The sequence below is a fragment of the Anomaloglossus baeobatrachus genome, chromosome 5 (assembly GCF_048569485.1).
Source record: "Anomaloglossus baeobatrachus isolate aAnoBae1 chromosome 5, aAnoBae1.hap1, whole genome shotgun sequence".
Taxonomy (NCBI): Eukaryota; Metazoa; Chordata; class Amphibia; order Anura; family Aromobatidae; genus Anomaloglossus; species Anomaloglossus baeobatrachus.
Genome location: NC_134357.1, coordinates 264,750,745 through 264,894,923, shown reverse-complemented (window position 1 = coordinate 264,894,923; position 144,179 = coordinate 264,750,745). Strand labels below are relative to the sequence as shown.

The following is a 144,179-nucleotide window of genomic DNA, read 5'->3' as shown; positions in this document are numbered from 1 at the left end:
CCACGGCTACAGCTGCCCTTGCCGATGACTACACCAACAACCGGGCCCCTGAGGCCAGGAGAGCGGCCACCAGCAGCACCTGGAGAGGGGGTAAGATGAATTCTGCGACTGCCCCACCTGCCCCTAGACTGCAGGGGGTGTCCCCCTCAACTCCCCTCTCCAGGCCCGTGGCAGAACCAAGACGGTGCCACCAGTGCAACCTACCTGGACACTTCAAGGCCATGTGCCCTCAGCGTCCCAAGGCCCCGGCAACGTCCCCGTCCCAAGGGCCGCCCAAGGTGTATTGTGTGGGTGGGGGTGGTGGTAGGTCCCTGGACAGCTTCCAACCTGTCACCGTCGGCCGGTCTGTGACCATAGGACTGCGAGACAGCGCCTCGGAGGTGACTCTGGTGCGGCCTGAGATGGTGTCCCCCCAAGACTTGATCCCTGGAAAAACCCTCGCTGTCTCCGGGATTGGAGGCACTGACCCGGCGCTGCCTGTTGCTGACATTTATGTGGACTGGGGCACAGGGCGGGGGGTGAGGGAGGTGGGGGTAACTGATCGGATCCCTGCAAACGTGCTACTTGGGACAGATTTGGGGCAGATAACCTCCCAGTTTGGGCCCCCCCCAAGGGCTGAACCTTCAGCCAGTACTGACATGCCTCCGGACAATGTTAATGTGTTATCTATGAATGATGTAAGGGAGGAGGGAGTGAACTCTGATATTTCTGCTTGCACAGACACCATAGACACACACTCAGCTGCAGCTGTGACAGGGGAGGGGGTCAGAGAAAGGTGTGACAATGCCTCTACAAGTAACCAGCCTGTGAGCTGGGATCTGTTGCCCTCTGCAGGGATAAGCAGAGAGCAGGGTGCTGCAGGGGGAGGACCAGTGTGTGGGGTGGGGGCTACCACAGCAAATGTGGGGTCCCCAGAGATTTCACAGCGGGGTTCTGTTGCTGCAGGAGGGGAACAGGCAGGTGAGATTGGGGCCGGTCCAGGAGCGGAAGTGCTCCCAGGTAAGATCTCGGTGCATGGTTCCCCCACAACCGGGGTGTCAGGAAGCCAGGTAGGTCTGCCTGAACCGGCGACTTGGTCAGGAACGGAGGAGGAGCAGGCACGACCCACGGTCGCAGCGGCTGTGGCCGCTGTCACCCGCAGTGGGAGTGCTGGGAGCCAAGGGGCCTCCCGGAGGTCCGATAGCTCTTCCCCTTCTGACCAAGTGGCAGCCGAGTCAGGTGGAGGCCAGGACACAGGTCCCGGGGTACTGACTGAAGATGTGACAGTCTCGTCGATTCTGGCCACATCTAGTCAGGGGTTTCAGGCAGCGTTAGAAGCTGACGACAGCCTGAAAGCTCTTAAGGAGCAGGCGGCACAGCCTCCCTCGGACTCGGACCCGGAGCGAGTGGTCTGGGACCAAGGACGGCTGTACCGGGCCACGGTCCAGCAGGGTTCACCGGAGGCGTGGCCCAGGGACCGACAGTTGGTGGTACCCTATCCGTTCCGGACGGAGTTGTTGCGGATCGCACATGAGATTCCGATGGCCGGACACCTAGGGATCGCTAAGACCAAGGCCAGGTTAAACCAGCATTTCTACTGGCCAAAAATGGGGGCCGATGTGGCTGCCTACTGCCGTTCGTGTGAAACCTGTCAGAGAGTGGGGAAGGCGGGGCCACGCCCCAAAGCCCCACTGGTATCTCTGCCAATCATCGATGAGCCTTTCAGGAGGGTGGCTGTGGATCTGGTCGGCCCGCTGGCCATCCCCAGCAGCTCCGGGAAACGCTTCATACTGACGGTAGTGGACTATGCCACCCGGTACCCAGAAGCAGTGGCCTTGTCGTCCATTCGGGCTGACAAGGTGGCCACCGCATTGCTGGAGATTTTCTCCCGAGTGGGTTTTCCCCAGGAAATGCTCACTGACCGGGGGACCCAATTCACGTCCCAGCTGATGGAGGCCCTCTGTAAGCAAGTCCAGGTGCGACATCTGGTGGCCAGCCCGTACCATCCACAGACTAATGGCCTGTGCGAGCGGTTCAATGGCACCTTAAAGCAGATGCTTAAGATGTTGGTCGACTCCCATGGGCGTGACTGGGAGCGGTATCTCCCACACCTGTTATTTGCTTACCGGGAGGTTCCACAGGCCTCAACAGGATTCTCACCGTTTGAGCTCCTGTACGGGCGACGTGTGCGGGGCCCCCTGGCTCTGGTGAAAGAGGCTTGGGAAGGGGATTTGGCCACCCCTGGAGTGTCGGTTATCGAGTATGTCATGCGCTTCCGGGACAAAATGCAGGCCTTGACGCAACTGGTACACGACAATATGGCTCAAGCCCAGGCCGATCAGAAGCGTTGGTACGACCAGAACGCTTGTGAGAGGACCTACCAAGTGGGTCAAAAGGTGTGGGTACTGGTCCCCGTACCACAGGACAAGCTTCAGGCAGCCTGGGAAGGCCCATACCTCGTGTACCAGCAGCTCAACCCTGTAACGTACCTGGTCACCCTGGACCCTGCCCGTGGAAGGCGGAAGCCCTTCCATGTGAACATGATGAAGGCACATCATGAGCGGGAGGCATGTGCGCTCCCTGTGTGCAACCTGCCCGAGGAGGGAGAAGCGGAAACCCTCTTGGATATGCTAGCCCAGGTTAGGGCAGGCGGATCCATTGAGGATGTGGAGGTTGGCCACCAGCTCTTGGAAGACCAACGGTCCCAGCTGTGGGCCACCCTCCTCCCCTTCCGGGGGTTGTTTACCAACCAGCCCGGAAGGACTGACTTGGCTGTCCATCACGTGGACACGGGGGATCATCCCCCGATCCGGCGTTCAGCATATCGGGTCTCCCTGGAGGTGCAGCAACACATGCGCCAGGAGATTGACGAGATGCTGAAGCTGGGGGTGATCCAGGCATCCAACAGCGCTTGGGCCTCGCCTGTAGTCCTCGTCCCTAAGAAGGACCGAACCACTCGGTTCTGCGTGGACTACAGGGGGCTCAATGCTGTCACGGTCGCCGATGCGTACCCAATGCCACGCATCGATGACCTGCTCGATCAGTTGGCCGGGGCTCAGTACCTGACCATCATGGACCTGAGCCGGGGATATTGGCAGATCCCCCTGACTCGCAAGGCCAGGGAACGCTCTGCCTTTATTACCCCATTTGGACTGTACGAGTCCACGGTGATGCCATTCGGGATGAGGAATGCCCCTGCCACTTTCCAGCGGATGGTCAACACCCTGCTCAAGGGACTTGAAGGGTACGCGGCCGCGTACCTGGATGACATTGCCGTCTTCAGTCCCACCTGGGAGGACCACCTAGAGCATCTAGCACAGGTGCTCAGGCGGATCCACCGGGCAGGTTTGACCATCAAGCCGGGAAAGTGTCAGCTGGCCATGAGCGAGGTCCAGTACCTCGGTCACCGGGTAGGTGGGAGAACACTGAAGCCCGAGCCTGAGAAAGTGGAAGCCATCGCATCCTGGCCCACCCCCAGGACCAAGAAGCAGGTGATGTCCTTCTTGGGGACCGCTGGGTACTATAGGAGGTTTGTTCCATGCTATAGTAGCCTGGCAAAGCCCTTGACGGACCTCACCAAGAAGAAGCTGCCCTCTGCAGTCGATTGGACAATGGACTGCGAGACAGCCTTCCGGGCCCTAAAGGACGCCCTGTCCAGCCCGCCCGTGCTACAGGCAGCCGACTTCACGCGGCCGTTTGTAGTACAGACCGACGCCAGTGACTTCGGCCTCGGTGCGGTGCTCAGCCAGGTGGACTCTGCGAGCCAAGAGCACCCAGTCTTGTACCTGAGCAGGAAGCTGTTACCAAGGGAAGTTGCCTATTCCACGATGGAGAAGGAGTGCCTGGCCATAGTGTGGGCCCTGCAGCGTCTGCAACCCTATCTATACGGGCGCCACTTCATCGTGGAGACGGACCACAATCCCCTCAGCTGGTTGCACACCGTCTCTGGGACGAATGGGCGATTGTTGCGATGGAGCCTTGCGCTCCAGCAATACAACTTCACCATTCGCCACAAAAGGGGCCGTGACCACGGTAACGCAGACGGGCTGTCCCGACAAGGAGAGGTCGCGGACGGGCGCACGGGGGAACACCGGAGTGTGCTGCCCCCTAGCGCCCTCAAAAGGGGGGAGGTGTGAGGTAAATCCGGAGAGATGACGATAAATCATGATATTCAAGTTATGTCAGGAAGCCCTCTCCTGGTGTCACCCCCCCTTTCCTTCACACAACTGGTTTAGCAACAAATCCCATGGCCATGTCCTGTGATATGGAAATGAGGTGGTGTGGGAACAATGGACACAGGATGACTCCCTGCCGTCACCCTGTAACAAGAGTTGTATCTCATTAGCAAGGCTATGGAACTAGCAGACAGAACGACTCCAGTAAAAAATGGTTCATATCTCGCAAGCCATATTTCCGATAAATATGGCAACCATAAAAATGGTGTCTCCGCATGCGGACGATGCCGGCACACCCTTTTTATGGGAGCAGGACATTGGGAAATGCCCCAGGCGTGATATCAGCCAATGGGGAACTGGCAGACAGGTCATGAGTCCCCTCGTTCTGTAGCTAAATTCATAACTGTCACAATGAGAGCATTGGCGTCCGCCTACGACGCTCCCAGGCAAAGTTATGGCCCATATTCCATGTTGTGGATTGTCCATAACTCAAGCCAGGGGTGGAGCAGTGTTCCCTGTGAGGTCACTAAGGTAGGAGGGGACCTGGATCTGCCCAGGTTGATAACCCTACTTCGGCCATTTTCCAGTGTTCTTTTCGCTGGGGGCACGTGTAGGAAACATCTGTGGGAAGGATCCTAGAAACCTGGGTACAGCGCCCCCCTGTGGCCAGACGCAACAAGGTAACTGCTGGAACTGTGTATGCCTGTTTGTAACCCATGCTTTGATTGTAACTGTACTCTGACATATGTATATTCTGTAGATTCCCTATTGTATATATTGTAGTTTCTAGTGTGCTTTAGGCTGATTAAATTATATAATTAATCTTGGGCTGTTCTGTTATCTCGATCTTGAATCCCACGTCTGTGTGTTCGGCTAATAGTTACCGTGAAGCGGTTGGTGGCAGCGAGTTGTGCCAAGGATTATTGTGGGGAGGCCAGTGAGATTCGGGGAGATTTTATATATTCCGCCCGCGGAGGTCGGGGGAATATATACCTTACTCTCACCGGGGACCCTTCAATAATCGGCATAAGTAGTATAGCGGCCTCCTTGCTTATTGTCGGGCAATTCCATAATTGGCCTGACTATAAGAGGGGCGCTAGAGAGCGCGTCACGTGCTCTGTCTGTCGGTCGGGAGGTATAAAGGAGGGGTGACCCCCACTTGTTACCCCCCGATTGTGACGTACTGGTAGCCAGCGCGGGGGATTTCTGAGTGACCCCCCCGGTGGTTTGTGACAGTGCAGTATTACACTATTGTATGGGGAGCTGTAATATATTATTATAATGTGCAGTATTACAGTACTGTATTGTGAGATGTAATATAATAGCATTATAATGTGCAGTATTACACTATTGTATGGGGAGCTGTAATATAATAGCATTATAATGTGCAGTATTACACTATTGTATGGGGAGCTGTAATATAATAACATTATGATGTGCAGTATTACATTATTGTATGGGGAGATGTAATATAATAGCATTATAATGTGCAGTATTACACTATTGTATGGGCAGATGTAATATAATAACATTATAATGTACAGTATTACATTATTGTATGGGGAGATGTAATATAATAGCATTATAATGTGCAGTATTACACTATTGTATGGGGAGATGTAATATAATAGCATTATAATGTGCAGTATTACACTATTGTATGGGGAGCTGTAATATAATAACATTATAATGTGCAGTATTACACTATTGTATGGGGAGATGTAATATAATAGCATTATAATGTGCAGTATTACACTATTGTATGGGGAGCTGTAATATATTATTATAATGTGCAGTATTACACTATTGTATGGGGAGCTGTAATATAATAACATTATAATGTGCAGTATTACACTATTGTATGGGGAGCTGTAATATATTATTATAATGTGCAGTATTACACTATTGTATGGGGAGATGTAATATAATGACATTATAATGTGCAGTATTACACTATTGTATGGGGAGCTGTAATATAATAGCATTATAATGTGCAGTATTACACTATTGTATGGGGAGCTGTAATATAATAACATTATAATGTGCAGTATTACACTATTGTATGGGGAGCTGTAATATAATAGCATTATAATGTGCAGTATTACACTATTGTATGGGGAGCTGTAATATAATAGCATTATAATGTGCAGTATTACACTATTGTATGGGGAGCTGTAATATATTATTATAATGTGCAGTATTACACTATTGTATGGGGAGATGTAATATAATGACATTATAATGTGCAGTATTACACTATTGTATGGGGAGCTGTAATATAATAGCATTATAATGTGCAGTATTACACTATTGTATGGGCAGATGTAATATAATGACATTATAATGTGCAGTATTACACTATTGTATGGGCAGATGTAATATAATGACATTATAATGTGCACTATTACACTATTGTATGGGGAGATGTAATATAATAGCATTATAATGTGCAGTATTACACTATTGTATGGGGAGATGTAATATAATAGCATTATAATGTGCAGTATTATACTATTGTATGGGGAGATGTAATATAATAGCATTATAATGTGCAGTATTATACTATTGTATGGGGAGATGTAATATAATAGCATTATAATGTGCAGTATTACACTACTGTATGGGGAGATGTAATATAATAGCATTATAATGTGCAGTATTACACTATTGTATGGGGAGGTGTAATATAATGACATTATAATGTGCAGTATTACACTATTGTATGGGCAGATGTAATATAATAGCATTATAATGTGCAGTATTACACTATTGTATGGGGAGCTGTAATATAATAACATTATGATGTGCATGACTGATGGACTAGTGAATTGCGCTCCTGGTAATCTAATAAATAAGACACCACACACTGCGTGACATGGATTAAAATTTTGGCCACAGCAGCCCTTTATTTTAATAAGAAAAAACATCAATAAGAAAAAACAAGATTATCGGCCCAGAGATGTGGTTGTTATAAATCCCAGCCCCATATCCCCCTCCGCCGTGTACACCTAGCTCAAGGGGGAATCTGGGTATACCCCTTGATCATTTTCCTTGTGTCCGCTGAGCTCCTCCCCAGGGACCCATCTATTCCACTGTCCACTGAGCTCCTCCCCAGGGACCCATATTCCACTGTCCGCTGAGCTCTGGCCCAGGGACCCCATTAAAAACATAATTCTCCAACCAACAAAGAGGGGGTTTAAACAACCACATCCCGCCGCCGCCAAATGCTGCTGTAACATACAATATTAAAATGTTAATACAATATTAATATGTTGATATGACATTGTCAATTTGGATACATTACTGATAACAATTAATACAATACGATACAATACTAATAATGTTGATAAAATACCGATGATGTTGAATACCAATAACATTGTTAGAATATTGACAGTGTTGCAAAGTCCTGATATTGATACATTTCCCTTTATTATAGGGAGGGTGGGTGGGACAACTGCTGGTTCAGTCTTTAAGTCCAGGACAAAGGAATGACACCTTAACATGGGACCTATTTCTTATATGGCCCCTGCCCCCATCTCTCCTCCTGCTCGCCCACCACCACATTCCTTAGGTAAAAACCCCCATCCCTTACTCCTTAACCCTTTCCTGGATCTATCACTGCCTCAGTCATGTACGTTACGTCTATCTGCCTTCACTCTGCTTGACTGATGGACTAGTGAATTGCGCTCCTGGTAATCTAATAAATAAGACACCACACACTGCGTGACATGGATTAAAATTTTGGCCACAGCAGCCCTTTATTTTAATAAGAAAAAACATCAATAAGAAAAAACAAGATTATCGGCCCAGAGATGTGGTTGTTATAAATCCCAGCCCCATATCCCCCTCCGCCGTGTACACCTAGCTCAAGGGGGAATCTGGGTATACCCCTTGATCATTTTCCTTGTGTCCGCTGAGCTCCTCCCCAGGGACCCATCTATTCCACTGTCCACTGAGCTCCTCCCCAGGGACCCATATTCCACTGTCCGCTGAGCTCTGGCCCAGGGACCCCATTAAAAACATAATTCTCCAACCAACAAAGAGGGGGTTTAAACAACCACATCCCGCCAAGACTCGCTCTTGTGACACCTTACAAGAGTGAGTTCCTCCACAACTTAATGGCTCGTTCTACTCCTTCTTGTATTCCCAACATCCATATATCAATGCCAATGTCATTAAGATGTACCTTATCATCTCTCCAAAAATGTTCCTTTGTATTTTCCAGCATCTGGTGACGTATGGCCACCCCTCCGTTTTCCAACACAAATTTTGTTATTTTTTTATTAACCTTTATCCTTGTATTATTGATGCGAGCCACTGATCGCGCTGTTCTCCACATTTGTCTAGCTACTATATCCGACCAGACCACCACTGTTTCTGGGTAAGACCTCCATAAATTCAACATATCAAGCTTTATGTTCCTAACTAAATGTCTTGATGTTCTTATTGCTAAATCATTACCACCTAAATGGATAAGTAAGACGTCCGGGGGGCGGTAGAACTCCACATGATACTGGATTTCTTTTAACAGCTGATGCCACTGCATTCCCCTCTTTCCTATCCATGTCACCCGTGCCAAGGAACTGGGCAACCCCAACTGTTTGCCATTAGGCCTGACTGCTGCACGTAAGGCCCCCCAAAAAACAAATGAATGTCCCATGATCCAAACTAGGCATTGCTGTTCAGCTAAAACAAAAAACAAAAACACAATTATCACACAATTGTCTAAATGAAGACACAACTACTATAGGATTACCACAATGTACACATATATATACATGTACGCCATTTATAATAAATGTAATCGAATGTAACTCTTAAATCTGCTCGATTCCCATCTCCCGATTTTTTTAACTATGTCAGGCCCTAAGCCCCATCTAGCAGCTTCTGTGGCTGCTCCTATCCTAAATGAGTGTGAAGTGAATGCATTTGGAGACTCTCCCAATATTGTCAGGCATTTTTTAAGAACTGCTGTGAATTGAAATTGTGACAATGACTTACAATCCTCATGAATTAGTAATGAACCTTGGATATTTGGCCTTCTTGAGACATAGTTTCTAAAACAGATGACCGGGCAGGCCCTGGACCCGCTTAAAGGAAACAATGGGATCCATTTTCCTCTACCCTGTTGATCAGTTTTTGACTTTGCTAGAAAACATTCTAATCTGTCTGTGTACTGATGCACGTCCTCGTCTTGTAGACCCCCACTTCTGGTGGAGCTACTCGCCACCAACTCGCTGATTCTAAAAGCGCCAAAAAAGGCCAGTGTGAATGCACAACTAAAGAGAAACACTTCAAAGGGACTGCTCCAGACTCGGCCTAGTACACTCAGTATCTGCTGCAATAACTGGAAAGAAATCGGACGCCGTTTATCTCTGGTCTTCTTACAACTTTTCCTGTAACCCTTTAGGGCCTGCTTAACTAAAAATGCTTTGTGTAATCAGTGAAGTCGTGCAACTTAAACCAAAAAGCTAATCCAGACATTTTACTATCAATACTGGACAATGAAGTACCGTCCACAAAGGCCCTGCTAATGTAAAATAACAACAAGGAAACATTGTCATGTAACCTGGCATCATGTGCCACTAGAGCACACAAGTCTTCCCATTCCCTCCATGCTGACTGGTACCTCTGCCATGTGCTTACACCCACAGACCGTTCTATCAGAGCGTATGCGGTGTCACTGGCAGTGACCACAGAAAATCCGGACACTTCTTGCCTTGTACCTCTGCCATCGGGGCTAACGAACGGAATCTGTCCCACTGAAAACGAGACAGAGCATCAGCCACAGAATTGCAAACACCGGGAACATGCACAGCTGTAATCTGACAATTTGACTTTAAACAGCGCAGCACTAGATGACGCAGCAACGTAACAACAGGCAGGGAAGAAGCTGATTGTTTGTTGATGACTTCTACAACTCCCAAGTTATCACAATGAAATCTCACTTTTCGGTTTTGGAAAATATTGTACCAAATTTCACAAGCAACCACTATGGGGAACAATTCAAGGAGTACTAAGTTTCGTGTTAACCCATTGTTTCTCCAACTCTCTGGCCACCTATCTGCACACCACTGTCCCGAACAATATGCACCAAAACCAGTTGACCCCGCTGCATCAGTGTGGATGTCTAGATCAAAATTTGAAACCGGTGGTCTGATCCACAATGACCTCCCATTAAACTCTATTAAGAACTGTTCCCATACCGCCAGATCGTCCTTTAATGTTCTAGCCAGCCGCACAAAGTGATGTGGAAAGGTTATGCCTGAGGTAGCTGCAGCTAGGCGCCTACAAAAAACTCTACCCATTGGAATAATGCGACACGCAAAGTTCATTTTCCCTAACAGCGATTGTAGATCCTTTAATCTGATCTTACGGTGAGATCTAGCTTCTCTGACTGCCTCCAGCAGATCACTGACCTTGTCATCCGGTAATCTGCACTCCATTGCTTCACTGTCAATCAAAATTCCTAAAAACTTGATAAGTGTAGACGGGCCTTCTGTTTTATCTGATGCTAACGGTACTCCAAAACACTTAAAAACCGACTGAATCGCTGCCAATAATGAAGCACAAACAAATGACTTTGGTGGACCAATACATAGGAAATCATCTAGATAATGCAGGACAGAACGCACGCCGGCTTCCTTCTTTACTACCCACTCCAAAAATGTGCTAAATGATTCAAACAAGGAGCATGAGATGGAGCAGCCCATCGGTAAACACAAGTCTACATAAAACCTTCCCTGCCACTGACAACCCAAGAGATGGAAGCTTTCTGGATGGACTGGTAGGAGTCTAAAGGCAGCTTCAATGTCTGTTTTTGCCATTAAAGCTCCTCTGCCGTACTTCTGAACCCATGCAATCGCTGTATCAAATGAAGTATACGAGACTGTGCAAAGTTCCTGATCGATTCCATCATTAACTGAGCTTCCATGAGGGAAGGACAGATGATGGATCAGCCTAAACTTATTGGGTTCCTTCTTTGGGACCACCCCCAATGGAGAGACCCTTAAGTTTTCTATTGGCATTTTGGGGAATGGGCCTGCCATGCGGCCCAGGTCAATTTCTTTGTTTAGTTTTGTGGAGACAATGTGAGAATATGTATAAGCTGAAGCAAGGTTACGAGAACAGGTTAATGGGCCTGAAGTAGATGGGATCTTAAAACCTTCTGAGAAACCCTCCCCCAGCAATTGTGCTGCTTTTCTATCTGGGTACCTGCTTAGATAGCCCACCATCTCCCCGAGTCTAATTGGGGTTTCCCCCTTTTTGGTTAATCTCTGCTGTTGGGGTTTTATTTCGTTTAAAGCATTTTGATAGGCTATGGTTTCCACTACAGAAGCTGCATTCATGTTTGTACCTGCATGTGTTTCTGAATCTGCACTGGCTATCATTGAACTGCCAGCAGCAACCTTTTCTGTTTGCTGCCGACAATCCGATTGCTGATGATCTGCCGACATAGCCCTGAAAGGGCTGATTAACCCCACGTGGCGCTGTCATGAGACGCATCCATAAACTAATATCTTTGTGATCCCAACGAATCCCTTGGCGACCAGCCTTTCGTTGGCGAAACTGCTCATCATAGCGCAGCCATGCTAAACCTCCATACACACGGTGCGCCTCCCCGATAGAATTCATGTAACAAAATAAGGCAGAGCAATGTTCAGGAGTTTTTTGGCCTATTACACTTGCTAATATGGCAAAAGCCTGGAACCAATTGCTAAATGTTTGGGGGATGAGACAATACCGTCTTTCTTGTTCCTCTCTTTTCCTCTCATCAAACCTTACTCTATCCAAGTTATATTTTTCTAAGGGCAATAATGAAAATATTTCCACATATTCGTCGGCCCAAATCTTCTCCCTAACCTCCTGTTTCAAATGAATTCCTAGAGGACCCTCAAAACATACATATAATTCTCCTTTTGCTGCATCAGATAATGGAACCCCTTGTGAAATTACTGCGTCCTCCTGTGTGTCTGGATCAGCACACGACTGACTTACCACCTCCGGTGTCCGGGGACCATTCCCACACCATGCAGCAATAGGAGAAGAAGTTATGGGTAAGCTAGACTGACTCAAAGCCTCCTTAACCCCGGACACTAATTGCTGTACTACTGAATTAAGATCCCATCCTACATTGCCGGGACCTGTACCCCAAACTGCGCCCACTGGATTCATTACAGGTGTTGTTACACTAGATATAGGACAAGAAAAAGTGTTCTCACCAATACCTGGCTGCGTCCTAGGTTGACCAGCCGTCCGTGACGTATTAGTTATAGTCTCTACAGCCCCTCCATTATTGAAGTGCTGCGTGCTGCTGCCCTCTAGTGGGCAGTCGTTATCTGTGTCATAGTCATTGTCTGGAATCTCTTCTGAGTCTTGTAGCTGTAGATTTCTTGCCGGACTCATATCCTGATCCGGCCGAAGAAGTCTTTGTCTGGTTAAAGTACTTTTGCGCAGTTGTCTTTTTGGATTCCTGCCACTCCTCGTGTAATGAGAACCCGGATCCGGAAATGTTGTGTGTCCTAAGCCCATCCCCCCGTGTTGGTTTATTTCCTGGGGTAAGGCCGTATGATGTCCTCTAGAATGATACAAAGTTTGTTGAGGAAGTTCTAAGGATTCATGGTGGGCTGTGGTCACGTCAGTTGTAGCTTGTGTGGCTGCTTCTCTGGCTGGCACCTCAGTAGAGCTGGACTTTCTCCTTGCACTTCTTGGTGTCTCTCTGGTTAGATGGTCGGGCTCTTTTCTCTGTCCTTTGTTATTCTTGTACTGTAATTTCCTTCCTGGTTTGTAAGCAGGATCAGAGGCCGTGCTGCGCTTTGCTCTTTTCCTAGAGGTAACGGAAGGACTTATGATCCTATTGTGAGTCCTATTGGCCATTTCAGAAGTTAGTCTCTCAGGAGGTCTGGATCTTCTTAGAGTTTGATGTTCAGAAAGTTCAGAAGGGACAGATGCTGTATCCCGGGCATTCTTCAGCAATTCGTCTAGCTGGGCCTGAATCCATTCGGGCCTACATGTCAAAGCCGCGGCCTGAACGCTCTTCAGCAAGGCATCCATACTGCTTGTTCAGTCTTTAAGTCCAGGACAAAGGAATGACACCTTAACATGGGACCTATTTCTTATATGGCCCCTGCCCCCATCTCTCCTCCTGCTCGCCCACCACCACATTCCTTAGGTAAAAACCCCCATCCCTTACTCCTTAACCCTTTCCTGGATCTATCACTGCCTCAGTCATGTACGTTACGTCTATCTGCCTTCACTCTGCTGTATTATACTATTGTATGGGGAGCTGTAATATAATGACATTATAATGTGCAGTATTACACTATTGTATGGGCAGATGTAATATAATGACATTATAATGTGCACTATTACACTATTGTATGGGGAGATGTAATATAATAGCATTATAATGTGCAGTATTACACTATTGTATGGGGAGCTGTAATATATTATTATAATGTGCAGTATTACACTATTGTATGGGGAGCTGTAATATAATAACATTATAATGTGCAGTATTACACTATTGTATGGGGAGCTGTAATATATTATTATAATGTGCAGTATTACACTATTGTATGGGGAGATGTAATATAATGACATTATAATGTGCAGTATTACACTATTGTATGGGGAGCTGTAATATAATAGCATTATAATGTGCAGTATTACACTATTGTATGGGGAGCTGTAATATAATAACATTATAATGTGCAGTATTACACTATTGTATGGGGAGCTGTAATATAATAGCATTATAATGTGCAGTATTACACTATTGTATGGGGAGCTGTAATATAATAGCATTATAATGTGCAGTATTACACTATTGTATGGGGAGCTGTAATATATTATTATAATGTGCAGTATTACACTATTGTATGGGGAGATGTAATATAATGACATTATAATGTGCAGTATTACACTATTGTATGGGGAGCTGTAATATAATAGCATTATAATGTGCAGTATTACACTATTGTATGGGCAGATGTAATATAATGACATTATAATGTGCAGTATTACACTATTGTATGGGGAGATGTAATATAATAGCATTATAATGTGCAGTATTACACTATTGTATGGGGAGATGTAATATAATAGCATTATAATGTGCAGTATTATACTATTGTATGGGGAGATGTAATATAATAGCATTATAATGTGCAGTATTACACTATTGTATGGGGAGCTGTAATATAATAGCATTATAATGTGCAGTATTACACTATTGTATGGGGAGCTGTAATATATTATTATAATGTGCAGTATTACACTATTGTATGGGGAGATGTAATATAATGACATTATAATGTGCAGTATTACACTATTGTATGGGGAGCTGTAATATAATAGCATTATAATGTGCAGTATTACACTATTGTATGGGCAGATGTAATATAATGACATTATAATGTGCACTATTACACTATTGTATGGGGAGATGTAATATAATAGCATTATAATGTGCAGTATTACACTATTGTATGGGGAGATGTAATATAATAGCATTATAATGTGCAGTATTATACTATTGTATGGGGAGATGTAATATAATAGCATTATAATGTGCAGTATTATACTATTGTATGGGGAGATGTAATATAATAGCATTATAATGTGCAGTATTACACTACTGTATGGGGAGATGTAATATAATAGCATTATAATGTGCAGTATTACACTATTGTATGGGGAGCTGTAATATAATAACATTATGATGTGCAGTATTATACTATTGTATGGGGAGATGTAATATAATGACATTATAATGTGCAGTATTACACTATTGTATGGGCAGATGTAATATAATGACATTATAATGTGCACTATTACACTATTGTATGGGGAGATGTAATATAATAGCATTATAATGTGCAGTATTACACTATTGTATGGGGAGCTGTAATATATTATTATAATGTGCAGTATTACACTATTGTATGGGGAGCTGTAATATAATAACATTATAATGTGCAGTATTACACTATTGTATGGGGAGCTGTAATATATTATTATAATGTGCAGTATTACACTATTGTATGGGGAGATGTAATATAATGACATTATAATGTGCAGTATTACACTATTGTATGGGGAGCTGTAATATAATAGCATTATAATGTGCAGTATTACACTATTGTATGGGGAGCTGTAATATAATAGCATTATAATGTGCAGTATTACACTATTGTATGGGGAGCTGTAATATAATAGCATTATAATGTGCAGTATTACACTATTGTATGGGGAGCTGTAATATATTATTATAATGTGCAGTATTACACTATTGTATGGGGAGCTGTAATATAATAGCATTATAATGTGCAGTATTACACTATTGTATGGGCAGATGTAATATAATGACATTATAATGTGCAGTATTACACTATTGTATGGGCAGATGTAATATAATGACATTATAATGTGCACTATTACACTATTGTATGGGGAGATGTAATATAATAGCATTATAATGTGCAGTATTACACTATTGTATGGGGAGATGTAATATAATAGCATTATAATGTGCAGTATTATACTATTGTATGGGGAGATATAATATAATAGCATTATAATGTGCAGTATTATACTATTGTATGGGGAGATGTAATATAATAGCATTATAATGTGCAGTATTACACTACTGTATGGGGAGATGTAATATAATAGCATTATAATGTGCAGTATTACACTATTGTATGGGGAGCTGTAATATAATAACATTATGATGTGCAGTATTATACTATTGTATGGGGAGCTGTAATATAATGACATTATAATGTGCAGTATTACACTATTGTATGGGCAGATGTAATATAATGACATTATAATGTGCACTATTACACTATTGTATGGGGAGATGTAATATAATAGCATTATAATGTGCAGTATTATACTATTGTATGGGGAGATGTAATATAATAGCATTATAATGTGCAGTATTATACTATTGTATGGGGAGATGTAATATAATAGCATTATAATGTGCAGTATTACACTATTGTATGGGCAGATGTAATATAATGACATTATAATGTGCACTATTACACTATTGTATGGGGAGATGTAATATAATAGCATTATAATGTGCAGTATTACACTATTGTATGGGGAGATGTAATATAATAGCATTATAATGTGCAGTATTATACTACTGTATGGGCAGATGTAATATAATAGCATTATAATGTGCAGTATTACACTACTGTATGGGGAGATGTAATATAATAGCATTATAATGTGCAGTATTACACTATTGTATGGGGAGCTGTAATATAATAACATTATGATGTGCAGTATTATACTATTGTATGGGGAGATGTAATATAATAGCATTATAATGTGCAGTATTACACTATTGTATGGGGAGATGTAATATAATAGCATTATAATGTGCAGTATTACACTATTGTATGGGGAGCTGTAATATAATAACATTATAATGTGCAGTATTATACTATTGTATGGGGAGATGTAATATAATAGCATTATAATGTGCAGTATTACACTACTGTATGGGGAGATGTAATATAATAGCATTATAATGTGCAGTATTACACTATTGTATGGGGAGCTGTAATATAATAACATTATGATGTGCAGTATTATACTATTGTATGGGGAGCTGTAATATAATGACATTATAATGTGCAGTATTACACTATTGTATGGGCAGATGTAATATAATGACATTATAATGTGCACTATTACACTATTGTATGGGGAGATGTAATATAATAGCATTATAATGTGCAGTATTACACTATTGTATGGGGAGCTGTAATATATTATTATAATGTGCAGTATTACACTATTGTATGGGGAGATGTAATATAATGACATTATAATGTGCAGTATTACACTATTGTATGGGGAGCTGTAATATAATAGCATTATAATGTGCAGTATTACACTATTGTATGGGGAGCTGTAATATAATAACATTATAATGTGCAGTATTACACTATTGTATGGGGAGCTGTAATATAATAGCATTATAATGTGCAGTATTACACTATTGTATGGGGAGCTGTAATATAATAGCATTATAATGTGCAGTATTACACTATTGTATGGGGAGCTGTAATATATTATTATAATGTGCAGTATTACACTATTGTATGGGGAGATGTAATATAATGACATTATAATGTGCAGTATTACACTATTGTATGGGGAGCTGTAATATAATAGCATTATAATGTGCAGTATTACACTATTGTATGGGCAGATGTAATATAATGACATTATAATGTGCAGTATTACACTATTGTATGGGCAGATGTAATATAATGACATTATAATGTGCACTATTACACTATTGTATGGGGAGATGTAATATAATAGCATTATAATGTGCAGTATTACACTATTGTATGGGGAGATGTAATATAATAGCATTATAATGTGCAGTATTATACTATTGTATGGGGAGATGTAATATAATAGCATTATAATGTGCAGTATTATACTATTGTATGGGGAGATGTAATATAATAGCATTATAATGTGCAGTATTACACTACTGTATGGGGAGATGTAATATAATAGCATTATAATGTGCAGTATTACACTATTGTATGGGGAGCTGTAATATAATAACATTATGATGTGCAGTATTATACTATTGTATGGGGAGCTGTAATATAATGACATTATAATGTGCAGTATTACACTATTGTATGGGCAGATGTAATATAATGACATTATAATGTGCACTATTACACTATTGTATGGGGAGATGTAATATAATAGCATTATAATGTGCAGTATTACACTATTGTATGGGGAGCTGTAATATATTATTATAATGTGCAGTATTACACTATTGTATGGGGAGCTGTAATATAATAACATTATAATGTGCAGTATTACACTATTGTATGGGGAGCTGTAATATATTATTATAATGTGCAGTATTACACTATTGTATGGGGAGATGTAATATAATGACATTATAATGTGCAGTATTACACTATTGTATGGGGAGCTGTAATATAATAGCATTATAATGTGCAGTATTACACTATTGTATGGGGAGCTGTAATATAATAGCATTATAATGTGCAGTATTACACTATTGTATGGGGAGCTGTAATATAATAACATTATAATGTGCAGTATTACACTATTGTATGGGGAGCTGTAATATAATAGCATTATAATGTGCAGTATTACACTATTGTATGGGGAGCTGTAATATATTATTATAATGTGCAGTATTACACTATTGTATGGGGAGATGTAATATAATGACATTATAATGTGCAGTATTACACTATTGTATGGGGAGCTGTAATATAATAGCATTATAATGTGCAGTATTACACTATTGTATGGGCAGATGTAATATAATGACATTATAATGTGCAGTATTACACTATTGTATGGGCAGATGTAATATAATGACATTATAATGTGCACTATTACACTATTGTATGGGGAGATGTAATATAATAGCATTATAATGTGCAGTATTACACTATTGTATGGGGAGATGTAATATAATAGCATTATAATGTGCAGTATTATACTATTGTATGGGGAGATATAATATAATAGCATTATAATGTGCAGTATTATACTATTGTATGGGGAGATGTAATATAATAGCATTATAATGTGCAGTATTACACTACTGTATGGGGAGATGTAATATAATAGCATTATAATGTGCAGTATTACACTATTGTATGGGGAGCTGTAATATAATAACATTATGATGTGCAGTATTATACTATTGTATGGGGAGCTGTAATATAATGACATTATAATGTGCAGTATTACACTATTGTATGGGCAGATGTAATATAATGACATTATAATGTGCACTATTACACTATTGTATGGGGAGATGTAATATAATAGCATTATAATGTGCAGTATTACACTATTGTATGGGGAGATGTAATATAATAGCATTATAATGTGCAGTATTATACTATTGTATGGGGAGATGTAATATAATAGCATTATAATGTGCAGTATTATACTATTGTATGGGGAGATGTAATATAATAGCATTATAATGTGCAGTATTATACTATTGTATGGGGAGATGTAATATAATAGCATTATAATGTGCAGTATTACACTATTGTATGGGCAGATGTAATATAATAGCATTATAATGTGCAGTATTACACTATTGTATGGGCAGATGTAATATAATGACATTATAATGTGCAGTATTACACTATTGTATGGGCAGATGTAATATAATGACATTATAATGTGCACTATTACACTATTGTATGGGGAGATGTAATATAATAGCATTATAATGTGCAGTATTACACTATTGTATGGGGAGATGTAATATAATAGCATTATAATGTGCAGTATTATACTATTGTATGGGGAGATATAATATAATAGCATTATAATGTGCAGTATTATACTATTGTATGGGGAGATGTAATATAATAGCATTATAATGTGCAGTATTACACTACTGTATGGGGAGATGTAATATAATAGCATTATAATGTGCAGTATTACACTATTGTATGGGGAGCTGTAATATAATAACATTATGATGTGCAGTATTATACTATTGTATGGGGAGCTGTAATATAATGACATTATAATGTGCAGTATTACACTATTGTATGGGCAGATGTAATATAATGACATTATAATGTGCACTATTACACTATTGTATGGGGAGATGTAATATAATAGCATTATAATGTGCAGTATTACACTATTGTATGGGGAGATGTAATATAATAGCATTATAATGTGCAGTATTACACTATTGTATGGGGAGATGTAATATAATAGCATTATAATGTGCAGTATTATACTATTGTATGGGGAGATGTAATATAATAGCATTATAATGTGCAGTATTACACTATTGTATGGGCAGATGTAATATAATGACATTATAATGTGCACTATTACACTATTGTATGGGGAGATGTAATATAATAGCATTATAATGTGCAGTATTACACTATTGTATGGGGAGATGTAATATAATAGCATTATAATGTGCAGTATTATACTATTGTATGGGGAGATGTAATATAATAGCATTATAATGTGCAGTATTATACTACTGTATGGGCAGATGTAATATAATAGCATTATAATGTGCAGTATTACACTACTGTATGGGGAGATGTAATATAATAGCATTATAATGTGCAGTATTACACTATTGTATGGGGAGCTGTAATATAATAACATTATGATGTGCAGTATTATACTATTGTATGGGGAGATGTAATATAATAGCATTATAATGTGCAGTATTACACTATTGTATGGGCAGATGTAATATAATAGCATTATAATGTGCAGTATTACACTATTGTATGGGCAGATGTAATATAATGACATTATAATGTGCAGTATTACACTATTGTATGGGCAGATGTAATATAATGACATTATAATGTGCACTATTACACTATTGTATGGGGAGATGTAATATAATAGCATTATAATGTGCAGTATTACACTATTGTATGGGGAGATGTAATATAATAGCATTATAATGTGCAGTATTATACTATTGTATGGGGAGATATAATATAATAGCATTATAATGTGCAGTATTATACTATTGTATGGGGAGATGTAATATAATAGCATTATAATGTGCAGTATTACACTACTGTATGGGGAGATGTAATATAATAGCATTATAATGTGCAGTATTACACTATTGTATGGGGAGCTGTAATATAATAACATTATGATGTGCAGTATTATACTATTGTATGGGGAGCTGTAATATAATGACATTATAATGTGCAGTATTACACTATTGTATGGGCAGATGTAATATAATGACATTATAATGTGCACTATTACACTATTGTATGGGGAGATGTAATATAATAGCATTATAATGTGCAGTATTACACTATTGTATGGGGAGATGTAATATAATAGCATTATAATGTGCAGTATTATACTATTGTATGGGGAGATGTAATATAATAGCATTATAATGTGCAGTATTATACTATTGTATGGGGAGATGTAATATAATAGCATTATAATGTGCAGTATTACACTATTGTATGGGCAGATGTAATATAGTGACATTATAATGTGCACTATTACACTATTGTATGGGGAGATGTAATATAATAGCATTATAATGTGCAGTATTACACTATTGTATGGGGAGATGTAATATAATAGCATTATAATGTGCAGTATTATACTATTGTATGGGGAGATGTAATATAATAGCATTATAATGTGCAGTATTATACTACTGTATGGGCAGATGTAATATAATAGCATTATAATGTGCAGTATTACACTACTGTATGGGGAGATGTAATATAATAGCATTATAATGTGCAGTATTACACTATTGTATGGGGAGCTGTAATATAATAACATTATGATGTGCAGTATTATACTATTGTATGGGGAGATGTAATATAATAGCATTATAATGTGCAGTATTACACTATTGTATGGGCAGATGTAATATAATAGCATTATAATGTGCAGTATTACACTATTGTATGGGCAGATGTAATATAATGACATTATAATGTGCAGTATTACACTATTGTATGGGCAGATGTAATATAATGACATTATAATGTGCACTATTACACTATTGTATGGGGAGATGTAATATAATAGCATTATAATGTGCAGTATTACACTATTGTATGGGGAGATGTAATATAATAGCATTATAATGTGCAGTATTATACTATTGTATGGGGAGATATAATATAATAGCATTATAATGTGCAGTATTATACTATTGTATGGGGAGATGTAATATAATAGCATTATAATGTGCAGTATTACACTATTGTATGGGCAGATGTAATATAATGACATTATAATGTGCACTATTACACTATTGTATGGGGAGATGTAATATAATAGCATTATAATGTGCAGTATTACACTATTGTATGGGGAGATGTAATATAATAGCATTATAATGTGCAGTATTATACTATTGTATGGGGAGATGTAATATAATAGCATTATAATGTGCAGTATTATACTACTGTATGGGCAGATGTAATATAATAGCATTATAATGTGCAGTATTACACTACTGTATGGGGAGATGTAATATAATAGCATTATAATGTGCAGTATTACACTATTGTATGGGGAGCTGTAATATAATAACATTATGATGTGCAGTATTATACTATTGTATGGGGAGATGTAATATAATAGCATTATAATGTGCAGTATTACACTATTGTATGGGCAGATGTAATATAATAGCATTATAATGTGCAGTATTACACTATTGTATGGGCAGATGTAATATAATGACATTATAATGTGCAGTATTACACTATTGTATGGGCAGATGTAATATAATGACATTATAATGTGCACTATTACACTATTGTATGGGGAGATGTAATATAATAGCATTATAATGTGCAGTATTACACTATTGTATGGGGAGATGTAATATAATAGCATTATAATGTGCAGTATTATACTATTGTATGGGGAGATGTAATATAATAGCATTATAATGTGCAGTATTATACTACTGTATGGGCAGATGTAATATAATAGCATTATAATGTGCAGTATTACACTACTGTATGGGGAGATGTAATATAATAGCATTATAATGTGCAGTATTACACTATTGTATGGGGAGCTGTAATATAATAACATTATGATGTGCAGTATTATACTATTGTATGGGGAGATGTAATATAATAGCATTATAATGTGCAGTATTACACTATTGTATGGGCAGATGTAATATAATAGCATTATAATGTGCAGTATTACACTATTGTATGGGGAGCTGTAATATAATAACATTATGATGTGCAGTATTACACTATTGTATGGGGAGATGTAATATAATAGCATTATAATGTGCAGTATTACACTATTGTATGGGCAGATGTAATATAATAGCATTATAATGTGCAGTATTACACTATTGTATGGGCAGATGTAATATAATAGCATTATAATGTGCAGTATTACACTATTGTATGGGCAGATGTAATATAATGACATTATAATGTGCAGTATTACACTATTGTATGGGGAGATGTAATATAATAGCATTATAATGTGCAGTATTATACTATTGTATGGGGAGATGTAATATAATAGCATTATAATGTGCAGTATTATACTACTGTATGGGCAGATGTAATATAATAGCATTATAATGTGCAGTATTACACTACTGTATGGGGAGATGTAATATAATAGCATTATAATGTGCAGTATTACACTATTGTATGGGGAGCTGTAATATAATAACATTATGATGTGCAGTATTATACTATTGTATGGGGAGATGTAATATAATAGCATTATAATGTGCAGTATTACACTATTGTATGGGCAGATGTAATATAATAGCATTATAATGTGCAGTATTACACTATTGTATGGGCAGATGTAATATAATGACATTATAATGTGCAGTATTACACTATTGTATGGGCAGATGTAATATAATGACATTATAATGTGCACTATTACACTATTGTATGGGGAGATGTAATATAATAGCATTATAATGTGCAGTATTACACTATTGTATGGGGAGATGTAATATAATAGCATTATAATGTGCAGTATTATACTATTGTATGGGGAGATGTAATATAATAGCATTATAATGTGCAGTATTACACTATTGTATGGGGAGCTGTAATATAATAACATTATGATGTGCAGTATTATACTATTGTATGGGGAGATGTAATATAATAGCATTATAATGTGCAGTATTACACTATTGTATGGGCAGATGTAATATAATAGCATTATAATGTGCAGTATTACACTATTGTATGGGGAGCTGTAATATAATAACATTATGATGTGCAGTATTACACTATTGTATGGGGAGATGTAATATAATAGCATTATAATGTGCAGTATTACACTATTGTATGGGCAGATGTAATATAATAGCATTATAATGTGCAGTATTACACTATTGTATGGGCAGATGTAATATAATGACATTATAATGTGCAGTATTACACTATTGTATGGGGAGATGTAATATAATAGCATTATAATGTGCAGTATTACACTATTGTATGGGCAGATGTAATATAATAGCATTATAATGTGCAGTATTACACTATTGTATGGGGAGATGTAATATAATGACATTATAGTATTAATCCAGTAATGACAGCTGACTCCGCCCTCACCCTGATATTACGCTCATATTCCAGGATTCCTGTTCTTCTTTCTGTCCTTTGTAGACAAGGCCTGCAGCGGAAATCATACTGCCTGACATCTACTTCCCATTCTGCGTTGCAAAGCTCTTCCGGGTTTGCGTTCCAGCTGTCAAATGAAACTATGGTAAGGCCACCCTATCCCGTCATGCCCCGCGGAGAGGGCGGGGCCGCTGAAGCAATCTCCATATATAGATGACGAGCCTCGCAGTATCTCCACCCCCCGGTGCCGGCATCACCCGCCAGCCAGCTTCCGCGGGTGTAGCGGGCGGTGAGGAGGACCAATGTGTCTTCGGAGGGGTCTGAAAGACCCCAGCACGTAATAATGCAGGCTCTCGTAGTGGGTGGCCGGATATTGTTTGGAGCCCGACCTTTCTGTAGTCTCCATTGCTACCTATGTTATAACTGCATATCACTTGTGAAAGCTGATAAAACCCCCTCAGCCCGTGACAAGAGCTTTGTGCTGCGGTCCCTTGTGGCATGCTGAGGGCGGGAGGCTGAATCCGGCGGGAAAAGCTGCAAGAAGAATGCGCCTGTGCACACGGGAAAAGCGGCACATTGTGTCTCTAGCAAACGCTATAAGCTAAGAGGAGCGACCCCACATTCTAATGGCAGCTGTGATCCTAGATAGTGACGTAAAAAGAAAAGCCCGCCACCGTGTAAAGCCATTGTGTGCACATCCCTAGAAGGCACTTGTGCTTGTGTTCAGGCATTTGACCTTTTTAATAGCTTCACGTTTCAAAAGTGCAAAGTGGTGTAATGAGGTCACCGGTCCTTTCTTCTGGCGGTTTCCTCTCAGAAAACAAAAAGATGGTTCAGGCCTAGTGATGGGCAGACCAGGACTGGAAAAGTCCAGACCCGCACAGGTTCAAAGGCACCAGAGTGCCGGGCCAGGAATTCTCAGGGAATTCCGAGTATTAATCCGGATCCGGAACCCGGGTAATACAAAAAAATAAAGCAAGCAGGCTATACTTACCAAGTCTCAGACGCGGCTGTAACTGCTCCTGCGCCATTCACCTCTGGGACTGCTCATTACCTTCATTGCATATGCACTGCTTTCCCCGCCCACCAGAGTCTGTGATTGGTTGCAGTGAGATGCGCTTGCACACTGAGTGACAGCCTGTCTGACTGCTTCCAATCACAGACCCTGTCTGCGCGGCTATATCGTACAGTAAAAATAAATAAAAAATTTGCGTAGGGTCCCCCCATATTATGATACCAGCACAGATAAAGCATACAGCTTTTTTTAATTATTAAAAAAACAGCGTGCAGTATCCCCCACGATTTTGATACACAGCCATAATAAAGCCCAACAGCTGAAGGCTGATATTCTGAGGCTGGGGAGACCCATGGTTATTGGGCCCCACCTAGCCTAAATATAGCAGCCTGCAGCCATCCAAGATTGCCGCATCCATTAGATGCGACAATCCCAGCATTTAACCTGGCTCTTCACGATAGAAGAAAGAAGGAACATCCAGCTCTTCAGACGAGGAAAGCCATGGTCTTTATTTTAGCATGCAGAAACAACGGATGACATCACCAGCACAGCACTACGCGTTTCAGGTGAAACAATCACCCTTAATCATGATCAAGGGTGATTGTTTCACCTGAAACGCGTAGTGCTGTGCTGGTCATGTCATCCGTTGTTTCTGCATGTTAAAATAAAGACCATGGTTTTCCTTGCCTGAAGAGCTGGATGTTTCTCCTTTCTTTTACTTGCAATATCGGGCTGTGGCAGGGCCTGTCTGTGCTCCAGGGAGAGGCCAGGAGTGAGCTTGTACACGGTGAGTTGATATACATAAATTGGATTACTCTTCCCGATAGCCCTAGTGTTGTGGCAATCGGGGAAATAAGGGGTTAATCCCAGCTCACAGCTGCCACTAAGCCTTAGAATAGTGATGGGGAGGGTCTATGAGACCCCCATCACTAATCCGTAAGTGAAAAGAAATAAACACACTGAAAAAATCCTTTATTTGAAATAAAAAACAAAAATCCCCACCCTCTTTCACCATTTTATTATCTGTAAAAACACCCCTCCAGGTCCAACGTAATCCACACGAGGTCCCACGACTATTCTACATTACTCTTGGCACAGCGCACAATCATGGTGCATGACCACCCACTGCGGACTTCAGGCAGAGAATGAGCAGTGATTAGCGGTGATGTCACTCAGGTAAGTTGCGGGCACAGCTGTAGTTTCTCACAGCCCTACACACTGGTAAAAGTAATGGTGTCATTCAAAAGTAAAACTTGTCCTGTAAAATAACAAGCCCTCACATGGCTATATCGATGGAAAAATAAAAATGGTATGGCTCTTGGAAGAAGGGGATGAAAAAATGAAAAATTGCAAGGGGGTGAAGGGGTTAATATCATTGTCTATGACGAAGTGCCGATAGCAGCCAGCTTGGCCCCAAAAAACAAGCCCTAACTCAGCTATGTTGTCAGAAAATATAAACATTCTAAAAACTTAAAAAGGGAAGCGTCAACTTGAAAACTAGCTGTAGTGTTTGGAGATAAGTCAGCCCATTTGTCTAGGTCCACAATTGAAGTTTTTGGGGAATAACATTTAGGTGCACAGGAGCAATGGGTCTTCTACTCCTGCCCTTCCACCTGCCTCTGGAGTCTGAGTGACAGGTCAATGTTTTGTGAGTCACCAGCTTCCTGTTTGAAATTTCAAACCAGCCTCACAATGGGTGCAGATTGATTTCCCAGCTGTACCAATACAATGGTGGTGGCGCATGCGCAGGTGGAAATCACTGCTCAATAACATCTCTAAAGAATGTCAATGAGCCAAGAGCTCAATCAATCCGGCTCCTGCACACCTAAATGTTATTAAAGATCAACCACAAAGTGGATTTCTCCACCAAAGGGATTACTTTAATAAGTGTTACAGCATGATTATGGCTATACCTTTAACTTCAAATTTGTGTTGACAGCTTCTCTTTAAGGGTGGAAACACATCTATGCAAGTAAAATCGGTCCGACTGGGCTGAAAAAAACTCGGCTGATTTTAGTTCACGTTAGGTGCGAGTGCAACGCAAGTGCGATGCTATTTCTGAATAAATTAATGATTTTACTAGCGTGTGTAATGCGTGTGTAATGCGTGTGTAATGCGTATTTTTTACTATGTCATCTGCCATTCAGCGCTGCTACATGGCCGCTGACAGCAGACACAGACAGCCATGTAGCAGAGCTGAAAGGCAGATGACAGCAGACACAGACAGAGCCGCACAATCAGAATGAACTCGGGTGAACTTAACCCGACTTCATTGTGATGCTGCGGCTCTGTCTGTGCCGCGTCCTGATTAGCGGTCACCAGTGAAGGGCTCACCGGTGACCACTAATCCCCCGAGTGACTGAAGTTAGCTGCCCTCTCTCATACTCACCGATCCCCGGCGCGGCGCTGCGCTGCACGGCGTTCACACTGCTCCGGCGGCTTTTACTATTTTGAAAAAGCCGGCCGCTCATTAAACAATCTCGTATTCCCTGCTTTCCCCGCCCACAGGCGCCTATGATTGGTTGCAGTGAGACACGCCCCCACGCTGAGTGACAGGTGTCTCACTGCACCCAATCACAGCAGCCGGTGGGCGTGTCTATACTGTGCAGTGAAATAAATAAATAATTTAAAAAAATGGCGTGCGGTCCCCCCCAATTTTAATACCAGCCAGATAAAGCCATACGGCTGAAGGCTGGTATTCTCAGGATGGGGAGCTCCACGTTATGGGGAGCCCCCCAGCCTAACAATATCAGTCAGCAGCTGCCCAGAATTGCCGCATACATTATATGCGACAGTTCTGGGACTGTACCCGGCTCTTCCCGATTTGCCCTGGTGTGTTGGCAAATCGGGGTAATAAGGAGTTAATGGCAGCCCATAGCTGCCACTAAATCCTAGATTAATCATGTCAGGCGTCTATGAGACACCCTCCATGATTAATCTGTAAGTTACAGTAAATAAACACACACACACCAGAAAAAATCCTTTATTAGAAATAAAAAACACAAACACATTCCCTCATTACCAATTTAATAAGCCCCAAAAAGCCCTCCATATCCGGCGTAATCCACGGACCTCCAGCGTCGCTTCCAGCATGAAGGTGACAAGAGCTGCAGAAGACACCGCCGCTCCGGTCACCTCCAAGCAGCAACTGAGGTGAGTAGCGCGATCGGCTGAGCTGTCACTGAGGTTACCCGCTGTCACTGGATCCAGCGGTGGCCGCGATTAACCTCAGTGACAGCTCAGCTGATCGCGCTACTCACCTCAGTTGCTGCTTGGAGGTGACCGGAGCGGCGGTGTCTTCTGCAGCTCCTGTCACCTTCATGCTGGATGCGACGCTGGAGGTCCGTGGATTACGCCGGATATGGAGGGCTTTTTGGGGCTTATTAAATTGGTAATGAGGGAATTTGTTTGTGTTTTTTATTTCTAATAAAGCATTTTTTCATGTGTGTGTGTTTATTTACTGTAACTTACAGATTAATCATGGAGGGTGTCTCATAGACGCCTGACATGATTAATCTAGGATTTAGTGGCAGCTATGGGCTGCCATTAACTCCTTATTACCCCGATTTGCCAACGCACCAGGGCAAATCGGGAAGAGCCGGGTACAGTCCCAGAACTGTCGCATATAATGTATGCGGCAATTCTGGGCGGCTGCTGACTGATATTGTTAGGCTGGGGGGCTCCCCATAACGTGGAGCTCCCCATCCTGAGAATACCAGCCTTCAGCCGTATGGCTTTATCTGGCTGGTATTAAAATTGGGGGGGACCGCACGCCATTTTTTTAAATTATTTATTTATTTATTTCACTGCACAGTATAGACACGCCCACCGGCTGCTGTGATTGGGTGCAGTGAGACACCTGTCGCAGCATGGGGGCGTGTCTCACTGCAACCAATCATAGGCGCCTGTGGGCGGGGAAAGCATGGAATACGTGATTGTTTAATGAGCGGCCGGCTTTTTCAAAATAGTAAAAGCCGCCGCAGCAGTGTGAATGCTGTGCAGCGCCGTGCCCGGGATCGGGGAACGGTGAGTATGAGAGAGGAGGGGAAAATGACCGACAGACTGTGAGAGAGGGACAGAGATAGTGACGGACCGACAGAGAGAGAATAGAGACCGAGAGGAAGAGACCGACTGACAGAGAATAGTGATTGACAGACATTGTGAGACATCACTCGTTTCCAGTGTTTTAGGAAACATGCGAGAAATGTATTTAGAAAATCGGATGTCACTAGGATGGTGTGAGTGCCGTCCCGTGACATCCGATTTTTTACACGCTCTCATAGACTTGCATTGGAGAGACTCGCAGTAGAAACTCGCAAAAAAGCAGCATGCTGCGATTTTTTTCTCAGTCCGATTTGGACTGAGAAAAAAATCGCAGATGAGAGCTGAATCATTCACTAACATGTGTCCGATTCCAATGCGAGATTTTCTCGCATTGCTCTACTGCGAGAAACTCGCAAGTGAGAAGCAGCCCTAAGCGGTGAAAGAAAACTTTGAAATTCGTAGGAATTTGTTTTTCCACTAATATCGTAATGTCCCAATAGCGTTAACATCTTTTTCCGTCGATGGAGATCTTGAGGGCTTGTTTTTGTGCATGGTGAGCTGATGTTTTTATTGATAGCATATATAATGCCAGTGTCTCTGCTCTGTTCCGCTGCCTCCACCCAGAAGACACCAACGCACTCACCGCCAGGGCCGTCCATGTGTTCCCGTTTCCTGCTTTGGTTTATGCTGCAGCTCCCTGCTGCCAGGGCCTGCGCATGCCGCACAGGTCTCCTTGTAATGTGTCTGGGGCAAGCACACTCTCTTTCCACTTTTTAAAGGGGCAGCGCTCCCACTCCTGAAGTGTCCCCAGCTTATTGCTAGGAGGCACTAGGTATTTAAGGCACACTCCCCCTTAGGGAGGTGCCTGAACAACATTTATCTTCAGTGTGTGTTACCTGTTAGATTGTTTTCAGATCATGTGTTCCAGTACCTGTACTACCTGTGCTCCTGCACCCATTCTGCCTTTGTTCTTGTAACTAGACATCAGGTCTCTACCAGCCATCCTGTCTGAACCTGTACCTGTCTGGCCTTTGAGGCTCTGACTCGGTCTCGCCTGCTGCCAGTCCAGACTCCAGCCTGTGGTTCAGCCTCCATCTCGCCTGCTGCCATTCCAGACTCCAGCCTGTGGTTCAGCCTCCGTCTCACCTGCTGCCATTCCAGACTCCAGCCTGTGGTTCAGCCTCCATCTCGCCTGCTGCCATTCCAGACTCCAGCCTGTGGTTCAGCCTCCGTCTCGCCTGCTGCCATTCCAGACTCCTCAGCCTCCGTCTCGCCTGCTGCCATTCCAGACTCCAGCCTGTGGCTCAGCCTCCGTCTCACCTGCTGCCATTCCAGACTCCAGCCTGTGCTTCAGCCTCTGTCTCGCCTGCTGAAAGTGCAGACACCAGCCTGTGGCTCTTCCTCCATCACGCCTGTGGCTCTGCCTCCGTCACGCCAGCTGCCAGCCCAAACTCCCTGTGGCTATGCCTGTGTCTTGCCTGCTGCCAGTCCACACTCCATCTTGTGGCTCTGACTCTGTCTCGCCTGCTGCTGTTCGGGTCATTTACTGCGGACTCGAGGACTACCTTGGAGTCATACCTGGTGGTTACCTGCAACACAAAGCCACCTTCGCTACCAGAGGTTCTAGAGTACCAGGTAGCCAGTTAGTCACACCCCTCCAGGGTAAGCCAGTGGGACCACAACCCAGTCTTCGCTGTAACGGTTTCAGCCACTCCAGCTGTAACAGCATTATGTTACACGACATTATGATTGCTTCTTACTGCACTTTTTGCAGCAACTGAAGAACACAATTCTGGCCTTGCAATTTTTTTTTTCCTTTTCACAGCATTTACCAATCAAATTAATTAAGACTTATCACTTACTCAAAAAAAATTGAATTAAATACATTTTGAAGTCCCTGAACTCCCCTTATTCTACTGCTCTTTTCCGTTTTGCCAAGTGTCGCTCTTTTGCAGAGTAATTCATGTTTGTTGCTTCTGAAGTGCAGTATGTGAGATCTCTGCTTTGCAGTCCAACTGGGCATTTCCTTACAGTCTTCTCTCGGGGGTGGACTTTTACAGCTTGTATGGCTATGTGAGTACGTTGCGTAAATACATGCAGTTACGCTGCACTTTGTAGTGCAGCGTAACTGCATGCGTCCTGCGTCCCCTGCACAGTCTATGGAGATTGTGCAGGGGCCGTGCGCACGTGGCGTTTTAGAGTGCAGCGCTTGGCTGCTGCCGAAGCGCTGCGTTCTAAGAAGTGACATGTCACTTCTTCCGTGCGCTTTGCCGGCAGCTCCTGCTCTGTCTATGGCAGGAGCTGCAGGCAGAGCGCATGGAATCGGCTTTTTTTTTTTTTTCACTACGGACATTTCTGCAGCGATTTAAAGCGCACATGTGCTCTTCAGATCGCTGCAGAAATTTCTGCAGCGACTGTACGCAACGTGCGCACATAGCCTTAGTGGCTGTGCGCACTAGAAAGTGGAATTTTCTTAAGAAAATTCCTGACCCTCTGAAAGATTACCGCACCCGTGGTAAAAAAAAAACCCGCAGCAAACCGCAACCAAAAACCGCATGCGGTTTTACTGCGATTTGCCGCAGTGTTTGTTCCCTGTGGTTTTTGACCATAATGGCAAAAACCGCAGGTACCTGCAGAAAAGAAGTGACATGCAATTCTTTTTGCTGCAGAAAACATGCAGCAAAACCTGTTGGTGAAAAAAAAACGCAGTGTGCACACAGCATTTTTTTTTTTACCATAGATTTTGCTGGGGAATGACTGCAGCAAGGTTATAAACATTTTCTGCAGCAAAACAGCGGTAAAAACCGCAGCGTGCGCACAGAGTCTAAGACTACTAGATCAGCTTGCAGGACTGGCTGAAGGTGTCTGGGAAGTGAAGGTGAACGCCTCCAGAGAAGACTCTGAAGAAACGCCCAGTTGGCCTACAAGCAGAGACTGCACATGCTGCATGCCTAAAGCAAGAAATGAGAATCTCATCACAATTGAGTGATACAGCGCAAAAAGGAAAACAATCAGGGGAGCTTGTGGATTTTTACAAAGTATTTAACTCAGTGTTGATAAGCAAGGAACTGGTCTTCTTTAATTATTTGTTATATTTTATGCACATGGCGAAACCAAATGTTTTAAAAAATATATATTTAAAGAAACCCTCTCATTTTTTTTATCAATTATGTGTATGTGCATGTAATGTAGAAACAGATGTTCCAGGCGGCACACAATCCTTCAAGGTGCACGTGTCCAAGGAAGGCATCCACAGTATAACTAATACAAAGGACCGGCACTCCAAATCTTCTGGAATATTTTTATGCTTTATTCCATCATATGATACAGGCGTAAACTTTACGCCTTTATGATATGATGGAATAAAGCATAAAAATATTCCAGAAGATTTGGAGTGCCGGTCCTTTGTATTAGTTGTGCATGTAATGTAGTGTGAGTGTTAATATACTCACTGACCGTTGTGCTCTCTGGTGTCCAACGCAATTCTTTTCAGTGACGTGACTGCTCTGTAGAAACGCTGGGTCACACTGCGCTCTGTGTGATCCGGAAGTGGCTTTTACAATGTTAAGTCTATGGAGCTTCAGAAAGAAACATCACATACTTACATTGAGAAACTTTTGTCTCACGCATAGAGTGGGCTGGCTAGTCAAAATTGGAGTGACATCTGTCAGAGCGGTGACTCACATGGCTACTCTACTCACTGTGGGCACCGCTCTGCTCCTCCCAGTATCAGAATGCGCATGGCACAAGAAATACAGAATATAGAGTAGGACCCCCCTATTGAGATTTGCCGTGACGTTGGCAGGGGTGGCTCAAAGAATTGATCAATTATTTGCTAAAAATCTCATTTATATTACAGTACAGTTGGAATAAATCTGTGAATTTGCACTTTTTATATGATGCATGCCATTTTCAGATCGTGCTGGCTCCCCTCTCTCTCTGTTTGGTTGTAGTTATGCTACAAATGTCTGGTGGCTGGTCACCACCATGCTATGCACGCCTGATCTTGGTTTGCAATATATTCCTCCTGTTGGTAGCTGTACACATTCAGTTACCTCACCCCTTTCCACAGGCAATGCTAATTAAGCACCATTCTTGGATCTGGTCCGCCTTTATCAATGGTTGCTGTCTGGCACTGGGAGGGTCAGTTCTGATATAGTCCTGGTATGTGTAGAGCTTGCTCCACATGCTGGGACCTGGGCTGGTCTCTATCCACAATTGCCTTTTTTGCAACATGGAAGCGGCTATATACAGGTTACAGGTATGTGTGTTCCATTATGGTTCTGCTTTTAACTTTATCTAGGAGGCCGCATGGCACATGAAATACAGAATATAGAGTAGGACCCCCCTATTGAGATTTGCCGTGACGTTGGCAGGGGTGGCTCAAAAAATTGATCAATTATTTGCTAAAAATCTCTTTTTTTTTTTTTTTTTTTTTTTTTTTTTATTATAGTACAGTTGGAATAAATCTGTGAATTTTCACTTTTTATATGATGCATGCCAATTTCAGATCGTGCTGGCTCCTTTTTCTCTGTTATGACTGTAGTTATGCTACAATTCTGGTGACTGACCGTCACCATACCATGCACGCCTGATTTTGGTTTGCAATGTATTCCTCCTGTTGGTAGCTGTTCAGATTCAGTTACCTCACCCCTTTCCACAGGCAATGCTAATTAAGCACCATTCTTGGATCTGGTCCGCCTTTATCAATGGTTGCTGTCTGGCACTGGGAGGGTCAGTTCTGATATAGTCCTGGTATGTGTAGCGCTTGCTACACATGCCGGGACCTGGGCTGGTCTCTATCCACAATTGCCTTTTTTGCAACATGGAAGCAGCTATATACAGGTTACAAGTATGTGTGCTCCATTATGGTTCTGCTTTTAACTTTATCTAGGAGGCCGCATGGCACATGAAATACAGAATATAGAGTAGGACCCCCCTATTGAGATTTGCCGTGACGTTGGCAGGGGTGGCTCAAAAAATGGATCAATTATTTGCTAAAAATCTCTTTTTTTTTTTTTATTATAGTACAGTTGGAATAAATCTGTGAATTTTCACTTTTTATATGATGCATGCCAATTTCAGATCGTGCTGGCTCCTTTTTCACTGTAATACTACAGTATTGTAGTATATAGAAAAAAAAAAATCAGTCTCCTATGAGACTGTTATGTGGGTCCAATGGGCACATGGAACAATTCGCCCCACTCCCAGTATGCACACTTTAAATACCACTGTCAGAGGCAGATGATGGCTGTGTAACACAGTCGTCATCTGCCAGTAATGATGCAAGTTCAGCTCTTGAGGTCATTTAGATGTACGTGACATCACTGTAGTAAGGCAAAAAAAACATATATTTTTATTTCAACAGGTTTAGAGATTGTGTGTTGTATCCAGACTACCCCACCACTCCATGAGACGCAATCTTCATAAGGGCCGTTACACTGAAACACTATTTTCCCAGTATACATACACCAACATCACCCCCCATACACACATCATAGGTAATGTCTTCTGCTTCTTAATGAGAACTTTGAGAAAACGGACATCTTGTGGGGGTTAGTCCTCTTCACTGACGTATTGTCTGTGATTAAACATCTGGATATCTTTTAATAACAAAGGAGGAGTTCTGGGTTAATTAGTGAATACGGTGTTTTGTAGCTTGCCGGCCAAAGATAAAGATGATGGGCAGAGGGCCATGGTTCGATATGGTCTTGAAATCATTAGTTGTATGACCGGTTGTCTTTAAGCTTGCAGATGCCTCTACTCTTCTTGTGAAACCCAATTCCCCCATCCAGTCTGATAATGTGCAGAAATGCTTACACACTTGGGTGCCAGTTCTAGCTCTTAGATTTAACCCAACTAGAATTTTAAGCGTCCTGGTCCTTTAACATTTTTTCACTGGTAATAAAGACGGGTGGTGGTTTTGGGTGAGTCATCTCATGTCGTAGAAGCTTGGAATATTGAGTAAAGTCTTTACCACAAACGGAACAGAGAAATAGAACTTCCAAAGGGTGAATTTTCCTGTGTGCTACTAGCTCTGCCTCCACTTTGAAGCATTTGCCACAGTCACTGCAGGTGTATTTTCTCTCACGATAGTGCATTAGCTGATGGTTGAAAAGGTCGTCAGTTTTTGCAAAACTATTCCCGCACTCTGAGCAGGAGTAGAGCTTTTTTCCAGAGTGTATCTTCCCATGGGTGACCAAGCTTGACCTGGCATTAAAGCATCTCCCACACTCACTGCAGCAGTATGGCTTCTCCCCGGTGTGTGTCCGCCGGTGTATCACAAGAGCGGTGTTATGCCGATAGTACTTTCCACACTCTGTGCAGGGAAAGAGTTTGAGGTTCACCATGTGCATTGACTCATGGCAGCCATAAGCTTCAGTGGTGGCAAACATTTTTTTGCACTTGGAACAGTACGTGGGGCTGGGGACAGAAGAAGGAGCAGTGTCTGACTCTCCAAACCTTCTGCCTCTGGAGTGCTTGTTATGTTCCAGCATATAACTGCTGCTTTTACTTATGCCCGCCGTAGAGGAATACTGCATCTGAAGGTGTTGTCTTGGGGGGTGAAAGGTCGGCATCAGGAAGCATCCCTCTTCATTTGGGGTACAATCCATGCTACTGAGGGTCTCTGTGTAATTATAACTGACCGCAGTATGTTCATCTAGCTCCTCATTTATATTGCCTAGCTGCATTTTGCCTGTGGACACACTGTTAACTGTGAAATTTCCTTGGTCACACCAGACTGCTTCTCCTTTATCCTTACCTATAAGATAAAAACATTCAGATTATCCCCATAAAGTGGTAAAACTCCCTCCTACACCCTGTGGTGGCCATTGCTATAGAAATGTCATACATTGACTATTCAAAGGGATCAAAATAAGACATTCTTTTCTATGTGCAACAATGGATTGAAAAAGTTTTATGTCCTATATGGACCAATCTGCAATGCTGGTGTGTGTGGATGATGTAGGACGTTATCCACACTGAGCTGGACAGAAGGAGGACGGCGATCACCGCAGAGATGGGGTGCCGGACCGGAGAGCAGCGACACCCATCGGAATGGATCACCCCCTAGGTGAATATAATAAAAGTGGGGGGTTTTTATATTATACAGAGCGATTTGGGCACTTATACACAGCAATGCTTTATATAAGGGCTCACTGGTAGTGGCCAGCATCTTATGGAGGCCAAATCTGGTGACAGGATCCCTTTAACCCCAAGTCTGGACAACCCCTTTAAAGCATAATTGTTGATTTTAAATTTTTATTTAATAATAATTAGTACCACATCAAAAATAAGCAACTTTACAATATATCTTAGACAAATTTGCTTCTTTCTCCTTTTGACTGATTTTTCATTCTCAAAATTCTCAATTCTGAGGTAAAATCTTTATTCAGTGAAGACTTTCCCATTACTGAGACAAGAGATGGCAGCTGTTAAGGCCCCTTTACACACTGAGACTTTCAGCGATCCCACCAGCGATCTCACCTGATAGGGATCGCTGGTAAGTTGCTAGGAGGTTGCTGTGAGAGGTCACACAGTCAGACGCTCCAGCGATCCCACCAGCAACCTGACCTGGCAGGGATCGCTGGAGCATCGCTACAACGGTGTTGCTGGTGAGCTGTCACACAGGCAGATCTCACCAACCAGTGACCAGCCCCCAGCCAGCAGCGACGCACTGAAGCGATGCTGCGCTTGGTAACTAAGGTAAATATCGGGTAACCAACCCGATATTTACCTTGTTATCAGCGCACGCAGCTACACGTGCAGAGAGCAGGGAGCAGCGCACACTGTCTTAGCGCTGGCTCCCTTGCTCTCCTAGCTACAGTACACATCGGGTTAATTACCTGATGTGTGCTGCAGCTACATGTGCACAGTGCAGGGAACAGCGCACACTGCTTAGCGCTGGCTCCCTGCTCTCCTAGCTACAAGCACACATCGGGTTAATTACCCGATATGTGCTGTAGCTACACGTGCAGAGAGCAGGGAGCCACGCACACCGCTTAGCGCTGGCTCCCTGCTCTCCTAGTTACAGCACACATCGGGTTAATTACCCGATGTGTACTCTGCTACACGTGCAAGAGCAGGAGCCGGCACTGACAGTGAGAGCGGGCGGAGGCTGGTAACGAAGGTAAATATCGGGTAACCAAGGACAGGGCTTCTTGGTTACCCGATGTTTACCGTGGTTACCAGTGTCCGCAGAAGCCGGCTCCTGCTGCCTGCACATTTAAGTCCCATTTACACACTGAAACGTTCTAGCGATCATGCTGCACAGCGGGAAACAAAGAACCAAAGAATGGTCCTGAACGATTTGTAGCGATCACAATTTCACAGCAGGGGCCAGGTCGCTGATGTGTTTCACACACTGCAATGTCGCTGGGGAGGTCGCTATTATGTCACAAAACCGGTGACGTTACAGCGATGTCGTTTGCGATGTTGCAGTGTGTAAAGCCACCTGTACTGATGAGAGTCTATAATGATGGGAAAAGCAAAAGCAAGAGGGAGTTACTAGAGGCGGGGGGGGGGGCTCGAGACAGAGCTCTTCCTTCTCCCTCTCCTTTCTGCATAGAATCTTATAAAAACCAACAGCCATCTCCTATCTCTGTAATGTAAAAATCTGTAAATCTGTTCACTGAATACAGATTTTACCCAGTAATTGAAAATTTGGAGAATGAACGATCAGTCCAGGATGAGAAAGAAGCAACTTTTTCTGTTAAAATATATCAATGTAGCACGCCTTCTGTCTTGGGGTTATATTTGACTCCGATCTCTCCTTCACTCCCCATATTCATTCACTCGCTCGTTCATGTCAATTCCACCCTAAATGAGAAGTAATATCCAGGCGGCACTCAAAAGGCTAAAGGTGTAGCCGAAAACGTGTTCTCTTTGTTTGTATTGTGCTTCTATGGATTAAATCCTAAAGATTACTGCAAGTTTTGGAGTGCCGGTCTTATGTTCATATATACATTCCACCTAAAAAACATCTCTAGAATTCATTCTTTTCTTACCATTGACTTTGCAAAAACTCTTACTGTCGCTCTCATTCATTCTCGCCTGGATTGCAATTCTTTACTAATTTGTCTCCCTGTCACTAAACTCTCCCCTCTCAAATCCATTCTGAATGCCGCAGCCAGAATCATTTTCCTCTGCAACCGCTTCACTGAAGCCTCTGCTCTGTGCCAGTCATTACACTGGTTGCTTATCCGCTACAGAATCCAACATAAACTTATCACTTTCACCCACACAGCTCTCCACGGTTCTGCACCGCCCTACATCTCCTCCCTCATCTCTGTCTATCACCCCACCCGTGCCCTCCGCTCTGCTAATGACCTAAGACTGACATCCTCCATAATCTGAACCTCCCACTCCCATCTTCAAGATTTTTCATGAGCTGCACCTATGCTCTGGAACACACTACGAAGAACAATCTGATTAAGGCTGGAGTCACACTGGCGTATGGCATCTGATGCGAGAGTATAGTGGGCTTTAAACACAGCGACATCGCTAGCGATGTCGCTGGTGAAAGCACCTGCCCCCATCGGTTGTGCATCACGAGCAAAATGCTCGGACCCGTCACACATACTTACCTGCCTAGCAACGTCGCTGTGGCCGGCGAACCGCCTCCTTTCTAAGGGGGCGGTTTGTTCGGCATCACAGCGACGTTACTAAGCGGCCGCCCAATAGAAGCGGAGGAGCGGAGATGAGCGAGCCAAACATCCCGCCCACCTCCTTCCTTCCTCATTGTGGGCGGCCGCAGGTAAGGTGATGTTCCTCGTTCCTGCGGTGTCACACATAATGATGTGTGCTGCCGCAGGAACTACAAACAACATCGTACCTGCAACAGCAACGATAATCGGGATAGGAACGACGGGACAACGATCAACGATTTGGTAAGTAATTTTTATAGTTAACAGGTCGTTCCTGCGTTTCACACGCAACGACGTCGCTAACGAGGCCGGATGTGCGTCACAAATTCCGTGACCCCAACGACATTTTGTTAGCGATGTCGTTGCGTGTAAAGCCCGCTTATCGGATGCGATATGCTAATAACCCCTGGCTCGGGCTCTGCTGCGAGCGTGAGCCGAGTGTCATGCGACTGTGACTCAATTTTGCGATCAGGTCACAGCTGTGAAACTGAGGGCGGGCTCTGCAGAGGAGAGGGAGGGGTTAATCCCCCCCATCTCCTCTATTGTCAGCCTGTGCGTTTGTCGCACTGCACTGGGAGAACATCCGAGTGCAGTCCATTGTATCTCTCGCACCCATTCATTCTTGAATGGGTGCGAAATGGGTGCGAGTGATATGGCTCTCGCAGAAAATAGCAGCATGTTGCAACTTTTCTAGCATCCAGAATTTGGATGCGAGAAACGCTGACCAACTGCTCTCCCTCATTGACTAGCTTTGGTCAGAGTGCAATGTGAGATTTTCTCGCATTGCACTCATCCGATTTCAACGCTCGTGTGAGTGTACCCCAATTCCCAATATCCACACCTTTAAGCGGGCCCTAAAAACGCATTTCTTCAGACTAGCCTATCACCCCTCCCTCATCTAATCTAGTCCCTTTCTGCCCTTCATAAAATTTACTTCCAATTCTTGTCTCTTGTATTTTCTGATTCCATTCCTCTTCATGTACTTTTTTACACTGTGTATGTATAAATTCTGGCTGGTGACCAGTCAATGCAGCTGGTTTTGAATCCCCTATTAAATCGATGGCTGGACCATATATGACAAGCTTTTCTCCCCCCCATTCACCTTTTGTGTCTCCCCTATTTCCTCATAGACTGTAAGCTTATGAACAGGGCTTTCACTCCTCTTGATATCTTAATTTTGTTATTCTGTATTGTCTCATATTGTCTGTACATGTCCCCTCTGAATTGTAAAGCGCTGCGGAATATGTTGGCACTATAGAAGAAAAAAAAAATAATATATATATCTAATATATAAAGCTCAGTGTATGTATGTATGTACCGTATTTTTCGGACTATAAGACGCACCGGACTATAAGACGCACCCTGGTTTTAGAGGAGGAAAATGGGAAAATAAAACTTTAAGCAAAAAATGTGGTCATGACACACTGTTATGGGGCGAGGATCTGCTGCTGACACTGTTATGGGGGTAATGTCCCCAAATTCTCTACTAAGGTACCCCATCCTGGTAATGATCCTCCTGCCTTGTATATGATCCTGCTATAAACCCCCATCCAGCCTGTTCACATACCCCCCCCAGCCAGCCTGTTCACATACCCCCCATCCAGCCTGTTCACATACCCCCCCCATCCAGCCTGTTCACATACCCCCCCCATCCAGCCTGTTCACATACCCCCCCCCCCATCCAGCCTGTTCACATACTCCCCCCCCATCCAGCCTGTTCACATACCCCCCCCCCCATCCAGCCTGTTCACATACCCCCCCCATCCAGCCTGTTCACATAACCCCCCCCCCATCCAGCCTGTTCACATAACCCCCCCCCCATCCAGCCTGTTCACATACCCCCCCCCCATCCAGCCTGTTCACATACCCCCCCCATCCAGCCTGTTCACATACCCCCCCATCCAGCCTGTTCACATCCCCCCCCCATCCAGCCTGTTCACATCCCCCCCCCATCCAGCCTGTTCACATACCCCCCCATCCAGCCTGTTCACATCCCCCCCCCCCATCCAGCCTGTTCACATCCCCCCCCCCATCCAGCCTGTTCACATCCCCCCCCCCCCATCCAGCCTGTTCACATCCCCCCCCCCCCATCCAGCCTGTTCACATCCCCCCCCCATCCAGCCTGTTCACATACCCCCCCCATCCAGCCTGTTCACATACCCCCCCCATCCAGCCTGTTCACATACCCCCCCCATCCAGCCTGTTCACATACCCCCCCCATCCAGCCTGTTCACATACCCCCCCCATCCAGCCTGTTCACATACCCCCCCCCATCCAGCCTGTTCACATCCTCCCATCCTGCTATATGCCCCCATGGTGCTCATATACCATCCTGGTATATGGCCTGTATCCTATAGCACAGAGAAAAAAAATAAACGTTTATACTCACCTTTTCCTCACTCCCTGCAGCACCGATCATCTTCCTCTCTGGCACGCTGATCTGTGTGTGTGGAGCCGTTCCCCTGCTGCATCGCGATGTCTTCCTGTCTGTGCCGATCAGCTGACCGGCTCAGCACAGATCAGCTGACCGGCACAAACAGGAAGACATCGCGTGCAGCAGGGGGCGGCTCCACACACGGGGACGGGTGAGTGCACTGATTCACTGCACCCCGCGCTGGTAATGACGCGCGGGGGGCAGTGAATACAGCCGCACATGATCACTCCAGGCTGTAATTGCCAGGGGTGATCATGCGGCGGCTCTTTGCTATGCGCGCGTCCCCGCTCGTCCTCCCGTCCACCTGTCAGCACCGGCTTCAGCGCTGAGAGATGGCCGGGAGGATGGGCGTGCATATGTAATGAGCGGGCCCACGTGGTCACGGCAGGCGCTGCTGCTGCCTGCTCGAGTCCCCGATGACCCGCTCCACCACAGCACCCTCGTTCCCGGCCGCAGCCCTATAGTCAGACCATAAGACGCACCCCCAACTTTCCCCCAATATTTGGGGGAAAAAAAGTGCGTCTTATGGTCTGAAAAATACGGTATGTATGTGTGTATGTGTATGTATGTCCGCTAAAGGAATTTGCACTGTCGCATTTACAATCACGAAATTTTGCATAGACGCCCCATGTGACTCAGGGAACGTCATAGACTATGTTTGGGCGGGAAAATTTAACCCCGTGCTTTCCAGTTACTCTACAAAAATCCTGCAGCCATTAAACTGAATGGAGCTGGGAGCTGCAGGCTATAAATAGCAACTGTCAGTGGTTGCTATAGGAACAACATAAACTGTTAGTATAACAAGCTTATGTGTGAGGTAATATGATGTCGGTGGTGAGACGGATAAAGAGAGACAGAGACACAGACAGAGACAGCCCGGGCAAAGAGACAGCCCTGGAAAAGAGACAGACGGGCAAAGAGACAGACGGGCAAAGAGACAGACGGGCAAAGAGACAGACGGGCAAAGAGACAGACGGGCAAAGAGACAGAGAGAGACAGATGCAAAGATTGAGACAGATAGACTGATGCAAATACAGACAGAGAGATAGAAACAGACAGACAAGGAAAGAGACAGACAGCAAGACAGACAGACAGCGACACACAGACAGAGACTGGGAGAGAGACAGAGAGACAGTTACTATCCCGGGCAACGCCCGGGTACTACAGCTAATATATATATATACTAGAAGGTGGCCCGATTCTACGCATCGGGTATTCTAGAATTTACGTATTGTGTAGTTCATGTATGATTTTTGTTATAGATATAGATATAGATATATATATATATATATATGTTGTTGTGTGTAGTTACCAAGTGTTTGTGTAGGGCGCTGTACATGTTCTGGGTGTTGTCTGGGTGTGGCGGGGGGGGTGAGAGCGGTGTTGTATGTGTGTTGCGTTTTGTGGAGCGCTGTGTGTCTGTCGCGTTGTGTGTGTGTGTGTTGCGCGGTTTGTGTGGGTGTGGTGTGTTTTGGGGGGAGGTATGTTTTGTGCAATGTGTGTGTTGTGCGGTATGTGCGTATATTTATGTATGCCGCTGTGTTTGTGTGTTGGGTGTTGTGTGTGTGCAGCGTTGTCTGTGTGTGTGGGTGTCTGTGTATGGCGGTGTTTGTGTGTGTGTGTGTGTGTGTGTGTTGGGGGGAAGTGTGCACCTCCCATCGTGCTCCATCCCCCATGCTGCACACCCCCCATCATGCCCCATCCCCTATGCTGCGCATTCCCCATCGTGCTCCATCCCCCATGCTGCACACCACCCATCATGTCCATCCCCCATGCTGCGCACTCCCCATCGTGTTACATCCCCCATGCTGCGCACTCCCCATCGTGCTACATCCCCCATGCTGCGCACTCCCCATCGTGCTACATCCCCCATGCTGCACACTCCCCATCGTGCTACATCCCCCATGCTGCGCACTCCCCATCGTGCTACATCCCCCATGCTGCGCACTCCCCATCGTGCTACATCCCCCATGCTGCGCACTCCCCATCGTGCTACATCCCCCATGCTGCACACTCCCCATCGTGCTACATCCCCCATGCTGCGCACCCCCCATCGTGCTACATCCCCCATGCTGCGCACCTCCCCATCGTGATCCATCCCCCATGCTGCACACTCCCCATCGTGCTCCATCCCCCATGCTGCGCACTCCCCATCGTGCTACATCCCCCATGCTGCGCACTCCCCATCGTGCTACATCCCCCATGCTGCGCACTCCCCATCGTGCTACATCCCCCATGCTGCGCACTCCCCATCGTGCTACATCCCCCATGCTGCGCACTCCCCATCGTGCTACATCCCCCATGCTGCGCACTCCCCCATCGTGCTCCATCCCCCATGCTGCGCACTCCCCATCGTGCTCCATCCCCCATGCTGCGCACTCCCCATCGTGCTACATCCCCCATGCTGCACACTCCCCATCGTGCTACATCCCCCATGCTACGCACTCCCCATCGTGCTACATCCCCCATGCTGCGCACTCCCCATCGTGCTACATCCCCCATGCTGCGCACTCCCCATCGTGCTACATCCCCCATGCTGCGCACCCCCCATCGTGCTCCATCCCCCATGCTGCGCACCCCCCATCGTGCTACATCCCCCATGCTGCGCACTCCCCATCGTGCTACATCCCCCATGCTGCGCACTCCCCATCGTGCTACATCCCCCATGCTCCGCACCCCATCGTGCTACATCCCCCATGCTGCGCACCCCCCATCGTGCTACATCCCCCATGCTATAATAGTTCTCCTATTATACTCAGAGAGGAGTATAATAGGAGCACTGTAATAGGAGGAGTAGTCCTGGGGGGAGAGGAGTATAATGCCGGCTCCCTGCACATGTGTACCGGGAGCCGGTGTACGCTGGTAACTATGATACACATCGGGTAACTAAGGGACCTTAGTTACCCGATGTGTATAATGGTTACCAGCGTTCACGGCCTCCGTCAAGATCCCAGCATCGCAAGGTTATGTCTGGCGCTGCTGGGATCCTGACGGAGCCGGTTTACACTGGTAACTATGATACACATCGGGTAACCAAGGGACCTTAGTTACCCGATGTGTATAATGGTTACCAGCGTTCACGGCCTCCGTCAAGATCCCAGCATCGCAAGGTTATGTCTGGCGCTGCTGGGATCCTGACGGAGCCGGTGTACACTGGTAACTATGATACACATCGGGTAACCAAGGGACCTTAGTTACCCGATGTGTATAATGGTTACCAGCGTTCACGGCCTCCGTCAAGATCCCAGCATCGCAAGGTTATGTCTGGCGCTGCTGGGATCCTGACGGAGCCGGTGTACACTGGTAACTATGATACACATCGGGTAACCAAGGGACCTTAGTTACCCGATGTGTATAATGGTTACCAGCGTTCACGGGCTCCGTCAAGATCCCAGGATCGCAAGGTTATGTCTGGCGCTGCTGGGATCGTGACGGAGCCGGTGTAGAAGCAAGCGATATCCCAGGATGTTGTGAGTGTGTGGATGTGATGTGTGAGGTGTGTGTGAGAGTGAGTGTGATCTGATGTGTGTGTGTGTACTCACCTGGGAGTCGGAGCTCCGTGTCAGTTGGGCCAGAGCGAGCGTGCATTGCGTGAGGGGGGGCGGGGCCTGCAGAGAGCCGGGGCGAGAGGCCAATCCGTGTGGGGGGCGGGGCCATGGTGAGCCCAGCGGCCAATCAGCTTTGTGTCACCGTAAGGACACAATTTTGGAGCATGACAGACGGACAGACAGACAGAATAAGGCAATTATATATATAGATATATATATAGATATATATATATATGTGTATTATGATATTATAAAGTTGCTTATTTTCATGTGTACTATTTATGAGATAAAAAATAAAATGACAGTAACGCTTTATGGAACAATCAGCCCAGATCCTTATTTTCCTCATTTGACTAACACAGCTCTGCTATATCGGACAAGTTTTACCTGCGCCATCTGACAACCTCAAGACAATACAATCACTGATCTCGGGGAGACCAGCCAGAGAAAACACTGCCGGCAGCCAGCAAAGGCGCTCAACACAGTGAAATCCTAGGTGCATTGCCCCCTGGAAAATATGCAAATCAAAAAGGTCCGTGGAGCCTCTGTTAGGAGTCTCAATATGAAAAATAGCCAGATATCCCAAATCAATCACTGATCTCAATTACTTCCCAGAAGGCAATGCACCTAGGATTTCACTGTGTTGAGCCCCTTCGCTGGCTGCCAGCAGTGTTTTCTCTGGCTGGTCTCCCCAAGATCAGTGCTTGTTTTGTCTTGTTGGTCTGCTAGGCATTGCTCTCACCTAGCTAGAATCCTACTCCACACTGATGAGGGGCAATACCCCGAAACAGCTGTCTGTGGATGGATACCTGGCCTTGGTATTTCCCTTGTCATACCTTTAAACTCGTCAAGAGTTGGATATTCACTAAAAGGGCCACTTAATATGGTGGTCTCCTAAAAAGAGCCCCTCCTTGGCTAGGTCCTTCCCGGAGGGATATCTGGCTATTTTTCCGTGTCGAGACTCCTAACAGAGGCTCCACAGACCTTTTTGATCTGACAACCTCAGACATGGTTCCCTTCCATGATCTGATGCTATTACCTCAAGTATAGTGAGTTATGAGCACGTCCCAATCTCATCAATGATGCAAAGGTTAGGAGAGGAGTAAGTATGACTGGTAGAGATTGGCCCCAATCCCCAGACACACTATAAGGCATTTTTTTTTCTTTACAAAATAGCAGCATGTTTTGCACTTTCCTGCTGCCTGTCCTAATGTAGAGGAGGTCAGTGCCTGCCGTAGTTTAGAAACTATACAGATGGCGGCAGACACCTAACTGTGCATCCACTGCCTGAGGAATAAGGGCGCCTGCAACAGATCTTGGGTGGTAGAGGCAATTCAACACTACATTTCTCAAAAATATAAACCCAGATTCCTAACATAAAGCTATGGGTGCAATCAACAATGCAGCGCCTTTGCATGTCTGGTATAACTTTGGGTAGAAAACTATGAAGACAGGTTCCCTGTAAGTGACTGTGCAGGGAAACAGCGAAGAGTCTCTTCACTCTTTCCCTGCACAGTCAGTAGTGGACTACGTTCGGGTGTCCGTCTGCAGAAACGTGTATGTGCAAAAAATGGCACAAAACAGAGCACACGCTAACGCAGTGCGCTCCATAACAGTGAATGACCCTGTCGGGCGCATGCGTCCGGAGCACGCTTTGCAGAGTGGGAGAGGGGCGGTCCGGACGGATGCCCCGACAGGACCTGTGGACGTAGAGAAAAACGCAATGTGAAAGGGGCCTTAGGCTATGTGCCCACGCTGCGGAAAATTCGCGGAATTTGCCGCGATTTTTTCCCGGAAATTCCGCGGATTTTTCAAAAATCCGCAGTACAGTGAGTCCCCAGCCATTTCTATGGCATTTTGGAACTGCTGTACCCATGCTACGTTTTTTTCCGCAGCGGAAATGATGTGAATTTCCCTGCAGAAAAATCTGCAGCATATGAGTTATTCCTGCGGATTTCTCCGCGGGGTCCCATACTTACCTGCCTTGATAGAAGACACCCGAGTCACTTTCCTCCAATGCAGAGGACGGCAGTGGAGCCGGGAGCAGGAAGTGGACGGGGCCTGCACAAGCTCCGGTCATGTGACAGCTGGAGTTGGTTCAGGCCCGCCCACCTTCTCCTACAGACTAGTGATGGGCAGTCCGGCTCTTTTTGGTGATCCGGTTCCCATGGCTCCGCTCACCAAAGAGCCGGATCTTTCAGCTCGTTCTCGGCTCCTTATTAAATATGTGTTCACCGCAGGTGAACACATATTTAAGTTTATAGTAACGCTGCCAAAATCCCGCCCACTTACAAGTGACCAATTAGATTGTTGAGTAGGCGGAGTTTAGCCACGGGTGGGCGTGATTTCAGCAGCGAAAAGAGCCGTTTAGATATTTTAGTGGCTCCCACTGGTGATCTGGCTCCTGTCGGTCACTGCAGGGAGCCGGATCTTTGTGTCGGATCGTTCACGACCGACATATCCCTAGTGCAGACAGACAAGGCCGGAAAGTGAAGTGCTACGTGATGGAGGTAAGTATGAACTCCCCGATCACTCAGCACTTGTTCTGCATTGAGGATGCAGTGCCGAAGCCATGGGTCTGTATCCTCAATGCAAAATGCCCACACCATATCCGCAGGACATTCCGCAGCATGGAAACAGACAGAAGTTGTGCTGCGGATTTCTGGGAACTCCTGCGGAATGTCCTGCGGATATAACCGCAGGACACTTTCCCCGTGGGCATATAGCCTTATTCTCAAGTTTGCAAATGACCTGTGATTACTAAGGATCTGACTGCAGGGACTAATCTTTTGAACCGTGACTATAGATAGCCACGGCTGAATGTAGTGGTGCTGGATAATGTACACTGCCACTCCGTTCATTAAGGCAGTCTCATTAAGGGGGACATGACCAACCAACATCCCATTCACACAGGGCTTGTCAGAACCCAAATTCGTGGGAACAGCAGAAGTCCCAGCAGTCAGAGACCCCGTGGTAGGGAGATTATCTGCTATTACATAAAAAGAGGATGAGCTCCACACATGAGAACACTTTCATTGATCCATGTGAGGAGAGGAGGCTATTTGCCCAATTTGTTAGGGAACCTTGCGTCTGGGCCCCAGTAGAAACTGACCGTAAAGGAATGTGAGGCTCCCATCAAAGTCTCACCTAATGCTCGGCTCTATTCCTGACTTATCCCAGCCTATTCCTTCCTATACAAAGAGAAACATGAGTGAGAGATACGAGGTCACAGCACCGCAGCTCGTGCCCACCAGGATATATTACCTGCCCTGCAGCTGCAGACCGCCCCCCCTCTGCACAGAGCCTACAGGTGTAACACACAGACACAGGGGGTTAATAGAGGACCAATCTGGGGGGCAGCATGCCTTCCTACCCGGTATCCGGGGGGTCTCCATGCTCTGTGTACCCACTGCTCACTCTGTCTTCTACCTTTATGAGATTGATGAGAATAAAGCTGTCAGCCACAAATCCTAATAACACCTGCCTATCAGTGTACAAGAGACCTCCTATAGATCTTCCTGTCACTGCGCTCCTCTCTGCCTGTCAGTGCATGAGACCTCCTATAGATCTTCCTGTCACTGCGCTCCTCTCTGCCGGTCAGTGTATGAGACCTCCTATAGATCTTCCTGTCACTGCGCTCCTCTCTGCCTGTCAGTGTATGAGACCTCCTATAGATCTTCCTGTCACTGCGCTCCTCTCTGCCTGTCAGTGTATGAGACCTCCTATAGATCTTCCTGTCACTGCGCTCCTCTCTGCCTATCACTGTACAAGAGACCTCCTATAGATCTTCCTGTCACTGCGCTCCTCTCTGCCTGTCAGTGTATGAGACCTCCTATAGATCTTCCTGTCACTGCGCTCCTCTCTGCCTGTCAGTATATAAGAGACCTCCTATAGATCTTCCTGTCACTGCGCTCCTCTCTGCCTGTCAGTATATAAGAGACCTCCTATAGATCTTCCTGTCACTGCACTCCTCTCTGCCTGTCAGTATATGAGACCTCCTATAGATCTTCCTGTCACTGTGATTGTCATTATTACTGAGCCCCCCAGCCCTTATTCCCTAATGTGTAAGGACTCGGAGTGCATGATAGCATCCATAGATTAGACACACAAAGGTCTCCTCCTTCTCTGTGACTACAGCCCCTCCCCCCGCAGATAAATACGTGTAGCTCCTTCCTACTACTGCCCCGGAACACTGGGGAGACAGCAGCACTTACCGAGCCGGCCTTCTGTCTGTACAGAGCCGGAGCTGCAACTTCCGGTTCACCTCAAGCCACGCCTACTTTCCTCCTTTCTTCCTGCGAGTGCGTTCCAGGGTCTTAGTTTCTGACTTTGCGTTCCACACATTACTTCCTGAGTTTTGCGTTCCATTATAGCACTACTTCCTGAGTTTTGCGTTCCATTATAGCACTACTTCCTGAATTTTGCATTCCACGGCTTTTAATTCCTGGCGTTATGATCATGAAAACTCCTTCCCCGGAAGCAGGGAATCCTGATTGTCGTGTCCTACCAATAATGGTTCCTATATGTATCTCATACTGAGAATTTCATTTATCACACTTTTGTTGAGGAATTACAAATCCTGATATGTTCCAAAATCCGCTGTGAAACGAAGGTCAACAATTTTGGGGTGTATTCTGGTTTGAGGCTTTTATAGCATATCCAATGGATGTGCCATAAATGTGATAGATTCTGGGCTCTGTACCTATCTCTGATGTGCCCTCTATTCACTTACAAAGCTGTGATGGAGACAGTGCAGCGCCTGACAGCTGCTATATGCTGCCATATCCACAGGCAGCACGTATCAGATACTGGTTGTATGCCTCAGCCCGCTATAGTTGATGCTTCAACATTACTTTAAAAGCCTCCAGGTTCCGATCTGCATCGGAAGATTGTCTAGGCAGAGTCCTGTCACTCCAGAGCAGTGGGGGTAGGACAAGCCGCCGTGGACCCGTCAGTCCATCCAACAGGTCTCCGGTGCGGATCGGTCCCTGGCTGCAGCATCAAATATACCTGACTGAGGTTATATAACCAGGGCCTGATACAATACTGGTGGACTGAGCACCACGTAACCGCTTTCAGGTGCTAAGTGTAACCGGAACGCATGGATTTGGGTCAAAATTTTAGCACCCAAATCGCTGCGTTCATAAAAGCATTGTGCGCACATATCATGCACAATCTTCATAGATTGTACAGGGGACACAGGACGCATGCATTTACACTGCAGTGCTATACGCAGCGTAAATGCATGTAATTACGCAACGTGCGCATGAGCCCTGACTGATCTTTTCACAATCATAAAGCCACGTGCACACATTGAGTATTTGGTGAGTTTTTTACCTCAGCATTTGTAGCCAAAACCTGGAGTGGGTGATAAATACAGAAGTGATGCCGTGTTTCCATTATACTTTTCCTCCGACTGTTCCACTCCTGATTTTGGCGTACAAATACTGAAGTAAAACAATTACTAAATAATCAACATGTACCTGTGGCCCTACAAATACTGAGGTAAAAATCTCACCAAATACTGAACGTGTGCATGTGACCTTACAAATACTCAGGTAAAAACTCACCAAATACTCAATGTGTGTACGTGGCCTTGACTGTTATGTGGTATTGGAATGTATTTACTTTCATTTGATGCTGAAGAGGTTAAAGGGAACCTGTCGGGTCCAATATGCACCCAGAACCACGAGCAGTTCTGGGTGCATATTGCTAATCCCTGCCTAACTGTCCCTGTATACACTAGAATAGATAAAGGGATCTTTGGAAAAAATATCTTTTATCATATGCTAATGATCTCGGGGACTAGTCCCAAGGGCATTGCTTTCCTTGATAGTCGGCCCCATTAGCATGTTAGTACGCCCCTGTGTATGTGCTAACATACTAATGAATGTGCAGCGTCAGTGGATGCTCTCACTCACCTCTCCACTGCCATCGCCACCCGACGCTGGATTTCAGCTTAGTGCGCATGATCCCGAACTTTTGGTCATGCACACTACTTCAGTTTGAAGCCGGAATGCATACACCCGGCTTCATAGTGTGCATGACCGAAACTCCAAGGTCATGTGCATCAAACCGAAATCCAGCGTCGGGCGGCGATGGCAGCGGCGAGGTGAGATCATCCTCTGACGCTGCGCATTCATTAGCATGTTGGCACGTCCACAGGAGTGTGCTAACATGCTAATGGGGCCAACTAGCAAAGGAAGTAGTGCTCTAGGGACTAGTCTCCGAGCTCATTAGCATACGATAAAAGATCTTTAGAAGTACTTTTTCTAAAATCCCTTAATCTATGCTACCAGATACAGCTACGGTTCGGCAGGGATTAGCAATATGCACCCAGAGCTGCTCGTAGTTCTGGGTGCATATTGGACCTGATAGGTTCCTTTTAACCCCTTCAGCCCCAAGCCTATTTTGACTCTAAAGACCAGGCCATTTTTTGCAATTCTGACCAGTGTCACTTTATGAGGTTATAACTCTGGAACGCTTCAGCGGATCCCGGTGATTCTGAGATTGTTTTTTCGTGACATATTGGGCTTCATGTTAGTGGTAAATTTAGGCCGATATTTTTTGCATTTCTTTGTGAAAAAAAACGGAAATTTCGCGAAAATTTTGAAAATTTTGTAATTTTCAAACTTTGAATTTTTATGCTCTAAAACCAACGAGACATATGACACAAAATAATTAATAAATAACATTTCCCACATGTCTATTTTACATCAGAACAATTTTGGGAAAAAAAAAAAAAATTTAAGGAAGTTATAGGGGTTCAAAGTTTATGAGCAATTTCTCATTTTTACAACAAAATTTACAAAGCCACTTATTTTAGGGACCACATCACATTTGAAGCAATTTTGAAAGGTCTACATGACACAGAACACCCAAAAGTGACACCATTCCAAAAACGGCACCCCTAAGGCTACTCAAAACCACATTCAAGAAGGTTATTAACCCTTCAGGTGCTTCACAGTAACTAAAGCAATGTGGAAGGAAAAAATGAACATTTTACTTTTTGCAACAAAAATGTTAATTTAGCCTCAAATATTGCATATTCACAAGGGTAGAAGGATTAAATGAACCCCCAAAATTTGTTGGGCAATTTCTACTGAACACGCAGATACCTCATATGTGGCGAAAAACCACTGTTTGGGCGCACGGCAGGACTCGGAAGGGAAGGAGCGCCATTTGACTTTTTTGAACAGAAAATTAGCTGGAATCGTTAGCCGCACCATGTTGCGTTTGGAGAGCCCCTGAGGTGCCGAAACAGTGGAGCTCCCCCACATGTGACCCCATTTTGGAAACTAGACCCCTCATGGAATTTATCTAGATGTTTATTGAGCACTTTGAGCCTCTGGGGGCTTCACAAAAGTTAATAGAGTTGAGCCGTGAAAATAAAAAAAAAACTTTTTACCACAAAATTGTTACTTCAACCAGGTAGCTTTTTTTTTCACAAGGGTATCAGGAAAAATTGCACCATAAAATGTATTGTGCAATTTCTCCTGAGTACGCAGATACCTCATATGTGGTGGAACTCAAATGTTTGGGCGCACAGCAGGGCTCGGAAGGCAAGGAGCGTCATTTGACGTTTCAAACGCAAAATTGTCTGGGATAATTAGCGTATTCCATGTTGCGTTTGGAGACCCCCTGAGGTGCCGAAACAGTGGAGCTCCCCCACATGTGACCCCATTTTGGAAACTAGACCCCTCATGGAATTTATCTAGATGTTTATTGAGCACTTTGAGCCTCTGGGGGCTTCACAAAAGTTAATAGAGTTGAGCCGTGAAAATAAAAAAAAACTTTTTTACCACAAAATTGTTACTTCAACCAGGTAGCTTTTTTTTTCACAAGGGTAACAGGAAAAATTGCACCATAAAATGTATTGTGCAATTTCTCCTGAGTACGCAGATACCTCATATGTGGTGGAACTCAAATGTTTGGGCGCACAGCAGGGCTCGGAAGGCAAGGAGCGTCATTTGACGTTTCAAACGCAAAATTGTCTGGGATAATTAGCGTATTCCATGCTGTTTGGAGACCCCCTGAGGTGCCGAAACAGTGGAACTCCCCCACATGTAACCCCATTTTGGAAACTAGACCCCCATGGCATAGAAAAAAACAAACAGCGGAAGATGGGGGGGAGGGGGCGGCAGATGGGGCGGCAGCAGATGGGGGGGCAGCGGCATCTAAAGGGAGCATCTGTGATTGTGAGACGGCGGCTGGGATAGGGTGGGGGCGGATGGGAGAGGGCGCAGTGGATGCAGGAGCGGCAGAGGATGGGGGGAGGGAGCGGGTGGGGGGGATGGGTGGGAAGGGGAGTGGGAGGTGAGATTGGGGATAGTTACCCTACAGGATGGATCTAGGCAGCTGGATCACAGGAGATGAAGGAGGCAGCAGATCGGGGAGGGTGAGAGGTGGGGGAGGGAGCGCAGCGCAGATCACGGAGGAGACAGGTGAGCAGAGCACAGATCACGGAGGAGACAGGTGAGCAGAGCACAGATCACGGGGGTGAGAGGTGAGGGAGAGCACAGATCACGGGGGTGACAGGTGAGGGAGCACAGATCACGGGGTGACATGTGAGCAGAGCACAGATCACGGGGGTGAGAGGTGAGGGAGAGCACAGATCACGGGGGTGAGAGGTGAGAGCGCGCAGATCACGGGGGAGACAGGTGAGCAGAGCGCAGATCACGGGGGTGAGAGGTGGAGGGAGAGTGGACAGCAGATCACGAGGGTGACAGGGGAGGGAGCGCACATCACGGCGGTGACAGGGGAGGGTGCGCACATCACGGCGGTGACAGGGGAGGGAGCGCACATCACGGCAGTGACAGGGGAGGGAGCGCACATCACGGCGGTGACAGGGGAGATCACGGCGGTGACAGGGGAGGGGGCGGGTAGCTGACCACGGGGGTGAGAGGTGGGGGGAGCGTGCAGCACATCACGTAGGGGAGGGGGCGAGCAGCACATCACGTAGGGGAGGGGGCGAGCAGCACATCACGGAGGGGAGGGGGCGAGCAGCACATCACGGAGGGGAGGGGGTGAGCAGCACATCAAGGAGGGGAGGGGGCAAGCAGCACATCACGGAGGGGAGGGGAGGGGGCGAGCATCACATCACGGAGGGGAGGGGAGGGGGCGAGCAGCACATCACGGAGGGGAGGGGGCGAGCAGCACATCACGGAGGGGAGGGGGCGAGCAGCACATCACGGAGGGGAGGGGAGGGGGCGAGCAGCACATCACGGAGGGGAGGGGGCGAGCAGCACATCACGGAGGGGAGGGGAGGGGGCGAGCAGCACATCACGGAGGGGAGGGGAGGGGGCGAGCAGCACATCACGGAGGGGAGGGGGCGGGCACCGATCACGAGGGGGAGGGGCCGGGCAGCAGATCGGAGGGAGCGGTGGAACTATGACAGATGGAGGAGGACAGGGTGCACGATCCCTGTCCTCCTCCATCTGTCATAGTGCCACCGCTCCCTCCGATCTGCTGCACGGAGGTGAGGGGCCGGGCAGCAGATTGGGGGGAGCGGTGGCACTGTGGCAGATGGAGGGCGGCGGAGGCAGCGGATCGGGAGGTGTGGGGGTGGGGATGAGGGTGCGGGCAGGAGATCGGGGAGACAGGTGGCAGAGGGCAGCGGCAGCGGCGGCGGCGGATCGGGACGCTTTTCGTACAGTGCAATGGCAGCGCGGCAACTTCCGGGTCCCATGCTGCAGTCTCATAACAGCATGGGACCGGAGCTTGTCGCCCTGCCATTGCACTGTGTACACTCACTGTGCTGGCGTGCTGCAGGGACAAGTGAAGCTGATGGGGGCGGTCACCGGCAACAGCTCCACTGTGATTGGAGAAATCGGTCACAAGGCCGATCTCTCCAATCAGAGCATTGGAGCTGGGGGAGGGTGATCCAGTGAGGTCACCCAGCTCCAGCCAATGGCCAGTGCTACAGCTGCACTGGCCAGGGCTGGATTTCAATGTTTCAGTCATTTTAAATGGCTGGAACATTACAGTGGCTGTGATTGGTTGAGCGGCGTTCGTCAGCCAATCACAGCCTCCGTAGGTCCGGGGAGGAGGCACCACCCCTCCTAAGGTCAGGAACAGGTCCCCTCCTCCCCGAATCTGCGGTTTTTGTTAACATATTGCAGTCACCGGAGGCTCCGGTGCCGCGATTCCGCCATGACGGAAAGATCCGTCCTTGGTCGTTAAGGCCCAGGGCACAAGGACGGATCTTTCCGTCCATGGTCGTGAAGGGGTTAAGGACGCTTTCCTTTCTGGATGAGATTACTCATAATCTTAATCAACTAAGTCGGAAAAGACACACCATATAGCTCTCCTTGGCTTCTCCAGCAAGAAATTTCACAGCTGCAATTGAAACGAACACCTCAGCTTCTTCAGAGAAAGGCTCCTTTAAAGTGGTCAGTATAGAAGAGCTATAACCAGCATGGAGTGAAGCCAGGAGTGGGTAAATATAGTGCAAGGAAGTGATTATAAGACGTTTGTCTTCCCTTCCTCGTGTTATTTTATTGCAGTAGCAAGACTAGTATCTCACTGGCCAACATACTAGTCAGGGTGAGTTCAGGGCCAACGAGGACCTAGGCACATGACGGCGTACTGCAAGAAAGAAGCAGTATAGGGACATTAGGGATCAGACTCAGGTAAGTGTTAGGAGGTCACCCCACTTCCCTCTCCCTATCGCCAGGGCTTTCTATTGTACTTCTTCCCTGGTTTTCTCGTTGTGTTGCGCCACTCACTGGCTGACCTCTCGTACCAGGCGTGACACCATGGACTACTTTTAGTAGTTGCTAACCTCTTGAAATACCTAACACCCATGAGAAGAGCTATTTGAACAATATTCTGAGGGTATGTACACACGACGATGATTACAGGTGAAAAAACCCACCAATGAACATAATGCACAGAAATACCAAACAACATTGCTGTGCATATGTTCAATCTTATGTCACTTCTATTAACTGTTTGAGGATTCGTAAATATTAAAGTGGTTAAAATATGTTCATTCTTTGGATGGCTTTGCTTGGAAGACGCCTGCTTTATACACCTGAAAATATAAAAAATGAGGCCACAAAAATGAATGAATTAAAAGTCTCACTGAAGATGCTTCAGGAGCACGACTGCCAGTGTTTTCCTAAAGGGTGTTTTTTTTTTTAACTTCGTTTTATTAACAATTTCAAACATGGTACAACTGACATTTGCCATATAAAGATAGCTCAGTATATAGATAGTAATATTTAAATATAACAATGAACAGTCATATAAAGTCCATAATATCTTTAGCACTTAACATAGAACAATGTTATTATCCATACTTCTTATCATTTGCATATGTATCTAATTTTATATTGAGCATAAGAACAACTCTATCTATCAGCATGACCATATTTTGAAAACAAGATAGAAAAAGGAAGAGTAAAAGGAGAAAAGAAAGAACAACAACAACAGCCACATTGCATTATTATATCTCAATATACCATTGGACAGTGTTTCATATCCCAACATCTAGCGGGAACCACCATTATCCGCATAATCTCCCTCAAACCTCCGCAAGTGTGTCTGGAGAAGAATTCCACAAACCCCAGATTTTGTTAAATTTTCCCGGGCACCCCCTATTATAATATACCACCCGCTCATAGACTATGGTTGCATTGACTAGTTTAACCCAGGACCGCACAGTTGAATTCGAATCTCCCATCCACCTCAGAGCTATTAATTTCCTAGCCAGAAACAATGCCTCTCTGAGGAATATTGTCATGTAATGATCCCAGGACTCTTCCTCCACCACCCCAAACAGGCATATCAAAGGGTCACACAAAACAGGAATCGACACAATCGATGTCAGCAGAGATGTCACTCCCCGCCAGTACGAAGATATATTGGGACAGCTCCAGATCATATGTATGAAATTTGCCCCTGAGAGATGACACCTCGGGCACTCCGATGTACGAGAACGGCCCATACTAAATAATCGAGTTGGAGTAAGGTATGCCTGGTGGACAATGTAGCATTGAATCAACTTATTATTAACCGAAGGGGATACCGCAGTCGGAGATTCCAATATTTCTTCCCATTCCTCTCCCTGTAGAGAGGGAATTAGAGATTTCCATCTATCCTGGGCTGGCAAGGGGTCCGACTCCACCCCCACCGACAACAGGTAAGTATATATAGCTGAGATTAGGCCTCGAGGTCCTTGTGATTTTAGAATACCTATCATAGGAAGTGATGATATCAATTTCCTCACTCCAATTTTCTGTATGTGGGATTGAATCGCTGTGCGAATCTGCAGATATCTAAAAAACTGCGATCTTGGGACATTCTATTCAATCTGGACTTGTTCAAAGGACTTGAAGGTTGTGGGTCTTGGGACAAAAAGATCACCTAATGCACTGACGCTGCGAGTGGCCCAGAACTGCGCCGAGGGGTGATCTCTCAGAGTATGGAAATAGCTATTCCCCCATAATGGGAGTTCTGCCACCACCCCTTCGAAGTGTACCACCCTCTTGGCTTGTCGCCAGACTAATCTTGCCAACTTGAGGAGGGGTAATTGCCGTGGTGTTCTCAGTCATTCTGATTCGAGAAAACCCACTAAACAATCAGTCCCTGCCGCGTGTGCCAAGTGACTCTCAGAGTTTGGCAGCTGACATCCAGGCATCCAAGTCTCTAGTGCCCTAAGCTGTCCCGCAAGGTAGTAGAGGAAGAACTCCGGCAGAGCCATCCCTCCCAGTCTTTTGGATCTCTGTAAAATTGATAACCGAAGTTTGGGTCTGGATTTCCCCCATATGAAAGAAGTAGTAAGTGAGTTCAACATTGAGAAGAAGGATTTGGGGACTGATACTGCACTATATTGTAGTGTATAACTAAGCTTTGGAAGTAATATCATTTTGATTAAATTTATTCTGCCAACCACTGACAGGGGTAGCTTGCTCCACAAGTTATATTTAAGTTTAACGTGCTCCAGAAGTGGTGTTATACTCGTCTGCAGGTCTAGTGTACGGTCTTTCTGTATGTGTATTCCCAGGTATTTAAAGCTAGTTACCACTTGCAAAGGTGACCTACCCTCCATTGAAATTCCAGACCCGTTCATTAATGGCATCAAAGCAGACTTATCCCAGTTGATGCGTAGTCCCGAAAACTCCCCAAATTTGTCTATAGTGTCTATAACCACCGGTAGAGTCTCTTGCACTCGATCTAAGAAGACAACCATGTCATCCGCATACAATCCTATTTGATCTGTGCGGTCGGCTATAGTGATTCCAGTGATCTGTGGATGAGAGCGGATTCTAATTGCCAAAGCTTCAATAACTAGTGCAAACAATGCTGGAGACAGAGGGCATCCCTGTCTTGTGCCCCGATTCAATGCGAAGGGTGTAGACATAGCACCATTGACTAGTATCCTGGCTGTCGGGGACCTATACAACATATGAATCCAATTACTGAATTTAGGCCCAAAGGCGAATCTCTGGAGGCAGGCAAATAAAAATGGCCATTCTACCGAGTCAAATGCCTTGGCCGCGTCCAGCGAGGCCAAGGCCCACTCGTTCTCCTGGACCAGTGTGCTATATTGCACTATGGACTGGACCCGTCTTATATTTATAGAGGTGTTTTTCCCAGGCATAAATCCGGTTTGATCTGGGTGAACTATACTCAATATGACTGAATTAAGCCTGGACGCCAGTATTTTGGTAAAGATCTTGTAATCCACATTAACTAGGGATATAGGACGGTATGAACCGCAGTCTAGTGGGTCTTTACCCTTCTTGCTCAGCATGACTATATGTGCTTCGTATAAGGAGGCAGGTAGAGAGTCGCTGGCTGAAAAATGTGAGAAAACCTCTAAAACAATCGGGGCCAATAGGTCACAATATTTACTATAGAATTCTATGGGAAGGCCATCTGGACCTGGGGATTTCCCCCTAGCCATATCCGAGATGGCAGTAATCACTTCATCCGGTGTGATGTCCGCCTCCAAAGACTCCCGTTGTGATCCACTCAAAGATGGAAACTCCAAATCCGACAAATATGTCACGCAACTTTGAACTCCATGAGGATTTCTAGAAATGTATAGGGTTTTATAGTATTCACAAAAGCACTCTAAAATATCCTCAGGGGATGTAGCTATTGAGCCATCCATCCTCCGTATACCCAATATTGTATTTGAAGTGTTGTGTTGCCTAACCATATATGCCAATAATTTACTGGATTGATTTCCAAGCTCAAAATATGATTGTCGGGTAAAGAATAATTTGCGTTTGGACTTGGTCTCAGAGTGCTGCATATATAACCTATATGATTGCATCCAGGCCGCCCTATTTCCATCGGTTGGGGCCGATATATATATTGCCTCTGAGTCCCTAAGTCTCCCCTCTACTATATCATCCTCAGTTTTAGTCACTCTTTTAAGATATGTTATGGTTGAAGACAAACACCCTCTAAGGTAGGCTTTAAGAGTGTCCCACACCAAGTTAATATTCCAGGGTTTAGGGTGTGCTTCCAGGAAATCCTCTATTTGGGACAGAGTTCTATCACTTCTATTAGTTTCAGCCAAAAGGGGTTTAACCTCCAAAAGGGTTTACCAACACCTTGGTTAGTCTTCATAGTAAGAATCACTGGGCTGTGATCTGATATGCCCCTGACCCCGTGTACCACGTCATCCACCCAGGTTGCGATATTGCTCGACCCAAAAATATAATCTAGTCGGGACAGCGTGCGTCTAGTAGAAGAATGACATGTATACAGTTAGGTCCAGAAATATTTGGACAGTGACACAAGTTTTGTTATTTTAGCTGTTTACAAAAACATGTTCAGAAATACAATTATATATATAATATGGGCTGAAAGTGAACACTCCCAGCTACAATATGAGAGTTTTCACATCCAAATCAGAGAAAGGGTTTAGGAATCATAGCTCTGTAATGCATAGCCACCTCTTTTTCAAGGGACCAAAAGTAATTGGACAAGGGACTCTAAGGGCTGCAATTAACTCTGAAGGCGTCTCCCTCGTTAACCTGTAATCAATGAAGTAGTTAAAAGGTCTGGGGTTGATTACAGGTGTGTGGTTTTGCATTTGGAAGTTGTTACTGTGACCAGACAACATGCGGTCTAAGGAACTCTCAATTGAGGTGAAGCAGAACATCCTGAGGCTGAAAAAAAAGAAAAAATCCATCAGAGAGATAGCAGACATGCTTGGAGTAGCAAAATCAACAGTCGGGTACATTCTGAGAAAAAAAGGAATTGACTGGTGAGCTTGGGAACTCAAAAAGGCCTGGGCGTCCACGGATGACAACAGTGGTGGATGATCGCCGCATACTTTCTTTGGTGAAGAAGAACCCGTTCACAACATCAACTGAAGTCCAGAACACTCTCTGAAGTAGGTGTATCTGTCTCTAAGTCAACAGTAAAGAGAAGACTCCATGAAAGTAAATACAAAGGGTTCACATCTAGATGCAAACCATTCATCAATTCCAAAAATAGACAGGCCAGAGTTAAATTTGCTGAAAAACACCTCATGAAGCCAGCTCAGTTCTGGAAAAGTATTCTATGGACAGATGAGACAAAGATCAACCTGTACCAGAATGATGGGAAGAAAAAAGTTTGGAGAAGAAAGGGAACGGCACATGATCCAAGGCACACCACATCCTCTGTAAAACATGGTGGAGGCAACGTGATGGCATGGGCATGCATGGCTTTCAATGGCACTGGGTCAATTCTGAAGTGTACCGGGATATACTTTCAGCCCAGATTCAGCCAAATGCCGCAAAGTTGATCGGACGGCGCTTCATAGTACAGATGGACAATGACCCCAAGCATACAGCAAAAGCTACCCAGGAGTTCATGAGTGCAAAAAAGTGGAACATTCTGCAATGGCTAAGTCAATCACCAGATCTTAACCCAATTGAGCATGCATTTCACTTGCTCAAATCCAGACTTAAGACGGAAAGACCCACAAACAAGCAAGACCTGAAGGCTGCGGCTATAAAGGCCTGGCAAAGCATTAAGAAGGAGGAAACCCAGCGTTTGGTGATGTCCATGGGTTCCAGACTTAAGGCAGTGATTGCCTCCAAAGGATTCGCAACAAAATATTGAAAATAAAAATATTTTGTTTGGGTTTGGTTTATTTGTCCAATTACTTTTGACCTCCTAAAATGTGGAGTGTTTGTAAAGAAATGTGTACAATTCCTACAATTTCTATCAGATATTTTTGTTCAAACCTTCAAATTAAACGTTACAATCTGCACTTGAATTCTGTTGTAGAGGTTTCATTTCAAATCCAATGTGGTGGCATGCAGAGCCCAACTCGCGAAAATTGTGTCACTGTCCAAATATTTCTGGACCTAACTGTATTCTCGGGTGTTAGGATGCCGGAGTTGCCAAAGGTCAATCCACCCACCTCCCTCCGCGCATTGCTGCAAATCAGTCAAGTGTGTGGCCGAATGTTGTCCCCCTCCATCCATCCGAAACCTGTCCTGCTCCTCATTCATCACATAATTAAAATCCCCCATACATAACACATACGCATCTGGATAATTGAGGGCAAAGCTCATTGCTTGTTTAAGAATGGAGATGCGAGCTGGCGGGGGGTTGTAAATACATAACAGCACATAATCTCTAGAGTTCATAGACGCATATATAAACACAAATCGCCCCTCCGGGTCACGCCTCACCACCTTCACTTCCCAACGGATATGTCTATGGACCAATAGAGAGACACCCCTGGAGTAGCTGGTGTGGAACGCATGTGCCGACCATTGTACCCACGGTTTGTTTACTAGTCTGGCTGTGTCCCGTGTGAGGTGAGTCTCTACCAGTACCACCAGTTGGGCCTTGACTTGCTTAATTTGTGAGAATACCTTAATACGTTTTTTGGGCGATTTAAGGCCTCTGACATTCCAGGTCATAAATATTAGCTCTGACCCCATATTACATACATCTTTTTATAGAACCAGGATCCCAGGTATAAGACGTTTTCTGCCCTGCAAGTAAGTGTGGTTAACCCTCCAACAGTAATAAGCCTGTCCCTGCAAAGAAATAAAGTTAATGCAATTGCAGCTGTAAACATAAAGAACCAATATCGAACTTCAGGACCTTTCCGATAAGTCCTGTAAAACATTTCAAACATCAATGGGGATACCACCACTGAATACAGTGTCCTGGTATAGGTGGTATAAGGGTGCACAAGATAGGGCTCCCATTTCACAAGAACCAATTCCTGGCCAATTCCTCCATCACTCGAGGCACGGGAAAGTCCCATCTGTCTCCAAAGGGGGCTTCAAGCAACCATGGAAGAAGAGGGTCGCCAGGGGGTACAGAAAATGTCACCTAGGAAAGTAATCTCATTGCTTCTGCCCCTTAGGTTTCGGGTGTACCTGTAGCCAGTCCTCAGCCTCAGCAGGTGTAGTAAAAAACAGAGGCGACCCTTCATGCACTATGCGGAGCCGGGCAGGGTACAGCATAGAGTAGATGATGTTCCGCTCCCTTAATTTTTTCTTCACCTCCATGAAGTGGGCCCTCTGTTTCTGGAGGTCCACCGAAAAGTCCGGAAAGATCGAGAGCGCAGCATTATTGAACATGAGTGGGCTCTTCTGTCGGGCCAGACGGAGTGCTGTGTCTCTATCTCTGTAGTTGAGCATCCTTGCTAAAAAGGGACGTGGTGGCGCGCCTGGAATAGGAGGCCTCGTTGGAACTCTGTGCGCCCTCTCCACCGCAAATGTCGAGGAGAACTCATCTCCGAGATTACATTTCAGCCACTCCTCCAGGAATTGTTCCGGATGCTGACCTTCCGAGCGCTCTGGCAGTCCTATGATTCGTATATTGTTTCGACGCATGCGGTTCTCCAGATCGTCTGCTTTCTGGCGCCATGCATTTGCCGATCCAGCCATTGTGGTCATTTTTGTTTTGAGTGTTACAGTTTGATCCTCAAGTTCAGACACTCGCGTCTCGACTTCCGCTGTTCGGGTCCTCAAGGATGTCCTGACGCAGGAGGCCCACCTCTGAATGTACCTGCTCAATTTTCCCTGTGAGGGAGCTGTTGCTTGTAGAAATTGCTTGTAGAAGCTGTTCATACACCTGCCTCAGGGTTAAATCATCTTTATCCTCTGACCCGTCATCCAATAGTGCCTGACCTTTTGGGGTGGTATTTCTCTTGGCTTTAGGGGCATCTGCCTGACCACCCCTTGCGAACTCCTTAAGTTTGTCAATAGCTCCACTTTGTTTAGGGGGACTCATATTGATACACTGGGGATTTGCTGATTCTGCACCCCTCTCTTATCGTGCCCCCGTGCGTCTGAATCTGTGCCTTTATAATGTATATTTAGTAATATGTCTGTCTCCACTTACTCACCACGTCCAGAGAGCCGGAAAACAGCCACTTATATGGTGGATAATAAGAATGAAGGGAGTCCCAGGGCAGCACAGCACTCAGGGTGTATTTATCAGGATGATGCAGGCCTGCGCAGCGTGGGGACTTCAATATGTGCCACTTATTTGTTTTCATGTGTCAGGAAGAATCTGCAGGGCCCGTTTTGCAAGGCACACACTCCAGACCCTCCAGCACTCTATGGGTTAAAGTCTCCCACACAACCACCGGCCCCTGCTGCACACTGACTGCCAGTTACACAGCTAAGGGATTAACTCCCTGTGCTCACCACTCCTGGGTCTTCACCTCTGGCCATAAATCTGTCACTCCTCACTGCTCTCCGGAGTCATGCTCTGCTGCTCACTGTGGAAATGCATGCTGTAGGGAAGATGGCTGCTGTTCCACACTCTCCAGCCTCAGGAGATCCAGCAACGCCGTGCAGGAGTCAGGGAATAGCTCCAGTGGGAATCTGCAGCCTCCAGATGGTGTCTCCTGTCACAGCAGCAGGTCAGTGAGTAAATGGATCAGGTAACCGGGTGTAAATGGCCAGGATAAGATCAGGATTATAGGAGCTCTCTTCCCATGCGTCCTCTCTGGTCGGCTACATCGCCCCGCCCCTACTAAAGCGTGTTTGCCTTGGAAAAGTCAGCAGTTCTGCTGGCATCTTAAAGTTGTTGTGTGCACATACCCTAACTCATCTATCTATCATGGCTGCCGTCAAAGTATCAGATCCACTTTTCATTCTTCCAACACAATTAAGTATTACTCACAGCAAGTTGGGCTGCAGTGTGTACATCGCCCAGGCCAAAAACTAATGCTCTACCAGGATACAGCTAAACCCCCACTAATGTGGAAGCATCACAGGTGCAGGAGAAGCAGATCACACACACACCTCCATGGAATGGAGGGGAGGTGAATGCTAGATGATAAAACTGCACACTAGTGGCTTGCATAGAGTGCTGTTCACACATGCAGATAACACAGTCACAAACCGGCATTCTATTAGGTGATGCCCATACTATTAGATCAGGCGGGCTTCCAAGCCGTACCCCACTGTGTATCATGCACGGACAGACACTCTGCAATGCAAGGCCCAACAGAAAGGGGCCTGGCTGTATCCTGTACAAACAAAAAAATATGAGGTTTTTGTTGGTATTTATGGCCATAAAACGTAAGCCTACACCCTCGTCACGGGACCTCATGCTTGTTTGGGCCTTGTATTGTAGAGTGTCTGTCCGTGGATGATACACAGTGGGGTACGGCTTGGCAGCCCCCTGATTTAATAGTATAGGCATCACCTAATAGGCTGCGGGCTTGTGACTGTGCATCTGCAAGTGTGAACAGCGCTCTATGCAAGCCACTAGTGTGCAGTTTTATCATCTAGCATTCGCCCCCCTCCATTCCATGGAGGTGTGTGTGTGATTTGCTCCTCCTGCACCTGTGATGCTTCCACTTTAGTGGGGGTTTAGCTGTATCCTGCTAGAGTACTAGTTTTTGGCCTGGTCGATGTACACACTGCAGCCCAACTTGCTGTGAGTAATATTTAATTTTTGGAGGATATTATCCTCTTTTTGTTGCTATTTTTTTTATTTTTTCCAACACAATTATCATAAAGAACTGACTGTTCACTTGCTAACATATCCCATCTCTTGAGAAGAACCATTGCCACAAGATAATAAACCTTTGTTGTTTTTATTGTGTAGGTGAAAAAAGCTCTACTGATAGGCTAAAATATGGCGGCAAATTGCAGTCCAAGATGTGGATGGTATTGTGAAAACCGCACCTATATGTAATAGAAATGCCTTTGTCTCCTTCACTGTATCATGGTAAAGCACATACAAGTATTCAACTCAAAGGAAAAAGACGACATTGGCATATGCACGCTAAATATGTTTATTACAATAAGGCAAGTGTCACACATCAGGATTTTTCATACAAAATTCAAGTGATTAACTTTCAGCTATGTCCAATGTTTTTTTCCATTATATGCATGTGTACATTCATGTAGTCTAGTGTCAGTGTATTAATATACTCAGTTAGTGCCATCTTCTTCAGGATCCAGAGCCATTCTGCTCCTCATCTCAGTGATGTCACCGCTCTGCGGACTCTCCAGGTCACACCACTGTGCTCTGCGACAGAACGAGATTCCTTAGGCATTCATCGTAATAGAGACTTCTGGCTCATGAATAGAGCATGGAGTTAGCCGGCTAGTCAGCATGGCGGTGACATCACTCAGTATAATAGCGGAACCGCTCTGGACCCTGGAAAATGCGGTGGTAGGTGAGTGTAATAATACACTCACACTACAATATACACATTTAATAAAAAAAAAAATAATGGGAGTGCTTCTTGAAATTCTTGGGCCCGACTCATTAAGACCGTAGATTTACATACTAGTCTGTATGCAGGAATAAGATGCACCTAATTCAGTAAGCGTACCCTATAAATACATATATTTAGGTAGACATATTACACTCCTTTACTAATCTGGTCCCTTATATCATCTATTTCCCACTCCCCCAAGACACTCCGTAGCACTTTGTATTTGGATATACTGTATACAGATGCTGGTTGGTGACCGGTTTATGAGGCTTTACAAGCACACACTTATGTAAAACATATAGATGGACCATAAAATACAAACTTTGCACTTTTACCATCCCCCCTATTTTGACCGAACTTGCAAGCCTGTGATCAGGGCCCCCACTCCTCGGTTGATTGGTAATATTATGTGTTATTCTGTAATAAATTTATTATTAATAGATTTCTAACTAAAATTGGTGCAAGAGTTTTGGTTTTTTTTGTAGAACATGTAATTTTTGGTGCAAAAGTAAAGTAAGCCACACAGTAGGTTGTGCATCGCTCGTGCTTACGGCGCTCTGCGGTGAAGGCAGGAATGCGTGAGATGAAGAGTTGTGACATGCAATGAAATTCCGCCCACAGCTCAGTCACTCACGGAGACTGGGTCCTGCCACGGTGACGCCGGGTCAACTTCCAATTCCGGAAGTTGACGTGACATAACCGGACATGTGATGGAGATGAGTGGATAGCGATAGCGCAGCTCACAGGCAGAATGGACATCGGAAGGTATTTAGAAAAAGCCTTCTGTCAAAGTTTTACATTGCCGTGGCTACTTGGCTTTGTGGTGGATCATCTCTTTACTCGTATAGATGTAGGAGGTCTCTGAGAATTGAGAATCCCCTACCTCTCCAATAATACATTGATCATCAAACTTAGGAAACACCATCAATGTTATATCCTGGAGAACTTTTAATATAAGGCTGATATTTAACCTTATATTATGCAATATTAAAGGGTTTTACATAGACTGAACTTTACCAGTTTGGCACCCCAACAATCAGTCAATACCTTGAGCCGCAGCATCTGGATGTACACAGACTATGGAGCCAGAACAGCACACTGTGGAGCACTGTGCTGCCGCCATTCTTGGGTACCGCGCTCTCAGTAAACTGAATGTGATCTGAGATGCAGTACTCAAGAATGAACGAAAATAAGTAATCAATATCACAGTCCCGGACAACACCTTTAATCCAAAGAATATTAATAAGGCACATGGAAAATGTAATATAGTAGGCACTCTCTTTGGAAATGTTTTGGTTAATAGGCTTAATGGTAGAATCCTAGTTCTGTTTGGCAGATATCAAGAGGGACATATTTGCAATAAGGCATCTCCCTTTCACTTCTTGATTAAATAAGATCGGAGATATCAGAATTCCAAACTTTCGTAATAAGTAAAAGCAAAATATATATAGACTCATAGGCAAATTGTGGATCGATAACATTTTCCAAATCTTGAGAGTCTGAGAAAAGATAAAAAAAATAATAAAAATAAATAGCATAATTAATATTGTTAATATTATAACACATAATAAAATCATTAAAAATAATGATACAAAATAAAATACACAATAATACAACATAAAATCATTAAAAATAATAATAAAATACATAAAATCATTAAAAATAAACAATAAATGAAAATAACTAGTACTTAATATTAATTTAAAGAAATAATATCTAACATAAAGAGGTTGTCCACTACTTTTATATTGATGGCCTATCATTAGGATAGGTTATCAATGTCTGATTGGCCGCACCCCCGCCAATCAGCTGTTACCAGTCCTGGCAGCGGCAGCAGATAGATGGAAATGCTCATTTTTGGAGCTGCTCCATCTTTTGATAGTGGCTATGGCCGAGTACTGAACAGCCGTATCCCATTCTAATCAATAGGAGGTGGATGTGCAGTACCCAACAACGGCCGCTATCAAAAGGCGGAGCAGCTTTGGACCTGAGCACTTCCGGCTGTCTGCTGCTGCCACCGGGACCGAAAATAGATGATCGGCGGGGGTGCAGGGTGTCGGACCCCGGCTGATCAGACATCACAGGAGAGGCTGGGGCATATACATCACAGGAGGGGCTGGGGGCATATATATCACAGGAGGGGTTGGAGGCATATATATCACAGGAAGGGCTGGAGTATCTACATCACAGGAGGGACTGGGGCATATACATTACAGTAGGGGCTGAAAGCATATACTGTACATCACAGGAGTGGCTAGGGGCATATACATCACAGGAGGGCCTGGGAGCATACACATCACGGGAGGGGCTGGGAGCATATACATCACAGGTGGGGCTGGTAACATATACATCACAGGAGGGGCTGGAGCATATGCATCACAGGTTGGGCTAGGGGCATATACATCACAGGAGGGGCTGGGAGGGTTTTTTTGCAGATGTAAGAGGGCGCTGTAGAATAGCAGTTGCCCATTGAATTAATTGTAAGAGACAGCTGGGCACCAGGTAGAGAAAACCAAACAGTATTACTTTATTTTTATTAATATATGACTGTATACACAGTCATCAATGAGTGCCGCTGTCTCTATTGATCTTGGTGACCATGTGACAATGCTTTCACAGCAGAAAAAAAAAGGTATAGCCATTTACATAGCATGGGTTGAAAAATCTGCAAAGCGTCTAGTCATTTAAGGGAATCTGTCAGCAGGTTTTTGCTGCATAAGCTGAAGCCAGCATGCTGCAAGTGTTAACACAGAAAGTTCAGGCATGGCTGTTTATTCACAATCCAATCTTTTGTTTATTGCCTATGCTTGTTTAAGCAACAGGACGCTTATCATTACAGGACTAGAAACTCGCATGTTTGGCAGTCCGAAACACCACCTTCCCTTATTGATAACTCACTGTCAATGAACAATCTATATTGAGAGATTGGTGAGGGCGGGAGTAGCTCCCTGGGCTCAGTTACATGACGAAAGCAAAAAAGTCAGATTCTGTCAGAATTGCTGCAGCCAGTATCTAAGTGATACATCGTTGGATTCAGAATCTCCTTGCCTACGTCATGCTGCTCTATTAAGTATAAAAAAATTTGTTGATAAGAGGTTAACTTAAGAAAAATAAAAATAATAATAGAAAGATAAATTTAATATTAAAAATGTAGAAAAAAAATAATTAAAACATTTTTAAATTCTAGATTATTTTGCCATTTCACTGTAACATGGTATGCATGGACCACTTGAAAACACAAATCTGGCCTTTTTTTCTTTTAAGGGTCATTACAACATAAGAAATGGCTCAATGGAGACGTCGGGAGAAAACGGGAATAGCTAGCATGGGACGTTTTTGTGAACAAGCTCTGCTCATGGGCTGAAGACAGACAATGGACTTGTGAACTGCTCAGAGAGGCCAATTGCAGATTACAGTAAAAAGTTCCCTTCTATGGATGACCTCAATCCAAAATGATCTTTCTTCAAGTGAATGTCTCCACCTACCCTACATCCTCCACATGGTGGGCGCTGTCATCTCTTATTCCTTCCTTGGTTTTTCCGGTTCCACATTAGATGTGTGCGTACCTTAAAGAAACCAAATAAGTACATGTGATAAGGCAAGCTCATATTATTACCTTCTCCTACAATGTCTGCTTATTTAAAAAGTTACTTGAACATTAAAGGGAATTTATAACCAGGTTTTTACTACAGTGGGGAAAATAAGTATTTGATACACTGCCGATTTTGCATTTTTTCCCACGTAAAAGAATGGAGAGATCTGTAATTTTTATCGTAGGCACACTTCAACTCTGACAGACAGAATGAAAAAAAAAATCAAGAAAATCACATTGTATAATTATTAAAGAATTAATTTGCATTTTATTGCATGAAGTAAGTATTTGATCACCTACTAATCACCAAGAACTCTGGCTCTCACAGGCCTGTTATTTGTCCTTTAAGAAGCCCTCCTAGTCCGCACTTATTACCTGTATTAATTGCACCTGTTTGAATTTGATACCTGTATAAGGCTGGTTTCACACATCTGGCTTTTCGCTGGTTTGCCGGATTCGGCGCACGCCAGTACAGTGTATACAGTACAATGGCAGCGTGACAAGCGTCGGTCACATGCTGTCATGTGACCGGAGCATGTGACCCGGACGTTTCGGCACTGCCATTGTACTGTATATACTGTACTGGCGTGCGCCGAATACGGCAAACCGGCGAAAAGCCGGATGTGTGAAACCAGCCTTAAAGATATGTGTCTACAAAATCACACGCCAACCTCTCCACTATGGCCAAGACCAAAGAGCTGTCTAAGGACACCAGGGACCAAATTGTAGACCTGCACAAGTCTGGGATGGGCTACAGGGCAATATACAAGCAGCTTGGAGAGAAGGCAACAACTATTGGTACAATTATTAGAAAATGGAAGAATTATTAGATATGCCAATCTACTGGGTCTGGGGCTCCATGCAAAATATCACCTCATGGGGTAAGGATGATTCTGAGAAAGGTCCGGAATCAGCCCAGAACTACACACCTGGACCTGGTGGACCTGGTCAATGACCTGAAGAGAGCTGGGACCACAGTATCAAAGATTACTGTTAGTAACACACTACGCCGTCATGGATTAAAATCCTGCAGGGCATGCCATTGTTCCCCTGCTAACGCCATGACATGTCCATGTTTGAAGTTTGCCAATCACCATTTGCATGATCCAAAGGAGGCATGGAAGAAGGTCATATGTTCAGATGAGACAAAAATAGAACTTTTTGGTATCAACTTTACTTGCTGTGTTTGGAGGAAGAAGAAGGATGAGTGCAACCCCTTAAACACCATCCCAACCGTGAAGCGTGGGGGTGGAAACATCATAATTTGGGGATGCTTATCTGAAAAGGGGACATGACAACCATATTGAAGGGAGGATGGATGGGCTCATGTATGTCGAGATTTTGACCAACAACCTTCTTCCATCAGTAACATCATTGATGATGGGTCGTGGCTGACACGGATGACAATCACATGAAACACACAGCCAGTGAAAGTAAGGAGTAGCTCTGTAAGAAGCATTTCAAGATCCTGGAAGTGGCCTAACTAGTCACCAGACTTGATACCGATAGAAAATCTTTGGAGGGAGCTGAAACTCAATTTTGCCCAGTGACAGCCCTGAAAACTAAAAGATCTGGAGAAGATCTGTCTGGAGGAGTGGACCAAAATCCCTGCTGCAGTGTGTGCAATCTTGATCAAGAACTACAGGAAACATTTGACCTCTGTAATTGCAAACAAAGGTTTCTGCACCAAATATTAAGTTCTGTTTTTCTATTGTATCAAATACTTATTTCATGCAATAAAATGCAAATTATTTAAAAATTATTCAGTGCTATTTTCTGGATTTTTTTTATTCTGTCTGTCACTTTTGAAGGTACCTACGATAAAAATTACAGACCTCTCCATTCTTTGTAGATGGGAGTACTTGCAAAATCGGCAGTGTATCAAATAATTATTTTCCTCACCTTGATACCAGAGATGTGTCACTTACTTGACTGCATGTTATTATTGTGATACAGTTACTATTTCCCTGCCGCAGATCTAGTAGTACTCTGAATGTTGTGCTCTGAATAACCACACTCATTGGTAGCTGTTCTGTGTTTAAATTAAAGCGGCTAATCAGTGGTAGGGGTGGGGTTATACAGAACAGTTGACTAGAAGGCATGGGATACCTAGTTCTCTAATAATAATCTGCTGCTGAGAAAACAATTATTTTAATGAAACAGCAACACACAGCCTTGTAAGTGTCACATTGCTGGAATTAGGGTCTGACTACCTACATCATGCTGCTCTCAGATTACATAATATAAACCTGCTAACAGATTTCCTTTAACATATTAAATGTCCCAGACTTAAAGCCCCCATATCCATTAGATAAAAGTCTTTTTCATTGTGATCGGCCAACCATCTAATGTGTATTGGGGCCTCCTTGCTATCCTGCAAGGTGATATTGGGGGAGAGAAGGATCTGTCTTATTGTATTTTAATGGCCGATTCTGTTAGCGGCTTTTTCATAGAGAATTCGGGACAGTCCAATTGGCTGAGTGTTCCTGTGTATGGGGAGTCAAGAGATAGAATTGTCAGATGAAGGATTGTTTGACTGACAGCTATCTAATGTGTATGGTCAGCTTTAGATATATCAACTAATCTGAAAGTGTCAGTCATGATAGGCTTATAAATACTGGTTGAGTAGACAGTGTTTTACATGTTAGGCTTAGGGTACATTTGTTAAGGTGAACTCTTAACCAGAGATCACTAGTTGCCTACTGCCTGGCCGAATTGGTATATACCAAGTGCATGCATAAAAGAATTCACACCAGACACAGTCGGATATGAAGTCTCTTCTTGGTCACAGTAAAGATGGCATCAAAACAGACAGAGGAGACTCATGCGTCCTCTGATATAGGCTAGGGGCGTACACAAGTTCAGATATGCCCATTTAGTGGGACAGTTCATGGGCTAGCGAATGAGGAGATCCGTGTTGCTGTTGATGGGCAGGTCTGACTCCAGTGGATGAAACCATGATGATGGGAGGGACGTCATTTAGTGGATCCATGCTGATGGTTTGGTCTGTGATGTCTTCTAGCTTGACCAGGGGTCTTCCCTTATATGGTGGTCTTCTTTCATCTGGACATTCCTTGCATTCCAAGCAAGGTGTGGATAACAGGAAATGGCGGCCATCTTTATATCTGTGTCATGTGTATGATCTGAAACCTGAATTATGTAAGGCAAATCGACATATTTCCCACAATCCCTTGTCAAGAGGTTAAGTATTTCATTTTATGGCTCTCCTCAACACATTCACACGACAGTCCCGTTCTTGGGGTCCGCAAAAAACGATCCTGTTTTTCTACGGATGTATCCATGTGACATCGGCATCCATTCCATTTCATATATGGTCCATGTGCCATACATGTGCCTTCCAAGTTTTTTTTGCGAACAGCAAAAAAAACGGAACGAGGGTTACATACAGTCAAAAGCTATAAAGTAAGATAGCTAGATAGATAGATAGATAAGAAAGACATATATAATGTCCCACTCACCTGCATTTTGTGGCACTAAAGGGTGTTTAGCCTTGTACATAGCGAAAAATAATAAAGTAATTAAAAAAAAATAACATGGGGTCCCCACCAAATTAGATCACTAGCCAAGGTAAAGCAGACAGCTGTGGTCTGCTATTCTCAGACTAGGGAGGTCCACAATTATTGGACACTTCCCAGCCTAAAAATAGCAGGCCGCAGCTGCCCCAGGATTGGCGCCACCATTAGATGCGCCAATCCAGGCGATTTGCCCCAGCTCATCCCATTGCCCTGGTGCTTTGACAAATGGGGTAATATATGGGGTAGATACCAGCTGTGTAATGTCACCTGGCATCAAGCCCTGGCATTAGTGATGTCACGGCATCTATCAGATACCTGACATCACTAACCCAGTCAGTAATAAAAAAAAATAGACGACAAACAAATTTTTATTTGTTATAATTTATATTTATTTTATAAACTCTCCCCAACACATTCCTTCTTTCACCAATTTATTGAAAGGAAAAAAACAAATTTGGGTCTAGCGTCATAAGGGGGTCCCACGACGATCCATACTCACTGCCCCAGTCAATGAAGAACAGAATTGTCCCCATTGGCTGGGAGAGCAGTGCAGTGACCTGAGCTAAGATCATTAGATTAGGCCAGGTCACTGCAGGGTATTATGTGCACCGACGTCATGAGGTTAGCTAGGTACATTACCTGCAGTGATGAACTCCGCTAAACTAGTAACGACAGCATTTGTCACTGAGTTCAATGGCCGCCGGGTTATCACGCGAAGTATCGCGAGAGGCCCGTGACATCCCCGCTAGTCACAACCTCGGGCCACTCCCGAGACTTGAGGTGACATTGCAGTGGGCATAGAACCCAGTGACGAGTGTTGACGACATGAGTTCAGTGGACTTCATCATCGCAGGTACTGAACTTTGCTAACCTCCTGACAGCAGCACTCGTCATCCCTGCAGCTGCTCGCACACTGCTGTGAGCCGCTGCGGGGCTGGTGGGGGAGTTTGATATAGACTGCAGGGGCACTGATAGACGGAAGCCACACGAAAGTCTTTTCGTGTGGCTTCCAGGGATTTTGCGGACCCATTGACTTGTATTGTGTCACGGTTCGCATTTGCGGAACAGAATAGGACAAGTTCCATAATAACGGAACAGACATATGGCATCCCATGTGTTTTTTTGTAGGAACTGATGGCACACGGAAGTGCTCAATTCGAACGGTTGTCTGAATGAGCCCTTAGATACAACAGCACAGTAGACAGCATCACATATTAGGCTAAAGCTAGGTTCACATTTACGTTGTTTTAAATCCGTCAGGACCGTCAGCAATGGATCAGTACTTTTTTAGATGTCAACTGACGCAACAGATGTGTTTTTCACAGGATTTCTTTCACAGGAATCCTGTGAAAAAATTGATCCGTTGCGTCCATTACATCCACTCTGCGTCCGTTTTTTAACGGATCAGTCATGATCCATTTGTGTTTGGGACAGCCCAGTGGGTGTGCCAAACCTGCTGGGCATGCTCAGTAGAGCATAACGGAATCCAGCGCTGGATTCCGTCGTAAGACGGATTACGACGGAATCCAGCACCATGAACAAACATTACAAGCTTGACTGATGGCAACCGATTCCTGTGCGGTGCGTTAATTTTGACGGCCCGAAAAACATTACATTCTGCGTTGTTTCCGCCCGACGGTCAGTCCAAAAATGGCTGACCGCGGCGCAGCGGATGCAACGCAAGGTAATCAGTCGCAATCCGCCACTAATACAAGTCTATGGGACACAACGGAATCCGCTAAACGGATTGCGTTGTTTACCATAGCCGCGGATTGTGACTGATACAATTTAGCGGAAATGTGAACCTAGCCTTAAGGCCCCGTCACACACAGAGATAAATCTTTGGCAGATCTATGGTTGCAGTAAAATCATGGACATATTGTTCCATTTGTACACAGCCACAAACTTGGCACTGATTGTCCACAATTTCACTGCAACCACAGATCTGCCGCAGATTTATCTCTGTGTGTGACGGGGCTTTAGATGTACTGGTTAAGCAATCTGACCAGGGGTGTAACTACACAATAGATGCAGGGATTACAAATCGCACCCAGGAGCCTAGGGGCCCCAAAAGTCCTCTTTGGTCTATATGAAAAGACCACTGCTGGTAAAGACTTGCAATAGTTGAGGGCCCTGTCGGATCCTTTGCATTGAGGCCCATGATCTTCAAGTTACGCCACTGAATCTGACTATGCAGACCCAAAGGGTTAAAAACCAGCAAGGAGGTCACGTGTTCAGTTCTGTCAGCTCAGTGTTTAGCAGAGAAGACATCCAGGAACACAGCCCACCCCTCCACACAAAGTAAGCATCGGAAGTATGCAGAGCTCAAGGTCACAGAGCAGAATAGTTAGATGTGTCCACAAGTGGGGGCTGACTCCACTGTCTGCTGCTAAGGGTACCTTCACACTTTAGCGATGCAGCAGCGATCCGACCAGCGATCTGACCTGGTCAGGATCGCTGCTGCATCGCTACATGGTCGCTGGTGAGCTGTCAAACAGGCAGATCTCACCAGCGACCAGTGAACAGCCCCCAGCCAGCAGCGACGTGCAAGCGACGCTGCGCTTGCACGGAGCCGGCGTCTGGAAGCTGCGGACACTGGTAACTAAGGTAAACATCGGGTATGGTTACCCGATGTTTACATTAGTTACCAGCGCACACCGCTTAGCTGTGTGTGCAGGGAGCAGGGAGCCGCGCACACTGAGCGCTGGCTCCTTGCTCTCCTAGCTACAGTACACATCGGGTTAATTAACCCGATGTGTACAGCAGCTACATGTGCAGAGAGCCAGAGCCGGCAGCACAGGCAGCGTGAGAGCTGCGGAGGCTGGTAACTAAGGTAAATATCGGGTAACCACCTTGGTTACCCGATGTTTATCTTAGTTGCCAGCCTCCGCAGCTGCCAGACGTCGGCTCCTGCTCCCTGCTCGCTTCATTTGTCGCTCTCTCGCTGTCACACACAGCGATCTGTGTGTCACAGCGGGAGAGCGCCTTTGAAGAAAACGAACCAGGGCTGTGTGTAACGAGCAGCGATCTCGCAGCAGGGGCCAGATCGCTGCTCAGTGTCACACACAGCGAGATCGCTAATGAGGTCACTGCTGCGTCACAAAAAGCGTGACTCAGCAGCGATCTCGGCAGCGAGCTCGCTGTGTGTGAAGCACCCCTAACACGACCTCTGGATATCACCCAAGACCCTAAACGTTCTATGCCTGAAAGCCACGTTCAAATATTGAAAATGAGTGGACCTTAGTGAGGACCCATCACCTAGATAAAGTGGTGTGTTTTAGTTAAACAGTCTTACGTTTTGCAAAAACACAATCTAAGGGTATGTGCGCACGTTGCTTTTTACCTGCTTTTTACCTGCTTTTTTGCTGCTTTTTCTTCTGCGCTGTTTAATGCCAAAATGGATGTGTTCTTCTATTCAAGCAAAGTCTATGGGAATTTGGGTTTCTTGTTCACACTATGTTGTTCAAAATGCTGCCTTTTTGTGGCAGAACTTTGGTCAAAAACTCAGCTTTGCAGTGCAAAACCCAAATGGCAAAAACAATTGACATGTTGCTTCTTTGAAAAGCTGAGTTTTTGACCAAAGTTCTGCCACAAAAAGGCAGCATTTTGAACAACATAGTGTGAACAAGAAACCCAAATTCCCATAGACTTTGCTTGAATAGAAGAACACATCCATTTTGGCATTAAACAGCGCAGAAGAAAAAGCAGGTAAAAAGCAGGTAAAAAGCAACGTGCGCACATACCCTAATATATAAAGCTGAATGTGTGTGTGTGTGTGTCCGGAATTGGCATCTGCACCGTCGCAGCTACAGCCACAAAATTTTGCACACTCACACATCTGGACCCCTAGGGCGTCATAGGCTATGTTGTGAGGTGAATTTTTAACCCCGCGCGTTCCAATTTACCAATCAATTTTGCCCCTATCTACATAATGGGGAAAAAGTAAAACGAAAAGTGTATCCGCACCGTCGCATTTACAATCACGAAATTTTGCACAGACACCTCATGTGACCCAGGGAATGTCGTAGACTATGTTTTGACAGGAAAATTTAACCCCGCGCTTTAGAGTTACTCTCCAAAAAACATGCCTCCATTAAAGTCCATGGAGCCTGGAACTACCGGTTATTAGTAGGAGCTGTGATTGGTTGCTATAGGAACAAAAGACATTCATAGTATAAGAAGCTTATATGTGAGGTAATAAGATGTCGGTGGGGAGACGGATAGAGAGAGACAGACAGAGAGAAAGACAGGGAAAGAGACAGAGAGATAGAGACAGACAGGGAAAGAGACAGACCTGGAAAGAGACAGTTCAATGCAAAATTTGTCCAAATATCATAGAGCATCACTCCAAAACTATAGCTTACAACACTATCCCACAATGTTAATCATAGGATTAACCTATCCTATGATTAACATTGTGGGATAGTGTTGTAAGCTGGAAAGAGACAGACCTGGAAAGAGAGAGACCTGGAAAGAGACAGACGGGGAAAGAGACAGAGAAACAGACCGGGAAAGAGACAGACCTGGAAAGAGACAGACGGGGAAAGAGACAGATGGGGAAAGAGACAGACGGGGAAAGAGACAGGCAGATATGCAGACAGGGACAGAGACAGGCAGACAGGGAAGGAGGAGACAGCCAGAGAGACAGACAAAGATAGATGGGGAAAGATACAGACCTTTGATAGAGACAGACGGGGAAAGAGTCAGAGAAATAGAGACAGACAGGGAAAGAGACAGACAGAGACAGACAGACGGGGAAAGAGACAGATGGGGAAAGAGACAGACCTGGGAAAGAGACAGACCTAGAAAGAGAGAGATAGAGACAGACAAAAAAAGAGAAACAGGCAGACGGGGAAAGAGACAGACGGGGAAAGAGACAGACGGGAAAAGAGACAGACCTGGAAAGAGACAGACGGAGCACATTACTTGGCCAATTTAGTTAAATCTGTGTGGAATATCTGTGGTGTTGAAATATATGTTGTGAAATGCTTCTATTAGCTTAGTTTTTGGCTTTTTTTAAAAATTACATTTCTATCTATTTGTTTTGTGGTTTTTGTGTGCACAATAAATTTTTGTTAATACATTCTATTTTGTTAACAACAGTTATTAACCTGGGCGAAGCCGGGTAGTACAGCTAGTATCTAAATATAACTCATTAAGAAATCTTTTGGGATCATATTCTTCTGGTTTAGATGGTTGAACAGCAATAACTTTCACTCCACTAACTTTACTTTCACATAGCAACAAATAAACACCTCGCATCTTGGACATCAGGCTGCTCACTAAGGCCTCCTTCAGACCTCCATGTCTCCAGTAATTCAATGATGTGTGGTGTCCGTTTTCACATGTACCAGAGCCACGTTTGCACGCATACTAATAAGGCTATGTTCACACACTGCATTTTTTACCCGCGTTTTTCGTGCGTTTTTGCTGCAGAAATTTCTTGAGAAATTCTTGTAACCTTTCTGCAGACATTCCCCAGCCAAACCTATGACAAAAAAAATTCTGGGAACACACTGCGTTTTTTTCTTAAGAAAATTCTTTCAGTAGATTTTCTTAAGAAAAAGAATGAGCATGTCACTTCTTTTCTGCAGCTAACTGCGTTATTCACTCCATTGACTGTAATGTAATCATGAAATAGCGCAGGAATAATGCAGGTAGCAAGTTATGTGTATTTTCCTGCGTTATTCCTGCGTTTTCCTGCGTTATTCCTGCTTTATTCCTGCGTTATTTCACGTTTTTCGTGACATAGTGTACATCACTGCCCTGCGTTTTGCAAGGAAGTGATGTGACTAGGAGAGAAAGAGGAAGTTCCTCCATTTTCAGTGTTGTCAGAAAGTAGTGCAAATGGCGTGGCACAGCCGAATGAGTATAGATGTGAAAAAATGAATAGAAATGGTACGTATATAGTGCACCCAAACACACACATATCACACTTATACACAGACACATACATATATAATGCACACACACATAGAAATCAAACGTACATATTAAAAAAAAAATAAAAAATATCGTGTGCTCTGCAGTATTTTTACCGTCCAGCTGGGTAAGCACACAGCAGCGGCCCGGTATTTTCAGGCTGGGGAGGGCGAGGGCCATGATTAATGCCCCCCCCTCCCTCCCGCAGCCAAGAATATCTGCCCACAGCTACCCCGAGAATGTTGCATCCATTATGCGACAGTCCCGGCGTGTCACCGGCTCTTCCTGTTGCCGTGATGCGGTGGCAATCAGGGTAATATGGAGTTAGCGGCAACACATAGCTGCCGCTTAGTCCAAGATTAGTAATGGTAGCATCTATGACACGCCATTACTAATCTGTAACTGAAAGTAAAGAAACACACACACCGAAAAATCCTTTATTTGGAATAAACGACAAAAAGCCCCCTCTTTCTCCACTTTATTAAACCCCCCGAACACAGCTCCGACGTAATCTACACTGATGTCCCGCGGCGTCTGTGAGCAAGTGCACAATGCAGCTCCCTGGGCGATGCTGCAATTAACTCCAGGTCATTTCTCACGGTCGGTGATGGGAACACATTACCGGCCGCAAGAACTGCAGTGTGTGTGGGGGTTGGGGGAAACACAAACATCATAAATAAAGCTGGAATATCTATCCCTCTATTATGTATCTATATTATCTCTCTCTCTATCTCTCTATTATCTATCTATCTATATTATCTATCTATCTATCTATATTATCTATCTATCTCTATCTATTATCTATCTATTCTCTCTCTCTATCTCTCTATTATCTATCTATTCCCCTAAATATTTATCTATCTATATATCTCTCTATCTATATTATCTATCTCTCTCTATTATCTATCTATTATCTCTCGCTATCTATCTCTCTATTATCTATCTATTCCCCTAAATATTTATCTATCTATATATCTCTCTATCTATATTATCTATCTCTCTCTATTATCTATCTATTATCTCTCGCTATCTATCTCTCTATTATCTATCTATTCCCCTAAATATTTATCTATCTATATATATCTCTATCTATATTATCTATCTCTCTATTATCTATCTATTATCTCTCGCTATCTATCTCTCTATTATCTATCTATTCCCCTAAATATTTATCTATCTATATATCTATTTAATCTATCTATATCATCAATCTATCTATTATGTATCTATCTATCCCTCTATCTATCTCTCTATCTATCTATCTCTCTATTATCTATCTATCTATAGATATATCTCTATCTTATCTATCTATTATGTATCTATCTCTCTATTATCTATCGCTCTATATTATCTATCTATATCTCTATCTATCCATCTTTCTATGTATTTTTCTATCTCTCTATCTATACCTCCATCCATCCATCCATCCATCCATCCATCTGCCACTGTCTCACATTTGTTTGTGGTTATTTTAGATGTTTTAAAAGTTTTTTTTTAATTCAAATTGTAGGTGGAGAATAATCCACTAATCTGGGACCCAGCTTGTCCGGATTTCATAAATACATTCAAAAGACATGCCTGTTGGACCCAGATATGCAGGGATCTTTTCCCCTTGTGGGATAAAGCAGACCCACAACTTCAATATCAAATTGGTAAGGTTAAAATGAATTGCAATAAAGATATATGAATCCAGTGCAGACTTATATTGAATAAAAAAGTTTTTTCTTTCTTTATTGGATAATAGAATGAATAAAAAATCCAGGGACGGGGGCGTGGCCAGCAGGCAGCATGAGCGGTCGCATCTGAGAGCAGCTCCGCAGTCCAACGCTGATACATACTATTAATCCTGCCGAAATTGGTGCCTAAATACACCTCCGGATTCCCTGTGGTGCGGTGAGCATTCTGATCGGTACCATGAGCAGAGGTCGCAGCGCAGCGGCGGCTGAAAAGCTGAAGAAGTTTGCTCGGGACTCCCAGCAAGATGGCGTCGGCAAGCAGTCAGAGCGGGAATCCAGTGAGGCGGAGGAGGAGGAGAGCATGGAGGCCGGATCCAAGGAGCCGCAGGAGTTAACCCTGCAGCAAGTTACTTCGCAGTTACTTGCGGCGATCCAGGATTCAAAAGTGTCGCTGACGGGCAAAATCGAGGAGGTTAAGATTGATGTGGGACTCCTCCGGCTGGATCTGCAAAATCTGAGGGAGCGGGTAAAGGAGACGGAGCAGCGGATTTCCACGCTGGAAGACGACGCAAGAGCGACGCCGGGCAGGTTGTCCTCTTTGGAGAGCGCGGCAAATAACTGGGCGCAAAGGGCTGACGATCTGGAAAACCGCCTGCGTCGCAATAATTTAAGAATTCTGGGGATGCCGGAGAGAGCAGAAGGGAGCGACCCATGTAAGTTCATGGAAACATGGCTTTCTGAAACTTTCCCTGATGCGACGCTGTCAGCGGCATTCGCTATAGAACGAGCCCACCGGGTACCGGCCAGACCTCCTCCCCCGGGAGCGCAGCCTAGACCTCTCCTGGCACGACTGTTGAGCAGCAGGGATAGAGATGCGATCCTTGGTGCGGCGCGACGCAAAGGCCCGATCCTGCATCATAATGCTCCCATACTGATTTTTCCTGACTTCTCTGCGTCTCTTCAGAAAACGAGGGCATCCTTCATTCAGGTGAAAAAACGCCTTAGAGATCAACATATTGCTTATTCCATGATCTTCCCGGCTCGTCTCAGAGTGGTTCATCAAGAGCGATCCTTGTTCTTTACATCTCCGGCGGAGGCGGATGACTGGATCAATACACTGAAGAGGAAGCGCTGATGCGTTACAGCCATGAGCGACGCCGGGAGGATCGCTGTTGTGATGGCATCGTGGCTCTGATTGTTTATTTCATCTCCTTTGGATTGAGGTTGGTGATACGATTCCTTTTCCTGGGACGCCTGGAATCGCTGTTGCGATAGTTTTCGGATCATCCTATGTTGATATTCGGCGTCCCTTGATACTGAAGGCGCGATAAATCTTTGGTTCCCCCATCTCTCCTACCGTGCGAGTGGAGCGCTGTTCGGGATCGCAGTTGCGTCCGCGTCCAACTCCTTTGGTTCCAGTTTTTGGAGAAATTGAAGATTCCATCAGGATGCGATGGTGCGCTTGCGACCCCCGGAAGCATGTGAGTTACTGGATGTGTTTATTATTGGCCGTCCATTGTGCCGGTCTCCAGGTTGGCCCCCCTCTCAAGGCTGGGCAGCTGGAGATGGTGCCTCTGAGTGTGTCGGGACCTGAGCTCACTGCGATTATTACTAAGCCCTGTTTGAGTTCTGGAATACTCGTCGCTGGTGGGACCGGATTGAACTGTCTTCAGGCGGGACATGTGCCAGAACGCTGCTGCGGGGCGATGACCACTTTCCTGCGATCTTGAATTATCCTGCATCTTGCGATCCAAAAGGGGACTTTACTCCGGGTTTGCAGTGTTTGGCAACGCACTTAAGTTCAGGATGCTGAATTTTGTCTTTAAAGCTATATTAAGGTTTTTTGGGGTCACCATACATGATAGTCACTTATAATTTGGGATTGCCTGCAAATTCTCCTTCCATTTCCTTTACATCCCTATCTCTTCTTCCCCCCTCTCAGTCTCACTTACTTGTCTAATCCCTCGGCCCCTTTATCTCAGCCTCATACCCATCCTTGCTTTTCTATTCCTATCTACCTCTACGCCTTCTTTGCTATTTTCTCCAACTTCCTTCTTCAACCTTCATCTCTCTTCTTCAGTTTCCACCCAGTATGCCCTCCGTTACCTCTCTTCTTCTTATATCTCGATTTTCCCTCCTCTTCACATTCTCTCTTCTGCCGCCCATCTTAATTTCTTTCCTCTTTCTTCTCTTCCCTTGCCCCTTTCTCTATTCCTTACCCCCTCCCTTTTTTTTTTCTCTCTCCATTTCTCCCTTCTCTCCTTTCTCTTCTTTTTCTCTTTTTCTATATTTTTACGCCTACTTACTCTGGGTTCTCTTACCTAAGTATGATTAAAGGTTATGTTGCAGGATAATTTGATACGTTGGACTGCAGGAGAAGCTTAAGTCCTTGTTTCGAGGACACCCCCGTACCAAGTACACCATCTAGCCGCGTTGGTTCACCCTGGTCGTTACTAGGGACACCCTCTCCTGGTCACACTACTGGATCAGTTCTTTCGGCTGTGTGTTTGCAACCGATAGTTTGTATTTAAGGGTACGTTTGCCCAAGTTCTACTGTGGGTTAAGTGTTTGACATTTCCCTATTAATTCAGTACGAGATACATTTCAATGGCTTTAAGTTTGATGACATGGAATGTTAGGGGGCTGGGCACATCCAGGAAACGGGCGGCAGTATTTGCACATATCAAAAAATCTAAAGCTCAGATTGTATGTCTACAAGAGACCCATTTGTTGTTGGAAACCACGAGAGTGCTTCAGAAGCCTTGGGTTCAATGGTCAGTTCACTCTGTTCATTCCTCATATTCGAGGGGAGTATCGGTACTAGTCCATAAAGCATTGCGGTGGGACCCGGGTAAGATTATAAAGGATAATGATGGGAGGTATGTGTTTATCCAGGCTCACATCGATGGGATCATGATAGTGATCTTGGCCATATACATCCCCCCTGCGATGGGAATCTCAATTTTGTATGAAGCGGCTAAGTTTGCCTCACAATTCCCACAAGCCTTGGTGCTCTGCATGGGGGACTTCAATTTGATTAGTAACATAGGGCTGGATAGATTCAACACCCGACAGGTCCCGATCTCCCCTACGATGCAAACTAGACTGAGTGCATTTCTACAGGAGGTGGGGTGGAGTGACATGTGGCGGTTTTTTAACCCAGTACTGAGAGAATACACATGTTATACCCCAGGGAAAAACTCATTGTCTAGAATTGATTACATCTGTGGAAATGAAAGAGTCTGTGCCCATATACAATCGGTGTGTCATCTACCCAGATCAGTATCAGACCACTCTCCGGTATTTGTCAGCATTAAGTGGGAGGGTTGTAAATCTTGTAAAGTGTCACGGAAGATTAACCCTTGGTGGCTGTCACTCTTTGGCACCAATGATAGGATTCCTGATCAGCTCAGGGCATACACCGAGACTAACTCCGTGGAAGAGAATCACTCGGCCTACTGGGACGCGCTTAAGGCGTATTTGAGGGGTTGCTGTCACTCCTCTATCTCTTATGTCAAGAAACAGGCGGCCAGAGAGGAGGAGGAATTGGCCACTCAAAATAGAATGCTTGAACACAGATTTACCTCAGACCCTTCTGAAGGAAACAGATCCCAGTGGCTACAGGCTGGGAGGAAATATCTTTTGTTCCTGCAGGATAAGGCTAAGAGGCATGTCTTCTTCATGAACCAGAGATATTTTGAGCAGGGGAACCAATCTAGTAGTTTACTAGCGTTCCTGGTGCGCCAATCCACTAGCTCACCTGCGGTCCTTAAGATCAGAGACTCCGGTGGAGAATCAATCACCTCCGTCACTGGCATCTTGAAGGTGTTTCTGGACTTCTATAGGAACCTATATGAGTCCAGGCTGGCTGTGTCAGGGGAGGAGATCACTGAATACTTGCGGGATCTGGAGCTTCCCAGATTGACTTTGGCCCAGAGGTCGGCCTTGGATGAGCCCATTAGCATGGAAGAGATGGTGGAGGCGATGGGAGCCCTCAATAGGGGTAAGGCGTCTGGCCCAGACGGACTCCCGATTGAGATATTCGACAAGTATAGGGTGGAGCTGGTTCCGGCTCTCTTGGAGACGGCTGAGGCTTCGTTCCGCAGGGGACGGTTGCCTGATTCCTTCTATGAGGCGACCATTGTGCTACTATTGAAACCAGATAAGGATCCACTGGATTGTGGCTCATACAGACCGATCTCTCTGTTGAACTCTGATTACAAAATTCTTACCAAAATTTTAGCAACTAGACTCAATAAAGTGATCTCCTCCATAATACATGAGGACCAGTCTGGATTCATTCCGGGTAGAAGTACTTCGGATAATCTGAGGAGGGCACAGGTGATTCTACAGATGGGCACCAAGTTAGAGGAGGATTGGGCTTTGGTCTCCTTGGATGCGGCCAAGGCCTTTGACTCTATAGAATGGCCATACCTGCTGGAGGTGCTGCGGGCATTTGGTTTCGGCAATGATTTTATTAGATGGATTGAGATTATATATAAAGCCCCAACGGCTAACATTCAGGTGGGAGGCGGAGTATCGGAAACCTTCCATTTGGAAAGGGGAACCAGGCAGGGATGTCCTCTATCCCCCCTTCTGTTCGCCCTTGCCATGGAACCGTTGGCAGTGCGCATTCGGACGGACCCAATCTACCGGGGAGTGAGACATCGTAAGGGAGATGAACGTTTGTCTCTGTATGCAGACGACCTGTTATTGTTTGCTTCGGATCCGGATTCCTCCATTCCTAGAGCCGTAGAGTTAATCGACCGATTCGGGGAGTTCTCGGGCCTGTCAATAAATTGGTCAAAATCGTACCTTCTCTTCCTGTCCCGGGACAGGGAGGAAATGATGAATACCCACATATGTAGGGTTCCAGTGGTGGATCATTTTAAATACCTGGGGATTATATTGACGGGAAGCCCTTCGGAGATGATAGCAAGAAACATTGCCCCCTTATTATCACACCTCGGGGAGAAATTTAATAGATGGAGCCAACTCCCGCTCTCAGTGGCGGGAAGGATTAATCTCCTTAAAATGATAGTGCAACCAAAGTGTCTTTACATAACCCAACATGTATTCGTGCAGATTCCCCGCTCTTTCTTTCGGTCCCTGGAATCTCTGATGATCACCTTTGTCTGGGGTCCTTCCAGATCAAGGGTCCAGTTGGCCAAATTACAGAGACCCAAGGACATGGGGGGTATGGCCCTTCCTGATCTGTACTTATACTATCTGGCCGGACAATTGAAATATTTGGGACAATGGACACTTCCTGGGGTGAGGGGTTCTCCGGAGGGTCTTCTGGCAGAGTTCACAGGTATGGATCTCCTATGGCCATTGTTGACGGACCACAAGAGGGCTCCTGAGGGTCGGGTCCTCCCAATACACAAACTGGGGGCCAGGGTCTGGAGGGAGGCTAAATCCATTTTTGGTTTCCATGATATGCCAACTGAGACACCAATATGGGGTAACCTGGACCTTCCACACTTTTGTGGGCTGCCGGGGTTTGGCGAATGGAGGAATCGAGGAATAGTCTCCTTGGGATCACTGGTCCGGGATGGTGATCTCCGTCCCTTTGCGCAGCTGCGAGCAGAATTTGATTTGCCGGAATCTCATGGGTTTCAGTATCTCCAGATTAGGCACGCCTTTCGGGCTCAGTTCTCTGGTCGTGGGATTAGATTCTCTTCCTTTCCAGTCATTGGAATTATCAGATCACAGGGCCCTGGAGGCCTCATTTCCAAACTGTACTCCTCCCTTATTCGGGCCAAGGCCATGACCAGTCCTCTTTCTGTTCGGGAGAGGTGGAGTGCCAGGATCCCTGAAATTGATGATGTAGTGTGGGACGACATTGTCGAATCCCACACGCTAGTCTCTCCGGCAGTCAATAATAGACTGATTCAGTTATACATAATACACCAAAGTTATATGACTCCTCAAAGATTGAACAAGATGAAAAAGGCGAATAATCTGGTGGGGGTGGGTTGTCCAAGGTGCGGGAGAGACGGTGCTGATTTCTGGCACATGATATGGGATTGCCGGGTCATTCTCTCCTATTGGAGCGAGGTTGTAACGATTCTATCCACCATACTTCAGAAAGGAGTTGCTCTGTGCCCAATTCTGTGTCTGTTTGGGGTGGTGGACGTACGCTCCTGGTCCCAAAATGAAAACTTGCTAATAAAAAAGGTATTATTTTTGGCCCAGAAGGGCATTATACTAAACTGGATGGGCATCCACCCTCCAACTAGAGCCTCATGGATTGCGTTGGTAAATGCTATAATTCCGTCAGAACATTATGTTTATAAGATAAGGGGATCATTACATAAATTTGACAAAATATGGGGTAGATGGATGGACTCGCCCTTGACCGGAGGATCACCCGGCTCCCTAACTGATAGCCTACAGTCGGTACTGCCGTGATAGTAACCAATGGTATTCTGATGGGTGGAAAGGAGAAATATGTGGCTTATGATATAATGTATTGGGGATACTACGAGACCGCTGTAATCTGGGTTGCGCTTCTCTTATTGAGGTGGGCTTTCGCCCCAGAATGGATATGTTTCATGATCTGACTCCTCTGCTATGATTAATGTGCTAAGGCCAGATTGAATGTAATAGTTGTGGTTTTAATTGTTGTTGCTTTATTACTCTGCTTATCAAACAGTATATGTGTATACTTGTAAAGTACAAATTGCTGACTTATCCTGTAATGTAATGTCTTACTTAACCTTCAATAAAACGAGTTTAAAAAAAAAAAAATCCAGGGACATGCAAAAGTAAATTCTAGCCCCAGTTCAGAGCGACGCGTTTCAACAAGTTGTCTTAATCATAGACCATGATTAAGACAACTTGTTGAAACGCGTCGCTCTGAACTGGGGCTAGAATTTACTTTTGCATGTCCCTGGATTTTTTATTCATTCTATTATTCCAATAAAGAAAGAAAAAACTTTTTTATTCAATATAAGTCTGCGCTGGATTCATATATCTTTATTGCTATTGCTTGGTATTCCTAACCATCCGTGCGCTGGATCTCCACTACGGGACTGCAATATTGGTGAGCTGAACAATTTATTCTGTTTCTGTTAAAATTAATTGTTTTTTTGTTTTTTTTTTAAAAGATGGGGTTTCAAATTTTAAATATTTTTTTAATTTTATTTGCACACATAGAGATGTTAAAAATCGGTGGCAGTCACTGAAGGACCGCTTCTGTCAGGTTTCCGGGTTTTCCAGTTCTCTGTTGAAAAAGCTTGCCCTCAGTTAACATGGAGTTTACTGTTCTGTTGCCCTACTTCCTGTCCAGCTGCTTAAAAGGCCGCCTCTAAACCTAGTCCAGTGCCTGAGTATACTGCTTGCTGTGTGCTCCTGCTTTGCTGCTGCTAATCCTGTTAGCCTTTGGATCCTCCTAAAGACTACCGACCGACCGACTCTGGACCTTACCCGGTTTCTCAAGTTGTGCCCGGATTCCGTCTGCCATCTTCGGTTAGCACTCTGCCCGGTTCTCTCTGGTTCGTAACCACTCTGGACATTCATCCCGTACGGACACTCCTGGACTTTTACCGTTTGCCCCTTGTGTCCCGGCTGCTGCGCATTTAGGCCTTCCGGGGTGATTGCCGGACAGTCCCTGTATAGGGGTTCGCTCTGGTGGTCTCCCTGGGGGAGTCCGGTGCGTGGTCCCGGGAATTCCCTTCGCTCCGTTTTGGGAAAGTATTGTGTGTATTTGTACTGCTGTGTTTTCCGTTGTGTATCCGTGGTTACATATTATAAAATATCTTGTACCAAGAACTCGTCTCTGATTGTCATTGCCCTACGCCATCGAAATCCTCAGAACATATATAAGTATTACATTATACTCAGGCCACTGAGAGGATTTCGCTGGGGCAATGACTGAGACACGAGTAGATCAGCTCTTCTCCATGATTAACTCCTTGCAGCAGGAGATGGAGGCAGTGCAGAATAAACTTAGAGATGTGGAGGCACAGCTGGGCCATGATCACCAGGTACTGGGTCCGGCTATACAGGATTTGCAAGTCAGAGTGGAGGCTCAGGAAGCCGTTCCCACTACGTCCGTATCAACTGCCGGTATGCCTAGGTTACCCCCATTCCGTTTCAATGGTGATCGTAGTCAGTTCCGTGGATTTGTTAATCAATGTATACTGTTTTTCGATGTACATTCTGATTATTACCGTTCTGACCGGTCAAAAGTGTTATGTATCATCATGTTATTAACCTCACGAGCACTGGCTTGGGCTAATCCCATGATAGAGAATCGGGACATCCGTTTGAATCACCTGGATGACTTTCTGAATGCAATGGCACAAATGTTTGATGATCCGAATCGCCGTGCTACCGCTGAAGCGGCTCTCCTTTCCTTACGTCAGGGAAAGCGGTCTGTCATTGAATACGCCACTGAGTTCAAGAGGTTAGTGGTAGACACCGATTGGGGAAACAATGCCTTATTGTCTGTTTTCAGAAAAGGTTTGTCCGGTACCATCAAGGACGAGTTAGCCCGTTCCGAATCTCCAGGGGATTTTGAACTGTTTCTCCAGCACTGTGTGCGCATTGATACCCGTTTGACGGAACGTAGACAGGAAAAATGGGCAGCTGTAAACCGTGTAAACAATATTGCGTTTCCTTCCAGAGAACCCGCTCTCAGGACGCCACGGGAGGCTGAGGACGTACCTATGCAAGTGGACTCTCTGCAAAAACGAGAGACCAACGAACGTCGTGAACACCGGCTCCGTGAGCGTTTGTGTTTCTATTGCGGTCAATCGGACCATTTCTTGATCGACTGCCCGAAACGTCCAAATCGCCCAAATAAGGTATTGGCAGCCATGGCAGAGTGTGACAACACGGACGCAGAGTCCGATATCTCTGAGGCAATTGGACACTTGGATGCGGTGTTTCCCTTGACGGTAATGTCTACCTCACCGAAGGACTCAGAGGGGAAATATACCCATTGCTCACTCCCCATTCAGATCCGTTGGGAGGGACAGCTAATTCCTACCTCTGCAATGATAGACTCTGGGGCAGGGGGAAATTTCATGGACTCTTCCTTTGCCAGGAAACACGGTATCCGGACTCAGCAAAGATCCTCACCGGTTACCATGGAGACGGTAGACGGATCTCCGTTAATCTCTGGACCAGTGGATCGGGAAACCGTACCGCTCGAATGCGTGATGAAGCCAGGTCAGCAGGGGACCCTTGTTTTCATGATAATTTCTTCTCCTCATTTTCCGATTATTTTAGGTATTCCGTGGCTACGGTCTACAAATCCCGTCATCGATTGGGAGACCAAAGAAATATCCTTCCCACCGCAGAGTGGTCCGACCATTTGTCCAACTGTTCCGGTTCCAGTAACATCAAATACGGAGGGCACTGTACAGGTACCTGTTTTACCCCCGGTTTACCGTGACTTCGCTGATATATGCGACAAAAGAAAAGCTGATCGGCTTCCCCCGCATAGACCGTATGATTGCCCCATAGACTTACTCCCAGGGGCGGAGATTCCGTTTGGTCATGTCTACCCGTTGGCGGCACCTGAGCTAGAAGCACTAAAAGAGTATATTGATGAAAGCCTAGCCAAGGGATTTATTCGTCCGTCTACCTCACCCGCAGGGGCACCCATCTTTTTCGTGAAAAAGAAGGAGGGGACTCTGAGACCCTGTATTGACTATCGGGAACTGAATAAGATAACCATCCGGAACCGGTATCCGTTACCGTTGATTCCTGAGCTATTGGAGAGGGTCCAACAGGCAAAAATATTCACCAAATTAGACCTCCGTGGGGCATATAATCTGCTTCGTATACGTCCCGGAGACGAGTGGAAGACCGCGTTCCGATGTCGGTACGGACATTTTGAGTACCTAGTGATGCCTTTTGGACTTTGTAACGCTCCCGCGGCATTTCAACATCTAGTTAACGATATTTTTAGGGATATCATGGACCAATTCATGGTGATCTATCTGGACGATATCCTAATCTTTTCTGATTCTTTACAGGAACACCAGGAGCACGTTAAGACCGTACTTACCCGTCTGAGGGAAAACCATCTGTACATTAAACTGGAGAAATGCGAGTTCCACTGCTCACAAATACAATTCTTAGGTTATGTCATCTCTCCTCAGGGACTGAACATGGAATCTAGCAAGATACAAGCCATTCTCGACTGGCCGGAACCGGGAAACATCAAAGAGGTACAACGCTTTGTCGGTTTTGCCAACTTTTACCGACGCTTTATCCGTAACTTTTCAGAGATTGTTCGTCCCATCACTCTGTTAACCAAAAAAGGACAGAAGTTTGTGTGGTCCGCCCAGGCCCAGGAAGCATTCCATCGTCTCAAGGTATGTTTTACCTCAGCGCCAATATTGGTACATCCGAATCCCGCACTTCCCTTTATCGTGGAGGTTGACGCTTCCGACTATGCATTAGGGGCCATTCTGTCTCAAAGGACCGGGGACAAGAGTCTCTTGCATCCGTGTGCCTTCTTTTCCCGCCGGTTGTCCCCTGCAGAAAGGAACTATGACATTGCGGACAAGGAATTATTGGCGATTATTTCCGCTTTCAAGGAGTGGAGACACCACTTACAGGGAGCCGCACAGCAAGTGATAGTACTCACGGATCATCGTAATCTGGAATTTCTTAAGTCTGCCAGGTGCCTGTCTCCACGGCAAGCCCGTTGGAGCCTATTTCTTAACCAATTCAATTTTATCGTTACATACCGTCCAGGTTCACGTAATGGGAAAGCCGATGCCTTGTCCCGAATCCACGCCGTGGACTCCGTGCCTGGAACCCCGTCTCAGACCGTGTTATCGGATGCCAATTTCGTTGGAGTAATCCAGGACCAGGACTTGTGGAAGGACATCAAGCTGGCCTATGATGGTGACGTATTTCTTGCCGCCCCCCCGAATGATGTAACTCTTGTTCTTCGGAATGGTGTGTGGTTGAGAGAGCGACGCATTTATGTCCCGGAGGCCGTAAGACTTCGGGTTCTCAAGTTGGTTCATGACTCCGTGTTGGCCGGTCATAGGGGGGTACAGAAGACGCAGGAATTTCTGAGCCGGTTTTTCTGGTGGCCTACCTGTTTAAAGGACGTGAAGGACTATGTCCACTCATGTGTGGTTTGTGCCCGGTGCAAGGTCCCTCGTGTGGCTCCTACGGGACTCCTCCAACCGTTACCCGTGCCATCTCGCCCTTGGGGGTCTATCTCCATGGATTTTATTGTGGAGTTGCCAGTCTCAGGCGGGCATAATACCATTTTAGTGGTGGTGGATCGATTGACTAAAGCTGCTCACTTCATTCTGTGTACCGGTCTTCCCTCAGCCGCAGAGACAGTGGATTTGGTTATCCAGAACGTATTCCGATTGCATGGGGTACCAGATGAGATCATCTCCGATCGGGGCGTGCAGTTCACGTCTAGATTCTGGAAGGGGTTTTGTACGGCACTCCAGATTGATGTCTGTTTGTCTTCTGCATACCATCCTCAGACAAATGGGCAAACCGAGCGGACAAATCAAACCCTGGAACAATACCTTCGCTGTTATGTCAGCCATCTCCAAGACGATTGGTTGAAGATGCTTCCGTTGGCGGAGTTCTCCTACAACAACACTCAGAGCAGCTCCACTAAGGTAACGCCCTTTTTCGCTAACCTTGGTTACCATCCGACTATTTTGCCTAGGTCACCGGTTGCGGTTTCGGTGCCAGCGGTGGAGGACAGATTGACAGAAATACGACAAAATCTGGAGGTTCTAAAGGACACCGTGGCTACGGCCCAGGAGCGTTACAAGAGGTCGGCAGACACTCACCGGAAACCGGCACCCATGTACAAGGTAGGGGACTCTGTATGGTTATCCACCAAAAACCTGAGATTGGGTGTTCCTTCGCAGAAGCTGGGACAAAAATTCATCGGTCCGTTTAAGATCACCGGGATCGTGAGCCCTGTGGCCTGTCGGCTACGGTTACCGCACCATCTAAAGGTACACCCGGTCTTTCATGTGTCTCTCCTCAAACCCGTTTCCCCTAATACGTTTCATGGTCGTGTTGTGCCTCCTCCTCCGCCTGTGATGGTCGACGGCGAGGAGCAGTTCGTGGTTGGGGACATTATTGACTCCCGGCTCCATCGTCGTCGGCTTCAGTATCTGGTACGTTGGCAGGGGTACGCCCCCGAGGACGATTCCTGGGAACCGGTGGGTAACATTTGGGCACCCCGGAAGATTGCTCAGTTTCATCGACGTTTCCCGGACAAGCCAGGTCCTGATCCGTCCTGAGGCCGTCTCTGGGGGGGGGAGTAATGTCAGGTTTCCGGGTTTTCCAGTTCTCTGTTGAAAAAGCTTGCCCTCAGTTAACATGGAGTTTACTGTTCTGTTGCCCTACTTCCTGTCCAGCTGCTTAAAAGGCCGCCTCTAAACCTAGTCCAGTGCCTGAGTATACTGCTTGCTGTGTGCTCCTGCTTTGCTGCTGCTAATCCTGTTAGCCTTTGGATCCTCCTAAAGACTACCGACCGACCGACTCTGGACCTTACCCGGTTTCTCAAGTTGTGCCCGGATTCCGTCTGCCATCTTCGGTTAGCACTCTGCCCGGTTCTCTCTGGTTCGTAACCACTCTGGACATTCATCCCGTACGGACACTCCTGGACTTTTACCGTTTGCCCCTTGTGTCCCGGCTGCTGCGCATTTAGGCCTTCCGGGGTGATTGCCGGACAGTCCCTGTATAGGGGTTCGCTCTGGTGGTCTCCCTGGGGGAGTCCGGTGCGTGGTCCCGGGAATTCCCTTCGCTCCGTTTTGGGAAAGTATTGTGTGTATTTGTACTGCTGTGTTTTCCGTTGTGTATCCGTGGTTACATATTATAAAATATCTTGTACCAAGAACTCGTCTCTGATTGTCATTGCCCTACGCCATCGAAATCCTCAGAACATATATAAGTATTACAGCTTCAATCGAGATTTATTGAGGGAGAGCAGAAGTGGATCTGCTGCACCGACGAATAAATGTATGTTTGAGGAGGAACTTCAATTTCTCAAGACAGGCAGAAGCTTACGGAAGTGAGTAGTTTACATTATAAACCTTTGAATAATCAAAGTATGTTTGCAATCCAGTCATCATTTTTTTCTTTCCCTTTCCTATCATAGGACTGAAGGTAACATCTTCCCTGCAGCTAAAGACATGCCAGCACAAAGGGAAGACGACTTGCAGTGTCAACTGGAAGTTTTCAACAATGAGGATGTGGACGGTCAATGCTCATCAGTTGCAGCCGAACACACTTTGGCTGTTAGCACACCAGACACACCAGCTGCTGATGAAGGGACAGACCCGGGATTCGCCTCCTCCGTCTCTGCTTCCAATGCACCGACCAGCAGCTCATCCGCAGCGGCAACAGGAAGCTCATTTTCAAAATTTCAACGTAAGAAAGGGAAGACGACGAAAAAAGCAACAAATATTTCAGAGCATTGTGACCAGCTCACATGTGAGGCTTTGTTCCTTTTAAAAAAAAATCTACTACAAAAAGTACAAGTAAATGTGAGCACTTTGCAGCCAGTCTGGATAGCAGGCTTCATGACATGCCGCAAATGTATGACAGCCTGCTGTGCCCTTTTTGATGTCTATGAAAGGCCCTCCCATCTCAGTGTAGCTGGTGTTGATAGTCTTATTCATGACTATTTCACCAAACAATAACAAAGTGAAGAAACCCAACATGTCACCCAACCACCTAACACTAATTACCAGTATACCATGGGTCAACAAAGTCAAACGTCAGTTGGGATACCAACCCCAAGTTATCAAGGCCACTCTCAAAGACAAGAATTTGGACCATTTCCAATGTACCTTGTCAATAGAGGCCTGGTCAGTCAGACAGCTTGCATTCTGGCTATTTCAATCCAGATTTGTGTAGGTTGTGATCAGAGTTTAGATTTTTTTTCTGTTGTTGACCCTACAGTCATATGCATATCAGAAAGGATTACTCTTTGTTATGCTCCTTTGTTGTATGGTGAATTATCCTGGGACGGTGAGGCAGGAATTAGAAAAATGCATATGTATTTCACATACCTGCCAAACCTTTCTATGGAAACATTACCATACAAAAAGGGAGCTTAAAAATAGGGATCCTTAATGACATGCCTATGACTGTAGGGTGTGGGTCTTCATTTCAACATAATTTTCTACCCTCTATGTTTTGCTGTGCGTTTGTGGTCAAATTTCACCAGGTAGATGCACTTTTGTTATGTTCCAATAAAAAATACAAATGATAAAAATGTATGTGTTTCTTGGTGATGAAAAAATTCAAAAGAGAATATTTGTTTGAATTTCAATTTTTTTTCCAATATATTTCATTAAGGTAAAAAAAGATCTAAATCTAGACACATTAATAAGAACATATCTACACATAAAACAAGATCAGATGAAATGTTGAGCAGATTTCTTCAATTTCAATTCTGTCCCATCGGTGTCTGCTGATCCGGCTGCACATCACCAACACTGGAGTACTGCCCGTGCACGGCACCTTCTGGACTCATGAAGTAGTCAGTGAAGGTTTCTCGCACCAATACACCCGAGTTAGATGGTCTTCCCGAAACCATGTTGCTCACTGGATAAAATTCAGCCTGCTGTGTTTCCTCAACTAGCTGAGAGCTGTACTCTCGAGCATAGTTGTGGAGAACACAGCAAACCTTTATCACAGTGTCAACTGTTTCGGTTTCTAACTGGATGGTTGTGTGGAGAATCCTCCACTGACTAGTCATGATTCTGAAGGTGCACTCCACATATCTGCGTGCACTACTCAGCCTATAATTAAAAATCCTCCTCCGGGTATCCAGTCCCCTCCGTGGGTATGGGCGCAGCAGGTTTGGCAATAAAGGAAAAGCCTCATCCGATACCATCACAAAGGGGACTAGATCTGTGGAGCCCGGCAAAGGTTGTGGGGCTGGGAGCATTGCGCAATCCTGAAGAATTTGCAGTCCAATCTGTGACGATCGCAACACCCAAGAATCCCCCGTACTGCCATAAGCACCGAAATCTATGGCAATAAATTTGTAATGTGCATCAGCCACCGCCATGAGGACCACTGAAAAATACTTCTTATAATTAAAGAAGAGGGATCCTGATCGCGGTGGCTTCTGAACCCTTACATGTTTGCCATCGACCGCACTTATGCAGTTGGGGAAGTTGGCCACAGCTTGAAATCCTGCTGCAACCAAGTTTCCTCGGTTGGGGAAGGCATCACCATAGGCTGCAACTTCTGCCAGATCACGTTACATGTGCACCTCACAATTCCGGAGATGGTTGATTTGCCAATACGAAATTGAATTGCAGGTGCAGGGATGTGAAGCTCTATCCAGTGGCCAGAAACCTGCAAATTACAAGTAGAAAGAATTAGAAAAACACACAAATATAAAGCATGGTATGCATTTAAAAATGAACTCTTCACATGATCTAATATATAAAGGTGAGTGTATGTATGTATCTCCGCTAAAGGAATCCGCACAGTCACATTTACAATCACGAAATTTTGCTCAGACGCCTCAAGTGATTCAGGGAACATCATAAACTATGCTTTTACGGGAACATTTAACCCCGCACTTTCCAGTTACTCTCCAAAAAACCTGCATCCATTAAATAAATGGATCTGGGAGGTACAGATCATTAATAGGAGCTGAGATTGGTTGCTATAGGATCAAGGTACGCTCTTTTTAGTATAAGACGCTTGTGTGTGAGGCGTTATGATGTTGGTGGAGAGATGGAGAGAGAGACAGTGAAAGACAGACAGGGAAAGAGACAGACAGACAAAAAGACAGACAGAGGAAGACATGGAAAGAGACAGTCAAAGACACAGACAGGAAGAGACAGACAGACAAAGACAGGGACAGATAGAGACAGATAGGGAAAGAGACATTAAGAGACAGGGCGAGAGACAGTTACTATCCCAGGCAACGCTGGTTACTACAGCTAGTCTCCGTATAAAAAAGTAGTTTGATTTGGTTGGGGTCATGGCTCTACAGAGAGTAATTACAGTATCTGCACAACAAAATCAAAAAACGATGGCCTTGATTTATGAAGACTGCCACATTACATGTCAGTCTTGATGAACAGTACACTTGGGTAAGATGTGCTAAATTGGTGCATCTTTCAGCTGCCACATGCAATCCCAAAAAATATACTCTACTTTGTAATCAATCTTAAAAAAAAAAAAAAAAAAATTATACGTAAAAGGATTTTTGAAGTTACTTACCGCAAGGTGATGAGCAGCCTTTCCTCAACAGACACTGATTTCCTCATTCTGGTATCGGCATATGATAAATCATCCTGGATCAATGATAATAGTCGGTTAAAGGCAGGAATGGGTAGACGACAAAAAGATGTGAATTTTTCAGGATATCTGCCAAAAAAGGTGCAATTAATTAAAAATATAAAAAAAATAATTTGTAGATAAATGCGTACAGAGAGATATAGATAAAGGATAAATAGAGACAGAGATAAGGATAGATAAATATAGATAGTTAGATAGAAAGATAGATAGATATATAGATAAATAGATACACATATAGAGATAGATAATTAGAAAACAGTGTTTACAGGTTTCTTACCTTCTTAAATCTTGATACAGAACACTAAAATGACCTTTGGCTTCACGAGCCACAAGAAGGGGATGTACCCACAATTTTTTTTTTGTGCCTAAAAAAGGAAGGTTAAAATCTAAACACAGGAAAAAAAATAGTTAATTAGTATAGAAAAAAAAAAAGATACCTGCTGTCTCGACGACGTAAACGTGTGATTAAAGTCACCAAAAGCTGCTGAAAGTGCGGTCTGTCTAGCTGTGTTTCAATTCTATTGCTTGCCATATTGTAAGACACAATTGCAAAGATCCACACTACAGAAAATGGAGACGACTGAAGAAGGAAATGACTTTTTTTTTTTTTCTTTTTCAACGTGCTTTATTGCTTTAAAGCATTAAAAACCGCAGGGACAGACCTGCAAAAAAACGCACCAAAAACGCACCAAAATGCTGTAAAAACGCATGCGTTTTTCGGTGCGTTATTGGTGCTTTTTTTAACGCAGGTGCGCTAGTCCTTCACTCTCAAGAAATTTCTTAAGCAATTTCTTAAGAAAAATCCTTTTTCTAATGCGCACAGACCCTTAAAGTCAAGTTTTCACACACATCTTGTGTCCATGTGAAACACCTGCGCGTCCGGTGATTCTCACGGAGACAAGTCTGTTTTTTCTGGCAGCACAGGTTTAAATACAGACATCACACAAATGACATACATGTGACAAACATGAATGATACTAAAATGAATGATTTTTTTTAACTGTAAAGGTGTGCAAATCTGGAAAAATGATAAATGCTTGATAGATAATAGATAAATAGATAGCATGTACAACTATTTGCAGAATTAATAAATATGTCTTTTGAAAAAAAAAAATGATGTGGGGTGGGGGTTCCCCCTAATTTTCAAAACCAGCACAGGTACAGCAGCAGCTATGGGCCACAATCCTTAGATGTCAGCTGTACCTTGGCTGTGTCACAGTTTCGCCTCCCCGTCCACATGGCTAGGGGACGGAGCCTTCTCCCGGGCCTCACTTCCAGAGCTTGGATGCCTTAAAAACTGACATCTCCGGTGAACCAGCGCCGGCTATAAGTTTAGCGCTGCTTTGTCTGTGATTGCTGGTCCTGTAAGTGTTATCCTGATCCGTCTGCTCCTGTGCCCCCGTGCCCTGTCTGTGTTCCGTCCCCTAGTCGTCCCTCCATACCTCTATCCCCTCTCCTACCTCCCCACTCGGTTGCTTCCTTTGGTACTGACCTCGGCCTGACCTTGACTCTGCTTCTGCTCGTTCCTCCGGTCCTCCTTCTGCCTATACTGTGTTTGACCCAGCCTGCCTGACCATTCCTTGCACGCCCCGCAGCTCTGCTCCCCAGCTGTGCTGTGAGGCAATGTACGAGTACACACTGTGCATCCACTTTCTGGTTCTTGTTGCTCTGTGTAGTGTCTTCTGCTTCAGAGCTCCGGCTCCTCCTGGTGGCAGCTTGACAGGCTGGTTTTGAAAAAAATAGAGGAGATCCCAAGCTGATTTTTTAAATTATTTGAAAAATTAATTTGAAAAAATGGTGTGCCCCACCACCATTTTTGCAAAACCAGCGAAGAAACAGCAGACAACTGTGGGCTGACATTATTAGGGTGGGAAGGGCCATGGATATGTGGCCCTTCCCAACCTAAAAATATCGGCCCGCAGCCACCCCAGAAGTGGTGAATCCATTAGATGCACCAATTCTGACGCTTTATTCAACTCATCCCATTGCCATGGCGCGGTGGCAAACTGGGTAATATATGGGGTTGATGCCAGCTGTGAATTAACAGCTGGCATCAAGGCCTGGTATTAGTAATGGATGGGCATCTAGCATATACCCCCATTCCTAATCTAGTAGTGGTAAATGTAAAAAAAAAAAAAAAAAAAAAAAAAAAAATTATATATATATATATATATATATATATATATATATTTATAATAAAACCCCCTGACACCGGGCATCATTCACCAATTTATTATAAAAAATTAAAATCCTTTAAGTTCCACAAGGAGTTCCCACGATGTTTCTCCAAAGCAAACCTGATGTTCCTCCAAAGCAAAAAAGAGACTTATTAAAGAAAAGACAAGAGACACCCTCATTCACCAATTTATTACCCATCAAAACCCTAATCCGGTCCGCCATAATCCATATGGAGGTCCCACAACGTTCCCAGGCTCACTGTCCTAGCGTATGAAGAACAGAATGTTCCCCATAGGCTGAGATACCAGCCACTGCTGGCTCTCACGCTGTGCTATGTGAAAACTGTGGCACTGAGCTGTGATGATCTCATGAGGGGTCACAGCAGGTCACAGCATGTGAGTCACACAGTAGCGTGTGAACCATTGTGGGCAGTGACATCATAACTTCACCGCAGTTCATTGCCATGGTTTTCACACAACAATGTGAGAGCCGGCAGTGGCTGCTGTCCCAGACACACAAAAAAATATATAAAGTTATAGCTAGATAGATGATAGATATCGTGCAGCTAAATAAAGTCAAACCCCCCCCTACATATTATACACTTGCACCCTTTAGTGCCTTTCATATGACACTAAAGCGTGTTTAGCCTGGCTTAACCTAACAAATAAAAAAACTACAACATGGGGTCCACCCCATTTTTGATAACCAAGAAAGGTAAAGCAGACAGCTGTGAGCTGATATTATTAAGCGGGCTTTACACGCTGCGATATCGGTAACGATATCGCTAGCATGCGTGCCCGCCCGCATCGTTTGTTCGACACGGGTATATCGCTGCCCGTCGCGCACCCCCCGTCACAAATACTTACCTGCATAGCGACGTCGATGTGACCGGTGATCCGCCTCCTTTCTAAGGGGGCGGTTCGTTCGGCGTCACAGCGACGTCACTAAGTGGCCGCCCAATCAAAGCGGAGGGGCGGAGATGAGCGGGACGAACATCCCACCCACCTCCTTCCTTCTTCATTGCTGGGACGCAGGTAAGGTGATGTTCCTCGTTCCTGCGGTGTCACACGTAGTGATGTGTGCTGCCGCAGGAACGACGAACTACATCGCCAAAAGCGTCAGCAACGATAATTGGGAATAGGGGGGCATGTCACCAATGAGCGATTTTGAACGTTTGTGCGACGATTCAAAATCGCTCATAGGTGTCACACACAACGAGATCGCTACAGCGGCCGGATTTGCGTCACAAATTCCGTGACCCCAACGAGATCGCTGTAGCGAAATCATAGCATGTAAAGCCACCTTTAGGCTGCGAAGGTTCATGGTTACTGGGCCCTTTCCAATGTAAAAACAGCAGCCCACAGCTACCCCATAAGTTGCGCATCACATTAGATATTCCAATTCTGGCACATTGCCTTAGCTCTTCTTGATTGCCCTGGTGCAATGGCAATTGTGTAATCGTAGTTGGAGTTGATGTCAGCTATACAGTGTCAGCTGGTATCAAAGCCTGGTGTTAGTAATGGAGCAGTGTCTATCAGACACCCCCATTACTAGCCCAGTAAGTAAAAAGAAAAAAAACACAAACACATAAAATAGTTTATTTGAAACAAACACTTCCCACACTTTCCTTGGTTCATGATTTTATAGAAAACAAAGTTCCCAGCTCCGACATAGTCCACCGGTTCCCACGATATTCCTAGATCACCTAGATCAAAGGTTATGGAACCTCAGAATGAGGCTTCATAGGTTTTGAGCAGCAGTGTGTTCCGGCTCATGCTGGGCACCCGACTCCCTATACATTGATAAGCGGTCACACTAGGAATGTCTCCGCTCAACACTTTGATGAGTGTTGATATTCCTAAAGACACTGTCACGGGTCTCATGGTGCGCATCATGAGCCGTGACTGGCTGCTGGCTGCTGCTCAAAGCTTATTGAGCCTCGTTCTGAGGTTCCACAACCTTTGCTAGTTTAAGAGGCAGCCAGGTGATGGCCGACAGTGCTCTGCTCTACTTCACTATTCTGAACTTGTGCATGCGTTCCACCCCGGCTGGTGGGGGTTGACACTTACTTGAGTCTTCTGGGGTGCATCCACCGCCCCACTGCCGGTCACTATTGAAGATGTAGCAGGATAACACATCACACTGAGAGATTCTTTGCAACACAACAACAAATGCTATATTTGACTTTCAATCTCCTGGACAGTCATGTCCATGCAATCCTGTGCTGCTGCTACTGTTCTGTTGGGTACTATTCCTGTATAGCCCGTGCCCTGGATATTAGCCTTCCAGCAGCTGAGTCTTATCTTCTGCCTTTCTTTGTTTTTTTTTGGCTTTGCAGCTTTCCGTGTCCTCTTACCATCTCGGGTGATATCCAAGTTGCCCAACACGAGTGGAGCTATAGGCTCAGGACACAATGGAGGAGACCTCCCGGTTCCCTGACGGACCGTAGCGCAGGGCTTGTCATCACACCAGGAACCCCTCTGCAGTACTACCTTCTACCTGGCCTGCCTGGCTAACCAACTCTCTGTCACTCCTCCCACCTTATTCCAAGTTTCCTCGGTTACCAAAAGTATCTAACTCTGTGCCTGCTACCAGCTGCATCTAACTCTTCCTGTTACTAACAAAATCCATCTATCTTATATTATATCCTATGCTCAACCTCACACTATATCTTATCCTAAGCTTGCATGTCTAATCATAATACCTTATACATCACAATAATATATTCTATCACACATTACTAACTTGTACTATAAAATACTTTGTTACCATAAAATGCACATTATGCATTATTACCATAAAACATAGATTTATCTTATCAGGTCTCAGCCTTAGGTGGCTCCAGAAGCTACATGCAGTCTGCTATACTATGTCGGGGAAACAAATCCTCTTGCAGCAGCACCGCTCAGCACATTGATAACAAACTCATCATAATATACAGTAGTACAGTACAATACTTAGTAGGGGTGAGGGTAATTCGACCACCTCCTACATGCCTCCCTTCTTAAATCTGGCAGTCCTCAGCCAGTACTTTACTAAGCAATATTCATGTATTTACTTCAGCATGCATTTACTTTAGAGTCTATATTGGCCACAGGCCAGAGTCCATACCATCCAAGCGCCGGACGGGCACACAGATTTACATGCATACACTGTGCACAGCAGTAGTCTCTGATTCGCCAGTATTGGCTTGTTTCCGCATGCCTGCAAGTACCAGCAGAGACGTGCGACAGTCCAGGACCCACTCCTCTGGGTCCATAGGTCTCCTCCCCTTCCTCCTTTCTCTGCAGATGCCAGTACTGGATACACTGTCCTGAAGCACCAGGGATAAATAAAGGTCTATGGGTAAAAGTCCTTGGGAAAAGAAAGGCAAAGTCTTGGGACAAAGGGGCACTGTTCTCGGGCCAAGGCTAAAGTGCATGGAACAAGAAGCAAGGTCCGTGGGCAATGGGCAGTGTCCACAGGGCAGGGGCAAACGGGCTAAACACCCGCTTTGCCTTTTGCATTCCAGGTGAGGGGGTGCAACAAAAGATGAGGAGGGGGAAACAAACAAAAAGTACCTTTTGGCTGTTCAGGCCATCTTCACGGATTGGATCTCCAGACTTGTCTTCACGGTACGTGGAACAGTCCCATAATGGAGATGCAACTGGCACAACTGGGGGACATCATCAGGGTCTGGTTCTTCTTCTCGCCACCAACCTGGTGACCATTTTTCTACAACCAGGTGTTTTGCGACTTCGCCACTCTTACAGTCACAGCTGAATTTTTCCATTTGGGCTATATTCATCACGGCTGGGGGTTGTGCTGAGATGCCCATTCCTGGGAGCAGCTCCAGAACTGCCCCTGGCGGGTTGGCCTCCGGCTCGCCACTGGGATGTCTTGCGTGTAACATGAGGAGGATGGCTGGTACATGTTGGGTTGCTTGTCTTTCGCTTGCAGCACCACACGGTAGGCTCCCTCCACCATTCGGTGGACAGCGGCAACAGTATACCACCCACGAGGGCTATCCTCCTTTATGAAGAGGACATGGTCTCCTCAGCTAAGGATGGGACCCTCACACACAGTGACGGCGTTCACATACACCTTCTCCCCGGTCCTGTCCTCCTGGATGAATCCGTAATGCCACTTTTGGTCAATATGATGGATCACCCCTTGGGTCATACCGATGGAACATTCACCAAGCAGAGCCAGCTGTGCTTGCACCTACGCCTCTCTCCTCTTCTTCCCGTTGATAACCCAGGAGACCCACCTTACTTCGGCCGAATGTCGAGCCGCGGGTCAGTGACCCACTTGTGACCACCTTGGGTGATGACTCAGTGTTCGGGGCTTTCTACGGACCAACAAGCAATTCAGTAGTGCCCAGCTTCTTTACAAGCCAGGCCTCTTTTGTTATACTGAATCTCACACTATATCTTATCCTAAGCCAGAGGCGTATCTAGGGGTGGCTGGCTGGGCATCTGCCCCGGGCGCAACAGTCAGGGGGGCGCTATCGGGCGCCTGATGTGGCACTGTGAAAGTCTCCCCGGGGGCTGTGTTTCTCCGCCCCAATCTCTGAGCGGAGGTGTCAAGCTGACAGCTTAACTCATAGAAACTGCAGCGCACGGCTCCCACTGATCAACTGTCCCTGTATCATTCAGATGCGAGGACAATTGAAGGGATGACCGCCAGCCCTGATTTCCGGGTCAGAGCGACGTCTGTAGTGTGATCAGGTCAGCTGATCACACTGCTGACCCGGAAGTCAGGGCCGCAGCGCAGAGGCAACAGAGAATGCTGATAATAAGTGCTCCAGTGGAGCTGAAGTCGGTGACACTGAAGAGGAACAGTATGGGGTGACGGGGGAAGAATCTGTGGACACAGAATGGGAGGACAAAGGGTCGGATGGGGACAGTATCTATAGACACAGTATGAGGGAGCGAGGGTGGAGAGACAAAACTATCTGTGGACACAGTATGGTGGGAAGAGAGTATGAGGCGGGGGAAGTATCTTTGGACACAGTATGGGGAGAGAGAGGAAGAGGGTTGATATATGGGGAAAGAGGATGAGGGGTGATTTATGGGGAGTGAGGGGTGATGTATACAGACATAGTATAGGGAGTGATGGTGAGGGGTGATGTACACAGACATAGTATAGGGAGTGAGGGTGAGAGGTGATGTATGGGGAGAGAGAGTGAGAGGTGATGTATACAGACATAGTATAGGGGGCGAGGGTAAGGAGGAATGTATCCAGACTTAGTATGTGGAGCGATTGGCGGAATGTATACAGACATAGTATGGGGAGGAAACGGGAAAGAAATTTTGAGGACACAGAATAAAGTGTAACATGGTATGAGGAGCAAGTGGGCAGGATGAGGAGTGAGGGGGAAAAGTATATGGACACACAGGAGGTAGTGAGGAGACAGTAAGGGATGAGAAAAATGTAAGGGAGTCCAAAATAGAGACTGGGTAGTGAAGGGGGGGGCAGTATGGAGAGGGGGCAGAATGAGAGGACAGTGTGAGGCCATAGCAAGGAGGGGTGTGTGATGACAGAGCACAGTATAAAGACTCGGCAGTATAAGGGGACACTGTAAAAGACAGTGTAAAGAGTAGGGTCAGTATGGAAAGGAGAGGGAGTGTGGAGGGCATGTACCATAAGAGGGACTGTGTGTGGGTCATAGTTTGTGCAGAGAACACAGTGAGGGGCCATTATTTATTCTGGGGCACACTGTAGTGCAGATATTTTTAAATAGAAGTATTCTAATCATTCTACTTTTAGGGGCATCGTGTCAGGATGTGCTGTAGAAGACTGGAGAAGATAGAAATCTGCAGAGATGAGATGTGAATGTGAAAAGTCATCATGCCGTCAGGACAAGATGAAGAGTAGAAAGAAACGACACTGAGATAACATCATCTATAAGGTACCTGAATGTAAATGTTTATTTGTGATACTGACTCTGTCCTATCATTAGGCCTTGGTCCCACTTGCGCATTGCTTCTGATGTGAGCACAACGGGACCCCCACTGATCAGCTGTTCTCAGCTGTAAATGCTTATTTCTGGATCTGCTCCGTCCTCTGATGGTGTCCGCGGCCGGGTACTGCACATCCGCCTCATTCATTTTAATAGGAGGCTGCTGCCACTATCAGAAGACAGAGCAGATCCAGAACTGAGCACTTTTGGCCACCTGCCACCACCGTCACGGTACCTAGAACAGGCGATTGGCGGGTGTGCCAGGTGCCGGACCCCGACCAATCAGACATTGGTGACCTATCTTAAGGAAAGGCCATCAATGTTAAAGTAGTGGACAATCTCTTTAATAAAGTCTTGTGTCATCTGACAAGTTAAGGGTTACTATGCTTTTATTTATGTTGTTAGAAGCATTAAAGGGGTTGTCCAAGTTTGTGATGAGCCTGCAGTCACTCTATGTGTCACTCTGTGACTGCAGACTTCTGAATTCTCACAGTGCGCACCCTGCCCGCTGTCAGGATTCTCTGGTGCCGGCGTCGAGAGTGGGAGGATACAAAGCTGCAAGCATGCGATTTACATAGATATGGTCACGTGCTGAACAGACATGCTCAATGAAAATGAATTGACTGAGGCTGGACACATCAAATCAGAATGTAGCCAGAAGTATACAAATCTAATACTTATGCTCACATGATCGTCCACTCTCGTCACTGGCACCGGAGAATCCTAAAAGTGTGCAGAGCATGCATTTCAATAATTAGGAAGCCTGAAGTCATGAATAGAGTCACTTCAGACTTTCATCTCAAACCTGGACAAGCCCTTTAATTGTAAAGTTGTAGTATCATTAGTTCTAACAGTGTGTAAAATACCCACTGTCAGGATTCAGCTCTGCTTTCTGGTTCAGCAGTCACCACATGGCTGCTCCACTCATATGTGATTTTCATACTTGCATGTGACAATTATTTTTACTTCTTATTGAACATTGACAAAATCATTAAGACACGCTCGTCATCACGTGACTGTAAGTATGCAAATCACATGAGTGACTGGTCACATGACGACCACCCAAACTGCTTGGTGAGAGGGGGGGGGGGCAAACTGAATTCTTGCTCCAGGTGCTGGAAAGCCTAGATACCCCTCTGCCTAAGCCTGCATGTCTAATCACATTACCTTATACATCACTAGAATATATTCTATCACACATTACTAACACACTATAAAATACTTTATGTTACTATAAAATGCACATTATGCAGTATTACCATAAAACATGCATTTATCTTATCAGGTCTCAGTGCTAGGTGGCGCCAGACGCTACACAGTCATAAAAAAATAATCTGGCACTCAGTTGAATTGAAAGCAAAAAATCCCTTTAATTGGGTAATTCAAGTGAGCAGTGTTTAATGTCGACGTTTCGGTCAATCAATGACCTTCCTCATTTAAACATTGACAAAATTGACAAAGATACATAACATTAATCAAAATATATCAGAACCAATACAATGCTTGTAACATCTTGTACATCAGAAAACCAAAAATTATTATTTGGAATGAAAAAAATAAAATAAAAAACAAACATCAAGCATAGTCTGAGTATAATCATAATTGTGATAACATGGGTGTTCATACATAAATCAAACGCAGAATATCACATCTCTTGGTGTCATAATTATTGAACTCTCTGTGTCTCAATGCCATCTGGCAGGTATAAATCTCACAAAAATTAATATGTAGTAAATGAATCGGTACAGAGAGTACATCTGAACACAAATAAAAATCAAGCTCACATAATCTTGTGGGGAAACATAGTTATACACATGTGTTATGGGGCATGTCACACAATTGCAAATGATAACCCTCATACATAAAAAACTGTACAGAAGGGAAGTACCTGTCATGAATGTTAGATGGATTAATTGCGGTCTGTCAGGCTGGGGTGATCTCCGATGCTTTCCGGAGTTCAGGTTAGAGCTCCGGAGATCAGCCCGGCCTGTCTGCAGCTGTCGTGAACTGAACCGCAATCGCTGGGGAATCAATCACTCGGCGCTCGCAGCTCAGTCTAGGCTGCACGGCGGAGCTCAGGTGAGAGCTCCGGAGTGCAATGCAGATATCTGAATCCAGGCCTGGCATTACTAGAGATTCCTCCGGTAGCCAGCCCGACGCTGTTCAGGGGGATGTGATTTTGTATCCCTGCCCATCAGCTATGTGACCGCATTATATGGAGAGCAGCATCCTCTTTATTATCTGCGAGACCCAGCTCTGTAGGGAAAATAGCAGCTTCACCAGGTCCTGCTACTAAGAGCAATAAATAGGCCTGAGCTGTAATACTGGACGCAGCTATGACTGTATGTTATATGGTCGTGTTACACAACCTACAAGTGCACAAAGATATTACACATTCACCACGTGACAAGTGGGCCTGTGTACTCCCAAATGCCAGGGCTGAATTTTAGTCCCAGTCCAGCCCTGGTGCAGAGATAAACTAGGAACCAATGTGAGGAAACCCAAAATACATGCACAAGTGGAAAGAGGAATAACTGTGCAAAGAAGGATAACCTCCTACAAACCTAACAATAAACAGAAGATAGGTGCACGTTAAGGGTGCTTTACATGCTGCGACATCACTAGCGATCTCGTTAGCGATGTGACCCGCCAGATCGCACATGTGACCGGTGCTATAAAAACAACCTATGTGCGATCTTGGCAGATCGCATCTGCGATCTGGCGGGCCACATCACTAACGAGATAGTTAGCGATGTCGCAGCGTGTAAAGCACCCTTTAGACCAAAGAGAAAACACAGTGCAAATATCAACTGCTTTATGTCAACAGGTAAATTCCTTGAGACAGGGTTGGTACTCATTCGTAGAATTCACTTGGAAATGCATATAACCATACATAACCCCACCCAGGATGTGATTAAACAGGTATAATGAGAAATAGAAAACAAGTGATTACTGCACACTATGGGAAGAGAAACTCAAGTAAAGATAAAAAGCAAATAGATGGATGGGGACTAGCCAGGTTGTGGCTCAGCAAAGAAGGAAGTCAACCACACAACACAAGGTTGCAGGGTCAAATCCCAAAGCATTATGATATGTTTACATGCGGCAAATTTTTTTTACCACAAAGATGTAGCGTTTTGTCCCAAAAAACGCACCAAAAATCGCAATGCGTTTTTGATGCGTTTTTACTGCATTTTGCCCAATGCATTTTTTATGTCAAATCTATTGACTGGAAGGGCTCAATAATGCTGGAAAAACGCAAAAAGAATTGACATGCTGAATCTTGGGTGCATCTTCAAAAACGCAGCCAAGATGCAGCCAACAAAAGATGCCCAGTGTGGACAGCAAAGTCAAAATCTCATAGACTTTAGTGGGACAAGGAAATGTATGCATTTAGGTGCATCTTTCTGACCTCAAAATCACACCAAATACACCAATTACTATAGGGTGGGGACAAGGCTGGGGACATTACTAAAGGATGGGGACATTATAATAATGGGCACAACACTATTGGATGGGGACATTACTATAGAATGGCGACAAGGCTGGGGACATTACTACAGTTAGGTCCAGAAATATTTGGACAGTGACACAATTTTCGCGAGTTGGGCTCTGCATGCCACCACATTGGATTTGAAATGAAACCTCTACAACAGAATTCAAGTGCAGATTGTAACGTTTAATTTGAAGGTTTGAACAAAAATATCTGATAGAAATTGTAGGAATTGTACACATTTCTTTACAAACACTCCACATTTTAGGAGGTCAAAAGTAATTGGACAAATAAACCAAACCCAAACAAAATATTTTTATTTTCAATATTTTGTTGCGAATCCTTTGGAGGCAATCACTGCCTTAAGTCTGGAACCCATGGACATCACCAAACGCTGGGTTTCCTCCTTCTTAATGCTTTTCCAGGCCTTTACAGCCGCAGCCTTCAGGTCTTGCTTGTTTGTGGGTCTTTCCGTCTTAAGTCTGGATTTGAGCAATTGAAATGCATGCTCAATTGGGTTAAGATCTGGTGATTGACTTGGTCATTGCAGAATGTTCCACTTTTTTGCACTCATGAACTCCTGGGTAGCTTTGGCTGTATGCTTGGGGTCATTGTCCATCTGTACTATGAAGCGCCGTCCGATCAACTTTGCGGCATTTGGCTGAATCTGGGCTGAAAGTATATCCCTGTACACTTCAGAATTCATCCGGCTACTCTTGTCTGCTGTTATGTCATCAATAAACACAAGTGACCCAGTGCCATTGAAAGCCATGCATGCCCATGCCATCACGTTGCCTCCACCATGTTTTACAGAGGATGTGGTGTGCCTTGGATCATGTGCCGTTCCCTTTCTTCTCCAAACTTTTTTCTTCCCATCATTCTGGTACAGGTTGATCTTTGTCTCATCTGTCCATAGAATACTTTTCCAGAACTGAGCTGGCTTTATGAGGTGTTTTTCAGCAAATTTAACTCTGGCCTGTCTATTTTTGGAATTGATGAATGGTTTGCATCTAGATGTGAACCCTTTGTATTTACTTTCATGGAGTCTTCTCTTTACTGTTGACTTAGAGACAGATTCACCTACTTCACTGAGAGTGTTCTGGACTTCAGTTGATGTTGTGAACGGGTTCTTCTTCACCAAAGAAAGTATGCGGCGATCATCCACCACTGTTGTCATCCGTGGACGCCCAGGCCTTTTTGAGTTCCCAAGCTCACCAGTCAATTCCTTTTTTCTCAGAATGTACCCGACTGTTGATTTTGCTACTCCAAGCATGTCTGCTATCTCTCTGATGGATTTTTTCTTTTTTTCAGCCTCAGGATGTTCTGCTTCACCTCAATTGAGAGTTCCTTAGACCGCATGTTGTCTGGTCACAGCAACAGCTTCCAAATGCAAAACCACACACCTGTAATCAACCCCAGACCTTTTAACTACTTCATTGATTACAGGTTAACGAGGGAGACGCCTTCAGAGTTAATTGCAGCCCTTAGAGTCCCTTGTCCAATTACTTTTGGTCCCTTGAAAAAGAGGAGGCTATGCATTACAGAGCTATGATTCCTAAACCCTTTCTCCGATTTGGATGTGAAAACTCTCATATTGCAGCTGGGAGTGTGCACTTTCAGCCCATATTATATATATAATTGTATTTCTGAACATGTTTTTGTAAACAGCTAAAATAACAAAACTTGTGTCACTGTCCAAATATTTCTGGCCCTGACTGTATATGATGGGGACAGTACTACAGGATAGGGACATTACTACAAGGGGACAAGGATGGGAAACATTATTATAGGATAGGGATAAGGCTGGGGACATTACTATATTATAGGGACATTACTATAGGATGGGGACATTACTGTAGGATGGGCACATTACTACAGAATGGGACAACTATATGATGGGGACAGTAATACAGGATAGGGAGATTGCTTCAAGGGGAAAAAGGGTGGGAAAACATTACTATAAGATGGGGACAAGGATGGACCAATTAATACAGGATGGGCACATTACGATAAGATGGGGACAAGGATGAGACACATTACTACAAGATGGGGACGAGGATGGGGCACATTACTAAAGGATGGGGACAAGATGAGAAACATTACTACAAGATGGGGACAAGGATGGGGCACATTACTATAGGATGGGGACAAGATGAGAAACATTACTACAAGATGGGGACAAGGATGGGGCACATTACTATAGGATGGGAACAAGGATGAGACACATTACTACAAGATGGGGACAAGGATGGGAAACATTACTATAGGATGGGGACAAGGATCAGTACATTACTGTAGGATGGGGACTAGGATGGGGCACAATACTAAAAGGGGACAAGGATGGACACATTACAACAAGATGGGGAACATTACTAAAAGATGTTGGTCAAAATTTCTATATAGTGCTAATTGTAACACTATTAGTTACAATAAAGGGATACAAGGTAAAAAAAAACAAAAACAACAAAACTCAAAATAAGGCATGACATTTTTTTTTTTACAATCAAAATTATTTTTTTTATATATATATTTAAACAAAGAATGTGCACATTTGTTATAATAAACAAGTGAAAAATGTTCAAAATCATTGATCCAAAGGTGTGTAAAAAAAAAAATAAATATATATATATATATATATATATATATATATATATATATATATATATATATATATATATATATATATATATATGGCACCAGTAAAAATATCACTTTGTCCTGCAAAGAATGCGGCCCCCCAAATTATTTTTTTTCCTCTGTGCGGCCCATACACCCAGCCGAGTTTGAGACCCCTGTTCTAGAGGTATAACAACCTCCACACACTGACCATGTGTCAAACAAATAGGGAGCATTAAAACATATGAGACACACCCATGGGTGGAGGTATATGGATAGGCAGACCCACCCTAATAAGTCTCATAGTACTACAGGCACCAGAGCTACCATCTTACATACCTTCCCCTCTACCTACAGCCATGAGGCTTGGCACTATTCACTACCAGACGAGAGAGTCTTTTCTGTTTTCTGTTGACTTTGAGTTGCGTTTTGGCTGCTGAGACATAGTCTGACACTTTTTCTTAAAGGGAACCAAACATCAGGATTTTGGAATATAAGGTAAAGCCAGTGCAGTACAGGCACTATCAGGCACAGGCTGTACATACCATTAGTGGGCAGCTCGGATGTTTAGGCTGTGAAATCCAAGTTTATGAAGTTTGAAAGTTCATCCACTTTTTGATTGACGTGTGCACTTCTCCAGATAATAATCGGGCGGGTCATGCACATGATAAACCCCCCCGCCGCCTGTTCCTCCCTCTCTTTGGCTGCATGTAAATTTCTCTATTCAGAAACACAGCGTCAGAGTTGGCGCCTGAGCATAGCGCTTATCTCCGGCGCCATGTTTCTGAAGCCCACATTACCTAGTCTTGTGCCTGAGAGGGCGGCGCATGCGCCCTCGCTTCTTCAGATCTCGTTTTGAGTGCGGGAACGCGCGGGGTCACAATAGGACTGGAGAACAGCTGATCTTACCGATTAGCTACAGCAGACGATATCGTAGCAGACGTCTGCTGCAGCTAATCGGTAAGATCAGCTGTTCTCCAGTCCTGCTGTGACCGCGTACTCCCGCGGTCACAACGAGATCTGAAGAAGCGAGGGCGCATGGGCCGCCCTCTCAGACACCAAACTGTAATGTGGGCTTAAAAAACATGGCGCCGGAGATAAGCGCTATGCGCAGGCGCCAATTCCGATACCGTGTAACTGAAGAGATAAATTTGCATACAGCCGGAGAGAGGGAGGAACAGGCGGCGGAAGGGGGGGGGGGCGGGAATCATGTGCATAACCCGCCCGGATATTATCTGGAGAGGTGCACACGTAAATCAAAAAGTGGATGAATTTTCAAACTTTATAAACTTGGATTTCACAGCCTAAACACCCGAGCTGCCCACTAATGGTATGTACAGCCTGTGCCTGATAGTGCCTGTACTGCACTGGCTGCACCTTATATTCCAAAATCCTGATGTTTGGTTCCCTTTAACTGATACAATCTCCAGTTCAGTTATTACATGAAATAGGTAAGTACATTTGTCAGATCTCCCCAGATATTATAATCTGACTTCTGCATAGCGCTGCAACTTGAGGACCTTGAAAATCCTTTTGTCATAAAGGTGATACAAGTGACTAACCTCCATCTTCTTGTCCCCTCTTGAGGTTGAGGTAGCCGGACGTTTGCTTTTCAATTTCTAGAAGAACATATAAAAAATATATAATTCTTTATTTTATTCACATTTCAAGTACATTTATAATTAACGGTAATGTAATATTGTAGCAGAGAGGCCCCCGGACATATTAATGCAATACTTCATGTCCTACAATAGGTTTTCCTTTGTGGGTAATCTGAGGCCACATTGTATTTTAGACTTCCTTTCAGGAGCAGGGTGGGGTAGCTTTGGTTATTTAAAGCAAATCATAGGCATTACAAGGACACTTGAAATCATGTAACCACCAAGGCCAGAAAAGATCAGGTTCTATCTGAGATAGAGATTATATATATATCTATATCTCCTCAGTGGGAGGTTTAAAAGTAGGGATCCACTTTTATCTGTGCCCTCTATGGATTTTGAGCAGACATTACTGAGATCCACATGCCTTGTACTACTTTATTTACCATTTACTATGATGACTACTGGCATTTATGTCATGTCACAGCCCTGCATGCTGTTAAGCCCTATATACACGTTTGTTAGAGGTCAGCTAAACATTGTTGGGGGCTCCTTTACACATTAGAGTATTACTCGAGCCCATCCATAAAAGTGGGTTCGGTGACTAATAATTTAATGTGTACTGAGACCTCTTCATGACACATGACGTACATCACGTACACTGGGTACAAAATGGATACAGCCGCACACTAAATGCCATCAATGTATAAGGTAACTCTGGTACTGCATTACTGCTAAATGAAAAAACGAGATTTTTAGTTTATGAATTGGCCAATGCATGTAAGCCCGGAAACCAACGGCAAGGTAAATCTCAATATTCCGGGTCCCTAACTAAAATGCCACTATATAGGTTAAAAACATCCTTGTCTGGGCAGCTAGACTAAAAATCTAACTTGAAATGCCACTATCTGGACTAGTACCAGGAGTCCTAGCTGCCCAGACATGGAGGTTAGTCCACATAGTGGCATTTCAAGTTAGATTTTTAGTCTAGCTGCCCAGACAAGGATGTTTTTAACCTAGATAGTGGCATTTTAGTTAGGGACCCGGAATATTGAGATTTACCTTGCCGTTGGTTTCCTGGCTTACATGCATTGGCCAATTCATAAACTAAAAATCTCATTTTTTTCATATAGCAGTAATGCAGTACCAGAGTTCCCTTATACATTGATGGCATTTAGTGTGCGGCTGTATCCGTTTTGTATTTGCTAGGTTTTTTCAGCTGGCACCTATACACACTTGTAGGATGTGCAGGTCAGTTTTTTGAAATGTACACTGGGTACGTCATGGATCGTGTAACAGCTGAGATGTGTGCCTACCAAGCGCAAGTGGAATTGCTCTCCACCCGCGCCTATTAACCCCTTACAACTCGCTGCCAAAATCTGACATTGAAATGTAAGAGCGCGCCGCCATTATCATAACTTAGTCACCCTCATCGGAAGTCACGTGACGTGATCACGTGTCTTCCAATGGATGCCATGGTAGCACAGGGTCATGTGATGACTCCTGTAGCTATCATGAGTCACTTTTTCTCACTGCCGGCAGACTGCTGTGTGTGAGAGTAAAGCCACTTTTCTCCAGATCTCAGCTGTGTGGCTGTGATCTCGAGAAATGGAAGAGCAATCAGACTGCTGATCGTTATAGTCCCCTATGGGACCTAGTAAAATAAAAAAAAGTTATAGAAGTTTTAAAAAATGTAAAAAAAATAAAAGTTCAAATCACCCCCCCTTTTGGCCCATTGAAAATTAAAGGGTTAAAAAAAAATATACACATATTTGGTATTGCCGCGTTCAGAAACGTCCGAACTATCAAAATATAAAATGAATTAATCTGATCGGTAAACGGCGTAGCGACAAAAAAAATTCCAAATGCCAAAATTACGTTTTTTTGGTCGCCGCAAATTTAGCGCAAAATGCAATAACAGGCGATCAAAACGTAGCATCTGCGCAAAAATGGTATAATTAAAAACGTCAGCTCAAGACGCAAAAACTAAACCATCACTGAGCCATAGATGCAGAAAAATGAGAACACTATGGGATTCAGAAAATGGCGCTAAAAATGCGCCTTTTTTTACAAACTTGTGAATTGTTTTTAACCCCATAGATAAAAGTAAACCTATACATGTTTAATATCTACAAACTCGCACTGAGACATCAGTTTCATCATATAGTGAACATGGTGAATAAAATATTCCAAAAACTATTGTGTGATCACACTTCTTTTGCAGGTTTTTCTGCTCTTAAATTTTTTTTGCTATTTTCCAGTACACTATATGGTAAAAATCATGGTTTCATTTAAAAGTACAGCTTGTCCTGTAAAAACAAACAAACATGTACATATATGGCAAGATTGACGGAAATATAAAAAAGTTATGGCTCTCGGCAGAAGGGGAGCAGATAATAAAACAAAAATGGAAAATCGCCAGGGGGTGAAGGGGTTAATGTTAACCAATAAATTAGCATATAATAATATAGTTACATTGTTATTAACATTTACAGACGAATGGACCACGACATGGCTATTGTTAGTATATTGGTCTCAGTATGCCTGTAGAACTACATTACTACACTCTGGCTGGCCCTTTAATGCAGCATTCTCTGAATGGCAGTGCTCTGTGCCATTATAAACTCTTTCCTCTCTGCTACATAAACAAGTTAGAGATTACAGAGAATAAATTATGGCCACACACGTCTACTGCTCCCAAGTAAAATGTGCACATCTCTGCAAAAGAATATTATTAATTTTATCCCTAAACGTGGCTACATGTACATCATTTCAGATTTCCAAACCCTACTTTCAGCCTGAAACATTTTTAGTACTAAAATCTGTGTGAAGTCTAGAACTGCCTCCTATTATTACTAGTCAAACCCTAAAGGCTGCTTTACACCAGACAATCTATCGTGCGATAGATCGTCGGGGTCACGGTTTTTGTGACGCACATCCGGCATCGCTGGCGATGCCGGCCTGTGTGACACCTCCTAGCGACGCAGTATCGCTCACAAATCGTGAGTCGGGTACTGCTCGTTAGGTTCCATAATATCGTTTAATTTGGTTGATCATCGTTTCCGTGGTAGCACACGCCGCTCCGTGTGACACCACGGGAACGATGACCAGCTCACCTGCCTCCCGCGGCCGCCGCCGGCTCTATGTGGAAGGAAGGAGGTGGGCGGGATGTTTACATCCTGCTCATCTCCGCCCCTCCGCTTCTATTGGCCGGCGGCCGTGTGACGTCGCTGTGACGCCGAACGTCCCTCCCACTTCAGGAAGTGGACGTTCGCCGCCCACAGCGAGGTCGCACGAGAGGTAAGTATGTGTGACGGGGGTTACTGACTTTGTGCGACACGGGCAGCGATTTGCCCGTGACGCAGAAAGGACGGGGGCGGGTACGATCGATTGTGAAATCGCACAATCGATCGTACCATGTAAAGCAGGCTTAAGACTACCCCTAATTGTTACCTACCACTAACATAACCCTGAGACTACCCTAATTGTTATATACTACTGACCTACGGTAATCCCGAGACAACCCCTGATTGTTACCTACCACTAATGTAACCCTGACACTATCCTACTTGTTATATACCGTACTACTGACATAACCGTGAGACTACCCTAATTATTATATACTACAGACCTCACCCTGAGACTACCCCAAATTGTTACCTGCCACTAATGTAACCCTGAGACTACCCTTATTGTTATATACTGCTGGACTAACCTCGAGACTACCCCTAGTTTGTAGATATTACTGACCTAACCCTGAGACTACCCTAATTGTTACCTACCACTAACATAACCCTGGGACTACCCTAATTATTATATACTACTGACCTACGGTAATCCCGACACTACCCCTGATTGTTACCTACCAATAATGTAACCCTGACACTATCCTACTTGTTATATACCGTACTACAGACCTAACCCCGAGACTACCCCAAAGTGTTACCTGCCACTAACGTAACCCTGAGACTACCCTTATTGTTATATACCGCTGGACTAACCTCGAGACTACCCCTAGTTTGTATATATTACTGACCTAACCCTGAGACTTCCCTAATTGTTACCTACCACTAACATAATCCTGAGACTACCCTAATTGTTATATACTACTGACCTACGGTAATCCCGAGACTACCCCTGATTGTTACCTACCAATAATGTAACCCTGACACTATCCTACTTGTTATATACCGTACTACAGACCTAACCCTGAGACTACCTCAAAGTGTTACCTGCCACTAAAGTAACCCTGAGACTACCCTTATTGTTATATACCGCTGGACTAACCTCGAGACTACCCCTAGTTTGTATATATTACTGACCTAACCCTGAGACTACCCTAATTGTTACCTACCACTAACATAATCCTGAGACTACCCTAATTGTTATATACTACTGACCTACGGTAATCCCGAGACTACCACTGATTGTTACCTACCAATAATGTAACCCTGACACTATCCTACTTGTTATATACCGTACTACAGACCTAACCCTGAGACTACCCCAAAGTGTTACCTGCCACTAACGTAACCCTGAGACTACCCTTATTGTTATATACTGCTGAACTAACCCTGAGACTACCCCTAATTTGTATATATTACTGACCTAACCCTGAGACTACCCTAATTGTTACCTATTACTAATGTAACCCTAAAGGGTGCTTTACACGCTGCAACATCGCTAGCGATCTCGTTAGCGATGTGACACGCCAGATCGCAGATGCGATCTGCCAAAATCGCACATGTGACCGGCGCTATAAAAACCAACCTATGTGCGATCTTGGCAGATCGCATGTCACATCACTAACGAGATCGCTAGCGATGTCGCAGCGTGTAAAGCACCCTTAAGACTGTCCTGCTTGTAATATACTACTGACCTAACCCTGAGATTAACCTAATTGTTATCTTCTACTAACATAACCCTGAGATTGCCCTACTTGTTATACGAGAGGCGATCCAAAAATAATGATAATCGGTTATTTCTATTGCACACAGAAATTAAAATATAATGTTTTCTTCTCTCTTAGGTACCTACCCACTAGTCCAGGAAAAAAAAATCACTTAAATAGGCCACGATTCCCGGGAGCTACATTCATTTGAATATGAACTGCCGAGGAGTGAACATCAAAATGGAAAAAAACGAGCTCAGAGCTGTCATCAAATACCTCTGCTTGAAAAAAATGACTACCAAAGACATACACAGCAACTTGGTGGAAACATTGGGGGACTCTTCTCCTCCATATTCCACAGTTGCACGCTGGGCCAAGGAATTTAAGCTGGGAAGAACATCGACGGAAGATGAACATCGTGAAGGATGCCCATCCACGTCCTTCAATGAAGAAAACGTGAAAAAAGTTGAAGAAGTTGTACTGGCAGATCTAAGAGTGACTATCAGGCATGTAGCTGAGGTCACAGGGATCTCATATGGCAGTATTCAAAGAATCCGTGCAAAAGAATTGCATATGAGAAAGGTCTCCGCGCGTTGGGTGCCAAAAATGTTAATCGATGAGCAAAACAAGAAACGAGTTGACATTTCAATAGCAAATCTCGAAAAGTTCTAAGCAGACAAGGAGAATTTTTTTGTCACATTTTTGACCATGGACGAGACCTGGATCCACCACTTTGATCCCGAAACTAAACAACAATCGATGACATGGAAACGAGCCGACGAACCGACGACGAAGAAATTCAAAGTGTCAAGCTCAGCAGGGAAGGTTATGGCGTCCGTTTTTTGGAACGCTGAAGGAATTATTATGGTGGACTATTTGGAGAAGGGAGCCACTATTACGGGCTACTACTACACAGAACAATTAAGAAGATTGCGGGAGGCTATCAAGGAGAAAAGGCGTGGCAAACTGCGGGCTGGAGTGTTGTTTCACCAAGATAATGCGCCGGCTCACAAAGCTGCAGTTGCCATGGCAACCATTCAAGAAATGGGCTTTGAACTGGTGTAACACCCCCCCTATTCGCCAGCTCTAGCCCCCAGTGACTTCTTTCTCTTTCCTCGCCTCAAGAAACACCTCCGGTGCAAGAAATTTGACGACAATAGCGACGTGATAACCGCTGTTGGGGTTTTTTTTGAGGGGCAAGATCAAGAATTTTTTTCAAAGGGAATTCTAAGTTTAGAAAAGAGATGGACTAAATGTATAGACTTGTTAGGAGACTATGTAGGAAAATATATATATTTTTTTTAATATATTCATTGTGTTTATTATTGATTAGCATTACTTTTGGATCGCCCCTCGTATACCACTGACCTAACCCTGAGATTACCCTAATTGTTACCTACTACTAATGTACCCTGAGACTTCCCTACTTGCTATATACTACTAAACAAACCCTGAGGCTACTCCTAATTGTTATATACTACTGACCTAACAACGAGACTAACCCTATTTGTTACCTACCACTAACGTAACCCTGAGATTACCCTAATTGTTTTATACTACTGAACTAACCCTGAGACTAACACTAATTGTTATATACTACTGACCTAACCCCAAGACTACCCCAATTGTTACCTACCCCTAAACGTAACCCTGAGACTATCCTTGTAATATACTACTGACCTAACCATGAGACTACCCTAACTGTTATATACTACTGATCTTCCCTGAGACTACCCTAATTGTTATATACTGCTGAACTAACACTGAGACTACCCCTAATTGGTATATATCACTGACCTAACCCTGAGACTACCCTAGTTTTTACCTCCTACTAAGGTAACCCTGAGACAATCCTACTTGTAGTATACTACTAACCTAACCCTGAGACTAGCCCTAATTGTTACTTACTACTAACCTTACACTGAGACTACCTTAATTATTACTACTAACATAACCCTAAAACTATCCTACTTGTAATATACTACTAACCTAACCCTGAGACTACCCTAATTGTTATACACTACTAATGTAACCGTGAGACTACCCTAATTGTTATCTTCTATTAACCTAACCTAACCCTTAGAGTGCCTGTAATTATCACCTACTATTCACCTAACCATAAGGCTACCCCTATTTCAAAACTCTAATGATAATTTCACTTGGAAACATTTTTGACAAATCTGTGCAAAACCATGAACTCCTATTATTGCTAACCTATATCTGAGAAGACCCCTAATTGTTACCTACTACTAACCAAACCCTGAGAATACCCTAATTGTTATATACTGTTAACTGAAGTCTGAGACTACCAATAATGTTACCTTCCACTAATGATAACCTTAAAAAATGTTTTCCTTCCACTAACTTAACACTGAGACTATTTGTTATATACTACTAAACTAGCCCTGAGACTAACCTTAATTGATACCTACTACTAAGCTAACTCTTAGAATACTTATTGTTACTCACTACTAACTTAACTCTGAGACCACCCCTAATTATCATTTACAATTTATCTAACCCACAGACTACCCCTAATTTTTACTGACTATTAACCTAACCCTGAGACAATCCCTTAGGCTAGGGTCACACAACCATAGATTCTCACATCCGAGAGAATTGAATCGATTATGCCAATGTAATGACACTCTGATCAAACTCTGATCATAGTTAGATCTGAATGTTTGCATAGTATGATCCGATTCTCTTTTGTGAGAGAATTGGGGCACACTGTGAAGATTGAGAACAAAATTTCTCCATCTTCTACATTGTGTTATTGCGACTAAATTGGACTGCACTGTAATGTTAGTGCAGACCGATAATTTCCACGCACCCATAGACTTGAATGGGCCAGTCTCATCCAACAGATTCTGTCAGTGAAAAAAATCGGTCATCAGCATTGCCCTATTCAATAACATTGCACCGATTGCTATCCGATAAAGAAAACAGATAGCACTTGTCTGATTTACAGTATATGGTGGCGTGAGCAACCCCTAATTGTTATATACTATTACCCTAACCCTGATACTACCCCTAATGATCTACTTCATTCCTAATCCAGAGCCTAACCCTAATGGTTACCTGCTACTCACCTAACTTTGGAATCAGACCTAATTGCTACCTACTACTAATCTAACCCTTAAGCCTGCTTTACACCTTACGATTAAGCATACGATATCGTATGCGATCGTACCCGCCCCCATCGTATGTGTGGCACGTTCAATTTGTTGACCGTGTCGCACAAACAATTTTTTCCCATCACAAGTACTTACCCTTCCATACGACCTCGCTGTGGGCGGCGAACATCCACTTCGTGGAGTGGGAGGGACGTTCGGCGTCACATCGATGTCACGCGGCAGCCAGCTAATAGAAGCAGAGGGGCGGAGATGAGTGGGACGTAAACATCCCGCCCACCTTCCTTCCGCATTGCCGGTGGGAGCCGCGGGACGCAGGTAAGCTGCAGTTCATCGTTCCCGGGGTGTCACATACTGCGATGTGTGCTGCCTCAGGAACATTGAACAACCCGACGTACAATTTTTAGTAATTGAACAACGTGCATGCGATGAACGGTTTTTCGCTCAATCGCACGTAGGTTTTACACACTACAATATTACTTACGATGCCGGATGTGCGTCATTTACGACGTGACCCCGCCGTCACATCGTAAGATTTATTGTAGCGTGTAAAGCCCGCTTAAGACTATTAAATGGGAACTGTACTTTCAGTACACTTTACATAATTCCATAGTGCAGATCAATATATGAACGTTTGTAATATATCTTATAAGAGAAATCTGTTTCTTTAGATACTTTTGAGCCATTTCTGCCTCTCCTCCCTGCCTATTCAACTCACCATACATTCTGAGGGGGAGAAACAGCTCAACGCCATCTTGTCCAAGGGGCAAGAATTCAAGGCAAGATGGTCTGCTAACACAGTAGTGCATCAGACTTCACCTCCTATTATACATTATGGAGAGAAAGAAGACAAGGGAAGTGAGGAGCAGAGTGAGAAAACAGGTGGCAGAAGACACAGAAACAGTGTGCTGAGCTATTTAACAAGTCTTTAACCTCATTCCAGAAGTGTATTCACACTGACACTGCTCTACTGTACTACTGTATAATTTCCTCCACACTGCTACTTCTATTTATGTGCTAACTAATGAATGTAGAGCAGGAGTCTCTCTCTGTGTGCTGTGCCGTGCATAGTAGCCATCATAGCAGCAAGTCTCCTCTCACCAGCTCAGCGTCAACTACAAATTATTGGATACAGCCTTTAATGGGAAAAACTGGTGAAAATGCAAGATACAAGACATTAACCAGAGATACTGTAATTACTCATGTACATGCTTGACAGCTTACTCTGAAAAGTTACTTGAAAGTATAGTCACCCTTGCAACCTAATATTAACCTAATCTTAAAATTCCCCTAATTCTTACCACTAATCTAACAGAAAAAAATGGGCATCTCACCTGATATAATAGTAGAGGCGAAGGTAATAGGCTGTTATATGGAATGGTGTGAATGGTACCTTATGAAAGTATGTGTGTATCTTGAATACTGGGCAGCCACCCCACGGATGTTTGGTGGGTTAGTAAGTCTCACATGGAGATTTTCACAAACTTTGCCAACTGCCATGGCGGCACCAGGTTCTTTTCAGATTACAGATTCTAAAGCCTGCTTTACACGTTGCAATTTCGCATACGATATCGTATGCGATTTGCAACGCCCCCATCGTATGTGTGGCATGTTCAATTTGTCGCACAAACGATTAACCCCCGTCACACATACTTACCTTCCATACAACCTTGATGTGGGCGGCGAACGTCCACTTCCTGGAGGGGGGGGGACGTTCGGCGTCACATCGACGGCCGGCCAATAGAAGCGGAGATGCGGAGCTGAGCGGGACATAAACATCCCGTCCACCTCCTTCCTTCCGCATTGTGGGCCGGGAGCCGCAGGACGCTGGTAAGATTTGTTCATCGTTCCCGGGGTGTCACACACTGCGATGTGTGCTACCCCGGGTACGATGAACAATCTGACGTGCAATTCTAGAGAAAGGTACGATGTGTATGCGATGAACGTTTTACCATTCAATCGCAATCGCACGTAGCTGTTACACACTACAATGTACCTTACAATGCCGGATGTGCGTCACTTATGACGTAACCCCGCCGACACATTGTAAAATACATTGCAGCGTGTAAAGCAGGCTTAAGACTCAGCCTGAGAAATTCTATGGTGTGTGGCATCAACGCAGGCAGACTTGAGCGCTGACTCATAGGCAGGCTAGGAACAGTTAATCTCTGCTAGTCTGCTTGTTAGTCTCCTTTGATCACATGTTGTGGGGACGCCAATCACATCTGCTCTCCTCCTATTTATGCTGGCTGAATCCTTCCATCTATGTCAGCTAGAGTTTATCCTAGTTCGTCTGGTGATGTGTGATGTTCCAGACTATCAGGTTGAAGTAGTGCTTATTGCTTTGTGCAGTTGTGGAGTTTACCCCTGTTGTCTTTTGTAGCTACCTTCCTGTTCTTGTTTTCCTTCTGAATATCTTATTCTCTAATCCTGTGTATGTGTGCAGTGTGTGAGCGCTTTGGTTTTCCCTTGCCTGTCTTTATCTGTGATTAACCTCATACTCCTGCCCCGTCCTTCCCTGGGTGAGGGGATGTATCAGGAGCAAAGCTAGGAACGGGACTTAGGTGTCTCTACCATTAGGACTAACCCTGGGGTTAGGGATAGCATGGAACCCCTAGCATGACAGACAGCCAAGGGAACCCTATCCTTCATTATCTAACAGTCACATCGTGACCGTAAGTGGTTGTTTCATTAGTATTTTGCCCTTGTGCTGCCCCCACCTATATCATGTGGTGGCCTGATGCATTCTATTATGCATTTGTGTCTGAACATGATGTAAGTATTTTTGTTATTGTTTTTCTCTTCTGTGATGTTTTTATTAATTGTTGTTCTTTTTTTCAGTGAATTGTGTTTCAACTACTAACCTAACCTGAAAAACCCTCGAACTGTTGTTAAATTAATAGTGAGACTAGCCCTAATTGTTTATTAAAGTGGTTGTCCACAACCTGTACAAACCCTTCTGAAATGCTGTAGTCCCCTTTCTTAACCCCTTAACGACCCATGACGTACTGGGTACGTCATGGATCATGTGAGGTTAATCCCCGCCCCCTGCCGTGGGCAGGTCACGGCGATCTGCGCATATATCAGCTGTTTTCAACAGCTGACATGTGTGCCTGCTAATCGCGAGTGGAATCGCTTCCACCCATGATTATTAACCTCTTACATCTCGCTGCCCAAATCTGGCAGCGAGATGTATATGCGTGCCGCCATTACAGTGACTTACCCCGCCCCCATCGGAAGTCACGTGACTTTGGTGGTTGCCATGGTAGCACAGGGTCATGTGATGACGCCTGTAGCTAACATGAGTCACTTCTTCTCAATGCCGGAATACAGCCGGCATTGAAAGTAAAGCACCATATCTGCAGTTCTCAGCTATGTAGCTGTAACCTGGAGATATGGCAGAGTGATCAGATTGCTGATAGCTATAGCCCCCTAGGGGGACTAGTAAAATAAAAAAAAGTTAAAAAAAAGTTTAAAAAAGTAAAAAAAAATAAAAACCCCTAAAAGTTCAAATCACCCCCCTTTCACCCCATTGAAAATTAAAAGTGCGCAAAAATGGTACAGTTAAAAACGTCAGCTCGAGACGCAAAAAATAAGCCGTCACTGAGCAATAGATCCAGAAAAATGAGAACACTATGGGTTTCGGAAAATGGCGAAAAACATGCGCCACTTTTTTGGACAAGCTTGTGAATTTTTTTAACCCCTTAAATACAAGTAAACCTATTCATGTTTGGTGTCTTCAAACTCTCACCGACCTCAGGCATCACAATGACACATCAGTTTTACCATATAGTGAACACAGTGAATAAAATATTCCAAAAACTATTGTGTGATCACACTTTTTTTGCAATTTTTCCGCACTTGGAATTTTTTTGCCGTTTTTCAGTACACTATATGGTAAAACTTATGCTTTTCTTTAAAAGTACAACTCGTCCCGCAAAAAACAAGCCCTCATATGGCAAGATTGATGGAAAAATAAAAAAGTTACGGCTCTCGGACGAAAGAGAGGAAAAAAAACAAAACGGAAAAACGCAAAATGCTGAAGGGGTTAAAAAAACCCTAACAAACTTATTCTCACCTATCGCACCGGCATTTGTTACAATGATGTTGGAGATGAGTCTCCTAGTGAGACACGTGAGCACAACCAACTATTAGATGTCTCTAGATGGGCTGCAGCGCTCACACTCCTATCGGACGTCTATGTTTTGTTCTATGGAAGTGTGAGCGCTGCAGATTGTCAGGGGCCACTGACTGGCTGCAGTGCTCAAGTGACTAAACAATGTTATGCGAGCCCTGTGAGAATCAGTGTTGACAAAAAAAGTGGTGACAGGTTCCCTTTAAGAAGGGGTTGTCTAAATATTGGACAACTGGGTTTTCTGAGCTTCAGTTCAAATTTCTACCCTCAATGTAACTACAGATTGGGGAATACATTTTTATATATAGTCAACACATGACTGTCTGTATGCAAATCACATACCGGCGGTCACGTGATCTGACTATAGATAGAGGGGTATCCTGACCGTGTTCATAAAGTATGATGTCAGGATCTGCGAATTTGCAGTCACACAGAGTGGAGGCAGAAATGTAGCTTAAGGCTATGTGCGCACTAGGCCGTTTTACCCGCGGATTTACCCGCGGATTAGCTGCGGAAATTTCTTGAGAAATCTTTGAAATCTTTCTGCAGACATTTCCCAGTAAAACCTATGGGAACAAAAAATAGCTGTGCGCACACTGCGGATTTTTCTCAAGAAAATTTCTTGAGAGAATGATCATGTCCATTATTTTCCGCAGGTAGCTGCGGTATACCCCCGGAATTTCACTCCATTCACTGTAATGTAATCGCGAAATTCCGGGGGTATATCGCAGGTAGCAAATGATGTGCAGTATACTCCCAGTATAGCCGCGATTTACCTGCGGTAATGTACATCGCTGCCTGCGGTTTTGCAGGGAGGGATGTCATTATGACAGAAGAGGAAGAGGAGCAGAGTAAACACAGACGTCACACTCCCTGGACGCCGCACAGAAGCACTTCCGTGTGACGTCCAGCGGGTGCCTGTGCAGTCTGTGTCCCGCTCCGGCCCCGCCGCTGCCTGCACTGCAGTGTGTCATTGTCTGCCCGCAGTGTCAGCAGCTTGTCACGCTGCAGCGCAGGCAAACACTGACACACAGCAGTGCGGGCAGCCGCGGGGATGCCGAGCGCTGCTGTCAGGAGGTGAGATGAGATCATTACCTGCTGTGACGATCTCCTGCCTTCTGACGTCACCGCGGTCACTGCTGTCTATGCCCGTCTCGCGAGCGGCCCGAGACTGTCACTAGCGGTGACGTCACGGGCTCTCACGATACTGCTGACAACGCGGCGGGCATAGAAGGTAGTGACAGCGCTGATAGCAGGACTGCAGGAGATCATCACAGCAGGTAATGATCTCATCTATCCTCCTGACAGCAGCGCTCCCGTCATCCCCTGCAGTGACCTGGGCTATTGATGTTAGCTCAGGTCACTGCATTGCTCTCCCAGCCAATGGGGAACATTCTGTTCTTCATTGAATAAGACAGTGACTATGGTATGGATTGCCGTGGGACCCCCCCCTTATTGGATTACGCCGGACGTGGAATTGGTGAAAGAGGGAATGTGGGGAGTGTTTTTTCAAATAAAACTTTTTTTGTTGTCTATTTTTTATTTCTTACTGACTGGGTTGGTGATCTCGGGTATCCGATAGACGCGTGACATCACGAACCCCAGGGCTTGATGCCAGGTGACATTACACATCTGGCATCAACCCCATATATTACCTCGTTTGCCAACGCACCAGGGCAACGGGATGAGTTGGGGCAAAGCGCCAGGAATGGCACGTCTAATGGATGTACCACTTCTGGGGCGGCTGCGGCCTGCTATTTTTAGGCTGGGGAGTGTCCAATAACAGTGGACCTCCCTAGTCTGAGAATATCAGACCACAGCTGTCCGCTTTACCTTGGCTGGTGATCCAATTTGGGGGGGACCCCACGTTTTTTGTTTTAAATTATTTATTTAATGTAAAATAACAGCGTGGGGTGCCCTCTATTTTGGATTACCAGCCAAGGTGAAGCTGCCAGCTGTGGTTTGCAGGCTGCAGCCGTCTGCTTTACCCTAGCTGGCTACAAAAGATGGGGGGACCTCGCGTGTTTTTTTTTTTTTAATTATTTATTTATTTTATGGCTAAATACAAGGCTAGGCACCCTTTAGTGCCACATGAAAGTCACTAAAGGGTGCCAGGTTAGAATATGCGGGCTGGTGGGACATTATATAGGTCTTTCTCATCTATCTATCTATCTATTCATCTATCCATCTTTCCCTCTATCCATTATCTGTCTATCGATTATCTATCTATTATCTATATTATTTATTGCAGTAGTTACAGCATAAAAAAAACCGCAGGGACCAACCTGCGGAAAAACCACGGCAAATCCGCGGCAAAAACGCATGTGTTTTTCCTGCGGATTTGGTGCGGTTTTTTACCGCAGGTGCGGTAATCTTCAACTCCCAGAAGTTTCTCAAGAAATTTTCTTGAGAAAAATCACTTTTCTAGTGCGCATATAGCCTAAGCTTGGAAACTCCTCCGTAGATTCTGCTGCAGTTTTCATAAAATGTGTCCAGACCCATCAAACCTTCCTAATTTTATATATATATATATATACACACACACACACATTATATCTGGTGCAACCTTTTCAAGCCCTGATGGTACCTTGATTATTTGTCACCTAGCTTTCGAAGAACAGCCCGCCTACATGGTGAGGTTGGAGAGCTTTACATTTGACAGCACTACAGCACACACAAGGGGGGCTACTCACAGGATTGCGGGCTGCAGGGACCCTCTCAGTCACCGTTCCTCCCTGGTGTTGTAAACACATCCCCATCTCACTTGTCTTTGGAGCTGAAGGCAGGGTGTGGAGGATGAAGCCTGTACACAGGGACAGAGAAGAGGGGGGCACAAGGGGTGGGCGTATTCTAAGTCATGTGCTGAGAGTGCCCACTGTCTGAATGCACTGCCACAGACCCAGAGTGATACTGTGCAACTGTCCAAGGGTATGGGCAATAGTACTGTTCATACAGCTAGATACTGCCAGATGGGGTGAGAGTAATTATACTGTGCAACCCCTCGTCTAGATTTAAGACACTTCTACTTAGCTCTGCGTTTCTTTACTGGCAGACGAGTAATATGCGCGCTAATGAACTGTCTATATACACAGCCTGGAGGACGGCACTGTGCAACTATCAAGGCACAGAGAAAGGGTGGCGCTGCTTAAAAACACAGCGAGAGACGTCCTAGTGTGCACAATCAACATACAGTCATGGCCGAAAGTGTTAGCACCCCTGAAATTATTCCAGAAAATTAAATTTTTCGCCCACAAAATTATTGTAATAAAGGCCCTGTCACACACAGAGATAAATCTGCGGCAGATCTGTGGTAGATCTGTGGTTGCAGTGAAATTGTGGACAATCAGTGCCAGGTTTGTGGCTGTGTATAAATGGAACAATATGTCCATGATTTCACTGCAACCACAGATCTGCCAAACATTTATCTGTGTGTAAAGTGGCCTTTACACGTTTTGTTATACACGTTTATTTCCTTTGTGTGTATTGGAACAACACAAAAAAACAGAGAAAAGGAAGATTGTACAATATTTCTCACAAAACTCCAAAAATGGGCCGGACAAAATTATTTGTGCCCTCAATTTGATATTTGGTTGTGCACTCTTTGGAATAAATAACTGCAATCAAATCGCTTCCTATGACCATCTACAAGCTTCTTACACCTCTCAGCTGGAGTTTTGCACCACTCTTCTGTCGCAGGCAGCGGGGCGCTGCGCTCACTAACGCTCGGGTCCAGCGCTGCTGCTGCTGCTCGGTGGCTCGAGCGGTGGGCCGGTTCCAGGGACTCGAGCGGCGCTCCTCGCCCGTGAGTGAAAAGGGGGTGGTTTGTTTGGGGATTTAGTCCGTGACGCCACCCACGGGTTGTGGTGAAGATGGGCACCACCGCTGCTGGTGACGGGGATCCCGGGAGCGATGGTAGGGAGCAGCTGGGATGCTGTTTTCCCCCTCCGTAGGTAGGGGTTGGTGGTCCCGGGGCCCGGTGGTGTGACTGGGAGACAGGATCGGTGAGGTGCAGGGTTGCAGGGGCGGCGCAGCGCGGTGCCGGATGGCACGGGTCTACTCACTCAGCAATTGATGCACAAAGTCTCCGGTAAACCAAACGGCTGGATGGACGGGTCCCGCAGCCGGCTGCAGTGTCTCTCCCCGGACAGGTGATGGCGGCTGTCTTTCCCTGCACCTTTGTGTACTGTCTTGACTACGATGGGTCCCCAACGGTAGTTCGCTCCCTGGTGTATGGATGCCGGAGGAGCCCGTTTTGCCCGCAGGCGCTGGCCCTTGGGTCTCTAGCCGTTGGCGGTGGCTGTATACCCTCACGGTGCGGACGGTTGCCTTCTAACGGGTCTTTGGTTGTTAGGAAACCCCTGGGGTTCCTGTCACACTCGGATTTGACTGTTGATGTCTGTCTTGTGGCTCCAAGCCTAGTCGGGGTCCGATGGCCCTGCCTGTGTGTGCTAGCTTCACTTCGCTCCCCGGTCGGTATCGGCGGGCCACCGCCCGACCCCGGTCCTACGGTTCCGCGTTGATCCACCACTCCTGCAGACGGCCACCACCGTCTGCCAACCTTGCTGTCAGTGCCTGGGCCACCAACCCAGACACTCTCCACTTTACTCCTCTCACTTCAACCTCCTGAACTGATCTGCTCCTTTTCCCGCCTCCAGGCCTGTGAACTCCTCGGTGGGTGGGGCCAACCACCTGGCTCCGCCCCACCTGGTGTGGACATCAGACCCTGGAGGGAGGCAACAAGGGTTTTGTGTTTGGCTAATGTAACTGTCTGGGGGGGTTGGGGGTGTGTGTGTGTGTTACCTGTGACAACCTGGCTAGTCCAGGGCGCCACATTCCCCCTTGGTGAAATGCAGACCGTCTGCGGGCTGCCCGTCCATCACCGGTTTTATTTTTCTTTCAAACTGTAACAATATAAATAACATGTAAACGGTAAACATTTAAAACATAAGCATTCTTTTGGTCACTTTAACGTCGCACATAAAAACATTTTTAATCACAGACGGACGGACGGATGTCTTCCTCTCTCCCACCCAAGCAACCTAGCCCTGATGCTGCCCCTAAGAAGTGGGCAGCACCCCTTGACCCCAGTCCAGGTCCAGCCTGCCCGAGCGGGAACGGGTACGGTAACTCGCACCCGACTGTCACTTCAGGGGACCCCACGTCCAAGGGGGACCCCTTACCCCCGGAGGATGGCCACCGGTCCTGGAGGTGGCCGGGCCCCAGCCTGCTCTGCTGCGGGCCCATCCTCCAATCTACCTCTCCGGAGGCGGCAACGGTATCCATCCCACAACATTATTTACAGGCCTACTAGTTCGTGGGTGGCCTGCCAGCTCTCGGCCATGTCCATGAGGAGTTTCTCATGTGGGTATGGGGGGGTGTTAACGGAACAAGGACAACTCCAGTCCCAACGGGGACGGTTCTCTTTTCGGACGGTAATCAGATGATTTTTTGGTTTGATTCATTTTGCTGAGGGTCCCAACGGGGGACAACGGGATGCAACGGTGGACCGCTGCCTTTACTTTAGGTCATCCTCTTCGTAGACCTGTTCCACCTCGACATCCTGACGGCTAGGTGGAGGAGGGGACTGGGACTCCGCCTGGAAACTACAGCCTTCCCTTACCTTTACATCGAGGGCAAACCAGCCCCTCTCCCCGCAGTGTCGAGTGTAGGACACGAGATCACCTGGCAGCAGGTCCCGGCCTGGGTGGCCCGTCAGCAGATGGTTATGCACATCTCGGCGAGCCACGAACACCTCGGCCTCCAGGCCTGGCTCATAAATAAAGCCGTACCCCCGATGGGGATCAAATCTCCGGACCTGACCTTCATACACCGGGCCCCGTACCCGGAATGTAGCATGACGGAGGTTGTCCTTCTCGCGGATGGAGCGGGCCACCACTTCGGCTCTCTGTCGCTCCCTCTCGGCAATTTCCCGGCCCAGCGGGGTCGGCTCCCTGTCCCAATAAGGGGCGTCTGCATGCCCCCGCGCACGGGTCGGGCCCCGCTGGACTTTCTTCACGCTGCCCACAACTGGCGCCTTTTTTGGAAGGTCCCGCGGTGACATGGCCTGGGGTGCTGCCTCACAGCGGCGACCCGGACGGACCACCAAAGCCGGTACGGACTTAGGTGCGGCCACTTCCGGTGCCGACGGCTCTTCTTCGCGGACGGGCACCTCCCGCTGGATCTTCCATGGCAGCGGTGCGGGTCGTCTGCGGACATTGCTGGCAGGCTGGTCCTCCAGGGCGGACGGCCAGAGCTCCGCTACCGGTGGTGGGGGTAGCGGGCCTAGTGGCGGGGCAGCAGCAGCCGAAATGGATAGCGGGGGAGGCAGAAGGGTGAGCGGGCGCAGACCGGGCCCTTCAGCCGCAGCGACCGGTCCCTCAGGGACACAGGGGCGTGGGTCACCTACCCGCTCCTCCAACTCTGTCTCCATCTCGCGTCTCTGCACGCCCGCCGCCACTTCCGCCATGTCGGCCATCCATTCTTCCACGAGGGACTGCACTTGGGCCTGCAGGCGGCTGCACATCCAAGCGGTCCGAACCTCCACCCACGCCGCTGTTCCTGGCATGGGCTCTGGGGTTTCAGCGGTGCCGGACGGATGGGACATCTTGCGCAGCAGCGTTCCAGGAACCAAATGTTTGCAGAGTCCTGGCGTCCCTGCTTTTATGGCCTCGGTTACATTAGGCAGGCTTTCACCCGCCCCCCCTTGGTTCTCTTTAGCATTTCCGCTTGTTGGGGGCGGGGCTTCGCTTTTCGCGCCTTCCCTGCTCGGGGAAGACACTCGAGCGGGAGATTTTCACGCCAAAGATGACGGCGCTTTCAATTTTTCGGCCAGACACCGCCGGCGGAGACCACAAGGCGCACTTCTACTGGTAAGTAGATCGGTTCAATCCTGTTCGTGACGCCAAGTTGTCGCGGGCGGCGGGGCGCTGCGCTCGCTAACGCTCGGGTCCGGCGCTGCTGCTGCTGCTGCTCGGTGGCTCGAGCGGTGGGCCGGTTCAAGGGACTCGAGCGGCGCTCCTCGCCCGTGAGTGCAAAGGGGGTGGTTTGTTTGGGGATTTAGTCCGTGACGCCACCCACGGGTTGTGGTGAAGATGGGCACCACCGCTGCTGGTGACGGGGATCTCGGGAGCGATGGTAGGGAGCAGCTGGGATGTTGTTTTCCCCCCCCCGTGGGTAGGGGTTGGTGGTCCCGGGGCCCGGTGGTGTGACGGGGAGACAGGGTCGGTGAGGTGCAGGGTTGCAGGGGCAGCGCGGCGCGGTGCCGGATGGCACGGGTGTACTCACTCAGCAATTGATGCACAAAGTCTCCGGTAAACCAAACGGCTGGATGGACGGGTCCCACAGGCGGCTGCAGTGTCTCTGTCCCCGGACAGGTGATGGCGGCTGTCTTTCCCTGCACCTTTGTGTACTGTCTTGACTACGATGGGTCCCCAACGGTAGTCCGCTCCCTGGTGTATGGATGCCGGAGGAGCCCGTTTTGCCCGCAGGCGCTGGCCCTTGGGTCTCTAGTCGTTGGCGGTGGCTGTATATCCTCACGGTGCGGACAGTTGCCTTCTAACGGGTCTTTGGTTGTTAGGAAACCCCTGGGGTTCCTGTCACACTTGGATTTGACTGTTGACGGCGGCTCCAAGCCTAGTCGGGGTCCGATGGCCATGCCTGTGTGTGCTAGCTTCACTTCGCTCCCCGGTCGGTATCGGCGGGCCACCGCCCGACCCCGGTCCTACGGTTCCGCGTTCATCCACCACTCCTGCAGACGGCCACCACCGTCTGCCAACCTTGCTGTCAATGCCTGGGCCACCAACCCAGACACTCTCCACTTTACTCCTCTCACTTCAACCTCCTGAACTGATCTGCTCCTTTTCCCGCCTCCAGGCCTGTGAACTCCTCGGTGGGTGGGGCCAACCACCTGGCTCCGTCCCACCTGGTGTGGACATCAGACCCTGGAGGGAGGCAACAAGGGTTTTGTGTTTGGCTAATGTAACTGTCTGGGGGGGTGGGGGTGGGGGGGTGTGTTACCTGTGACGACCTGGCTAGTCCAGGGCACCACACTTCTTTTGCAAACTGCTCCAAGTCTCTTATATTTGAAGGCGCCTTCTCCCAGCAATTTTAAGATCTCTCCACAAGTGTTCAATAGGATGTAGATCCGGACTCAATACTGGCCACTTCAGAACTCTCCAGCACTTTGTTGCCATCCATTTCTGGGTGTTTCTTGAAGTATGTTTGGAGTTACTGTCCTGCTGAGATGGACGAACTCGAAAATGTTTGGGTTCACCGTGTCCAGCCAGACTTAAAAAAAATAGTCCAGCTCGGGACCAGACTTGAAGCTGGACTTGACCCTAGACACCAAACGCAATGTGCTATAAAATGGTGGTAGTAAGGGCCAGGGGGCTGCAATAGGAAGCAAAACAGGAATAGCAGGACAACTATACCTACCGAGTTTCCATGCAGCTGTCACACTGTTTCCGAGTCCGCTCATTAAACCTTAGAAATATGCACTGCTTCCCCGACCACCCTCGGTGACTTTTTGCAATCAGACTGCCGGCGTGCAGGGTATGAACTTTACGCCCATGTTGTCGTTGACGTTGGCTGGCCAGGACAGCATGACGACTCGTTTCCACAAGGAGACCACCAATCCAGTTTTAATAACGTTTTACTTAACGGTTCATCTTGCTTAACAACAACAGACAGCGGGCACATATCATCTTCCAGCACATTTCAGTTCTACAAAGCATATTCAGATATCTTCTCAATTCCCACTGGGTTGATTCTGATCTTATTCGTCCTGTGAGTTCAAGCACAACAGAGGCTAACATTACAGTCAAATTCATGACAGTCATTTGCACTTCCCTCAGGGGCTTACGTAAAAATCATGGGACTCCTTAACAGAAGTTCTAATTGCCTCTTCTCCCCAAAAATAAAATAAATAATATTCGGTGGAGTAATGAAAAGCATATCTGACAACTTTTCAACCCTTACAGAGTAAATTTCCTCCTATCGAAGCCCCTAGATTCCCCTTTCATTGCAACCATAAAGTATGATGCCAACAAAAAAAGTCCCACAAACATTGTATGATACCCCACAGTGAATTCCTCCATAGTACCCTCCACGCACAGTATCATGACTCCATGTAACCACACTCAACTACCCTGGCAAAGTTTGGTGACCCCAACACAGTATGATCCGCAACTCTGACCACCACACAGCTCTCCACGAAGTATCATGTGCCTACATACAGTATAATGGCCCCACAACTCTTCACATTGTATAATGGCGCCAATTAACCCTCCAAATAATGGTATTATGGCGCCGACACAGCTCTCTGCTCAGTATGATGAAGGAAAGGAGGGTTTTTTTGTACTGAAGAGGTTTTGAAAAAAGCCTAGCAGAAAAAAAAGAGCATGCTTCAGAAAGCAAAAACCCCATCCAAATTTTTTTCTTGAAGCACTTTCTGCTTGAAAACTCATGGTTTTTGAACCCCTGAGACAACTCTGTGCACACATAGCCTGAGGCATTCATGATGCATGTCTTAGTTGATAATGCTTTTTTAATGTTGACTAAATTTGGTCAGGGAGTTCTATTATCTAAAGCAGAAATTAAAAGTCTGTTTAAATTAAAGGGAACCTGTTACCCTGTTACCATGAACATGCAGTCCAATCTGAAGGCACCATGTTAGAGCAGGGGGAGCTTAGCAGACTGACATATGCACTATGAGCACAATCATTAGGCAATTTAGTAAAACTGAGGTTTTATCTTCCTTAGGAGAATATCTAAGTATGCAGCAGTGGTGTAACTAGAGTCCGATGCACCCCAGTGCAAGATTTGGACCTGGGCCCCCTCCTTCTCACATGTTGGTCAGGTTTATGGGGCCTTGTAGCGTTCTAAATACTATAAGGACGTATAAATTGACCCCCCCCTCCCCCATTATATAGTAATGTCCGCATTCTGTATTAATGTCCCCCATCCAGGGCCTCTTCCTGGTATATATGTGGTGCATCCTGGTATATATGTCCTCCATCCTGGTATATATATTCCCCATTCTGGTATATAAGTCCCCCACCCTGGTACATATGCTCCCCATCTTGGTGTATACTGTATGTTCCCCATACTGGGCCTTATCCTGGTATATATGTCCTCCATCCTGGTATATATATTCCCCATTCTGGCATATATGTCCCCAGCCCTGGTACATATGCTCCCCATCTTGGTGTATACTGTATGTTCCCCGTACTGGGCCCATCCTGGTGTACATGTTCCCCATACTGGGCCCTATCCTGGTATATATGTCCTCTATCCTGGTATATATGTTCCTGATACTTTGCCCATCCAGGTATATCTGTCCCCCCCATACTGAGCCCATCCTGGTATATGTTTCCCATATTGGCCCTACCTGGTATATATGTCCCCATCTCGGTATATATGCCTCCTGTTCTGACATGTTTTTATCACATAACAAAATGTAAACAATTCTACTCATGTTATTTCCGCTCCCCTGGGCCACAGTATCCTCTTCAACAGGCAGCACATGACATCACTTCCATGCACCCCCAATCACAGGCGCACCGATGTTAGCTTCTGTCTGGCAGCATGTATTGCTGTGCAGGACCCTGACAGATCTCTGTGCAGGAATACATTTCAGCTGAATGTGCTGTCGAAAACATGCAATCAGCTGAAATATGCGCTGGTACTGATGGGCCCCCTCCACCCCCGGATGTGACCACGATCATTACGCCCCTATTGTTCAGAATTATTATGCAGCTGAATGAAAACGTAAGGTTTTCATTTAAATTGTTTGTTTTCATCTGTTAAAATGAGACTAATGACAACTCAAAATGTAAAAAATGCATTTAAAACAAATATCAGTGACCAATATCGCCTCCTTTTTTTTCGATAATAGTCATAAGCCCTCCACCATCTGTTGAGGATCAATTTTTTTGGGCTCATAGAGGTGGGCTGTTTTCCTTGACTGTAAAGGGTGCTTTACACGAGACGATGTATCACGGTTTTCGTGACACACATCCGGCATCATACACGACGCCGTCTCGTGTGAAACCTCTGAGCGACGCAGTATCGCTCACAAATCGTGAGTCGTGTACTCATTGCTCAGTTTCATAATATCGTTTATTTTTACTTGTGCCGGTTGTTCATCGTTCCCGTGGCAGCACACGACGCTCCGTGTGACACCACGGGAGCGATAAACTCTGCTTACCTGCGTCCCGCGGCTCCTGCTGGCTATGCGGAAGGAAGGAGGTGGGCGGGATATTTACATCCCGCTCATCTCCGCCCCTCCGCTTCTATTGGCCGGCAGCTGTGATGCCGAACGTCCCTCCCCATTCAAGAAGTGGAAGTTTGTCGCCCACAGCGAGGTCGCTCAGCAGGTAAGTACGTGTGACGGAGGTTTCACGACTTTGTACGCCACGAGCAGCGATTTGCCCGTGACGCACAAACGACAGGGGCGGGTACGATCGATCTTGAAATCACACAATTGGTCGTCCCGTGTAAAGCAGGCTTAAAGCTGTGTGCACACGTTGCATTTTTGTATTTTTTATGCATTTTTGAGAGACTTGCAGATTTAATACAAAAAATAATTTCCAGCATGTCAATTCTTTCCCACCCATTCACTTTAATGTAAAGGTAGGATAAATCCAGCGAGCCAGGCTTGTGATGAATAAAAAATATTTTTCTTTATTTCAAACGTAGATTAAAAATCTTTTCAATTGCCAATGATAAAGGTTTAGCCGAAACGCGTCTTGCCGTGCGCTCTACAGCAGTAATTTTTCATCTCTGCCTGTATATGTATTATGCTGCTATTGAAAAGATTTTTAATCTACGTTTGAAATAAAGAAAAAGATTTTTTATTCCTCACAAGCCTGGCTCGCTGGATCTATCCTTCCGTTATAAAAATTGCTGGCAAGAGCTCCTACCATTTATCCGTTGCTGAGCGTCTATATGAAATAGCAGCCTATTCATTGAATCAACGTGGTAAGCTGGCATTTTTTCTTTTTTCATTATTCACTTTAATGAAGTCAGTAAAATGCTATATTAATGCAAGTATAAAAATAATTGCAGATTTGCTGTGTTTTAGCTCCAACATAGACATGGATGGTAACTAAAGGAAATCTAGATAGATAGCATAGATAGACAGACAAATAAATATCAAGCAGATACTGTATATAATTGCACAACCCCCACAACATTTTATAAATTTGCATTACATGTGAAGATTATTGCACAGCTTTCTCAGATTAACATAAATAAATGGGAAAAAAAACGACAAGTGGTCCCCCCCATTTTGATAATCACCAAAGGTAAATCAGACAGCTGCAGGCTGAAATTATCAGTCTGGGAAGGTCCATGGTTATTGGGCCCCTCACAGATTTTAAAATACCAGCCTACAGCCACCCCACAAGTGACACTTCACATTAGATGCTCCAATTCTGGTGCTTCGCCTCAGCTTTTCCCAAGTGCACCGGTGCTTGGAAATCGGGGCAATGGTTTTTGGTGTTGATCTCAGCTGTGTAGTGTCAGCTATCATCAAGTCCTGATGTTCGTAATGGAGAGGTATCTATCAGACAACCCTGTTACTAATCCAGTTTTATATATATATATATATATATGTATATATAAAAAACACAAAAAATTCTTTATTAAAAGTAATCACCTCCCAACATTTCTCATCTCATCGGCTCATAAAACCTTTGAATAATCTGTGCCAATATTTCTTGGCTCAGTCTTGATGTTTCACCCTCTGTCTCTTGTTCAGTGGTGATCGGGTTTCGGCCTCCCTACCTTGGCCATAGCTCTGAGAACTGTACGCCTTGTACTTCTGGGCGCTCCAGAGAAGTTGCAGTTCTGGAATAGGACATCACTGGAGGATAACGACAGTTAACATATGTCCTTTTTTCTCATCTCGTTTTTTTTTTTGTGACCCTGTTGACTATTTGCATTAAAAACTTTGAGGGTTCCGTGATCATGCCCAATTTCAATAGTGCAGCATCCCTCTATAGGACAGAGTCGGGTAAATCCTTTTTCTGGCCTATTTTGCCTGAGTAAAACAAGCTGCCTAATAATTCTGCACACCTTGATAAAGGGTGTTGTATCCTTAGGCCACATCATCCTCATTACACATCACCTGATCTGTGTCATTCAATAAGCATTCAAGTTAATACAGCTTGAAGTAAGAAAATGTGTATAAGGCCCCCTTCACACATCTGTTTAAACAAATACACGTGTTGCAGAGTCTGTTTTTTCCATGCGTGTGTACATACATGTCATTCATGTGTCATCTGTGCTTTTCCGGTATGGTTAGAGGATGAAGGATATGACAAAGCTTCCCCTATATTTTGCAATGTTAAACACAGATGTCATCCGTGTGCTGTACATATTTTTCCCGGACCGATTGAGTTGTATGAGTTCGTGCTGCCGGTTAAAAACGGACATGTCTCTGTGTGGATCACATAAAAACACAGCTCATGTGAAAACGCAGAGGTGTGAAGATCCCCTTAGATTTTAATAAAGATCTGTGTGAATGGGTCTCTGGTCCGTGTGAAAACAGCAGTCACGCGTACCGGAAACATGGTGTGAAGGAGACCTAGAAATGATATAGTCAAAATACTCACTTGTCTAATAATTCTCCATACTGGTAAAAGTGGACATATGCACTTGGTGTGGATATTTATTAATTACATCTGCCTTTGAATAATGTGCAATATGACTAAATGACAGTGACATAACTTGAGCAGAGGCTTGGAGACTGCGAAGAGCGAGTAACCAAAAGCTATATTGAAAAACAAAGGCTCAATGGACAATACATTTTCCCAGTGTTTGAAAACTCATTAAGAGATATTCTGACCTATTTGTGTGAAAGATGCAACAACTTCAGGTGAATGAAGGTGATCTCCGGACCTGGTGTGATCCTCTTAGGTGACATTAGCGTATAGCCTGAGATGCAAGATGCTTATGACCCTTGACTCAGGCTCAGCTGTGAGCATGATCAAAGTGTCAGTCACTGTGCTCCGATTATCTCTCATGCGAGTATCGGATCACAGGTGCAGAGAAGCCGGAGAGAATAATCTCTTCATCTTCTCCAATAAATGTGAAGCGTCCGGCCCCAGTCCCTATGCAGCGTCCTCGCATGTCCCCACTTTCAGGCTCCGGTGGGGGTATCCTCCCTCTCACCTGTCCAGCAGCTCTGCAGCCTCCGGTCCCAGGTCTTTCCATGCGTCCCTCCTCCCAGACCACGGCAGGGGCGTCCTCCCTCTCACCCGTTCGGTGGCTCCAGTCCCTCCTCTTCTGTCCCGGAGTCTGCTACAACCTCTTCCACGCCACCTTTCTTAAAGGGCCAGCGTCCCATTACCCGGAAGCAATACCTGAAGTTATCTACTAGCCGAAAGGTATTTAAGACCGCCTCCCCTGACAGGAGGCGCTTGAGCAACGTTGCGTATAGTGCGTTGCTAGTTCTCAGGTCCCCGTATGTTACTGTGTCTAGTCCCAGTTCTAGTCTTCTGTTGGTAACCTTTGTCTCGTTCTAGAGCCTGCTCTCCACCATTGCCAGTGTAAAGTCACGTCTGAACCATCACCAGAGTACTGCCATGTCTGAGCCCATACCACAGTGCTGCCACACCTGAACCATCACCAGAGTGCTGCCACGCCTGAACCATCACCAGAGTGCTGCCACACCTGAGCAGTCACCACAGTGCCGCCTCATCTCAGCCTTCACCTCTGTGCTGCCGCATCTGTGGACTCCTGCACTGGACATTGAAACTGTAACCGTCCGTAGAGACTATCACCACCGGTCCTTGCTTGCCATGCATTTAGGCCTTCTGTTGGGAGCACCACACAATCCTTGTATAGGGGTTCGCTGCTGGTTGCTCCTTCAGGGGGGTCCGGTGCACAGTCCAGTGGGTCCACCCCTGAACAGTCGCTGCCCCTAGGTGACCGTAACAGCGTGTCTTTGTGTATATCGATGTGATCCGAGTGCAGTGCCATGTTTCCCATAGATTTGTATGGGTGCGAGTGATAGGAGACTCGCCGACAATCTTAGCATGATGCAATGTTTTCCTCAGTCCGATTAGGGCGTATGAAAAAATTGCAGATCTCAGCTGCCTCACTAGTTTAACACTGGGATGAGTGCAATGTGAGATTTTCTGGCATTGCACTCATGTAAGTTATACACTAGTGTACTGTGACTCCGGCAGAAGTCTGTGAAGTTTAGACAGTAGACATTTTCATAGGTTTGGCTCCTCTTTCTCAAATATTTTGAGATAAAATAAAGTAAAAACATGCAGCTCTAACAATAATAAATGTGCCAAAAACAGCTAGAGGGTGGGGCGAACATGCTGAGAGCTCTTTTGTAATATTGTATACAATGTATTTCTTCACTATCTGCATTAACCACTTAGTAACATTTACATAACCTCTGATAGCCCTTAGATGCTACAAAATCCAAGCAGTCAGGCTGGGTACACATATCCGGCTTTTCGCCGGTTTGACGGATGCGGCGCACGCCAGTACAGTGTATACAGTACACTGGCAGCGCAACAGGCGCCAGTCACATGCTGTCATGTGACCGTAGCATGTGATCCGGACGTTGCGGCGCTGCTACTGTACTGTATCATACTGTACTGGCGTGCGCCGCATCCGTGAAACCGGCGAATAGCCGTATATGTGTACCCGGCCTTAGACAGAGGGGAATAGGACCCCATGTCACAATTGCAGTATGCCAATGTGTTGTCATTGTTTCCATTTGGATTGTCCACTACTAGGACAACCTCTTCTGATTCCACGTTTCCCTCAGGTAAAATAAAAAAGCCTATACTCCCCTCCCAAAGGGCACCGTTCCACCAGCTGTGCCGCGGTTTCGGGGCTCCCGTGACGCCACTTGTCCAAAGAGTGCTAGTTCTTATCCTCCCGCCGAAGCACTCACTTCCTGTTGATTGCCCATTTGGACTGATGGCAGGGAGAAAGAAGCCAGCGCTGATTGGACACGGGGCTTGCATGACATCACGTGAGCCCCAGAAACGCGAACCACGGCACCACTGGGACGGCGGATTGTTTAGATAGGAAAAGTATAATGAACCAATTTTTTATTTTTTTAACCTACAAGAAAACCTGATGAAATTCGGACCAAACGCCGAAAAAACTCAGATCAATCCTTCAACAAATCACTGATGAAACCTGGTCAGTTTTTCTTGTACTTGAAAAAACTGAAGTCTGAATGAGGCTTAAGGCTGGCGGTCCCAAAAGCCAAGAGCAGAAGAAAAGAGAAACTTAAAATGACTTTATTTGTTGTTAAAAAGTGCTCAAAGGCATCCCCATAATAATTAATATGGGTCAAATAATACATGCCCATTTACATTTTCCTTAACTATCAATCGATACCTCTATACATATTAGTGTGCTGGACAAAGCCATTGATATCGGCAGGCTCGGACAACATTAGTAATGTGTATTGGGTCCTTAACTCACTATACCAATTTCATAACATGAGAATATCCATTTAACACTAGAAGTCCCAGAAATTTCGAGCTCCCCCCTGAAGTCCCGAAAGAGGGTCAAATGACCAAATACAATAAAATGAATAGAACTAACTAGAAACTAAATGGCTAAACTCAATGGAAAACAACAACCTCCTGTGGTGCGACAGTAATGGCCTTAATTACAGAACAAAAGACGGTGATTATAGGATGTTAGCTAAAATCCTTCAGGTCATGCGACCTATCTCTGGGTTCCAAAGGTAGAAATGTTAAATGACCCTTCTCTGGGACTTCTAGTGTTAAGGGTCTCAGAGTATGGGAACACAAAACAATTTTTCTTTTTTACAGTAATAAATCTATATAAATTAAGAATAGTTCCAACAGCACATACACAGAAAATAAAGATAACAAGTGATTTTTACTGCACACTGAAAGTAAATATAATTAAAACAACCTGTCAGGAAAAGAACAAAATATAGCCATAATTTGAGGGTAAATATAATTTTAAACATCTTTGACAGTATAACTGGAAGTGTGGCTAAAGGGAGAAAATTAAAGGGTTATTGCCATCTCCAAGATCCTATCCCAATATGGAGTAGGTGTAATAGGAATAATATTATCAAATACCTCCAATTAGAAATGTAGTATAGTTCTCCTGATTAGCCATGCCTCTTACCTCATGTGCAGGGCATTGCAGGACCTTAGGTATCCATGGTTATGACCACTAGCAACTAACTGTGACTATATACTGATAGGGAATTTAGATTGTGAGCCCCAATGGGGACAGTGTTGCCAATGTATGTAAAGCCCTGTGGAATTAATAGCGCTATATAAGTGAATATATATATTGTTATATATATGCATGGTCGTAACGATGGATGCCTAAGCTACTGCAATGCCCTTACATAGCTAATCAGGAGAACCACACTATATTTCTAATTGGAGGTATTCACTAATATTATTATTATACCTACTGCATTTTGGGCTAGGATCTTGGAGATGGGAGTTATATTTTCCCAGCAGCTCACTTCCAGTCATTGAGGTGGTGCTGAGGGATTTGTATCGTCGCCATTCACTACACAATGTGAATGCTGTAATTACTTCCCCTGCTCCTTGACTGACATCTTGCTCTGAACAAAGAGCAAGATATACAGGGTAAAACTAAATACAATAAAACAATGTCTGTTGTAAGTAGAGAATACATAGTGGCAAACCGTACGTCCCTGCAAAGTTTGCACATACCAGTACATAGGAGATAGTATATATGCATTAACCAGCCAGTGCCAGCTTTATGTAAACCATATGATGGTGACCGCCGAAAAAACTACAGTCAATTGTCTAAAAATGAGTGAATGGTACTTGATTTGTTGAGTGAAAGTGCATTGTGGTTTAGAAGAAAGTCAAAACACAATTGTATTAAAGGGGTGGTTCACCCATTTTTTTTATTTTCTGTAGGAGTTCTACTTACAATTCTAGGTATTTTCTCCATTGGCTTGTATTTCCAGTTCTGGCACTGAGCGGCGCTATCCTGCACGCTCAGTGCCTGTCACATGACCCCCTGGAGCTGTGGCCGCCAGCATCCTCTTACGTCCCGGCAAGTTCCGAGCTCTCAAACTTGACGGGTACGTCAGAGGAGGCTGGCACCACTCAGATTGAGTGACAGGGCTGTGGGTGGTGACTACCGCACGTCACAGCCCAGCATCGAGGGGAGGAGCCGGAGGACATGTGGAGCCGGCGTCCTGCAGATGGTGAGGCACGGGGCGCCAGTGTGCAGTACAGGGGGGGTTCTTCAGCTGAAATCCCCCCCTGCACGTAAGTATGTGCTCACACTCTCCACCCGCCCGCTCTGCTGCTGAAAAAAAAATAGACAACAAACACATTTTTATTTGAAAAAACACTCCCCAACACATTCCCTCTTTCACCAATTTATTAGAAAGAAAAACAAATCCAGGTCTGGTGTAATACAAGGGGGTCCCACGACGATCCATACCATAGTCAATGTCCCAGTCAATGAAGAACAGAATGTTCCCTATTTGCTGGGAGAGCCGTGCAGTGACCTGAGCTAACATCAATAGGTCAGCCCAGGTCACTGCAGGGCATGACGAGTGCTGCTATCAGGAGGTTAGCGAGGCATATTACCTGAGATGATCGCTGAACTCCTGACCGTAGGTAATGAACTTACTAACCTCCTGACGGTAGCGCTTGTCATCCCCGCGGCTGCTGACACTGCAGTGCGGGCAGTCGCGGGGCTGAGGCTGGAGCAGGACACTGACTGCACGGGCACCCGACGGAAGTCACACGGAAGTGTTTCTGCGTTGCTTCCGGGAATTTTGTGGACCCATTGACTTGTATTGAGTCACGGTTCGTTATTACGGAACAGAATAGGACATGCGCCATAATAACGGAGCGGACATACGGCATCCGATGTTTTTTTTTTTGTAGGATCGGATGCACATGGAAGTGCTACCGTGTACCATCCGATCCTACACAAAAGACATTGAAAAGATGGTCCTGTCTGTGGGTCCGCAAAAAAACAGGAACTGACCAGGACAAATGGAATGGTCATGTGAATGAGCCCACCTGCAGCCATTGCAGCGTGTGCGGGCTGTGAGATCAGGAGTCAGCTGACTCCAGCGCCGGCCGATAAATTCTGTGTCCCGCTGCAGAAGGATCCGGTAAAATAACGGTTGCATGCGCTGCACATTTAATCCACAGGATCCGGTCATATGCGGTTTGCGGATGATACGGACGACACACAGACTAGGCAAGAGGGAAAAAAGCAATCTCATGACCCCTTCACTTTTTTTTCCCCAATTATTTTTTTCACATGTTGCGCCGGCTAATAATCATAATTTCTGTACACACACTCACACACACACACACCACACACTCACACACTTTCCTCCCCTGGTTGTGTGCAGAGCTGGCAGCTTCAGATGTCTCTGTGTGATTTCTCTCAGTGCATCCACACAGGGAAGAGGCAGGGAGGAGGCTTTGGGTGGAGAGGAGAGT

General features: G+C 45.2%; 2 protein-coding genes and 1 long non-coding RNA gene across 5 annotated transcripts in view; all 3 read right to left on the bottom strand.

Annotated features, from left to right (window-relative positions):
• The window catches only part of LOC142311215 (uncharacterized), a 44,435-nt gene extending 20,003 nt beyond the window's left edge, over positions 1–24,432 (bottom strand). For both annotated transcript variants that reach the window (XM_075349423.1, XM_075349422.1), the window contains exon 1: positions 24,329–24,432. The gene's annotated coding sequence lies outside the window, so the exon portion shown is untranslated. The remainder of the gene's footprint in view (positions 1–24,328) is intronic.
• Positions 24,433–34,729: 10,297 nt separating this feature from the next.
• LOC142311227 (uncharacterized) lies at positions 34,730–49,303 on the bottom strand. 2 transcript variants are annotated; one of them, XR_012754248.1, is made up of 2 exons: positions 49,240–49,303; positions 34,730–36,159 (listed from the first exon to the last, which is right to left on the bottom strand). XR_012754248.1 is itself a non-coding variant. In XM_075349446.1 (2 exons), exons 1-2 carry the CDS (start codon positions 48,418–48,420, stop codon positions 35,264–35,266), a joined length of 918 nt encoding a protein of 305 aa, XP_075205561.1. In that variant the 5' UTR covers positions 48,421–48,455; the 3' UTR covers positions 34,730–35,263. The 2 variants fall into 2 exon arrangements, 1 of the variants encoding a protein (XP_075205561.1); XM_075349446.1 differs by lacking the exon at positions 49,240–49,303 and adding an exon at positions 48,399–48,455.
• A 15,918-nt stretch (positions 49,304–65,221) lies between these two features.
• LOC142311232 (uncharacterized) lies at positions 65,222–127,534 on the bottom strand. Its single transcript, XR_012754249.1, has 4 exons — positions 127,389–127,534; positions 112,500–112,556; positions 69,176–69,256; positions 65,222–67,189 (listed from the first exon to the last, which is right to left on the bottom strand). It is a non-coding gene; the product is annotated as an uncharacterized LOC142311232 (long non-coding RNA).
• Between the last annotated feature and the right edge of the window lie 16,645 nt (positions 127,535–144,179).

Coding starts and splice junctions, on each gene's coding strand:
- LOC142311227 (XM_075349446.1), bottom strand. CDS start 48,420: ATGGAGACCCCCCGGATACCGG. Junction 36,160..48,398: donor GGAGACCCCCCGGATACCGG/GTAGGAAGGCAT, acceptor TTTATCTTATAG/GTAAGGATAAAGGAGAAGCA.